Genomic DNA, 144,179 nt, shown 5'->3' on the forward strand with positions numbered 1-144,179 from the left:
CCAACATTTTTAGGCTATGTTTGTTTAAGTTAAGGTGGAAGGGTGTGAATCAGAGATTTAATTGGGTCCTTAAGATCGGTGGTTCAACCAGTGAAATGTTCCGAAATTCAAGTCCTAGAAACGCAATTTTAAGCCTTCTTTAGTCTCGTCAAGGAGGTCATGGCATCCTTTTGCATCTTCGTTTAAACTTACTACCCAAGGCAAGAGCCCTGTCCTCCTACCTGATCTGAAACCCGAGCAGTTCATTTGGGAGTTTAATTAGAAAAAAATTGCCGCCAACTGGGAAAATTACAAAATTTTAGTTCGTCATTCATATTTATTTGACTCTCAAAGGAGCCGCAATTTTCCACTTCCTTTCCATGCATCCACGATTATTGAACACAGATTTTGGTGTTTGAAATGCTTATGATGAGAGTATCTAATCAGTATAGCTTTTTTTTTTTATATAAGTAAAAAATGTCTTCATTGTTTAGGTCTATAAAAGCTTGGAGGGTAAACATTAGTGGCCGCCCTCGGTGCTCCTTTTAGAAGACACCCCTTTCATGCTTCAGCAGGAGGCCATTTCCTTCATTTCCCCTCCCCTGTATCCATGCCTGATTACCGGTTCTGTCACAAATTTTGCAACCAAATGAAGCATGTGTGTAAAGAGTAGATATTAATGGACAATGAACCAACACAATGTTCCCAAACATTCTATTTTTCTTAAACTGTGCTATATGCTGTCGGGAAATCGACACTTACTTTGATAATTGAACATTTAAAATTCAGCATATTTATTCCACTTATTATAAGTTATCTTGTGAGAAATTTTTGAAGAATTTTTCTTGATTATAAGAACTACGTGATGCGGCCTGCGGCCGCCCCCTTGCTTCGACCGCCCTTGTGCGGTGCACACCTCTGCACACCTGCTAGGATCGGCCCTGTGTTCTTAGTATATTAATTGGCCTTTTGAGAAATTCTAAAAAACATAAGATTTTTTCCTTCTCTCTCTCTCTTTTGAGAGAGAGAGAGAATCAATACTATCGCAAACTGAATAAATTTCAGTTATCTGAGAGTTCTGATTAAATGAATCTTTTTACTTAGAGGGAGAGTACAATTTTACTTACTTTATAAATACTGTTATAAAAAGTAAGGTAAGTCATAATCATCTAAGTCTAAGTGAGTCAGTCCTTGTCATTATTGAAATCTAAATAATTGAGTCATCAAAAGTTTTGGAAAAATTTACTGAAATTTTATAAAAGTCTATAAAAACCTAACAAAGATGGGTAAAATCGTACAAATCCTTTAACCGTAAAAACTGACGAATTTTCGTAAAAACTACAAAAAATCAAGCAAAAATTTACAGGTAGGAGTGAATTACAAATAGGGTTGAATTTGCCTATAAGATAAACAAGCTGTTGCTTAGGGCCCCTGCTTTGAAGTGGGTCCCTAACTCTCAAAAAAAAAAAAAAAAATCATGATTTATTCCTTAAAAAACGGAAATTGCTTGAAAAAACTATTTCATTTTTAAGTGCTTGAAAACCTTGAATATTTGGAAACGTGTGGCTACAAACCTTAAATTTTCAAATTTCTAACAAATGGTAGAGGGGGAGGAATGCCAACATATGTCAAATTCAGCTCCTTGCCACATCCTGTATTAAAAATGTAAAAATCATGGTTCTCACGTTTGTAACATATTATTTGAAATAAATTTTTGTGACTCACATGCTTCATATCTTGCTATTTATTCAATCCTGAATGCAGTATTTTGGAAATTCTTTTGCATTGATTGCTTTTATCTTACTTCTTCTGCATATTGTCTATCTGTTTAGCACGGAAAAAGACTACACACTACTTCTATTTCTTTTCGTTTTCTGCCCCACTTGGAACTGAAGAAAAGTTGTTGTCATGAGAAATCTATGGTTTCTTTTTTCTTTTAAAGTTAAAATAGCTATTTCTCCCCAAGTTAGAACAGGACTGCAAAAATTTACAATCAAAATACTAAAATACCAGAGACTGGAAAGTACAAATGAAGTGCGTTAAATAATTTTATGTTATTCTAGAGTCCTTGAAAATAAGTAGATAACTCTTTGAAAATCCTAAGCAAAGTAGGCTCCACTTACTTCTACTGCATATTATTAATCTGTTTAGCCAGGACAAAAAAATGATACACTACCTCTATTCCTTTTCGTTTTCTGCACTACTTATAATTAAAAAAAGGTTGTTGCAATGAGAAAACTAGTTTATTTTTTCTTTCAAACTTAAAATGGCTGTTTTTTACAAAGTTTTGAACAATACTGTACAACTGTATAATCTAGTCATCAATTTCTATGTCTATCCAATTAACCTTTATAAGGCTTCAAAATGCAGAATTTTATATCCATTTTACAAAATTTCCTCCGGGGGAGAAACCCTTGGTCCCCTAAAATTGGAGATATACTATTTCCCACTAAAAAGGGAGCCCTGCGACACTCTCTTGATACCAGCTCCCTCTCTTAAGGTCAATTCAAAAAGGACAGCATGAAAACACATTAATGAAAACGACACACAAAAAAGTAAAGCATGGACTTATGCATCACAGGAAACAGACAAAAACATAGGAGTGGGGGGGGGGGAGGGGGGCAATAAAAATGTTGCTTAAAAAAAAAAAAAATCCTGCCCCCCCAGGAACTCAGTCCTAAATCTGCCTATGCAATTATCGCTTATTCTTTTCTTTTATGCATGCTCTATTCCAGTGCTTCTCAACCTTTTTTACTTTACGGCACACTTGATAGTTGGCTCAATCCTTGCGGCACACTAAACCAAACTTCCTATGTCAATATGGACAGTGCTCTCATCATTCTCTAGTCAAAGCAAGGAAGAGAGAAAACGAGCTTTACCATATGGATATTACAATTAATGTCTTAAATATTTTAAATCTTTTACACACACACATATTTCAGTTTCTTTAGAAATTTATTTAAAGTTCATCATAAATTTTAGCCCTTATTATAGATATGTTATTTTGTAGTTGTTCTTGAAAAGTACAATGCTAAGAGACCCAAGTCATAAATATATGTTCTTTAAAATGGTTAGGGCAACAGCTTGTGAACAGCGTGATCAGAGATTTTTAGGTATCGTTTTACTCACAGCCACACACACAATAAGCGACCAAAAGCACTTCGCTGCACCCCAGTTTCAAAGAGCAGTCGTTCCTGAGGTCAATATGAATGTTTTTCGTACCTTCAAAGAAGGTTTCTTGCTGAAGCTTCAACGGATCACGAACTCAGTCGTATTGTTCTACTCCGGTTAACTACAAGCAGTGCTTAAACTTCGTTCAAAATCATTGCAAAATGTTCTACCCACCACATTCAATAGCTTTTCTTTCAAAATGTGTGTAGCTGGTTTGTTAGGACAGTCCAGTGAGCCACTCTCCATAGCTGAATATTTGATTTTCATCCACTTAGCTTGTCCATACAAAAAACAATCTCACCGCACCCTTGAATTCTTCTATTCAGTTCGTTAAGGTTCTTAAAAATATCAGCCAAGTGTGCTTGTTTTCCCAGACAAAATTTATCTTGTAACTGGTATGTTTCGTGTTTTCGTGAAACATCAGAAATTTGTACCTCGTCTCCAACTCAAAAAGTCTTGGTTCGACCTTGCTTCCGAACGAACGACCGAGAGAAGAAACAGGGAGTGGTGATCTGCCCCCACCTCTACAGAAAGTACAATACAAATGTGAGAATTAAGTAGTCTTGATTGTATGTTGAAGATTTTTATGTCTTCAACCACGGCTGACTTCAGCTGATCTGGCATATTGTTTGCTAGGAGAGCTTCCCGATGGAGGAAACTGATTTGAACACTTGGACTTTGACTTTTCGCGTTCAACATATAAACCCTTTGATATTTTCCATCATTGCAACTGCTCCATCACTGCAGTGCTTGTGCAGTTATAACAATGAATCCCGTTGCTATTTATTTACTTAGCTGTAACTCGTAATATTTCAGCACCAGTTGCAAGCTTAGAAAGTTCTTAGCAAAAATATTATCATCTTGAATGCCGTCCTCATAAGCAAGAATAGTGCACCTTTTGTGTCTGTTGATTCACCAACATTAAATTAAAAATTTCCAGCCATTAGTTGATTATAAACTAATGTTTTGTAATGTCATCCGTCATGAGATTAATTTATCGCTTGAAAACATCGTCTAAAATTGGTACTCTAACCACTATTCCATTCATGCATCGGAACCTATCTTTCGCGGTACAATTTCTTTACAAGCAGGTAAAATAAACGTTTCACCGTTGGTATGCAGTTTTCAATGCAAGATAGCAATTAAAATGAAACTTGCAACATAATATCTGATCTCTTGCGCAGATAAAATACATCACTGTTCTTCCTTTTCTACAACTGCGAAAACACCGCGGCACACCAAGGACTTTGTCACGGCACACCAGTGTGCCGGGGCACACCAGTGTGCCGGGGCACACCGGTTGAGAAGCACTGATTCGAGGCAAATGTTGGGGAAATGAGAACATTTCGATGCCAAACAAACTAATCGCTTAAACAGAAAGAACGTACGGCGTCAAAATAATATGCCTGAGGTCAGCTCGTATTTTTCAGTCTTACGAATTATTCGTTTGAAAGCCCGTTTCTTTCTTTTTTTTTGAAACTTTATTTTAAAGTAGTTTTTCGAAATTGTTACAAACTACTTTTTTTTTTCTTTTATCGAACTACTCGCCACTCTACTTTTTTCCCAAAGTAGTGCGCTACACTACAAACTACTAAAAAATGTAGCTACTACAGTACGCCTAACTATTGCTGATGATGTAACGAACCGATTCTGAATGATGAGAGATAGATGTGTAATATTTTGAGACTTTTAGTGTAGCAAGCACTGGTGTATGTGAGGTTTTCTCAAGGGGAGGAGATCGTTGTCATTCTTTTTTAAGGAGTCACAGTACCTTCAGAACATTTTTTAAAAATGTATATAAATTTTTTTTTTATTTTTTTGAAACCATATTAGCACACTTATTTCGCAATTATTAATTTATTTTCAAAATCTTAAAATATTGTCCACATTTTTTAAAAATTCAAAAAAATTAGGAAAATTTCAATTTTTTAAAAATCCCTAAGGCTTTTTTGTTTTTGCACTCTTTTTGAAAAAAGTTTTTTTGCTTTGCAATCACAATAATCATCTCTAAAAATCTTTGCATTCATTAGCTTATACATGCATTAGAACATTTTCTGTGATTAATTATGTAAAAAAATCGCAATATTTTTTCAAAACATGTTTGTTTTTAAAGGTATAACATGCTCGAAACATTTTGAGTAATTTATAAAATTCTTATCCAATGGGCAGTTTTGTTAAACCTATTATTCTAAATGCAAAAAGTATTACTTTAAAGCTGTATCTTTAACAGAAAAAAATCCTTAGGGATTTTAATGACATGAAAACACAAAAATAAATAAATAAATTTAAAAAAAATAATTAAAAAAAAAAGATCACCAAGAAAAAGCAGTTTCAAGATTTTCTTTTGAATAAGTGTACATAGCGATAACTTTTTAAATATTTGAACTAAAGCGATGAAACTTTTCCCCTGTATTCGGAATAATTTGTAATTTTGAAATAAGCAATAATTTTTTTTGATCGTTTGATCATTTTTGAGGTACTGTAACCCCTCAAACATCATTGATAAGCTGATGGATGATTAGTAGACATTAAGTTTTGGGTATCGCGCTTACTAAGTTCAAAAGTTGCTGTGGCACATCCCCTCTTGTCCAGGGGACGCCCCAAGCAAATTTTTGAGAGGGCAGGAATTCTCAATTGGCCGAATATAACTCCCAACTTTGCCGAATGGAACTCGAAATTTCGCCGAATAATGATAATTTTGCTGAATAGAGCTCCAAATTTCGCCGAATAATGATAGTTTTGCCGAATAAAACTCCAAATTTTGCCAACTCGTCAGTCAAAAGTCGCCGAATAAAGAAATTTTTGTAAGGTCACAGTCACTTCCCATCGGGATGCCACTGCTCTTGCCCTAAAACAAATGAGATTTTCCTCTACTACTGTAAAAGCTCTTATTTTCGCTAATGGTAATTTTTGCGAAAATGAAGTATCAGTGATTTCGCGAGCTAAAAAATAAGCGAATTTTATGTTCACAGAACAGATAGTTGTTTACACGTACAAAATTGAAATATTTCACAAGACTTAAATTTTCCTGATTACGACTGGCTCGTAAAAATTAGTGCTTTTACAGTATTTGTTATTGTCAGGGCTTCAAACCGAAACTCAACCGAAAATAAAAAACCGTTATTTCAGTTGAAACGAAAACCGGAACTGAACTGAAAAAATATCGGTTTATTTTGGCTCAATATGCGCGTATCTTCAATCATTTTGTTACTGCAATTATCTTATCAATATTTTTTAATTTTTCTTCAACCATAAATCATATCATCACACGTACACTGCTACATTTATTGACTGAACTGCATTTTTTGTACAAATAAGAATACACATAAAATAAAATTATTCATTCGGAACTGTACCGAAAACTGTCATTTTTGGCGGAATGAAAACTGGCACAGAACCAATTGATAAATTTTTAGTTGAACCGGAAAGGAAAACGGAACGGAAAAATATTACGGTTCGAAGCCCTGGTTACAGTTTTACGTACAAATTCTTCTTTTTTTTTAAACTTACGCCTTCACCCCTTTGCTTCTATATGCTTCATATATAACCCGTACTCTCTTAATATCCAGTACCCAATCAGAAATTCGGGGTCAAAGTTTTTCGTGAATGGATGTAATGGAAAATAAAACAAAATTTAAACCATAATAATAACAATAACAATAATTTTTTTAATGCACGAATACTTAAGGTGAACTTGAAATTCGAATTGGGAGATTAATTTTCCTTTCGTACACCATTGATAACAACTAGTTTCTTTCTTTCGGAGTTCATTGCCATTGGAGAGAGCAAGGGGGTCAACTCTGGAACAAAAAAGAGAGATGTATATAAGATCAGAGAAAAGTAAAAATTCTTGCCCAAAAACATCTATGTTTTGCATGGTTTACATATGGCGAAACACCGACAGTTGAATGATTACACTAGTCAGCGCCAAAAATGCATCCGGCTCAAAAATAATTATTTCCGAAGTCTTTTGCCTTTCTAAACACGAAAATCGCCATGAAAAGTTCAGATTATCTCTAGTTTTCAAGATACAGAGCCAACTATGTAGGGTAATGAAATCTCACTAATGCTCTTTTTTCCTGGCGATAGAATCTCCCCCCCCCCCCACGGGTCTGACTGTCTTATAACTTCGACCCTTGCGTGGGGATAGAAAATCTCACTACATAAATCGAAATGGACTTAAGGAAATTTAAATTCTGGAGAGAGAAATGCCCAAAAGGAGACTCTAGTATATCCACCCACTTCTGCTTAAACCGCATGCTCATTCTGCTGAGAATAAGGAAAAACTAGTGAACAAAGATTATTTTCTAAGACCTTAGAGTAAAAATTTCCAAGATTTTTTGAAGCTAAGGAAAATGAGAGAATTTTTAATGACCCTTCAAACACGCGCAATTATGAAGGTCATTGTTTTTGAAAAAAAAAAAAAAAAAAAAAAAAATTGAAAGGGGAGAAACAAATCTTCTACGAAGCCTTTAAGGGTGTATTACAAGTACAGTTGGCTCTCTGTTTAACGACTTTCAAGGGACCACAAAAAATTGTCCTTAAGTAGAAATCGTCCCTAAATAGAATGCTTTTAACACAATAGTGGACCATCTGGGACCGTGAAAAGCCGTCGTTAAACAGAGAAAGTCGTTAAATAGAGCGTCGTTAAACAGAGAGCCACCTGTATTTCTAAGTAGCAGAGAAGACGAGAACTAAAAACAGATGGTCGAAAAATCTCTACGGAAGTTCTGAGACCATTGGTAAACGATATAACTCTGAAACTACAGTGCTGGCCAAATTATTAGACTAAGACTGTTTTAAAAGCAAATTCTTTATTGATTACATAACTATAGACACATTAACGAACAGTGAAATATTTATCTAATATTTAGTATGCATTCCCTTGTTCTTGATGAGCATTTTAAGCCTTTTTGGCATACTTTTCACAAGGTTTACACCATTTCTTAACTTTTTAGAAAAGGAGGTAAAAATTGTTTATACTCACTATTATATATACTCACATACACATACTCACTAACTACCTAAAACTAACTTTAAATATAACAGAACACACTAATAAAAAGAACTAGTGAACTGTTTAAGCTGATTGAGGTTATGTTCCTGGTAGGTAGATAAACAAGGAACATAAACAAAGCAGACAGTGTTGCCACCTGCAAACATTGAATAATGCTAAAATAACGTAATAATCAGTGTACAGTATGTACTGTACTTTAACAGCAAAATAAATAGTATTTTAGTACAAATAGTTTACAAAAAAAAAAAAAAAAAATCTTTAGTCTAATAATTTGGCCAGCACTGTATTTTTTCACTTCCTCCAGGATATTTTGCTCAAAAACTGTGAAGCTATGAGCGATGGGCTTGAGGAAAGGTTTCGCCAATATATCTTTACAATGGAACACATGTATCAGGGTCATTGGGCCGAGTTAATAATGGTCACTTATGCTGCTGAACTATTACAAGAGGTCCTTCTTTGACGTACAAAAAGCTGTCGAAAATGAAGCGTTTACAGCAATAAGCCAAAAATAACCACTGAGTTTGGAAAAATAAACATTGTTTAATAATACAGGACCTATTTAATAACATTTACTGCACAAGAATTTTTTTTCCCTTTTAATGTTACCTTCGAATCAATGTGTGGTTGTTGTTCATATTTCTTTAATGGGCTTTTATGTATCTTGAAAACAAGAGCTTAATAAAAAAATCCACTACCATATTCGTTTTTCTCGACCCAAAGTTAGTAGAAATTGACTATTTAAAACCAAGATGCAGACAAAAAGTTGTTTTTCTTTTGACTAGTGTTATCGTTACAAACGTTGCTTCCCTTCGCCTGCTGTAGATACTTTTCTCAACCTGAAAAATACGAATACAATACAGTCCTTTGGTGAAAACTACTTGTTCTAAGGCAGTAAGTTACTGCCTTTAAGCCAGGACTGTATACCGACAGCCCGGTTATCCCGTCCGGAGACTGCAGTTTCGTCCTTGTTTATGGATTCATCAATCCTTAATAGTCAACAACCGAGCTGGAGACAGATGATCTCTTGTTGAAACTGAGGTTACCAACAAACTGATAGCTAAGATTAATTTAGTAAACCAGCTAACCTGCGAGAGTCCGCAAGTATTGGTGCGATTCAAATCGAAAATGAAGGTAATAGCGTTGGTATTAAGCCAGGGGTTTCCAAATCGGTTGCCAGAAGAAGAGGCGAGAGGTGTCACGATGTGTAGCCGATATCAATCGAAATACTATACAGTGAAACCTGTGTATAACGATACTGTCTATAACAATAAACCTGTCTATAACGATATTTTCCAAAGTCCCACCAAAATGTCAGCATGAATAAACAACTGTCTATAACGATAACCAACAATATTTTTTTAGGTCCCAACAGTATCATTGTAGACAGGTTTTACTGTATACAACAGAGATAGACCAAGGTGCCTTGAGAAAATCCTAACTCTTCAAATTGGGCAGCGAATCGGTTTGGGAACCCCTGCATAAGCAGAAAGTTACCTCCCTTAAGCCATAGCTTAGGCGGAATTACGTATGGATATCATAAACGGGCTGTCAGCATGATGCTTGTTCATATTCAAAGCTTTCATCCGTTTTTTATTTAGTTATGCACTTCCCTCCTGAATTCAATAAAGAGTAAGCAACAATTTATTGTTCTACAAAATTGAATGACTTCTTTGTTAAACTTCAACCTTGATTCTATGTTTCATGTTGTGCTTACTTTATTTACTGATTTATTTTACCTTTTATGGAAGTTCAAATACCTGAGGTTCAAACAATTAGGGAAAAGAAGGAAAGTGAAGGGAGCATCAGTGGCGCAACTGATTGCAACCTTGAAGTTTAATACGTTTATTTTCTTCCCGCACAATACTTCCTTGCGGGATAAAAGAGGTTTTGCTGTTCGTTCCCATTGTCTTCCTGAACGGTAACCATTATGTCGTTCACAGAAGTTGTATAACTTTCAATAATTGGGTTGTGTACCGATGCATTTTTTGTTATGATAATTTGCGAGGTACTATTATTATTCCAGCAGATTTCTTTGCATTGAGGCAAACAAAGATCTTTAGCTTCTGTTTTGTATTTTCAGCACATGCCCAAGAATTAGAAAAGATTTTTTTTATGATCTTGTCGAAAGCTGAAGTGTTTTAGAATCTTATGAACAATGCAATTCGCAACTCCAGAGCTTGAATACGCTCCCTTGCGGTGATCAACAATACTAAAGAAAAAGGTAAAACATCCCATTTCGCGTGTTTTCTTTGGGGTTAATTATAGATTTCAGACAGTTTGTGGTGTAATGTAATTTCAGAAGAATAGAAAAAAAAAGCTGCCCACAAACACGATGAAAAATTACTGTCACTCACAAAGTGTCAAAGCAAATTATAAGTTACGGGATGCGTTTGTTTTACCTTTTTCATCCGCCATTAGACAATGGCAGCAGCTCCCCCTATTGTTTATTGGAGTTGCGAATCAAGAAATCATGTACTTATTTTATTTCATACTTTTTCGCGCGAACCAAGCTTGTAGAAAATGTCTTTAGAATGGGATCGTTTTCAAAATTTTAAAAGCATTTTTTTCTGAAAATGCATGCTTAAACACATAGAACTAGACCATTTAAAAAATAATTTGACAAAGTTTAATATTTTGTAACAGTTATTTTAACCTGTGCGCAGATTCAATTTCATTTTTTACGCTGCTGCACATGACATCACTAGTGATGAAATGCCATTTACTGATGCCATTAAAGCAGAGCGCAATATTTAATTCGCTTTTTTACTCACTTGTACTTGCAGCGATATGGTTGATAGCAAGCGTAGAGCGCAATATTTAATTCGCTTCTGAATTATCATAACCTGGAAATGCGGTAGACAGCAAGCGTAAACATTGAGTGCGCAAGTGGAATGCGCCAAAATACATCACTTGTGACGACATAAAGCCCACGCTTTGTTTGAAAATTCGGAAATTAAAAAAAAATTAGTTAAAAATCCAACGTTTTGAAAATAAAAGTTTTTTTTCGTTCCATGTTTTTTTTTTTTTTTTTTTTGCTCATTCTATCAACTTCCCGACAAAAAGTAGTACTTTTAACTGATGGAAACAAACCCATTAAAAAAAGATTTTTACATTTTATTTTAAAGTTTTTATATTTTGAAATTTATTTGAGGTGAGATTTATTGAAATTTAAAACATATTTACTTGTTATCTATCCTTCTTTGGGGGAAAAAAAGAAAAAACGGTATTGACTTTTGTTTTTTCATAAATGTATTGCTTATATTTACTATTAATCTTTTTTCAATATTGCTGGTTTGTATGCTAGAATTTGAAAGCACTTTTGAACAAGTATGGTAAGAAAAAAGCTTTTAAAAATGCCCACAAATATATGGTTGCTTAAGTTCAGCCTTGAAATTAATTTGAAATTTATTAACGAATAATTCATTTATTCATTGTTTCTTTTTTGGCAGCAACGGTTAAAAAGCAGAAGTATGATAACTTTATAATTATTACTAGTGTGGTACCCGCACGGCTTTGCCCGTAGAAGAAAATTAAAAGGTCATTTGGTTCGCCCCTATATTTACAAATATTGGATGATGCTTTTCTCGCCGATTTGCTATATTCATTTACTTGCCCATGTTACGGTTTCACGTTATGATAATTTCGTAATTTAGTCGTCCACGTTGTGATAATTTTCTCAGTAAAATTTTCTTAAAATTGGAATAGAAAAAGAACAAAATTGAATTTTCGAAAAATCGCTACCAGGTGCGCACACCCATGCTACAAACTAACTTTGTGCCAAATTTCATGAAAATCGACAGATCGGTCTAGGCGCTATGCGCGTCACAGAGATCCAGACAGACAGAGATCCAGATATCCAGACAGACTTTCAGCTTTATTATTAGTAGAGATAAAGATTATCTTTCATTGTTTTTTGCAACAATTAAAAACCGGCAGCAAAGCGCAGGGATTGTGATGGAGAAAGTAAACCGAGAAATATTCTTTAGAATAATCTCAATAAAAAGACGAAAATTCTCCCAATAGTAATCGTACTGCTTCGCTAGAAAAATTAAATCCTCATATATATAAAAGCGAATGATCGAGTAACGCTGACGTCATCAACAATGAAACTTGCGCCACGCCATGATAATCTGATATTATTTTTTGGTAATGTTTGACATGCAGGAAATGTTTTATTGTGACGAGGCTGAACTAGATTCGGTAATTTAACTGTTTTACTGGTAAGACTCATTTTAGGATTTTTGGGTTAATACACACCGAACAAGCAATTGCTTCGTTCAAATGTAGAAGCAATTTTCACCCGTCGAATAATACAAAATAGTAACATGCATTTGCTGCAACTAAAAAAAAAATAATAACACATAAATAAATAAAAAATAAATAAATAAATAAATAAATAAAATATTAATTGTAATTCTGAAATTTTGAATTCAAATTATGTTTTTCGCAATCACAAGTTGCGACACGACCCTATTCATTGGAGCTATTGTTTCTAGAAACGGCTCCTGTCCCCCCAAACCTGCCCCTCCTCCTGGGTGGTTACGTGTGTATAGTGGTGTGTGTAGGCGCGCGTGCGTGCATGTGTATGCTTTTGTGTGTGTGCTTAGATCTATGTGTATGCACGTAGGCGTGTGTGTGAGTTTGTATGTGTGTGAGTGTGCATGTGTATGAGCGTGCATGTGTGTAGGACATGGACACCACCGACCAGGAGCAGCTGATTCCGGGGGACAGTGCTCAGGACCAGAGGCCGGTGGGCGGTGGTGCTGCAGAGGCCCCTGGTCCAAGCTGAAAAAAGAACCAAACGCCAAGGACGGTCAAGTGAGAACAATAAGCAATCGTGATTGCTAAAAAAAAAATCTTTGAACGTTAAAACCTTTTTACCGTATACAGTCGACTCCCGATACAGCGCGATCCGACTTACGCAAAATGGCTATAACGCGAATTTTTCACGAGTAACGAATTTTAGAGCTATCGCGAATTTTTTACCCACAACATGAATTTTTTTAGAAGGAAATATCAGCTTCGTTATTGGCTACTAAATATTGATCTCGTGAATGTTATTACGTCCCTTTGAGCATCATTGACAGCCAAAGTTCCCACGCTAAACTAGTCAAGTGCATCAAATAACCATAACGGCACCTTAGTGTCACCTTCATCTAAAGTTTGAAAATGTGAAGAAAAAGAAAGTTTCTGATAAAAAAATTTAAAAAGGCTAAGATTCCCGATATGCTTGAACAATTACAAAACGTCGAAGGTAGCGCGACAATAAGTATGAGTGAATCTTTCATATGTACAATTAAAAGTCAAAACAAAAAGATGTCCGTAAAAGTTTAAAACTTAGTTTCAATATTGAAGCTTGCAGAGCAGTCTAGCAAAGTAAAAATTATGAAAATGGAAGCTATGCGCGCTCTTGCATTGTGGATTAATAAAAAGACCAGGTAGAGGAGATGTAGTCACAAATTGAGACGTTTTAATAAAAGGTGAAGCGTATTTAAAAATGTATTCGATAAGAATAACGATCTGATCTTGGAGCATAAATCATCCCTAGTATTCTCATTATTTAACTCGTAAATATTGCTACTGTATCTACTGTACAGTACTATTTTGTGCATCATTTTAATTTTACTGTATGCAGTTCGTACTGTGCTGTTTTATTTTATATCTTTTATTCCCATTGGACATCTATTTTTTGCAGCTTAAGTATTTAATGTTGAATAACAGTATTTTTATTTTTAAATACAGTAAAAGTTCAGTTCTTTATGGAAGAAACTGTAATGGTTAAGGAATGCTTTAGAGCAGTTTGAGGGGTGTTTATAAGTGCCTAAAAGTATTTGGTATGCTTTAAAAAATTTGTATGCATATATTTTTCCACAACGCGAAATTTCAACTTACGCGAGGAGTCTTGGAACGCATCCCTCGCGTAAGTCGGGACTCGACTGTAATGATCAAAGAGAACAAGTTCCATGTTTTTCTCCGCAAGGCCACTTGATTTTATCCGCACTATTTATAAAAGATCTTTGTGATAATGTATGTCACTTGAAGATGGAAGACTTCATTGAAAATATTGAATACATCTCCTTTAGTAGTAGGAAACTTGTTTTTCTCCAAACATTGCCGACAATTTCTCTTTATTAAATCATATTATCCTATTTATTTTTCAAAAGATTGATAATGACTCTTTTAAACAGAAAAAAGCATTCAATTGCCCTTATATTAATCTCTGTTTTCCTTTCATAATGCCGCCATTCAAAAGTTTCCTTAACAGTTGCAAAATTTTTACGAATTTCCTTGAAATATATACATTTTTTATGTGTTAAAAATCATATACGGAAAAATTATTACCTACAGGTATACTTTATATCAGTTTTGTTCGTAATTCTTTCATTCATGTAAGGCCCACTTTCGGTAGTTTCTTTGCCAGATGTATGAATATTCCCCTTTCCCCAACAAGTATGAAAGTATTTTGAAGTTGCTAAGGTATTGTGTGGCTAGATACTCACGCAATAAAATTTTAATATCCTTAACATATTGGAAACTTCAATAAAAAAACTGGACAATAACATTTTTCAGTTTCTAGAAAGATGCTCATAAAACGTCCACTGGATGTACTTAACATCGCCTACACAATCAAGTGCTGAGAAATCCAAGAAATATTTAAAAAAGAAATATGAATTATTTTATTTTTACATGCATTTGCATACGATTTGTAAAACATATACAGAGGGCTAACTAGCTTGGAAAGTATAAAACTTTTGGCTCCCTCCCCCTCTCCCTCTCTCTCCACACCTAAGCACCTAAAATAAACACAATATACAAATATACATGATATTATAAAACACTTAAAATTTTACCTACAATAATGCAACCAATAATTAAAAATTCTCAAAGAAATAAAAAGCAAAAAAATAATAAAGTTGACGTGTTTTAGTCAGGCCCGTCATTTACGGTATCATGGGGGTGGTTCAAGTGCCCCTCCCTGGCTTTGAAAAATGAATGTTGTTTCAGATAAGTTAGCGCAGTTTTCCTTGTCTTCCAAAAAACTTTGCATTGAGTGCACACCCTCTCATCCCCCCCCCCGGGGGAAAATTCTAAAAGACGGTCCTGGTTTTAGCATTTTCTCTATATCTCTCTATATATAAAAAAAGAAGTAACTTCAAAGAAATTGTGAAAGGAAGTCTGTGGCGTGTCTGCGTTCACAGGAGACCCCATAGCACCTACATCCTTGAAATTAGGTACAAAATTACTTTGAGACCCGGAGTTTGCACCTTGGACTTTTCATCGGAATGAAAGATTTCTCCCGTCCCTTAACATTCTTCGAAAGATATTTTTTTAATCTGCTTCAAATAAAGCTCGTTTCTGAATTAATTATAACAAAATATATAAGGGTTTCTATTTTAACTGAAAATCCTAGACTGAATTCAATTCAAGCCCTCAGCAAAAGAGCAAAATATATTACTGAAGACCACGAATTAGCGACTTTTGAAGCGTACTGAACTGCCGTTTTGCAATATTCAGGAGCCCCTTAGCATCTACAGCTCTGCAAGTTAGTTCAAGTAAGTTTAAAACCCGGGAAAGGGGTGCTTTTTGTTCCAAAAGGAAGTCGTAACGTGTTTTTAGACCCATTCTTCCAAATTGACGACTTAAATCTTTGCGAATCAAATAACATTGCGAAGTAATCTTCGGGTTTTGGTGAGCGTTAGCGAGTAGGGGGGCGGAGTCCCTTAGTATTAAAAAAAAATAGTTCGTCAAAGAAATTGTGCAATTCTGTCTGTGGCGGGCCTTAGATCCCACAACAACTACAACCTTGATATTTGGTACAAAATTTCATCGTTTACCCCCAGATTTAAAAAGAAAAAATTATTTCGAGTTCTGAATTTAATTTATAGACATGTTTTCCCGAGCCAAATGCCAAGTAACAGCCAAAGGCACCCATATACAAAATTTTAAGGGTGGGGTGCTCAGACATTTTCCCCATGGTTTAGCAGATATTTTCCCCATAGAAACCGATTTCGGTACAGATTAGTGTCATTAAAATTTGACATTTTTAATAACTTATTCAATAATTGCTGGAGTAGAAATGTTTTTACATTTTTGCAAAGAAAAAAGTACTAAAAGCAAGGAAGTTCTAATTTCAAAGAGGGGGGGGGGAGAGAGCTTGAGCCCCCACTACCCCACTTGCCCTCTATATGGGCGCCCTTGGTAACAGCTAACACTAACGCGAATCGTAGCGTGTCTATGCATTTAAATGATAGCAACGGTATGTTTTCAAAGTACTATACTTTCTTTGTGATTACGTTTTGTAAAGTTACTGCCAGTAAAATGAAAAATATTTTCAATTCTTACCACGAAACTTTCCTACATTCTTGTACTTCTTTAATGTAAGGGCTAATTTAGTTAAAAGATTTTGATGGCCATTTAAGAGTATTGCGTATTTTTGAGAGGAAATTCTTCACTTTACTGCCCCTCAAAATATATTACTTGCTTATACAAATAAATTTCATTTTTTCCCTTCAAATTTGAAATAAAATTGTTTTTTTTTTATAACCTGACTGTACATCAAACATATCTGGAGTTGAAACAAATCTAGAAAGAGTGACAAACTATTTTGATTGTTTAAAGATAAAAATTCCGCCATATTTTGAGAATACCCTAATAATAGAATGAGGGTGTGTGTGTGTGTAAAATATCTAAAATTTATATCTGTATTTTCAGATTTGTGAACGTCACTTTGCTCTTTCTTGCATTGAAAGAACTTCTGGACTGTTTGACGAAACGAGCTGATGTGTGCATCACATGACTTCCTTTTACACCAATTTAATGTAATTTCCCCATTACTGACAATTTTAATGTGATTCAATAGTTTACTCTCTAGATATCACCAATAGTGGCCAAATTGAAACAGATTTTAAAAAAAAAATCGCTAAGTTTGTCGCCAAGTTGGCGACGAAACTTGGTGATCAAAAGACTGGCGATATATCGCCAAGTGTCCGCCAAATTATAATACCACTTGAGTTTACATCGAAATTAACAATGATTTCCCCTCAAAAAGGGGCAAAAGACCTCTTTAGAAACACCCGAATGCAATCAAAAGGGGAGATGCACAACTGACCCCACTAGGAGTCTACGTATGAAAATTTCAACTTTCTAGGACATACCGTTCTTGAGTTATGCGATATACATCCGCACATACGCACATACATACATACGTACATACAGACGTCACGAAAAAACTCGTTGTAACTAACTCGGGAATCGTCAAAATGGATATTTCGCCAGTCTATACGTTCTTAGGCACTTTTCCACGTGTGGTCCAGTCGAAAAAAAAAAACTTAACATTTATTCGGGGGTGAGCAAAATTGAAATTAAGGTCGATTTTTGAGTGAAATTTTTTTAGCGAATACAATACTTCCTTTTTTTGTGAAAGGAAGTAAAAAAGAGAAAATGATTTCTGCACCTCTTTTTGTGCTAAAAGTACATTATATTTTAAAATTTTCTTTTGTACCTTTTTTTATTCTTTCTCAAGGAAAAAATGTCAAAAGCCTCTGTCATTAATTTTCTGAAATTCTTTATTTTTTAGGGAGTTTTGCAGTACTATTTTATTTACTTATATAGGTATTTGGTTAAGTGTTTAATTATAATCGACTTGACTAAGATATGTACTTCATGTGTTAAAAAAAAATTATTTAGGTGATTTTATCCAGCATTAATATCTTTTTCTTTTTTCATTATGGTTGTTTTGCTTAAAACAAGCACTTTATGCAATTAAGGGACACACTATTAGTAAATCTCAAAAACATATATTTTTTCTGCAATATTTCAAAATAAGTTGCATCTTTCAACAGTGATTTTTAAGATTGTGAAACTAATGTGTGACGTATGAAAATCAAAAGCGTCTAGTGAATTTGTCAGTAAATTCTAATTTAAATAAGAAATAAAAATTGTGTTAATATGAGCTATTGATTTTGTCTGAAAAGATATACTAATGTTTTTATTCTACTCATGCTGAATTCTATTATGAGTTATGCAAATATTTTTAAACACAATATGTCAAATAATTATTTTTTTCCACAAATGGTTATGTATTACTGATGTTTTGTATGAAATAAAAATATAATCTTGAATTTTTGCTTTTATTTTAACCTACAAAAAAGTATCTAGTACTTTCACACGAAGAAAAATCAGAATGATTTTGCACTTAAATCAATAAGCTTTAAATCTTTCATTCCACTGTCTTCTAATTATTGAGAAAGATTCACAAAAGCTTGATGCTGTATCACATTTAAATAATTTTAAATACATTATTTAAAGAGTTAAAGGGAAATATACAATACTATTAAGCATCAAAATATTTAAAAAATTTTTACTTCTACCACAATAGAAATTTTTTTGAATATATTTAATATTGAAATATTTCCAAAATTAATTAAGAATAGTTTAATATGTGTTAAGAAAGAAAACAGAACAGTGAAGTTATGTAGAAAAGTTCACATCTGGCGCTCAATACTTGTCGCGCGTTTTCTAACGTTCGCCCCTTGGTGATGACGTCACAGATCAGTCGTACGGCCTTCTACTCGAGACGGCAGTGGCTCAATCCGATTCAAGCCTGGAGCTAAAGAGCAAAGTATTACTAACAAAACCAAACTAAAGCAGCACCGATTTAACTTAGTGCATCTAGAATACAACTACAATAGAGTAAAATCAGGTTGTGTGTGGATTTTTTTTTTATAACGATGTTTAATTCATCTCTTTCTCCACTTCCCGGCACGTGCTGAGTTTAGTTAAAATATTCAAATGATTTAGTTATAAGGATGTATTCCAATAACGGCATACTAATGCGATGAATGAGATTGTAAGTGAATTAGCGCGTTAATATTCCAAGAATAGACCTGCATAAATAGCTCTTATTTTTAGTTAACTGCTTGAAGCCGGGAATTATTATAACGTGGAATATTTCGCCAAACTAGTGTGAACAAAGTCCTTATCTGCTTGCCAAAATCCAAGTCAAACAAAGCAAATCCATTAAAATAAATTGTTTGGTGAGAAAATCCTCCAAATAATTAAATTCTGTCATTAAAATTTAAAATAATCTGCCAAATAATGATAATAGTAATAATATAAAGAAAATAAGAAACACATGTGACTTCCACTAAAAATGTAAAATTAAAGTGCAAGGAACAAAAATTGCAACAGCTATTTCAGCGATGGAGATTTTGTTCCGCCTATTGGCGTGTTCCACGCAGGACTGCGGAGTCGGAAGAAAAATGGTCGACTCCGACTCTGACTCCTGGATTTTGAAACGTCCGACTCCGGCTTATTTATTTATTTATTAATTTATTTTTTCAAATCCCCCCTCATGGGAAGGAGGGAAAACCCATAAACAAAGATTGAAACATTAATTCCTTTTTAAGAAATTTTCGCGTAATATTTTATTGCAAACCTAAGATGCATACAACGTTAGAAGTTCAATTTTAAAATCAAATTATACAACAGTTGCGCTTTCGAAAGTGAAATTACTTAAAAATCTCAGTTTTAAAAAGTTGAAAAGGATTAATTTGCTCAACTTAAATGTTTAACAAATAGATGTTGATCAAATCGTGTGCTTTCAATTTTTCAAAGGTGTAACTTGAGAGAAAAAAAAACTTTTTTGCTAAGTCAAAAAATTTTTCCTGAGAGGGGGCGGTCCACCCCTCTTTCCCAGGGGACACCCATCTGGTGGGTGACGCATCAACTTAATTTCAAATTCTATAAAAATTGAAATACTTTAATTCGGAAAAATTTCCCCAATAATAAATCTTAAATTTCATCTTAAAAATATTAATGAAAATATTACACTATATTGCGGGGAGACTTCGGGTACATTGTACGTCTGGAGCAAATTTTACACAAAATGCGGCGGTATGCAGTTTTGTACGAATAGTTTTTACCATACCTACATTTCGTGGCTCAATTTTAATTTTAATTTTATTGGCAGCTTTTGAATTAACCTTAATATGAAGATTTTAAGATTAACTTCAATTATTGAGTGTTGTAACCAGTAAACCATGTACTGATTTTATTTTGTACTTTTTAGTGATAACCAAGCTTTCTTAGATAAAGATTTCAGAATTAAAAAGAAAAAATTACATTTTGTCGGATCTTTTGGATTTGCGCTTTCGTACCAACACTTATTTGAATTTACCAAGCACCGTCAGAAGTTTCCCGACTTGCGCAAGCGATACATTCCTTTTACACTTTTATAACTGAGATCAAAAGAAAAAAAAATATTATTTTTATTTGAAAGTGATTACTTAGAAAATGTTAGGCAACAAAACTGCTTGCTGACAGTTACTATCAGTTCAATAAAGTTAAAAAATAAGCAAACTAGGAGACTGCGGCGTAGGTAGCTGTTACAGAAAGTTCGATAAACAATCAAGCCAGCTGGTTGCCACAATGAGTTATTTTCTTATTAGTAGGCCTTTGTACATGTAATCAAAGTCAGTTTTTTTTTTTTAATTGCAAGGAGAGATAGTGAAAATTAAAGAAAAAAAAGAAACCCAGAGTCGGAGTCGGAGTCGGCATGTTTTCGAACGACTCCGACTGCTTTACCACAAAATCAGTCCGACTTCGACTCTTCTACTTCGACTCCGACTCCACAGCCCTGGGTCCACGTTCCTTCTACAGTCTTCAGAATGGGGTTGTTTCCATCAGTCAAAAAAGTACTGCTTTTAGTCACTGAAGTTCATAGAATGACTGAACAAAAAAAAAAGTAACATGGAGCGAGGAAAATCTTTTATTTTCAGAACGTTTAATTTTTAATAATTTTTTTAAAATGTCCAATTTTTCAAATAAGGCATCGTCTGTATGACGTTCCAAGTGATGAACTTCGGCGCGCACTCCACTGACGATCTGGTTGTTTACGCTTGCTGTCTAGCGCGTTTCTAGGTTATGATAATTCAGAAGCGAATTAAATATTGTGCTCTACGCTTGCTATCAACCATATCGTTGCCAGTACATGTGAGTAAAAAAGCGAATTAAATACTGTGCTCTGTGCTAATGGCATCACTGAATGGCATTACATCACTTGTGATGTCGTGTGCAGAAGCATAAAAAAGGAAATTGAATTTGCTCACCGATTAAAATATTTTTTTAAAAAATCTTAAGCTTTGTCAAATTATTTAAAAAAAATACCAAATCCTATGTTTTTAAGCATGCTCTTTTACCTATTGCCCTGACGTTCCCAAATATGGTCTACAGTCGCGTCCTGGGACTTCCATTTCGGAAAACTTCCGGACAAAGGCCTCCCGACTCGAACACATCCTTCTAATATCATCCAAATCGTCAAAAATTGGATTTTTAAAAATGACAATTTGCTGAGGTGCTTGGCACGCAGTCCTTTTTAAATAGAGTGAGCAGATGTTGCCGTATGAAATCTGAAAATGAAAAAAATATCATTCCCAAAAAATTAAGGTCGAGACCTATAAACCCTCACCCTAATATCTCTGAATATCGCTTAAAAACTTCGTTTTTTAGGACTTCAATTTCGAAATGTTTTTGGGGAGAGCCTGCGAGCCCATTTTCCGGTAATCATCAAAGTTTTCGGTAACTGTGTTTTGGATCTTCAATGTCGAAAAATTGGGGTGAAGGTGATCGATTTCACTGTATTTTCAAAAAAGAAAAAAAAAAAAAAAGAATCGATCGAAGACAGCGCCTAACTCCCATCCCTAACTCTAACGTCAACACATATCGCCTATAATCACGTGTTTAAGACTTTAGTTTCTTAAAAGTTCTTCAGAAGGCCCGCTGAAACTTTCCACTGTCTAAACCGTCTAAAACTGCGTTCTTAGGACTACAATTTCAAAAATTTTCTCCGGGGGAGAACCCCCGGACCCCCTGCGGCACCCTCCTAGCGGGTACGGGAAATTTTAAGCTTGCGCACTCGGATATATCACACTTTTTTTTTTAGTGGGCTGCATGCTTTAAATTCATGTTCAAGATTCAAAAAGAAGTTAACAGGATAAATTCTAGTAGATGACTCTTTTTTTTTTTCTCCACTCCAAAAAACGTTTTAAAATGAGATTTTGGTATAAGCGTTTCAAAAAGTACCAAGTTACGGAGTTCTCCATGTGGGGCATTAACACCTTATGCTCCAGACAGAAACCATCCCAAAAATGCATATTAAAAAGCTTTTTTTTTTCTCTTTTTACAAATAAAGCTTTATTTTCTTAAATATATATAAACTTTTTTTTTTTTAACAGTGCGCGTTCTCGGGTTGCTTGTCCACCGCCCAGTTAAGGGTTCCAGTCCGTCCATGAATAGAAACGAAGAGTCAGAATATTTTTCTCTCGCCCCGTGAGATTCCTAATAAAATACCTCCAAAGGTAAAATCCATAAAATTTAACTTGATCGTTATCCCGTTCAATGTTAACAAGGAAAGACAATGTGTCCGAATGGTCCGAGCATATTTATTTAGCTTTTCTTTAAAGAAATAAATAATAAGCTTCCAATATCCACCTGACTCAACCCTCAAGCTTCCTGGTAAGAAAAAAGTGTCCAACGAAAACGACCACTGGTCGACCTTGAGTCCATAACGCATTACACGATAATTCTTAAGGACGGATTGGAGAGTTTATTTTATTTTATTTATTTATTTATTTATTTTTTTTTTTTGAAAAAGATCTCGGTTGTCAGTGATCCTGAAAAAGAGGAGAAATGAAAATGCCTTTCGAAGCAGAGGTTGGGAATGTCGGGGATTTCTTATTCTGCGTTTTGTTGTTTTTGTTTTTGTTTGTGTATATCGATATTATTGCCCTCATGAAGAGGCCCCTAAAGCGAAGAAGTGAAGGCAATGAAGAAAAAGGTAAGTTTATATTTTTATTGAAATCTTTCAAAAATTTAAGTTAAGCTCGGGCAATGACAGTAGCGTCACCACCGAAGTGTGAAGGGGGCGGTTCGCCCTGGGTTATCACCCTTCTGGGGTGTGACATCCGAAGTGAATTCAAGAGTTTATAAGAAACATGAATACTTCAATTCTTAAAATGTTTCAAAAATATATCTTATCGAATTTAATCGAAATGAAGCACAATATTAAGCGAGGGTGCTGTTTTACATATTCATCTGGGGCAAAGTTTACATAAATTGCGTTCATAATTTATGTCTGTATTTCAATGAAAACTTTCGTTACATCACATAAATAAAAATGTTTTTCTGAAAATTGGTATGAACTTCATGCTTGCATTAAACATAATTTTTTTTCGAGGGGAGGGGGGGGGGCACAAAAAGTACCACACCAGTTGACACTTGTACTAAGCACCACTGGTTATGTGCAATATTTTTAACGCCTCTACAAGCGTTTTCATGCATTGAAAATCGGAACTAAAGCTCAAAAATTTAGTCAAGCGTATTTCCACGCTTTACATTTTAAACAAAAAGTTATTACAATCCTTGTAAAGTTGAGAAGAAGTAATATTCATTTTTCCTATCAGTAATCACGAATTGCTTATTGTCCTCACTTGACCAAAGTTGATGTTGCTCTGATTTTACAGATTGCCATGACGATGGTTGTTTTTAATATTTAGAGAGCGAAATTTTCGTCGTCATAGTTACAAATTGTCTGCGGTTTGATTGTATTCATATTTTGTTCAGGACCTAACTCAAGCAGACTTTACATTAAAAAAAAGGGGATTTTGTGGAAAATTACGTTTTTTCAGGAAAAAAACACCGATATTGATGAACTTGAACAGCAAAACTTCATCTAAATATAAAATTTAAAGATTACTAATTCATTTAAGATTGATAAGAACTAAAAATACATAATGTAAATAATCTTTATGATAAGTTTACTGGTGGATATCGATTATGAAATCTTTATTACCGCATCCTAATCGCCGTTTCATTTGGATATGACTCGTATTACCTGTTCTAGAAATTCACCAGTCATAATATGACGAGTGCAAATTTCGTGACCAATTCTATTCCATTACATTGGTAAAAGCAAGAAACCATTCTTTTTTTTTTTTTTTTTGCGAAAACCGTAATTTTGATTCAAGAGATGAAAATTCAAATGGTTATATTGTTTTCACTTGGCCGTCCTTGACCTTGTGGTTCTTTTTTCATTTTGGACCAGGGGCCTCTGCAGCCCATCGTAATCGCAAAATTTTAAACCATGCGAAATATTTTATTCTTCAAACTTCCGGTTCACTTCATATGAAATTCATGAAATTTTAATTCATAAAATCACCGATATCTTTATTTTCGAGAAAGTTACGGTTCGCGAAAAAAAGTGCTTTACACGAGTACTCTTGCTCTGTCCTGCTGTTTCCAGTTTATTCTTAAAAAGTTCTTTTATGGAATTGATCAACGGGGTTGTTACCTTCAATCAAAAATACTACTTTTAGTCACTGGTCACTGAAATTGATAGAAGGAGCAATATATATATATATATATATATATATATATATATATATATATATATATATATATATATATATATATATATATATATATAATAACATGGACCCAAAAACTTTCATTTTCATAAGTTATTTTTAAAATTTTTTTTTAAATTTCCGAATTTTCAAACAAGGCGTGGTCTTTATGATGTTACAAGTGATGTACTTTGGAGCATTCCACTTGCGCACTCAATGTTTGTGCTTGCTGTCTACCGCATTTCCAGGTTATGATAATTCGGAAGCGAATTAAATATTGCGCTCTACGCTTGCTATCAACTATATCGTTTTGCAACTACATTCAGTGGCTCCCAAAAATATTCGTACACTTTGAAATTTTTTAGCAAAGCGAAAATAATCCGAAACTGAATTCGAATATGAAGTCCAATATTTTTTCACATCATTCCTATGTTATTCTAAATGAAACCTTGTAGTTTTTTTCAAAATATTGACAGATCTTCTTCTTGAACTGGGTCAAAAAAGAAAAAGACAGAGAAATAATACGCCACAAAAGTCATCGTACACTCAAATATTTTCGAATAAATTCATGATTAAAATCATCATATGTCGCTTTTTTTAATTATTTTTGCATTGTGTTGACTCTTAAAAGTCATTTGGCTTTATTTTTTTGTTTATTTATCCTTTAATATTGTGCTTGTTACTTTAAAATGGCTGGTATTCGTTAAAAACCACAAACACCATTCGAAATTTGATTTTTTTTCCCTCACAGTGACAGTAAATTGGTTTGAAATGTCTCTAAATTAGTTAATTTATTCCACTGTATAGTAAAGTGCTTGATAAATTGCTTTAAAGAAAAGAATCGGACCGAAAACAAGGTAAGAAACGGTTAACCGGCAAAGTTGACAAAGCGTGATCAGAGATTTACAGTTAAAAAAATTATGAAAAATACACATTTGAGTGCTGTAAAAGTTTTTGCAGAGTTAAATGAAAATTTTTGCATTTAATTTTCACCTAAAACTGTTCGCAAAGTTCTCTGATTAGCTGGATTAAATGGGACCTCTTCCCGCAGAAATTTTCCCGGCTTTGCGAAAAACAGAAAGCTTACGCTTTTGGTCACAAAATCAATAATAAATAAGCTTAAAACGTTTTGGAATTACGTCTTATTTACAGATAAAAATGAATTCAACATTTTGGGTTAAATTGTTGTATAACTATAAATAGAAGAAAAAATTAAGAACTTAGTCCTTATATATTATTTCTGTAGCCTGTTTTTGATTTCTACGCGAGATCTTCCTCAATTCTTGATCGATTTCTTTGATTTACACCTTATTTTAAAGCTAATCGTGCAAGCTACTGACGAAAAATAGACCCACCGTCTAAAAAATTGTTTTTTTTTTCTGTCAGAAAATCGGTTTTAGAAACCAGAATGAGGTTTTCGGTTAAATTTGTAACTTTAACTTGCAGTGAGACCGATGGAGCTGAATAGCTTGATTGGCAAAGCGTTCGACTGGTAACCAGAAGAATGCGTGTCCGGGCCCACGTCCGGGCAATCTGCATCAAAAAATTAGATAAATATCGCGCATTACACGTACACTTAATATCAATGAATAACAAATATCAGGGAGTAAAATAGATGTTGGAAACGATCCTTGCTGTTATGAAAACTTGATGCAACGTGGAGCTAAAATGATTTTTAATTGTAAGACTTTTTTTTTTTAAGCTTTGGCTCCGGTAAGAAAATTAAAGCATATTGTAAGCGAATATATAAGTATCAGGTTTAAGATTTCAGACTACAAAGGAATTAAGATAAATAAATACCTTTGTGCTGAATAGTAAAGTCAGACCAAACAACGTAAGTAGAAGCACAAATTTATAAATTACAGCAGACACGTGTTTCGGCGTTACAGGGAACGCCTTTTTCAATGCAAAAATAATGAGCTTATGGATGAAAAGACATCCGAAAAAAGCCTTTTTCGGATGTCTTTTCATCCATAAGCTCATTATTTTTGCATTGAAAAAGGCGTTCCCTGTAACGCCGAAACACGTGTCTGCTGTAATTTATAAATTTGTGCTTCTACTTACGTTGTTTGGTCTGACTTTACAAAGGAATTGTTTTTTGTTCAGAAAAAAATAATAAATCGTATACTGAAATATAGATTCTTCTAATGAATTTTTGACTCTTTGTACAAGTAAAAAAATTACTACCTCAATTTGAAGGGTAAACTACATTTTTTTTCTTCTTTTTGTAAAAAACAAATAGCCTATTACATTTTTACTACATTCGAAAAGCTATGCTTAAAAAAAACTTAGTTCAAATTATTTTGTATTTTAACCGTGCTGTTAAATGATGAACACGTGCTGCCATCTAAGTCATAACGGTTCAAGCAGCCTGCGATAACAAATTGTAAAAATTTTCAAAAATAAAAACACTTCTCTTCAATACCTTCTCTTATATATTATTCGCCCCTCACTTTAAAATTTACCAGGTCAGCTAATGACGAAAAGTAGACTTAGGTCGAAAAAATCAAGTTTTCGGAAACGCCCCTTGCTATTGTAAAACCTTGATGCAACCTGAAGTTCTTATGCAGATTTCTTTTTTTTAAGCAAAGTTCTAATACAATTTTGCAATTTTTTTGCGTCGCTTTCGCCAAGAAAAAAAATAAATAAAATTAACCTGTGTGTCTGTGTGTGTGTGTGTGCTTTTAAATAAAGCTTAAAAGCACTGGACTTAGTTGTTCGGTTAAATTGATAAGTTTTTTTCGGTACAGCGTTCGGCTATAAACTAACCGAACTTCGGGCAAGCTCGGGCTGTCCGACATAATAGCAAAATTAGATTAATATTACGCATTACATCTACTCTTAACATACAAGAGGTAACACACGTAATAAAATAAATGCAATGGGAATGCTACTCGGTGTTTCGATTCCTTTATGCAGGCTACAGTTATCATTCGGATAAGTTGACTGTTAATCGAAGGGTGTTCTTCCTTTTTTTTTAAAGCTTTGACTCCGTCCAGACCATTAAGCATATTGTAAGCATAAAAAAAGTATTAGATTTACCTCAAGGGAATCCTTTTTGTGCTGAAAGACATTTTCATTGTATGTTGAAATGTAGAATCTTCTAATAGCAGTGTTCGACATTTTGTACAAATAGAAAAATATTACGCCAAATTGAAACTACGAGTTTCACCCAGTAAACATTATATTTTTTATTCGAATACAATATAAAACATTGAAATTATTATCAATTCCATTAGTAAGAAATCATTTTCTACTCCTCTTCTTTCGGCTGAAAATAAAAAAACATTTTGTCTACGTTCGAAAAATTACACTTAAAAAACGGACTCAGTTCAACTGGTTTTTGTTTTGAATTTTAAGTGTTCGATTAAAAGCGAAACATGTGCGGGCATTTAAGCTGGAACGGTTAAAGCAGCCTGCTTTGGGAAATAGTTCAATATTCAAAAATAAAAACACTTATTTTCAATCTAATTTATTACTTCTCTAGAATATTTGTTTCAATCGCCACGTGAGATCTTCCTCATTTTTTAAACAAATTCCATGCTTTACGAATAATGTTAAATCGTATCATGCTGGCTAATGACAAAACATAGACGCATGATCTTATTTTTTTTTCGGCAAAAAGCTTTTTTGCTGTTTTTTACTACGCATTCCTTCAATGAATAGCATTCGAAAAGGAAGGCGCAATTGCTAGGTTTGTTGGAGTGTCGTGCTGTTAATCAGAATCGCTCCAGTTTGAATTCGTGCCAATAATGTTTCTTTCTTTCCCGTCAGATGCTCACATGGGCAGGACTGTATTTGCCACAACCTGTTTTTTCACATGCACAATTACTGCTTTTTCACGAGTCACTCAGCCACACTTTTAATGATATTTACGTTTGCATTGAAAATATGTACAATCAAAAGGCGAGCGATGATCAAATTATCACAACGTTGTATTTAACGAATTTTTGTTACTGATGTCTTCAAATTACATGCCTTCTCTTGTGCGCTTAATTTCTTCCGTTTACTTTTTTCGGTTTCATTTTGAAATTTTTAAAGAGCGAAATGCCTTATGAAACGATTTGAAGCACAGTGCGGAGTTCCGCACGCGTCGACTAGTCTTAAGAACTTAGTTGGACCATTTAATCAGGACGGTGAAGGTGGTTTTGTGTGTGGGTGCATATCAGCATCAGGACTTGGTAGTTTAGAATTTTTTCATGAAATAATGAATCATGCTGTTCATTTAAATATTTTTAAAATCAATTTTAAATTCTCAGCCAAAAATTTGGTTATCGGAAACAACTTTTTTTTTTTTTAATCAAGATAACGATAAGAAGCACACGGTTTTCAACGTTTTCGTATAGTGCCTCAAAAATTGTCATAAAGTTTAGAAAATACTCCTTCAACCTCCAGATTTGAACTTAATGTAACATATTTAGAGATATCTGGAGGCTAGATTACGAAAATGCGGCTTTGAAACGAAAATAGATCTAGAAACTGTAAGACTCGAAGTTTCGTTGAACACTTACTCAGAAATTACTCAAAAAAAAAAAAAAAAAAAAAAAAAGAAAGAAAAAAGAATGAAATTTATTCCCAGGCATTTAAAGAGTGTTGTTGATACTGCATGATACTCTACTAAATAATAACTTAATAAAAAGTTGGATTATTCAGTAATATATAGACATTTTTTAAAGTGTACAAAGACTTTTGTGAAATAAAATTTCCGGCTTTTTTCGGTTTTTGATTTTTTAAATATTAAGTTTTAATATTTTTTAAAAAAATTTCACGTGGTTTTGTTGAAAATTGATCATAGATCTTACAATAAAATACCTATTCTGAAATATTAATTCTAACCAATGGATAGGGTCTTGTAATGCTGACATTACATGCTTACATATTTTTGGCCTCGCGTGCAGTAAAAATGTGCGTGTGTTGGCGCTTTTGGCGTGGTTTTGTTTTACTGCGGAGGAGGCGAATTGGCGAGGAACTTGCCTGGGTTCCGGGGGAAAGGTTCGAAAGGAGAAGGGACGAACGGAGAAGAAATATAGCGGGTGTAGAAAGAACACAGTACAGATGTTTGAGATGCTGCGCATATGCCTCGAGAGAAAAATGAGGTAAGGCATTCTTATTATGTTAGTATATTTATAGAAAATGTGCCTTTCATTAGTATTTGAATATTTAAGTGCCTTTAGTGGGCTGAGTATCATTTGGAATAACATATACATATGTAATTAATACATGAAAATAAAAGCTAAATTAATGATAGTAACGGCCCTGTTTCCATTCTACCGAACCTAATAATATCACAAATTAACCTTCATATATAGTATATTTTACCAAAAGCACAGAATAACAACATCATCATAGATCTTATTTCATTGAAAGTCGTAGGTGTACGAACACTTTTGGGAGCCACTGTATGAGTTAAGAAGCGAATTAAATATTGCGCTCTTCGCTAATGGCATTTCATCACTTGTGATGTCATGTGCAGAAGCGTAAAAAATTAAATTGAATCTGCGCACCGATTAAAATAATTGTTAAAAAATACTAGACTTTGTCAAATTATTTAAAAATTGATCAAATCCTGTGGTTTTACCATATGGTTTTAACGTGCTCTTTTAGAAAAAAAGTATTTTTAAAGTTTTGGAAACGACCCCATTATGGTTTTCTCTATTTTTGAATTATAACAAAATTAATTTCACTCCTCAAAAAATCTTAAGGAGTACTTTTTACGCTTTGAAAAAAAAAACCTGGTATTATTTCTGGTGATAAAGATCGAGTCTAATCAAGCGAGAGTTGAGCCGTGGGTCAGTAGCAGGGCCTCTCCTTTCTCTTCTGTCTCCACATTTCTTTGATACACCGTAAGAATACTTTAAGCAGTTTTTATGTTTTAATATTCATGCACTTTATTAACTTCGATTAATTTATGCTCTTGATTTGCTACTATTAGTAAACTTATAATTAAAGCTTAGAAATGAAAATGCTATTTGGAGTATGTAGGACAAAGTGAAATAGTTAAGATTATAGTAAGTTTAGCTTATCTTTTTCAAAATGAACAAATTTCCAATTTGCTCTGAAAATTAAGGTACAGAAAGAAATAATACCTAATTGTATTTTGTGCTAAAGCTTGCACTGAAATGTTATTTTAAAATTTTTGGCAGTAAATTTGTACCTTCAAAAAAAGTTCAAAGTTTTCATTTAATTAATGCATGGGGTACTAATGAAATATTTGATTATTAAAAGTATTTTTCATCAAATAAATGTATAAATGAACGAAGGAATGAATAACTGATGAATCAAAAAATGAATAGATGATGAAACGACAATGGAAATTATGAACAGCTATAAGAGTGTGACTACAAATTAATTTTTAATTCAATTCATTGCTTCGTCTTAGCGACTGCCTTGTGTACGATTCCATAAACTAAAGAAATAAAATTGCTCTTTAAATGAGGAAAATGAACCGAAAAACCATGCTTCGTAAAATGCCTTGATGTTGGTTTCTAGAATAGGAAGTGAATCACAAGAAATCATTTTCAGCGAGGCATAGCATGTTAAGAGATCAAACTTCATTTGATTGCACAAATGAAAGTTGATGAATTGATTTACATGCTTTTAATAGTGGGATCATTAGTCGTTTTGCTTTAAAAAAAGGAATTTTGCGTTCAAATTATAATCCGCACGGCGATGCCCGTGTTAAGAACATAAATAATTTCCCTTTAATGCATAAAAATCCCCCTTTCCCACACACACTATCAAAAAAAAAAAAAAAAAAAGGTAATAATAATAATAACAATGAAAGTAAAATAATAATAAACATTAAAAGTTCCTTTGCAATTTAAAATACTTCTCCAAAGAAATAAAAAAATAAAAAATAAATAACATTAACAGTTGCTTTGAATTCTCAAATAGTCCACCAACGCCATTGTTTATCCCTTATCTCGATGAGCGACCAAGCTACCGAAACCCAGCCAATTAGCGAGCGAAGCGAACTCCAATCAATTAGTAATTCGACAGAAAGCCCGCTCTCTCCCTTTTCCTTCAAAAAAAAAAAAAAAATGTTAGGGTCATTCCATGTCAAGTGAATCAAGATTTGAGAAAACCTCCTCCCCCCATATTTATGTATTTGTATTTCTTTGAAATTTGGCTCAGCGATTGTACCCTTCGAGGTAATCAAAAGTCCAAACTTTTAGATTTTTATCTCTTTTATTTTTTTATTTATGAGACTTTGATTTTTAGAAAAACCCTCTTTTTTTCATGGATGCTTGAACATAAAATAGATGATAACTCAGCACCAAATTTAGATAGAAAAGTTTGATGAAATGCATTTTAAAATAAAGTAGTTGCCTTTTAATATGATATGCAGTATAACTAATTTTATAAAATTTTCATTAAAAAAAAAGAAATTTAAAATGAACTTACCAATCTACAAGTTCATGCCAGTTTATTTCAAGCATAGTCATGTTTAATTGCTGCTTACTAGACCATCATCCCCCCCCCCCCAGTAAGAGAACCCCATATTTATCTAAACAGTATCTGATAAATATCATTATTTCTCAAGTCAAATTTTATTTCAAAATTCATAAAAATATGATTCTATCCTGATCCCAACTTAAAATTTTACACGAGCAAAAATAATATACACAAAAAGTTATGAGAATTTAAGAAAAAAAATCATTATATGTTTTGTAAGAAATTTAAATTTTATTTTTTAAAAATGAAAATTTTTATAAAGTTAGTCATGTTGCATATTTTAAACAGCAACTAATTTATTTTAAAATGCTTTTTATCAAACCTTTCGATCTATTTTTGGTGCTGAGTTATCGTCCATTTTATTTTCAAGCATCCAACTATTTCAAGCATCCAGGGCCGGATTTAGACTTAACGGTGCCCAGATATGGGGCCCCTTTTGTTGTCTGAACAACGTTTCTCTCGGTGGTATAAGAGGCAATTATTTATTTATTTTTTCTTTACTATGTGTTATCTCTTTCTTCACATACATGGAGCAATTCTTTTACTTAATTGATCGTGTTTTAATGTGTTTTCCCCGATGTCCTGTTTGGATTGACCTTAAGAGGGGGAATGGTATCAAGAGAGTGACTCAGGACTCCCTTTTAAGGGGTCACAGTACCTTTCAAACATTTTTTTTCTGATTTAAGTAAATATTATATTTCTTTGAAACCATAACATGCATACTTATTTCGTAATCAATAATTTATTTTCAAAATTTAAAAATATTGCCTACTTTTTTCAAAAATTCAAAAAATTGAGGAAAATTTCAATTTTTTAAAATCCATAAGGCTTTTTTTTGCACTAATTTAAACAAAAAATTTGCTAATCGATCACTATAATCATCTCTAAAAATCTGTGCATTCATTTGCTTATGAGTTTATTAGAAAATTTTCTGTGATCAATTATGTAAAAAGTCAAAGTTAAAAAAAAAAAAAATTGGTTTTTAAAGGTTTAACATGCTCTAAACATTTGAGTAATTTATAAAATGCTCATCCAATGCACAGTCTTGTCAAATATGTTATCTCAGTTGCAAAAAGTATTACTTTAAAAGCTGTATCTTTAATAGAAAAAAATCCTTAGGGATTCTAATGACATGAAAACACAAACAAACCATCATGGAGAAAAAGCAATTCTAAGTTTAAATTAAAGTTTTTCTTTTGCATAAGAACACATAGCGAGCACATCCTAAAACCACTCATAACTTTTTAAATATTCGAACTAAAGCAATGAAACTTTTTCCCTGTGTTCAGAATAGTTTTTAAGTTTTGAAATAAGCAATATTTTTTTTTTGATCGTTTCATAAGTTAAGTGGAGTATAGAATATTCTGAATCGCCGGGGGTCCGGATGTTTCTGCCCCGGGAGGAAGTTTTGAAAAATAGATATAGAATTCTGCATTTTGAAGCCGTATAAGATGTTAGTTGGAACTACAAAAATATCAGGACAGAAATAGGCAAACAAAACTTTTTAAAGTTATATACTCTTTTGAAAATTAAGGTAACACACAGTAAAAATTGTTTTTAATTCGAAAAATCAATGACAGCAGTTGACAGAGAGAAAGAATGCGGGAAGAGAGAAGACAACACATTGTTACTTGCTTACAATTCGGTACAATTAGTTTTTAAAAAACCCTTCTACCCACCGACAAATACAACAATGAATTAAATATAAAATGATTAATGGTAAAAAATGCTTCAAAATAAATGGTGTACAGTTTTAGAAAATATATAACAAGAGCGTAATATACTGCCCATTTGAACTGTATTCATAATACACTTGATAAAAAATAAAATTGGAGCCCACTTTGTTTAGGATTTTCAAAGACTTATCTAATTATTTTCAAGGATTCTGGAACAATCAAAATTGTTTGAAGCACTTCACTTGTACTTTCCAGTCTCTGATATTTTAGTACTTGATTGTAAATTTTTACAGTCCAGTTCTAACTTTGTATTGCCAGTGAGGTAGAAAACCAAAAGGAATAGAGGTAGTGTATTTTTTTTCCGTGCTAAACATATTGACAATCTGCAGAAGTAAGCTAAAAGCAAGGAATAGCAAAAGAATTTCCAAAAATACAGCATTCGAAATTACATAAATAGCAAGCTATGAAACATATGAGTCGCAAAAATGTGTAATATGTCTCAGAAACGTAAAACCCATGGTTTTACACATTTTTGGTGCAGGATGAAGCAAGGAGCTGAATTTGACATGTATTCGCATTCCTTCTCCCTGCCCCTTCCCATTTGTGGTTTGTAGCCACTCTTTTCCAAATTTTCAATGTTTCAAGCACTAGAAAGTAAAATTAATTTTTTCAGGTACTTTTCTTTTTTTGGAACGAATCACTCTAATTTCCGGTAGTTGGGGGCCCCTAACAAAGCGGGGCCCCCAAAGTGGGGGCAAGCTATAGCTTGCTTAGCTTGTACCTAAATCCAGACCTGCAAGCAACCATGAAAAAAGAGAGGGTTTTTCTAAAAATCAAAGTCTTATAAATAAAAAAATAAAAGAGATAAAAATCTAAAAGTTTGGTCTTTTGATTACCTCGAAGGGTACAAAATCGATGAGCCAAATTTCAAAGAAATATAAGGATCGTGCACGCTACAATGGCTCGCAGATGGTAGAATTTTTTCCAACGATCGTTGTATATTTTGAACAATTCACACAATATCTTTGTAAATTATAGCCTATGTTGTATTCAGATGTTAAAGCTATAGTGCTAAGTAAAAGCTAAGTAAAGTTTCATTAAAATCCATTGAGTAGTTTTTGCCTGAAAAGTAACAAACATTCATACGTACAAACTTTTGCGTTTATAATGGTGGTAAGATTTTGAATATCTCGATATCTTTGCTATGCCGACGAAATTCAACTGGAACAAAAATAATAAAGAAAAAGCAGCAGAATCCCTGAAACCCAATCTAAAAGTATTGGCTGAAAATAGTGATTGCAATATCGGTATAACGAATACCGGTATTTGGAGCAATTTTGTAATTTCGTAATATTAGAATTTGCTGAGGCAAAATACCGGTATTTTCGGTATTAGCGGAATATAATATAAATTAAAGAATTTTTAATTTAACTTATTAAATATCTACTTATATATTTTAAATCTACATTTCTTTTTCCATGATACAGAACCAAAATCAATCTATTGATGTAAGAATTTGGCTTCAAAAGCACGAACTAATAGAATATCATTAAACAAACATGGCGGCAAGATTGAAAAATTTCATTGTCATTAGAAGATGGTGAGATTAATCTTATTTTCGTGCGCTTTTTGCATCATGTTTTTATTTTTCCCATTTCCCTGATCACTCACTTTCCCTATTGTGAAACTTAATTACGAGTGTAATTTTGAATGCATTCGGCAGAACAATTGATTCCAACCATTAATTGCAGTCATACTTTATGATTTATAAAAAAATATTTGTTTCAACTGTACTATTTTTTGTTAGCATAACAAACAGAAATTTGTTGTCACCAGTATTGGTTTGTTGCCCTGTCTCGCTATTTGGCTTTATACTTGGCAAGATAATACAATTTAGAAGTTATAAGTGCCTTGAAAATTGGCATAGAGGTAAAGCATAATCATTTGAAACATATTTTTAGATATTTACACAATCATAATTGTAAAGGGTTTTGAAAAGAAAGTGAAAACCAATGAGAAACTAACAAGATGAGATTTACTCAAGTTTATTGTAAATTTTAAACCAAAGCAAGAGCGGATGCAGGGGAGGCTCAAAGGGTCAGCTGACCCCCCTGTGGCATGAATTTTATTACGATAATTATTAAACTTCAATTTTTTAGATTAGAACAAATATTAGTGAATGGAGTCAATGTTACCCCCCCTCCCTTTTTTTTGCTTCGTTCACAGCTCAAAGGATTGACTGGGCTTGTTTACTGGGCTATTGCTATTTTGAGATTCTTGTTCATTTTCGAAAGAACAATACATTCAAAGCTTACGGTAACGTGTCCAGCTTGTTTGTCCAAAGAAATGTGGCTTTTGATGAAAATTTTAGGGAGTATGATCCATGGCGCAGGTAGCGCCATTGAAAAAATTAGGGGAGGGGAGGGATTTGAAAGAGTTTCATTATGATTGACTTTATCAAAGTATGCTTTCCGAAAAAAATCACGAGTCACTAAAAAACAACAGAAATCACTCTAACTTTGCTCCTATATTATTTGAAGAAATTTCTTGATTTTTCAAGGATCCCATCTTCAGATACTGACCTGATGACCATGGGATCACATGGGAAGTATGTACCTTTCCAAACGAGAAAACAAAAAGAATTTTCCAAATTGGTCTATGCGTGTTTGAATTAACGGCAGACATAGATAAAAATATTCGACGAATTTTTCCGGACGTCTTTTTTGAAGTCGGTTAAAAAAAGAAAAAAATCTTAATGCGCATAACATATTGGCACTAAAAACTGATCTTTGTTCCTCTCCAGGATTTATTTGGGCACTAATTTAATTAGAACCATTTAAATGTCAATGGTTTTCCTAACTATTTTATATTTCACAATAATACGTGTCACATAACTCATTAAAAAAAAATCTCAGAAAAAAAATCACATTTTTCTTTACTTAGCCCCGTTATAGATCAACAATAGAAACAGAGTATCTACTGTGATGTTGTATATATGAAGATCAAAATACTACTAGAGCAATGATACTAAAGGAATTTCCAGTTTGCTTTAGAGGAGTCTTCATTCAAAAATTGCGATATGACAACTAATAATTTATACAGAGGAAATATTTAGGGGATACTCCCCCAAAGCAGGAGCCCCCTAAAAAGGAAAAGTACTCCTCAGAACACCCCCCACCCTTAAGGGAGCATCCCTGATTAACATTATTGTTTTATAGTACTTTCTTCAACACTGAGTAAAGAAAATACCTTTGTTTTAAGGCACTTTCTTAAACAATGGATTTTATATTTAATCGTTTAATATTGAAATTAAATGAAGTTTACTGTTTTTTGCCCATTACTTTTTTCTAAAGAACAAATATGGTGAAGCAAAGGTTTGGGACCTAAGATAGATCACTCTATCCATTCAACAAAAACCCAATAAAAATCGTTTCACTAAGTTAGACGCTATGAATTTATAAACAACAAAGCGCGAGTATGAAATTTCAAGACTTCCCTCGAATTTTCCAGGATCCCTCATACCCGACCTTGAAGACCATTAGACGACTGGGAGACGTATATCGTTTCAAACAGAAAAAGAATTTTCCTAATTTGTTCAGGCGTTTTCTAGTAATCGGGGAGCATAGTACATAAAAAAGTTCCAACGAAGTCTCTTAATTAGTATTGCCATAACTGTAAATTAACCTGACGGCGTCATGAAACATTAAATCTAGAATACTTGTCAAACTTCAGAAATCGGACACCAGTTGCGATATATGAATTAAGGAATATAAATGTAATCGTCGGAGGGGGCAGCGTGGGGGGGGGGGATTTTCGTCTTCAATTCCTCTTGAATCTAACACTAAATGCATTGTTAGTCATAAAAACTTTAGTGACTAAATGAAGTTATTTATTAGCAAAAACTTTTTATATTAAATGAATTAATTCAACTATTTTTGCAGTAAAGTACATTTAATTTACTGATTTGCTACATGAATAATAAATACATTAGTAAGATAAAAACTAAAATTAACTGTCGTCTCCGTGAAAATCAAACATCCCGATGCGTGAGAATAAAATATTGTTCAAGACAAGATTTCTCAGTTGAAAAAATGCACCGTTCACGCCAAAACCACGTGACCTGTGAGTGACGTATCGCGCAGCTGACGAAAGCTGTACGTAGCCACAGCGTATGAAATTTAAAGTTTCTTAGATTTCTCCGGGACCCCTCATCAGATCCCGACAAAATTCACATGGGACCACCTGGAAAGTATACCCTTCCAAACAAAAAAATAATTTTTTAAATCGGTCCAGTATTGTTGGAGTAATACGAAAACATACATAAAAAGCCGCAAGACGAAATCATTACCTCCTTTTTTGAAGTCGGTTAAAAAGAAAAATGATCTAAGCCCTTTCTTAGAGCCCCAAAATAAAACATGGATTGAGAGGTTAGTCAGTTTTTAACCGACTTCAAAAAATGATTGTTTATGATTTTGTATTGCGGCTTTTTATGAATGTTTTCGTACTATTCCGAGACTACTGGACCGATTTGAAAAACTATTTTTTTATTTGAAAGGGTATACTTCCCAGATGGTCCCATGGTAATTTGGTCTGGATCTGATAAGGGGTCTCAGAGAAATCCAAGAAACTTTGAATTTCACACGTTGTGGTTACGTAACCAGCTTACGTCACAGGTCACGTGGTGTTTCCGTGACGGTGTATTTTCACAGCAAAGGTCTTGAAAAAGAATTCCTTCGTCTTGAAAAAGAATTCTCGCGGCATATGGATGATTAATTTTCGCCGCCTGTTAAGTTTTACTTATAGGTGTTACTAATGTCTTACAACCTAGCAGAACAATAAATTAAATATATTTTGCTACTTCAATAGCTGAATCAGTTACCTTAATATTATTTAAACTAAAATAACTTTATTTAGTCACTAAAATGTGTGTGTGTGTGTGTTTTTTTAACATTTAAGTTTTTAAACATATTTAGTGCTCAATCAGAGCGGAATTTAATACAGAACGACCCTCCCCGATGATTTAATTTATATTCTTTAATAATATGTTGTAACTGTGTCTGATTTTTCAAGTTTGACCAGTATTCTAGACTTACTATTTCACAATGCCGCTAGTTTAACTTGAAATAAGGGTTATACTAATTAGCAGGCTTAAAAAAAGGAAGAGGTTTTGAACACGTCGGATTTGTTTTTTCTTTGTGAAATGTAACATAAATACTCGAGACACCTGTACCTAAGGGCGTGCACATAGGGGGGGGGGGGGGGAGAGAAAGAACATCTGTTGGCCCGGGCCTGAAAATAAAGGGGGCCCAATATTTTTAAAACTAGGGGTGAACTATAGGGGTAAACAATATGGAGAAGGGCCCGGAAAAGTGATTTGTGACGGGCCCCAAAATTTCTGTGCACGCCCCTGCCTGTACCGATCAGGAAAGTTTTTTTTTTTTTTTGAAACGGTATACTTCCCAGGCCTAATGATAATCAAGTTCGGGTTTGATAAAATTGAGGGAGCTCTTCAAATATCATACTCAGATTTAAAGCGATTTGTACTTGATTTTGTATATCATCTCACTTAGTGAATCGGTTTTTATGATTTGTTTTGTTTTAGTGGATAGGGGGTGGTCTAACTTTACTCTAAGGTTCCAAATCGTTGATTTACCCTACTTGTTCTTAAGAAAAAAGTTATGGGTAAAAAATAAATTTCATGTAATTTAATCAACGATTAAATATAAAAGCCATTATTGAAAAAAAAGGCCATAAAACGAAGATATGTGTTTTCTTTACCCATAGTGAAAGAAAGTACTTAAAAACATTATTATTAAGAGTAATCATAATGAACAAACATAAAATTCATTCCATTGGAATTTTTTTATCTTCATCTAAAATGGGGGCATTTGAAGAACCATGCGACTTTTACCACGAGTTACATGACACGTATTGTTGTGAAACTTAAACTGCAATTTTACAATTTACAATGTTACAATTAATAATTTACAATTTTACGACTTACAATTTACAGTTAATTTCAGTTTGGGAAATCGTTAACATTTAAATGGTTCTAACTAAATACTGAATCCAGTCTACTTTCCATCAGAATCAGAAATGAGATGCATCAATTGTTGCATTTCTGCTAATGCTCGTTCATCGTGAGGTTTAGTTAAAAGTTTAAAGGTTTCTAAATCATATAGAGCTATTACTTCAAGTCTTCACTCTGCTGAGAGCTACGTATACTCGTCTTTTCGCGAAGATCTCTTTTCCTAAATCTATCACAGCTTTATCGAGGGTTGTGTAATACGTATTATTGTGAAATATAATTTACAATTTACAATGTTATAATTTTAAAACTTACATTTTACAATTTCAAACTTAAAGTGATTTCTGTTGTTTTTTTTAGTGACTCATTCATATGCTTTCGGAAAGCGAACTTTGATTAAGTCCAACTAATGATGAAGATAAAAAATTTTTGTACATTAGTTACGCATTTAAAAAAGCCTTTCTTCACAGTCGTCGGAATTTTCCAAGACGCTGTGGTCTATTTCTTTCTCTATCGTGCTCTCATCTTAGTTGTTTTCAGACTCATGTGCTTGACGCTTGTTTACTCGAGATGCATGTAAGAAAGGCCTCAACGTCATGTACCACATACTCTATTCTACGAACTTATTTTATATTTACACCAGTAAAAAGCAAAAAAAATAACTTACTTTTAAATAAAAAAAACCGCATTCAAAAAACACCTAGGAACTAAAAAGCAAAAAATAACCGATTACACTTACATACTGTTACAAATCCTGTAAATAGTAAGTATTGTAGTAACGTAACCTGTAAATAATTTCCCGTAATGAATATACAACCCCTTAACATATGGCTAAAGTATACAACCCCCTATTCTTTTTATTTTCATTGATAAAATTTGATAACGGTCTACGCATTTCTCGAAGCAGAAAGAATGTTGTGGAAAATTCTTGGATATTTATAAAAGCCGTTAGCGATGGATAAACGGAGAGTTTCGATTGATATTTCGAACTGAGAGCATTTTGCTCTGTTTATAGCGAGGCATTTCGCTGTGTTGTTTTCGTATTTGGAAGTAAATACGTGTGTAAACGTTGAGTTTACGGTGTTGTGTGATAATTGCTTAATTGCTGATGAATAATTTAGCAGTTGTTGAAGATCTTTCCTGTACATAGTGTAAATAAATTTCCTGTGTTTTTATCAAGAACTGTGTCTTCATTTCAAGAAAGTGGAAGTCGCACCGAATCCGTTACAATTGGCGCCCAACGTGGGGCTTCTTCTGGACTTTCTTGGAGTAAGTGTGACTTTGGACATATTTTTCATAAAAACTTTTTGAATTTGGACTTTAATTTTATGGTGATTACTCGCGCAATGGATGAACAATTAAAACAACTTCTTGATGCAATCAACTCTGTTAAAAATGAATTGGCGGCTAATCAAGACCAATTAAAAAGTGATTTGACTGCAAGTTTTACTGCAAATCAAGAACAATTAAAAAATGATATGGCGACTAATCAAGAACAATTAAAAAATGATATGGCGGCTAATCAAGAACAATTAAAAAATGATATGGAAGCTAATCAAGAACAATTAAAAAATGATATGGCGGCTAATCAAAACCAATTGAAAAGTGATTTAACGGTGCTGAAAAATGACCTAGTTTCTAACCAAGAGGAAATTAAAAACGATCTTACTTCGGTAAAGACTGTGATGGAAAATAAATTAAATGAGATAGAGCATCAAGTTGATGCTATTGAAGGAAAGTTTGAGGCAGTTGAAGGCCGATTCATCGCAGTGGAAAATAAAATCGAAGAGAAATTTGAAGAAAAATTAAGTTCCGTTGAAGGCCGATGCAATGCTGTAGAAAATAAACTGGAAGAAGAAGATAGAAAATTTCATCAACTTAAAGAAGACATCTTTAAAGACCTGGAAAGGAGATTGGCGACCGCGGAAGGCAGCTCTGTACAGTTTGGCGCTCCCACATCGGTTGCTCGACCGTCCATTAAACTTGCCACATTTGATGCGAAAACTTCGTGGCAGGTTTACAAAACTCAGTTCATGATAGTGGCGGAAGCGAACGGATGGGACTCTGCTACCAAGGCCTGCCATCTTGCAGCATCCCTGAGAGGTGACGCAGCGGACATTCTTCAGACCCTTCCGGACGGCCAGCGCCTGGATTTCGCCGCCCTCACATCTGCGTTGGAGCTTCGCTTCGGTGAGAAGTGCCAGAAAGATTTCAGCCGACTCCAGTTGAAGTCCCGTTTCCAGAAAACTGCGGAAACCCTGCAAGAGCTTGCGGCGGACATCGAGAGACTGTCTCATCTTGCCTTTTACGACTGCCCTGCGGATGTTCGAGACAACCTGGCACTCAACTACTACACCGACGGGGTTCGAGATCCGGAAATCCAGAAAGCTCTACGGATGGCGAATGTCAAAGACCTGAATTCTGCCGTTGTGTATGCGATGAGATACGAGGCCGCCCAAGAAGCAACCCGTGTGGATCGCCATCTAATCCGGACTCAGGAAGCTGATGAGTCTGATTCCAGGTCGTCCCACCTCGCTGAACTTGAGAGACAACTCGGTGACTTGACAAGACATTTGAGCAGCATAACAGCCCAAAAGAAACAAGAGCAGAAGTGCTGGAAATGCGGTAGTGAAGGACACCTGCGAAGGAGTTGTCCGGCTCGCCAAGCTACGCGAGGGAAGGAAATCACCACCACTAAAGCTCTGCAGATTTCCTCTTCTAGTAGTGGCAGTGATGGACTTTTCATTTACGCACATGTAAATGGGAACCCCTGCAGACTGATTGCTGACACTGGAGCCAATGTGACAATCATTAGGACAGATGTGGCTCGTGAATTTGGATTGAAACTGCTGTGGACATCGCCACGCGTAAGTCTCCAGACTGAGACAGGTGACAAAATTGAGATTGACGGTAAAGTGGACTTGGAAATAGTGTTTGGGAATGCCACCTACCATCATACGGCATTCGTCGCTAATATCACGGACCCCTTCATTCTCGGATTGGACTTTTTGAAGAAATATGACTTCACTCTCGACTTCAAGACTAATGAGCTGCACTCGATGAGAGAAGACATAGCCGTTTTCCCTGCAGAAAGTGATGTAAAATCCGCTCATCAAATAATAGCTCAAACAGATTTATCGATTCCCTCAAGGTCAGAATCATTAATACCTGGCTCCCTTGAAGAAAGCAATAGTTTTCAATTTGGACTCATTGAATACCCTAACCTAAGCAATAACCTAAAAGGAGTGCTGGTAGCATCTACGCTTGTAGACCTTTCTAAGGATGTAATTCCTGTGAGAGTCGCCAACGTGAGTGAAAGGCCAAGGAATATCCGGAAAGGTGAAGTGTTAGCAACTTGTACTCCAGTAAACTGCATCATTAGAAGAATCAATTCCCCCGAGACTGTGTCTTCTGAGTCCTTGACATCGAAGTTAATTGGGAGTGCACCATTAACGAAAGACCAAAGAACTGCTGCGGAACAATTGGTGGAAGACTTCAAGCATCTGTTTTCATCTACATCGGAGGATGTTGGCCGTACGAATTTAACGCAGCATAGGATCTACACTGGAGAACACCCCCTATTAAACAGCATCCAAGACGACTACCGTTCGCCAAGAAGGAAGAGGTTGAGACCCTCCTGAAAGAGATGAAGGAGAATGATGTAATCGAACCCTCATCCAGTCCTTGGGCCTCTCCCATCGTCTTGGTCCGAAAGAAAGATGGCTCCACCAGATTTTGTGTCGATTACCGACGGCTGAATGAAATCACCAAGAAAGACAGCTACCCTCTTCCACGGATAGACGACACCTTGGACACTCTTTCCGGACACAAGTGGTTTTCGACCCTGGACTTGAAGAGCGGCTACTGGCAGGTTGAAATACACCCTGATGACCGAGAGAAGACAGCGTTTACAACTGGACAAGGCTTATGGCAGTTTAAAGTGATGCCCTTCGGCCTCTGCAATGCACCAGCTACGTTCGAGCGTCTTATGGAGACAGTATTAAGAGGACTTTCCTATGAATCCTGTCTGGTCTATTTAGACGATATCATTATCGTGGGACGCAGCTTCGAAGAACATCTGTCAAATCTTAGGAAGGTGCTGCAAAAGCTTAAGGAAGCCAATCTGAAGTTAAGTCCGTCCAAATGTAATTTGTTCCGCCGGGAAGTGAACTATCTTGGTCACATCATCTCTTCTGAGGGTGTGCAAACCGATCCAGAGAAGGTATCTGCGGTCAAGAGTTGGAGTCGTCCCGAAAACATCCATCAGCTGCGAAGTTTCCTGGGGCTCTGCACGTACTATAGGAAGTTTGTGAAGGGTTTTTCCAACATTGCACGGCCTTTGCATAAGCTGACGGAGAGCAAGCAAAAGTTTGAATGGTCCAAAGAATGCGAAGATGCATTTCTACGACTGAAGGAGGCTTTAACATCAACGCCTATCCTCGCCTATCCTCAGCCTGAAAAACCCTTCATCTTGGACACTGATGCGAGCAACGAGGGCATCGGAGCTGTTTTATCCCAAGAAATTGACGGAAATGAACATGTCATCGCTTACTGGAGCAAATGCTTATCAAAGTCGGAGCGAAATTACTGCGTCACCAGAAAGGAGTTACTGGCCATAGTGAAAGCTGTAGAACACTTCCATCATTACCTCTACGGCCGAAAATTTCTGCTTCGGACAGATCATGCCTCATTAACTTGGCTTTTGAACTTCAAAAATCCGGAAGGCCAGATAGCCAGATGGATACAGCGGCTCCAGGAATATGACATGGAGATCAAGCATCGAAAAGGGTTATCTCACGGTAATGCTGACGCTTTATCAAGGAGACCCTGTCCTGAGAACTGCCACTATTGTTCCCGAATCGAGAAACAGTATGGAACGACTGGCCCTACCGCCTATCAGGTGACAGTGACTCCAATATCATCAGAACCTGATCCATGGAGTGACGACCAAGTTCGAAAAGATCAACTTGAAGACCCCGACATAAAACCAATTTTGGAGTTCATGGAAAGTGACAGTCGGCGACCTAGCTGGCAGGACGTTTCCATCTTCAGTCCTGCAACAAAAAGATACTGGGCTTTATGGAACTCGCTCCATTTACGGAACGGCGTGCTACACCGAAAATGGGAATCTGACGAAGGCAAAACATCTAGGTGGCAGTTACTACTTCCCCGATCAAGGATTTCAGATGTTCTGAAAGAAATACATAGTAGTGCGACTGGAGGACATTTTGGTGTCTTGAAAACCCTCAATAAAGTTCGGGAGCGCTTCTTCTGGAGTAAGGCGAAGGATGACGTGGAGAAGTGGTGCCATTCTTGTGACGCCTGTGCTGCTCGTAAAGGACCGAAGAAGAGAAGCAGAGGGAAGCTACATCTGTACAACGTTGGAGCTCCTTTCGAACGAATTGGGATCGACATCCTGGGTCCTCTACCAAAAACTGCTGATGGGAACAAATACATTCTTGTTTCCATCGACTACTTCACCAAATGGCCGGAAGCATATCCCATTCCTGATCAAGAGGCTACCACCGTAGCAGAGACTCTAGTCCAACATTGGATCTCGAGATATGGAACACCTTTGCAGATTCATTCCGATCAAGGGAGAAATTTCATCGCTGCTGTGTTTAAGGGCCTATGTCAAATTTTCGGAATTGAGAAAACTAGGACAACACCACTACACCCACAATCGGACGGCATGGTGGAGAGATTTAACCGCACAATCCTGAATAATCTCTCACTTATGGTATCCAGAAATCAACAGGATTGGGACAAGAAGCTACCTTTGTTCCTGCTGGCCTACCGCAGTGCTGTCCACGAGACTACCGGATTTGCCCCCATCTCAGATGCTCTTCGGACGAGAGCTTCGGCTACCTTGTGATCTCGTCTTCGGTCGTCCTCCGGATGCGCCTTCATCGCCTGAGGAGTACATCCAGGATCTCCAGGCCCGGTTGGAAGACGTTCATAACTTCGCACGAGAGCGAATCAACATCGCGGCGGAGAAGATGAAGACCAGATACGACACAAGGTCTACTGGACATGAATTCAACGAAGGCGACAAGGTTTGGTTATGGAATCCCATCCGACGGAAAGGTCTGTCACCCAAATTGCAGTCGCATTGGGATGGACCCTACAAAGTCCTTAACCGACTAAATGACGTCGTAGTGAGGATCCAAAAATCACCTAATGCAAAACCCAGGGTTGTACATTATGATCGGTTAGCCCCATACTATGGCCATAGTTCATGAGTATTATGTAAACAACCATGGTTGATAACATAACAGTTGTAGATAATTAATTTTTGCTTTTAATGTTTAGTAATATTTCTTGTTATTATTGTGGTTCCTTTGCACTATTGGTTATTATTTAATGTGTGTAATTGTAAACTTGTGATAGACGTTTGGCACCCTTTCTGGGGATTGTACTGCCCGGGACGTGCAGTCCTTAGGAAGGGGGCAATGTTACAAATCCTGTAAATAGTAATTATTGTAGTAACGTAACCTGTAAATAATTTCCCGTAATGAATATACAACCCCTTAACATATGGCTAAAGTATACAACCCCCTATTCTTTTTATTTTCATTGATAAAATTTGATAACGGTCTACGCATTTCTCGAAGCAGAAAGAATGTTGTGGAAAATTCTTGGATGTTTATAAAAGCCGTTAGCGATGGATAAACGGAGAGTTTCGATTGATATTTCGAACTGGAGAGCATTTTGCTCTGTTTATAGCGAGGCATTTCGCTGTGTTGTTTTCGTATTTGGAAGTAAATACGTGTGTAAACGTTGAGTTTACGGTGTTGTGTGATAATTGCTTAATTGCTGATGAATAATTTAGCAGTTGTTGAAGATCTTTCCTGTACATAGTGTAAATAAATTTCCTGTGTTTTTATCAAGAACTGTGTCTTCATTTCAAGAAAGTGGAAGTCGCACCGAATCCGTTACAATACTATTCCCTACCAAAACCTAGAAATGAAATTTATTTTACAATTTCAGTACAAAAATCAACTGAACTACTTAGACATCCAATTATAAAACAAACACTTATTTTAATCATTATACGATGAATTATTTTAAATACCTATTTAATTACATACAATCTCTTAATTTTTAATAAGTTTTTGAAGTCGGGGACTCCTATAAACTTCTACCTAACGTAACTGAGTAGATTTAGTTTTAAAGACTAATTTCGTGTTTAGATAAATTAGTGTTTAATTCAGGATTCAGTGGGTTGTCAGTTACGTTAGAAAGTAATTGTAGGAGTCCCCGACTTCAAAAGGTTATTAAAAATAAGAGATCGTATATAATTAGTAAGGTATTTAAAATAATTCATCGCGTATTAATTAAAATAAGTGTTTGTTTTATAATTGGATGTTTAAGTAGTTTAGTTGATTTTTGTACTTGGAATTGTAAAATAAATTTCATTTCTAGGTTTTGGTAGGAAATAGTATGTTTGTGTAATTGGTTATTTTTTGCTTTTTAGTTCCTAGGTGTTTTTTGAAGGCGGTTTTTTTTTTATTTAAAAGTAATTTATTCAAAAATTAATTTGTCATTCAATGACCAACCGAAGGATTCGACTCAGTTTTAAACAGATGAGATTACTAATAGTCATAATCGTCAATTCAAATAAAATATTATTTTCATTGATCTCGAACAAGGAAATGCGGAAAAAACCATCTTACAACAAAAGATTTACACGCTATGCCTTTTTCTCTTCAATTTGAAATTATCACCATTTTTTTCCTCGTATTTTTCCTTTAATACATATAATAATTTCATCTCAGATAAAAGTATAATTTGTGGCAGAAATATCATAATTGATGCATTAGCCCAAAGAACAATGAAAGATCAGAAACTAAAGATGTTTTAATTTCTTGAACCTTCGTAAAATTCTGTAGGTAGAGAATAATTTTCCTTGCTACTTTTTGAATTAGTATTTGTCACTGTGCATAAGCAATATGTCCACATGTAGGCAAAAAATAAAGATAAAAAAATGTGCATTTATCTTGTTTGCTGATCTTGGAAGAATATCATCAACGGCTTTTCGCTATAAGTGACGATAATATCCAATGGCGAATTTAACCGATCATGTTTGGATTAAATTATTTTTACAACGCAGTCAGTTTTCCCTTTTCTTCGTTTTTTTCCTTCAAAACAATCTTTTACTGAGTGAGGCAAAAATATCGCAAAAAAGAAGTCCTTGGTTAGTAGTTAGTTTAGTTAGTTTAGTAGTCGTGCTTGCTCGTGTGCGGCTCAGGTCTTGGATTTAATTCCCACTTTTGACTTCGGTGTGATCTCTTTTCTTTGTACTGTAAATACTTTCGGTGGTAGTTAATTAATTAGTAGGTACGTCAATCTACGTCGGAATCGTAGACCATTAATAACGCTATTCTTTGCCAGTTACAATCATACTGTTTTAGCCACGGATCTTGAATAATCTTGAAACCTTGCTTAATATTTAACCAAAAAAACAAAGTAAGAACGTCGATTCTAAGCGCTTGATGCCTAGCAGTATCCGTTTCCACTGTGTGTATGATTCACTGCAATGGAACTTCAATCAACAAAATACCTGACAATTACGTAAACAATCAATATTTTTAACAAAAGTTTTTGAAAAATCTTTTGTTTAAACTGTAAAAGCTTCAGAAATATGAAAGTCATTTGTAGGTGATCGCGCCATTTCATAAAGTTCCTTTTAAAATAGATTAATCTTGAAAAGTGAACTTCCTGCTTGATTCAACGTGAATAATGATTTTTTTTCCAAATGTGACAAGGCTTGTTCTCCAAAACTAATTTGATTTTAATGCAGGCATTTTGAAAGTCATTGCTTCCAGTTTCGAATGTTTCAAAAGGAATTTTATTGAAATGAAGTTCAAGCAATTTAATGGAAATTAAATCGAGACTAAAAAATTATTTCGTTGAAACGATGGTATAGGGTTGTCTAAGCAAAAGTGATTCTATCCTATGGTTGTCGAGATATAAACTTTCAATTATTTAAAAATTCTGCAGATTTCCTGCAAATATCTTCCAATCAAAGAAAAGAAGTTTCATAAATCTGCAAACTGTAGCAAAGAAATTGTTGTAAAGAAACTATCGCAAAATCATTCTGTTGTGATTGTAATACGTATTTTATTAAATTACTAGCTGTGTTGCCCGGCTTTGCACGGTCTACCTCGAAAATAAAAATTATGTCAAGTGACACGTGTTCAACAATCGCAGGCTTGAACAAAAAAAAAAAAAAAAATAATAAATATTAGTAATAATAGTTCTAAAAATTAAAAAAAATCAGTAAACTTTTGCGGCAGAATGTTATAACTAAAAATGAAACATTTCAAATCCCTCGATTATAGGAAAAGCCTAGAAACAAAATACAGAATTTTACTTATTCAAATTCGAGAAACAAAAATGGCAACAAATCTTTCGTCTCAATGATTTTTTTCACGCTACAAATTTTGATAAAAATATTTTTGCGGAAAGTTGAAATGAAGTACTGAATAATAATTTGACTGGAGGAAAGCCTTCGAAAAATAGGGATTTCATGTCGAAATCTAAGGGTCATAATTAATAGTTTTTAATTGATATCCCCGTTAATTATTATCGGAGGATTAGGCAGAAAAGCAACAGATAGGAGAAAAGACGATATTACTGAAATGTTTGAAAACTGGTATAATCCAGACTTAACAAGACAAGAATTTTCAAGGTTCTACGGCTGTTCAGCTAGTTATATAAGCGAGGAGAAAGAAAGGCGTCGGGAAGTGGAGTTAAAAAAGAAGAGTTTACACATGAAATACACCGCCAGCTCAGTCAATTCCAGCCGAGGACTGCAATTTCGTGCTTATTAGCACTTATCATCATAGGAGTGACTGAACTGGAGGTGGAAAACCTCTTAAAGAAGCCAATAGTGCCAAACAAACTGGTAGCTAATACAGAATTAGCACCGACCAGACGAGTGACCGAAACAACGGTTCGGTTCAACTCAAATATTGAAGGCAAGGCAAGGTATATTCAGTAAGTTACCAGCCCTACAGCCAGGGCTAAAGCAGAAATACACCGCCAGCTCAGTCACTTCCAGCCGAGGACTGCAGGCTCGTGCTTATTAGCACTCATTTGCCCGGCATAGGAGTGTCTGAGCTGGAGGTGGAAAACCTCTTAAGGAAGCCAAGAGTGCCAAACAAACTGGTAACTAATACAAAATTAACATTGACTAGACGAGTGACCGAAGTAATGCTTCGGTCACTTGTCCGGTGAGTGTTAATTCTGTATTAGCTACCAGTTTGTTTGGCACTCTAGGCTTCCTTAAGAGGTTTTCCACCTCCAGCTCAGTCCTTCCAATGCCGGGCAGATGAGTGCTAATAAGCACGAAACTGCAGTCCTCGGCTGGAAATGACTGAGCTGCCGGTGTATTTCTGCCTTAGCCCTGGCTCATGGGTGGTAATTTACTGAATAGAAGAGTTTAGTTCAATTTCCGAAGAAGTGTGTCTAAGTTCCAAAATTTTCATTCATCAGGTAGGGAACGTGTAGCAATGAATAAACAGTTTAAATGTTTGATATGTGGAAAATTAACGAAGTAAAAAAGATAAGCAACTTTACTCGTGTTCCGAAATTTCAGAGGCGGAGTTTTTTTTTTAAGCATGGGATCAAGGAAGACCATGTTTTCACCCTACTTAGCACTCGTCAACGGCCGAACAAATTCAGCACCTTCTAATCAAATCCTCTAAGAAATACTTCGAAACGCTTTTGACTACGCAATGCTTACTTAATGTTAAAGAAAACGGAGAGGCTCTACTGAGTACATACGAAAGTGAACGATAACTTAAGAAATACTTCGAAACGCTTTTGACTACGCAATGCTTACTTAATGTTAAAGAAAACGGAGAGGCTCTACTGAGTACATACGAAAGTGAACGATAACTTAAGAAGCTGTCGGGTCCCATAAAGAAAACGAAATTTCACAACTTTGAAAATATTCTTACCAAAACGAACAAAAACATGTCTAACAAACAACTGAACAGATATAACAATTTTCCAAAAATCCTTCATGGTAGCATCTCAACGTGGATTTGATACAAAAATATTAGCATCGTATGAGATATTGGATTACTGCAAGCATCTCTTTAATCATGGCGGATTATATAGGAAATCACCAAAATCACAATTCGCCCTTGAAATTCAAAATAGTTACAACTGTAGTACGAACTCTCAGAAAGATAGTACAAGTACTCGAAAAATATATATTATCTAAGGTATGACACTTGTTCACCAAATGCAGTTAAAGAAATTAAATACTTTTAGTGATTTTGCCGAAGCCTTTTTCAATCGAATCATGCAATTTTCTGAGCAGCATGACGTGAAAGGAATCGATGTAATATTCGATAGATATGATGACCTTCCAATAAAATTTTTAGTGTCAAGGTTTCGTAGTAAAGGCCAAAACATTTAAAACTACATAATTTCAAGTCATTAAAAAAAAAAAAAAAAAATCCGAACGATTGTAAAGCTTTCTTTTCAAGCCCTCAAAATAAGTTAAAACTTGTTAGGTTTATGTGCACGAATGCTCCAAAATATGCACAAATAAAAGAAGACTGCGAACTGTACATTTGTTGAGGATTCGATGATGCAACAAACTGTTTCAAACTTCAAGGTACTTTATTTTATAAAGTATTTGAATTACAATCAATACAAATACATTTAGAAGCTGATTTTGGAATGTTTTGCCACATATTTCCTGCAGTAAGAAGTCAATCAGCTCATGCTATTATTTTCGGCGTTGATACTGACATTTTGGCAATTTACTACTGGATACAACTAGCGACTATTGGTTGTTTAGGTCTGTGGTTTGACGGTTCTCATACAAAGAAGTATCTTCTAGGGTGCCATTTAGCTGCTGAATCCCTAGGAGAAAACATCTGCAATATTATGCCAGCATTACATGCTATAAGTGGTTGCGATACTACCAGCAGATTTGTCGGTGAAATTCAATGTAAAAAAGCTGCAACTGAGCCCTTTGTACAAACAGCTCTTAAATCTATGGGAAATCTGATTTAAATAATGAGCAATTAAAACAGTTAGAAATAGCTTGCACATATCTTTTTTCAAGGAAAAACTATCAGCTGATGAACTCCGATATCAACTGATTTCCCAAAACATAGGTTTTTGCTTTAATTTAACGAAGGTGACATGCACGTCGGATGCTTTGTTTTTAGTGCAAACATTTATTTGGAAAAATGCTCATTAAAAGATAGTTGCAACCTATAGTTCTGTTTATTGGGATATGAAAAAGTGAATGGAGACTTACGTCTGAAACAATGACTAGGCCGCCTCTACCAGAGTCATTGGTTCAACCTTGTAAATGTACGTCAAATTGTCGAACAATGGCTTGCAGTTGTAAAAAGTCAGAATTATTTTGCATATCATTGTGTAAATGTATCAATAATAAATGTCTAAGTAAAAACGAGTAATTGCTTGTCTTGCTTGCACATATTCTATTTCAACTCGCTAGTTTCTCATGTTTTAATTTTAATTAATTAATTAATTTTTCAAAAATTATATTAGTATTTTAATTATTTAATAAAAAACTACTTACCATCATTTCCACCATTAGAATCGACTATAAGTAATGGCAGAAGTAACCAATAAATTAACTTTTTAGTATGTACTCCACCGATTTTCTTAACGAATTAGGGGAGGGGAATTGAAAACAAATGGACCAAAAATGAGGCCGGCAAGATCCATATTGTTAATATATGAGCTTTCCTCAACTAAAATCCATTGACAGAATGCGGTCCTCATATTTTGCATATTCAAGTACCTCCAGCGCCTTTTCTATTAATCGAAAACAGAATGGAAAAGAGAATCACCACGAGAGTTTTCTTTTTGTCGGTAGATGGCAGCACTAACTTTTTTGTGGAATTAGTTTTCGATATAACACACAAACTGAATACTTTAAATTCAGAAAATATGATTCAGATCATGCATGAAAAACATTATAAAATGCAGGGGTGCCTACCCCCCTAAGGTCAAGGGTTCAACCTCTCTAAATATCGCAAAGATCCCCCAAAGCAAGAACCCCCCCTAAAAATGAGAAAAATACGCCTCAAAACACACCCCCTTAAAAATTTCAATGGTGCAGCTACGCCATGACCCGCACTAGGTGGACACCCCTGTAAAATGGATGTACTATAACATTTCATAAAAAGCGTTAGGAGTAATATTAAAAAAATATATACATTTTTATAAAGAATATAATTCGCTAACGTAACATTGTAAACAAAACATTTACAGAAATAATTGCGGAAAACATGAGCAGTTGATTCATTAGGAGAAAATGTTGCATCTTAAAAAGCTTGTACGGTGCGGATTTGAGGTCTTAAAGTCTATAACCGTGCCTAATTGCAGCTTTCGGGTAACTTTTCGTGCTCTTAATTCGAGTACTTTTGCAACAGAAGGTATTTTACTTCTGAGGAATTTTATTTAGCATAGCTCTTGTAGGGCACAATGAAATTGAAAATATCATGCTCATTGTTGCTTTCTAAAAAATGTTTTATTCATTATTTTAAACATTTTTGCTGGAGACCACGGAAGCAGAATTGTTTTCAGCAGTGTGTGAGACGCAGATCGAATCCTCCAAGTAGTCTGGACAGTGCCTACTCTCTAAGAGTAAGAACTCACCTCCCCTCTAAATATCGCGAAAGCCCCAACAGCAAGAGCCCCCTCCCGAAAACGAAAAATACCCCACAAATTCCCCTACCCTAAACATTTCAATGGCACAGTCTACGCCCTGATCTCCCTAGGTGGGCACCCCTGTAAGTCAGAGCAAGAACAATCGTTTTTTTTAAATCATAAAAAGCATAAAAATAGGATGCTAAGTTTAAAAACTACAAGCATATCCTGTGAATAAAATTGCAAACCATATGAAATGCAGTGTAAATCTTCGTTTGCTAAATTTTTAGATTTTTTCCTTTCTTTCCAACGGAGAGTCTTTCCTCTATAATCTGCAACGTGCGTCGTCGCAGCGTCGCGCTGTTTCTGCTTGTAGAAAAAGAGCTCTTATTTCATTCAATCATAGATGGCAGCACTAAAATTCTTTTTCTCTTTTCTCTATCTTTCATTTTCTCCATGATTTTCTCCTAATGAGATAAGAAGTTCCGTTTAGAACTAAAGGACCCAGCTTTCCCGCATATCAGTATGGGTTTTCTAACATCCAGATTCCAGAAGAATATTTTCTCAAATATCTGTGGTTGCAAGTTCTGTCAAAAATTCCTTTTTGACTTTTAAAATTGATTTCTAAAAATGAAATGTGACTCCTTCATGTAAAAAAAAAAAAAAAAAAACTGTTCGATATTTGATATGGTATCAGTGGCGGCGACTGGGGTTAACAAAGGAGGGAACAAAAAATGTTTGGAAGCTAAAGAGTTTACTTTACATTATCTTTGGGCGACTTTAGGGGGAAGAAAAGGCCTCGAAGGCTCTTTCCTAAATTTTTTTTAGAATTGTAGTTTTGAAAATTTAGTTTTAGTACAGCTTTGTCAGCGTTTGGAGAACAGGGAGGAAGTTCGAGCACTCACCCCAGAAATTCTTCGAAGCTGAAGACTTAAAAATAAGTTTGTGCTGTCTTTGAAGATATAAAGGCTCTTCACGAAAAAAATTCTGACACTGATGTCTTCGCAAATTCAGGCCATTTCTTCAAACTTAGGACAGGGTGCTCGAGGGTTCTCTTTCAAAATTTTTGCGAACTTGAAGCTTTAAAAACGTTATTTCAAACGTTCTTTGCGTCACTTTAGAAGAAAAGAAATGGTTAGAACGTTCTCCCTCATAAAATTTTTTGAACTCATGAAGTTTTAAAAACTCAATTTTCTATTTTACATTTTCTTTGAAGACCTCAGAGGAAGATTCTGAGGACTACACCCGGAATTTTCTCTAAACTGAGTTTTGTAATCGGCAATTTTACTACATTTTTACTGATGTAAGGGTACGAGGGGATCCTCTTTGTTAAGAAAAAAATCACAAAACTGGTGTCTTAATATCACAAATTTCTTCGAAGCTAGGGGAAGGAGAGAGAATATTCAGGGTGTCTCCGAAGGATATTTTTCAAAATTGAATTTTCAAAATTGAATTTTCAAAATTGCATTTTTAACTATCTTTGGTGACATTAGGGCTCGGGTGATCTCCACCGGAATTTTTTGAAATTATAAATTTTATAAACGATTAGGCGATCGAAAAAGTGAGGAAGCGGTAACTCCTTCTTACTCCCCCCCCCCCCCCCTGAGTTACCACCACTGATTCTTGATGATGTTAAAAAAAGTGCTCATCCTCATTGTTGCATTATGTGCAGTATTATAAATGATCGAAATCTAGTGATGTTGGCAGTTAATACCAGGGGTGACTCTTTAAAGATTTAGAAACATTATTTTGCTGCATTAAAAGCGCACTACTTTTATTAAAACAAATTATTTTGCGCAGAATTTCTGACATGGATCAAATAGGCTCTAGAGGGCAGGAAAAGCTTTCGACGTGGTTAATAATTTATTTTAATTGCATTTAATAATTTTCATTTCTTAACTCTAAATAGCTATTATAGTACCTTGAGTTATCCCCCGTTTTGTATCAACAAATACAATAAAACTATGAAAATATGAGTGAGTAGTTTAAAATATAGAGAAATCGTAGCGCAAAGCTTCCCCGGATGTTGCGTAGTGTCTGCAAATATATTTGCATACGGTTACGAAAGACAAATTCCTTTTATTATTCTGACAAAGTAATACTTTAGATGCACCAGTGGGTTATGACAGAGCAGAATGCTTCAGTGATTCAATGGACCATTTAATTCGATCGTTTCTCAACTATTATGTGAGCAAATGGTTTCGCAATGAAGTCGATCAGTTTGTTACGTTTTGTCTTTTCAGACGAATATTGATTTTTAAAATCTTTCAAACATACATTTCATAACTGAAAATTGTTTTTGCATCAAACAGCATAAATCGTTTATTGATTTAAATCAGGGGGGCTAAAAGGAATTTAAATGCGATATAAACAATAATAAGTCAAATGTCTCGCAAAACAGGGGATGAAGAATCTCTATTTTCTAGGTCAGAGGTTCCCAAATTTCAAACCTCCACGGACCCCCTCCGGAAAAACTACCAACTTCGTGCCCTTTCCCCCCCCCCCGGGCGCTCGCAAAAAAAAAAAAAAAGACAGTTAAATCTATTTTTTTACGCTTTTTTTTTTCTTTAAATTTATTTATTCATTGTTTTGTATATTTTTCAGAGCTCTTGTCTGGTTTTCATTATTTACATTATATTTTGAGTTATGGAACTCTACTTCTACTTAAAGTTCTATTAGGAATAAAATTATCACCAAATTTCAGCAACAATTTTGAAGTTAGTGAACAAAACACTGTTAAAGTAAGAAAACACAACGCCAAAAAAGCACAAACTACAGATTACTTCAGACACGTGTTTCGGCGTTGCAGGGAACGCCTTTTTCAATGCAAAAAGTAATGAGCTTATAGATGAAAAGATCCGACAAAAGCCAAGAGCAGATAAGCATGCAGCTTAAAAGGAAAAAATAGCGGATAAGCCAAACACCAATGAGAAAATTATAAACCGATAAGGAACCAATAGGAATGCAAGCAAAGGCTTACAACTCTCTCTGGGGTACAGTAAACCCGAAAACAATTGGACAAAGATTAAGCCAAAGCTTAAACAAAAAGAAAATGTCAATAACCGTGAACCGCAAGAAAGGAAAACTGAATGGAGGAAAAAAACACCAGGAAATAAAATAAACAGAAACAAAAGTATTCGGAAAAAGGAAAAAATAAAAATAGAAGAAAAAGGGGGGAATGTCAACCAAGACAAAAAGGTAAAAATAAACAAAATAAGATAGATAAAAATGAATGGAAAAATAAAAAAAAGTACCGCAAAATAGAGAAAAATGAATGGGGAAGGGACAGTGTTAAAGATATGGGAGCCAAACGTTGGAAATTTAAGTGTGTTAATTTTTCATATGAGTTGTATTGTCTGCTGCGTCCTGCATGTAGTTAAGCCAGGGCCGCGCTGTTCCTATGTTCAAGGTCGTGCGACGCACGACGGCACCAGAGTCAAAAAGGCGCCGAGCTCTACCAATCAAAAATGCTCCAAATCAGTGGGAAAAATCTCAACCAAAAAATAAAATTGACCTTTTCATTATATCAAATAGTGATGGTGAAATTATACTGCTCATTAAAACAAGCAATCCTCCTCGCTGTCTTTCTGAAAGGAAAAAAAAAAGACTTGTTGTGTCCAAATATGCTATTCAAAAGCGCAATCTTTTACACTGAACATGAACACATGATTTTAATTTATGCATACATGAGCATTTTTCTTCATATGTGTAGCAGTGAATGCTATTTCGGTATGTCTATAATTTCACAAGGTTGAGCATACGAAGCACAAGAAATTTGCTATTCCCCATTTTGGTTCTTGCAGTGAATATGTTGTATGTAATTTATGCACCTCCAGAATGCTGAGTTGAATGCTTTTCAAAAATTTTCTTTATTATTGAAGAGAAAAAAAAAAAACACATCTTAGGAAAACAAAGTGATTTTGATAAGAAAAAAATAATGATGTTGGGGAAAAACTTAAGTTTCTTTCAGAAAGATATCTTTGAATTAAAAAATTTCAGTAGTTAAAGCTAATTGCTCAGCTAATCCCCGCCCTTTGTCCCATTTCTTTTCTTTTTTTCCTTAGTGTTTTTCTTTTTTTTTCAGTTCGTCTGAAAGATTGTCTTCAAAATACTACTCGTCCGATTCTCTAACTCTCCCGCCACCAAATGCATTATGGAGCACCTCAAATTTCCGTTCCCAGATCTTCAATTTCGCAAAATTTCCAGGGAAAGTCCTCGAATACCAAACATCATCGCTTGAAGCTACTTTTGAAAATCACCTAAAATTGCGTTTTTGGAGCTTCAATTTCAGAAAACATTCGGGCAAGGGCCTCCGAACCGTCTTTCTTTAATATCATTAAAATTTAGGTTTTTAAAATTTGACTTCGGTAAAATTTAAGTGAAATAGCCTCTGAACTTCTTCTTCTAATATCAAGAATATTACTCAAGTTTTTAGGGCTTTAATTTTGAAAAAATTTCCAGGGGGGAGCTCCAAAATCTCCTTCCCGTAAAAATCTTCAAAGTTGTTTACAATTGCGTTTTTGGAAGTTCAGTTTCAACAAATTGGAGAAGAGAGGAGGAATTGATTTCTATATGTTTTGCAAAAAAAAAAAAGGGGGGGGGAAATCGGGTAAAATCTCAGAGTTCCATCTCTTATTCTAACGTCAATAAATATGGCTTATAATCGCATTTTAAGGCTTCAACTTCTACAAATTTCCGCGGAGCTCCTTGTACTGTTTTCTCCCATAACACCACCAAAGACCGTCTAAAATTGCGTTTTTAAAACTACAAATTTCAAAAATTTTAAAAGAGAATTTTTTTAATGCACCCCTCTAAAACGATTTTCTAGTTACGCCACTGATCCTGTTGTCATGTTTGGACAGGTATAACTGCTTTAAAAAATATTTAACACTGGGAGATTAGATAGATACTCACAGTGGCGTGAACTTCGATATTTCAAATATTTTCCTTTTTCTAAAATGCATTATTAGCATATCAGAGGATCTGCTAAACTCTAAATAATTTCGAGACATGAAGTAAAAACGTACACCATATTTCAAAATTGTACACATGTTTTTTTTTAATAAATTAAATGCCAAACTTATTTTTTCCCATTTTATATTTGTTTACAAAACCTCTTTCCAGGTGTTAACTATATTTTCCACGAACGCAAGAACATAAAGGTGCCCAAAAGACATTTGCGCTACGGCGCCGATCAGACTTGGCGCGGCCCTGAGTTAAGCAAGAACTTTTTTATTCCTAATAAATGTGCTTTCTTTTTGAATTAAAATATTCTTACTCGTGTCCTCAATCTCAATTGTATTTAACGTTTTTGCTGGATAGCACCGAGGAGCCCCTGGCATTTACTCGCGGACCCCCGGGGGTCCGCGGACCACGGTTTGGAAAATTCTGCTCTTGGTAATCACAAATTTAAGCGCATCATTTCGAATAACCAACATACCCTGGTCCCAAGCACGCTGGTCCACTTCACAAACTTCTGTAAAAAAAATATAATTTAAAAAATTTAAAGAACTGAACATTTTCAAAACATCTGGCATAATGAACTAGTATGTTGTGGCCATCACGAAACTTTCTTCTATATTTTTCCTTTTTCTGATCCCTCCCCATCACAGACTAATAATAAGAGTAGACCGAGCTTTCTCATTCTTGCTGATGAAGAAAATTGGTTCATAGATGTATCATGTGACTAGTGGAAGGGCTTGGCGAAGACTTTGGCAGCATGGTTGCTAGATGGCAGCATTATCTACAGTTTGGCACTCGACATGTATTTTACGACAATGTGTTTTCATTAAAAAAAACTTCCAGGTGCAGAGATTGAACTGTTTTTCTTCTAGTTATGCATTATTTTGACATTAGTAATAGTTTTTGATCAGTTTTCGGTAACTTTTATTTCATTTGGAGCTGTCAGCGTTGGCGTGAACGAAATGGCGTAAACGTTTGCGTTAACGTAAAAATGTACTAATCGGTATCTTAAATTGAAACTGTAGGTAAAAATCTTACCGTTTGCTGATTCTTCTTGGTCGCTTGCATCTTTTATTGCTTAGAGAGTTATTGAAATTGACTAAAGAAAATGCACAATACTATCTAAACGAAAAACTCACTATATTAACAAAATATTTACAACTTAGAATAACAAATTTACAAATCGGACTCCATAAAAGATCATTCTTCCGTGTTCCATCAATTCTATTTATTTTATTTCTCGCTGGCGTTGATCGTCTGCTACAATTAACGCACGCTGTTGCTAGGATATCCATCAGTCACATGGTTTGGTTTATGAGCAGCAAAAGGGTTGCCATAGCTCGGTCTACTCTTATTATTAGTCTATGCTCCCCATGCTTGACGAGGAAGCAATATTCCTAACAAAAACAAAATTACACATGCAAAAACTTGACGACCATCCCAATGTCTGAATTATTGTAAAAACAAAACAAAGGGCGAAAATTGAGTTACTTTAAAAGCCTTACATGAATTAATTACAAATATTTTATTTATTAACAAACATAAGATGGCAACAGTTAAAAATTTTAAATCATTGAGATAATATTTCCGATCATTTCCATACAATTAAAATCACGAGAAATACGCAGACGACAATCTATTACGATTTATCTTTCTTATTGTTGCATTAATAAAACTATTTTTATTCGCAAAAAAGAAAAAAAAATCAACACTTCTTGGAGCGATTGGAGTCAAAATTGAACCAAAGCCTGTTTACGTATGGATTCACACATATTCCAAATTTCAACCAGAACGTAGCATTATTTCTTGAGATAGGGCGCTCACAATGGAAAAAAAGAAGGGGCGATTGCGCTACCCCCCTTTTTAGCTGTTAACACCAAATAAAATCAGCTCTTATACCCACTAAGGGCTACTTGCCGATAAATTTTTGTTTGATTCCGTTCGATATTTCTTAAGATACAGCAGTCACAATTGACGACAAAAAACGTTCTATAACTCAACCCCCGTTTGAGCTATTGACACCAAAATTGAATCAGCACCTGCTCCTGTTAGGGGCAACATGTGGACCAAATTTGTTTGATTCCGCCAGTTACTTCCAGAGGAATAGCAAGCACGCGTAACTCAAAAAACGTCCCATTGCTCCACCCCCCTTTGAGGAATTCGCGCCAAAAACCAATGGGCACAAGTTCACATAGGGGCACATATGTGTACCAAATTTCGTTCAATTTCATGCGGAAGTTTTTGCTGTAGAGCGGCCACAAAAAACTGGTCACACACAGACGTGACACACATACACACACACATACACACACACACAGACAGACAGACATTTTCCAAAAATAGTCGAAATGAACTCAGCACACCTCAAAACGTTCGAATCCGTCAAAATTCGAAATTCGAAAATTTGCACGAATCCAATACTTTCTTCTATATATTAGATATAGAAGAAAGTAAAAATACTTAATGAAACTCGTGGTAGGAAATCAAACTGCTCATTTAATTTTTTGATGAGATAAAAAATGACAAGTAACAAAACAGACCAACGTGCCTCGACTCCGCTTTAACCCGCAGCAAAACACGAAGATTGCAATAAGAACCCATGTATAATATAAATCACAATATTACTTTCTAATTTTCGAGTTCATTAAGTTAAATAGGACACGCAGATAGCAACCGAGGAAAAAGATTGCGTGCAGTTTTATTGCACAATAAAAGTTCTATAATATTTATCTTTTCTGACAAACAACAGAAATCTATTTGAAGATGAAAGCATCATGTCTTTTCTCGCTCGAAGGAAGTAGTTAATGCTTCGCAAACTTCGGAATTATAACTTTTTATGAAATACGTTAGGGAAATAAATGAATTGGAGTTAACTGCAACATTCGTTCCACTTTTAAAGTTTGCAAAAACACGAATTTCTATAAGATTTCATTTTTCTGTGCTTGAGTGTTGAAATTGAATAAAAGAAAAAACGTTGTAGCTGGTTTTTGAAACCAGAGAAGAAATGGACTCTAAAGGAAAAGCTTTGGGAAAAGGGTATGGAAGAAGACTCTGGAACTGGCTAACAACCAGTTAAGACGAGTCTATCTGAAGGAGGGAGAAAAATAAAGATCTGATGCGCGTGTTCCACTCATATGAATAAAACTCTGCTTGATTTTTTATACATCTGCAAACCCGCTGACATCCCTAAAAACAAATAGATACGTCCATTTTCACCTTTAAACCGGATATTTGCCTTTCAATACAATCCGTCGTCAGACAGTAATGTGTTACAAAGGAGGGGGGGGGGGTCTAAAATGTAGGGAAAACGTGACATTATATATGGAGAGCCCTCTAAATCATTTAACCTACCCAGCCCACTGCCCCCATGGGCGTAACCAGAAAGGGACAAGGGAGAGCAGCTGCCCTACCTTCAAAAACAAAGAATTTCAAACTTAAAAATAAACCGGAAGAAATTTTTAAAAGTTGACTATTTGACAGTTGCTCCAAATTCTAACTTTGTTTGCATCCAGTAACTTTAGGTATGATTTAGTCTTTATCTTTATCTTTACTAATAATAAAGCTGAAAGTCTCCCTGTCTGGATGTCCGGAGGATGTCTGTAGGATGTCTGGATCTCTGTGACGCGCATAGTGCCTAGACCGTTCGGCCGATTTTTATGAAATTTGGCACAAAGTTAGTTTGTAGCATGGGTGTGCACCCCAAAGCGATTTTTAAAAAATTCAATGTGGTTCTTTTTCTATTCCAATTTCAAGAACAAAATTATCATAAGATGGACGAGTAAATTAAGAAATTATCATAACGTGGAACCGTAACATGGGCACAAGTCAATTGGCGAGATACGAAATTATCATAACGTGGAACCGTAACATGTACAAGCCAATTTGCGAGAAAATTCACCATACATTAGTTGTAAATATACAGGCGAACCAAAAGACCTTTTAATTTTTCTATTACGAGCAAACCCGTGCGGGTACCGCTAGTATTTAATATAATAGGTGTGTATGATAGATATCCATTTCTTCTTCAGTAATTCATTGAAATGACACGATCATTGGTGGCTTACTACACATACGCACGACCCCCTGCCATACATCGTGAAGAAGTTTAATTTTAGAAAATTATCTCCCTTAAGGTCCGTCACTAAAAAAATTTTCCAAGAAAAGAGAGCAAGTAATACTCAATGCAAATTTTTTCAGAATAACAACAAAATATGTACAGAAATGTATATAGTTGTTTTCAAAATCTGAGATGGGAAAGGCAATGGACCCCCACTCTGATTTCATAAATGAGGGGCCTACCCCCCCCCCCCTTTCATGTTGAGCCGAATACGCCCTTGACTGCCTCGTTTGTTGTCGAACATTTTGCACTGATGAAGGGCCTCCATTGCAGCCTTAAAACAACTTATTTGCTATAATTTTTGATAATTTGTGTTTTCCTTACGTTGATCATTCCTGTTTTTGCACTAGTGATTTTTTATGATACTCTTAAATACTGAGCTTAGTGTGACATATTGCTTTAGGGGCGCTGAAAAAAATAGCTGCAGTTATGAAAGTGAAATCAGAGATGCACTACTGAATGTTAATCCTTTTTGTACCTAAAACTAAACCATTACTTATGTGCACAGTCAGCACGAACACAACCCTTAATAATTTATTTTGTTTTATTTGGTATCTAAACAACCACAAGATTGATACATTTAGCTAATTTTGTTGAATCTAATACCTTAAACAAGGCGTCTTATGAACAACAAGCTCATTGACAAGTAATTAGCTTTCTTTGGATATAATTATATATTAGCTTGTTGATTTATTGATTGTTATTATGACTGCGCTTTGTAACCTTTATTTATTTTAAGGAAAACTTTCTCCTTTGATCTAGATGTTTAAGGCTTGGAACACTTGATTGTCCTGTCACATAATTGCTGTTTGTTCCTCGAATGTTAATGATGTACTTCATAAGGGATTATCTACTCATAAAAGTTTTGATGATGCGTTAATGTTTTTCGAATTAGTTCAAAATACGCTGTTCAGGGGACTCAATCCCATTTTCTCAATGCTTCAGGGGAGGCGGGAGAAAGGGGGGGGGGGGCGTTCAAACATTTCTTAAAAAATTTAAAATTTTCTGATAAAAAGTTTTTAAGTTTATTTAGATCCAATGACTAGAAATAGTTTTATTTATTTTTAAGTTTTACTTACTTATTTTTTTTTTTTTTGGTACTTAGAAAGTTTCTGCAGTCACTAGCACATATTGTTAGGGTTTCAGTTGACTTCTCCTCCCTTCTGTAAATAAACTGCCACTTTAGGACTCAGGAGCAGACTGGGTCCCCCAAGAGGACTCAAAACTTGACTCTCAAAGGGCGGGGGGGGGGGGGGGGGAACGGAAGTCGCAAATGTTTGAGGGCACACCGGTACGCGGTCCGACGGGCAGTCCGCTCCTGTTAGGACTGGTAATACAGGGGTGCCCACCTAGGAGGAAGGGGTCATGGCGCATACTGCGTCATTGAAATATTTAGGGAGGGTGTTTTGAGGAGTATTTTTCTCATTTTTGAGGGGGGCTCTTGCTTTTTTTGAGAGGCGGGTCTCCACGATATTGAGGGGGATGCGCCCATGCTCTTGGGGTGTTGGGTGGGGGCACATCTGGGTAATATATGTTAAAACCAATAGACTTTGGAGGGTTGACCTCTTCCGGCGTCTCCTGTAAAAAGTTGCTGCCAAGGTAAATGAAATGCATCAATGGCTGTACAGTATTACTTAAGTTTTTTTTGTTAACAGTTGACAGTGCTGAAAAAAGATATTTCATTGGCAGTACACTGTAAAAAAAATCCGTAAAATTTACAGAAAAAAACTGTCAGCCAGGACGCCAGTTTTCTTCCGTTTATTTTACAGAAATCTTCCGTATTTTTATTATTTATTCAAGCTGATTGATTATTTTATGAAGATTAAAAAATGATACTATACTTTCATAAATCGATTTCAATATTTACTATACTACTACGAAATACATGTATACAAAGGTAAATTTCCGAATATGCCTCTGTAACAGATGACAAAAAAACATAATAATAAAATATTGATTAGGATGCAATGAAATGGAAGTTGCAAACGATTTAAGACTTACTCGCTTTAAATAAATATAAGATCAAAAACTCGAGCACGAGAACCAAAATCCAAACACGCGCTCGAAATTTCGAAGATTCGAAGAAAAACAAAGTATAACCGGTTACAGATTCAGAAAAACAGAGAAATCCTGTATTTTATTACGAACAGTTTTTTTCTGTAAAAAATACGGATAACTTCTTCAAAATTTACAGTTTTTTTTACAGTGTAGTTTCATAATTTCTTTACGGTTAAATGAAAATAGCGTTTTCTAGGGGGGAAAGGGAAAGAAAATGCAGGCATGCATGTATGCATGCTTTTCGGGAAGTGTCCTTATTTTTTATTATTTTTTATAGTAAAAATATATTTCCTATGCTACTGAAGTTCTTAAATATCCTGTTTTTATGGAGCTTATTCATTTCGCACAAAGATCTTTCTCCTTCCGGTTCGAACACTACTATTTTAGTGTCGCTCTATTAGGAGACACTACATTTCTTTTCAAAAAAAATTGAGAAAATTTTGAACATGTTTTCTCCATTTTTATATGTGTTAAGAAACGATGAGCACGGTTCTTTTAAAATTTATCATTAACTTTTGGTTTTGGGTCTGAAGAGGTTAAAAGCAGCTGTCGGAGATAGTACTTCTGACCGCTTGGTCATGACCTCATCGGAATTTGGAAATTCTTTAGTGATTTTTCTCCCTAATCTTTTGGCGTGAAGCCTTCAGGAATACTGTAGGTTACTGCACAGTGTAGATGAAGTGGTTCGGCTCCTCGTGTGCCGGATATCAAGCCCGGATTGTTTGGATAAAATACAGCGTTTTTATCAACTAAATCCAGTCAATTAGCGGCAAAAAAAAAAAAAAAAAAAAGACATTCTCCAAGTTGGTCACTTAACTCGAGGATCTTTGATTGCGAGCTTACTTACGTCGCAATAATCATTTTGAGTGAAAGCAAGACTATTTTCGTATAGTGTGTCTATAGTAACTTGATGTTTGACTTTGGACGAGCTCATTTATGCTTAGATTGAAAGAGGAGTAATTCTGCTTGGCACAGCGCCAATAATTGTTATCTCAACACAAGCGGCTTCGCATACTTCTACTCTCAAAAATGGAATTGTCTGAACTTCAGAGAAGACAACTCACCAGAGATAGACTATACGTGATCCAAATAATTATAGCATCATACGGTTTGGTGTCATGGTGGCAGCTAAAACGAATCAAATCCTCTGTGTCATATTAAGCTGAAGAATTGTCAATCTTAAAGAGAACAACTTTCTATTGCCCCCTCCCCCCCCCCCCGAGAGTTCTTTGCGAAAAACGCGCTCTATTGAGATTCACCTACATGCCAATTTTTGTTGGAATCTTTGAAGATATGTAGCTAGTTAGACTTGCGAGAAAAACTTTCAGTGTCGCCTTTCCCCCTTCTTGAAACCGTTGCTGCCGAAAACTAATTGACATCGACACCTGTTTTCAGTGAGGTTCATTTGTATACCAATTTTTGTTTGGATCCTTGCATTAGTTCTTCAAAAATAACAGTCAAGCAAACGAGAAAAGCATTTGATTGCGCCAAACCCTCAAAGCGGTTAGCGAAAAAAAAAAAACAAAACATAATCAGCACCACTTCTCACAGGGAACGATTTGTATACTTAATTTCGTTCTATTCCCAGCATTACTTTTTAAATTTGAGTGCTACCCATTGAGAAGAGATGAAATAGAGGGAGTGAAGACTTTCATTCAGAAAATCAAGACTTGAGAAATTTTAAAGCAAAGCATTGGAAGAAATCAGGTTTCTTTCGCTTGTTTAACGCAAAACGTGCCAACCAGTCGTTTTTGTTGAGTCACGTGACTTGGGGTCTTTGGGTCAGTTTTTGCTAAGCCAATGATTGGGCTTGCTCCTTCCATTTTAATTCTTGCTCTAAAGTGCTACCACATACAGAAAAACACATTTTACAAAAAAAAAAAGTCAAAACTAATTAATCACTTTTTGTAAATTCGTCAAAAATAGAAAATGTTCACAGGTAAATCACATTCTTCTATGCATTGAATACAAAACTATATAAAATAAAGTTGAATTCAATTATATAATAAAAAAGGCCAAATTTATTTCGCTAAATTTAAGATGTCTAAAATTTTTTCTAAAAATTTAACATATTTTTTTAAAGCGCTAATTCGGTCACTCAACAATGTCATGAGTAAAAAAATCTCACATTTTGTCACTTCGAACCTAAACAGCTGTTTCAACAGGATAGATAATATTACGTATAGCAAACTTCCGCGGTGAGTATTTAATTCTTTTTGTAACAATGCATGCAAATAAAACTGATCATGTGACTAACTCAAGGTTGTTGTAAAACTTATATATAGAAGTACCACACGTGTATTGCGTCAACCATTAGTTTTTAACATAGTAACGTTTTTGAAAAAAAAAAAAATAAATATTTTTATTATATTTACGATGGACACTATCCTACTGTTTCAAGAAACGCTCGGACTGATTCTAATTGTTGCATTTAGTGCTGTTGTTTATGACAAAGTCGTGCAATTTTTTGCCGATTCCATACGACCAAAGCCCGACAACCTTAGTTTGAAATTTATACTTCAAATTGGGCGTAAGTACAGTTTTAAATCATTTTGTGTGCTATGTTGATCCTTTAATGACCATGTGAAATATTTGTTCCTTAAGTTTAAAATGGAATACAAATAAGTTACAAAGTATCTTTAACGTGTTACTGAGACATCAGAATCATAATATTGGTAAATGATAATAATAAATTATTGTTAAAGGTACAGCAATTTCTTTTGAAAATAATGCAAAAGAAATAATCTGCATTCATACTGCTATGCTTCTGCTTTTATTCAAGACTAGTAGTACCCACACGGCTTTGCCCGTAGTAGAAATTAAGTCATTTGGTTCGCCTGTATATTTACAAATAACGGATATGATGAATTTCTCGCCAATTCGCTATGTTCATTTGCTCGTACAAGTTATAATTTACTCAACCACGTTATGATAACTTACTCGTCCATGGAATGATAATTTGCTCGATAAAATGTTCTTAAAACTAGAATAGAAAAAGAACAAAATCGAATTTTCAAAAAATCGCTTCGAGGTGCTCATCTCTATGCTAAGAACTAATTTTGTGCCAAATTTCATGAAAATCGACAGAATGGTCTAGGCGCTATGCTTGTAACAGATATCCAGACATAGACTTTCTGCTTTATTATTGGTAAAGATTACTTTTCATTTGAAGTTTAAATGTAGGTAATGTGACTAAAGTTCGGAGTTGAACGATATATCAATCGAAATTTGGAAAATAGTTGTAGTTTTACATCTCTAATGGACCGTATAGACCAGTGGTGCCCAACCTGCGGGTCATGCCCGCAAAGCAGTTCTGTATGGATCGTTGTTTTGGTCAATGTTATAAATCGAAAAGCACGTTTAGTGACAATGTCACTTACTTGTAGCCAAATATTCAGAAATTGGATTCTGAAAACATGCATTTAATAAAAAAAGCATACAATAATTGTTAACAGCTATTATTGGTTTGTAATTTTCTTTCCTTTTCCATATTTCCCCATTATGTTTAGAAAAGAAGGAAATATTTTGATGTTTTATGTGTGTTCTGACCCGCGAGCATGGCTTAAACAGTGGTTTCCAACCCTTTTTTAAACCGCGGACCACACCTAATAAGATCTGTTCTCGCGGGCCAGAACAAATGTGAAATTTAACTACATTATTTAAATTTTTGCTAGGTGGGGAAACAAGGGAAATGAAAGAAAATTACACTCCAAAAATGTCATCACTACTACATGCTTATATTTATTGACACGAGCTTTGCATTAATTTTTTAGAAACCAATTTAAGACTATTTGGCTTCAACTTTGCAACAATCATTCACAACACCAAATGAAGATGATTAGTAGTTTTGGAAGGTTTCAGGATGAATTTCTAGTTTAGAACATTGAACACACCGACGAGCCAGATGGATCAGCTTCGCGGGACACATATGGCCTCGGACTGCAGGTTGGGCACCGCGGATTTTATTTTTAGGTGCGGAAAGAAAAAGTTTGGGCACCGCTGATACAGACCATACAATCCTATCAGTTGAAACAAAATGTAAAGAATCTATTTTCACAAAATTTGGCACGTTATTTATATCTCCATTTAATAGTTTTTTCTACTCTACCGTTGAGCTTAAGGTCTTAAAAAGTAATTTCTTTACTGAAATAAAGCCTAAATTTTATGTTCTAATAACTTAAATTGAACTTGGTTATGAAATCGGGTGGATGGAAATATGATTGCACTGCTTCAAATAGTTACTGCTTAAATCTCGTAAAAGTTGAATTATCTAGCATTCGAATTTAAAACTTTTTTTAATGGGGAAAGCTAATGAATCACGCTTTGGTGCGAGGCATGTGTGCCCGCATTGTTTGTTTTTCAATGTCTATTCGATTCTAATGGAGTCACACATTGTTTTTCTTGGGAAAACTTAAAAGAGGCAATACCTTCTTAGGAAAGTTAAATAACCTTCATTTTATCACGTATTTTTTTTATATCTTTTTAATTTTTCAAAATTGTCTGTTCAAATAGACCCGTACCGATGTCTTCCTTGAAATGAGTCATGTATCTGTAACTTGGAGCAACAATAACCTATGCCAGATTTTGACTCAATTTTTCTAAGATACAAATTTGTCCGCGAAGTTGTCCACTTTTCCGGGCAATAAAAACAGTGTGATGCAGCGCCCTAGTACCGAGTAAAGTAATCATTTACATTAAATCCTGTTATCTTTATTTTTTCAACAATCCGTATTAACTGCTAAACGGGGCTCAGAGCTAAAAAAAGGAAGGTCACTTTTAATTTAGGGTTAGTTGTGGGACCCCTTTTGAGAAAAGTTTCTTTTTGAAACCTTATACAAAAGTTTTGAAACAAAAAAAAAAAATTACTTATTGTCTTATTTTATTTTAAACATTATTAATAAACAAAAGTTCATTTATTTTCTAAAATAATGCTTCAAATACTCTTAACGATTGTATTTAAAAAAAATCGGATGTGTCCTGCTTACCCCATAGTAAGGGGTTTAACCCTTAGTAACCTCTCTCCGTCAGGATCTCTGTGACGCGCAAAGCGCATAGACCGTTCGGCCGATTTTCATGAAATATGGTACAGAGTTAGTTTGTAGCATGGGGGTGTGCACTAGGGTGGGCCGAAAAAACTTTTTTTGGAAATCTGTTTTTGGATAGTGCGGAAAAGTTGCTATAGGGGCCCGTTATTACCCATAAAAAATTTCGCTAAATTTTTTTAATATTTAGCCGGCGCTATTTGACCTCGAAAAACTGAAGTAAAGGGCAAAAATGCACTTTAAAAAAAAAAAAAAAAAAAGGGGGGGGGGGGTCGAAAATAAAAGTTTGAAGCTATTTTCAGCAAACATTAGAAGTATCTGTCAGTGAATTAGTTGAAATCCTCAAAGACTTTTATACATTTCGTAGAATATTTAGCTACGCTCCTTTAAGACTGAAACATTGGAAAAAAGAAGAAAAAAAAATAATAAATAATTAAAAGTAGTTTCGAAATAAGTAAGTACTGAAATGTTACGCAATACGTTACTTAGAAAAAACAGTGAAAATTCAATCAATTTTATGCGACATTTGTACGCCAATTTTAAAAAATGCACACACTCAAATAAAAAATAGTTGCATAAGATGCTAATTTTTTTAATCTTCGGTTCCAATTGTTTCTCCTGGATAATAAACGGCGCTCAACTACTTCTATTATTCCTAAGATTATTTTATAACTATTTTATATATATTTGACAAATAGAGCCCTTGAGTATTAAAAAAATGTGAATTCTCTGAAGTCCTTTAAACTGATTAATGAATAGAACGCAAGTATTCTTCTTTTTCTCAAGCAATTTCTTCCTTTCGACTTTATGACCCACTTAAGAGACAAAACCCCCCGACAAGAAATGCTGTAATTCTACTCCTCCACAGCTGGGAATTAAGCAATTAAAGGGGTCCTCTCTATTGTCCAATGTCCACAATGAGTTGCCACTGAGGCATCTTATACTGGAATTGGACGGTTGCACAAAGTGGCCACATTCATATTCTGGAGCTATCGAACAACTTCTTAGAGATTGTAAAAAAAATCCGGTGGTCAAATTTGATAAAATTGACTGCAATCTTCTGGTTTTGGGCATGGAAGATATAAAAAATTTAAGTACTGAACAACAATATTTCTATAGAATCTGTCTTGCCGTAAAAGATGGTAGTTGTCCTTCAAGCGTGGCTGACAGTAGCCCAGGCAAACTCAATCAGTCATGCGCGATGGCTGACAACTACAAACCGTTTGTTACGCTTGTTAGGCACTCCAACTCCATCAGAAAACCTTACAATGCTTGTAAAGTATGTAATTTTAGTTTATGCTCCAATGTGGTTTGAAATAAAAATGAAACCGAACTGCCAGTACCGCGCCCAACATTTTTGGAAAATGATTTCTCTTGCAAGGCAGTTTCCAGACAACGTTAAGGAGATAATTTTCAAAGTTCTCTCAAGTAATGCATATTTCGCTCATCCTGAACAGCTACTGTTGACAATGTTGTTTGACTCAAGAAAATACATTCGGGAATTAGCTGTTAGGCGCATTCTGAACTCTAGAAATAAGAAGACGAAGAGCTCGGATGGTGTACGATTTTTTGAGCGTTCTAAACTCAATTTTGAAGCCGTTGATTATGTTGATTAAGTTGATTAAGGTGATTGGGCAAACTGTGTTGTAACAGAGCCACCTCTTACAATGCATCTAAAAGACCAACATTGGAAAGAAATGTGCAAAGAACATTCTACAGAGCTTACTTTCGAGAAATTTCCCTGTCACACGCAAGCTGTGAAACGTTGTGTGAAACTAATAACCGAAGCTGCAATAAAAGTTCGTGGTGAAACTGCACGAGATGGATACATTCGTGCTAAACTTCAAGCTAGGAAAGAACTTCCATCTTTGATAACAAGGGACAATATTATTCCAAAAAATAATATTCATTATGCATGAGGTCTTATAAATCAAATTTGAAGATTTCTTTTTTAAAATTTTATTATCTATATATGTAGCTCTCGAAAATGTATGATACTATTGCGTGATAATAATTACTATGATTAATGGCGCTATTTAATTAATTAGTCTATGATTTAATTTTGAAAAATAATTTTCACATTGGTTTTTAAGGAAATTCAATATTTTTTCATTTTTCTCCAATTTTTGATGTCGGAAAGGAGCGGTTAAATGCTCATTAAAATCAATGAAACATTTTATGGGCTCGAATTGGCTCATTATATAACATTTTCGGTGCATTCCAGCAAAATATTTGGAATTTAGTTTAAAAAAAAAAAAATTCGACAAAAATTCATTTTTCTCTTTTTTTTGGTTTTTCAGTGTCAAATAACGCCGGCTAGATATTTTTTAATTTCCAAGAAATTTTTTGTGAGTGCTAACGAGCTCACTACGCAACTTTTGCGCGCTATCCAAAAATTGATTTCGAAAAAAAAAATTTTTTTCGGCTTATTTCGGCCCACCCTAGTGTGCACCTCGAAGCGATTTTTAGAAAATTAGATTTTGTTCTTTTTCTATTCCAATTGTAAGTACATTTTGCCGAGCAAATTATCACAACGTGGACGAATAAGTTAACAAATTATCATAACGTGGAACCGTAACAAGGGCGACCAAATTAACATAGCAAATTGGCGAGAAATTCACCATCCATTATTTGTAAATATACAGGCGAACCAAATGACCTTTTTAATTTTCTACTGTGAGCAAAGCCGTGCGGATACCATTAATTCGTAATAAAATAAGTCATCGTAAGTTTTTTCAAATCGTTCGTTGTTTATTTCGCCCTAGCCTCTGCTTGAATTCTTTAATTTTGACGGATCTTCTCTTAGCACTAGAAACAGGTTATCATACGACTAACAAAATCCGGCGGTATATTTTTGAATATATAAGTAAAAAGTTGCGTTTTGAAACCACTCTAAGCAACTGCTAGTACAGTGGATACAACCTAGTTCTTTTTTAAACATAAAGGAGGTGAATCATTCCCGACTCTGCTAAAAAATAAGACAATCTGTTTCCCAACTTAACGAAAATTTATCACAAAGTCAATACTTTCTGGAAAAATAAGTGTCCAAAATTGCAGAAATATGAAGTTGTGGAACAACTAAAGGCAAAGTGTACTAAAGGGTGTCCCAAAATTAACGCAAGATTTGAATTTGCCACAATTTTTGCTGTGAATTGTTGGCAGACATGGAAAAAGAACAATTTGACAGCTGGGAGTTTAGGTTTAGTAAAAATGGAGTGTTATGCTATTATACAGCCAGCGAAACAATTCAATCACTGCATAAGGAATTTCCTGTTCGTGTACTCTCTCGTTTCGGTGATATGAATTGTACCCTAGATCGTGTGATTTTACATCATTAGACTTCTCCCTATGGGGTTATTTGAAGTCAAACGTCTATGTCAGCAATCCCACAACCACCTGCGCATTACCTAATTGCGATATCGAGCGCCAATAACAGTAAACTGCTTGACCCGCCCAAACTTTCATTATTTTTCAAATAATTGTTCGATAATGAAAACGCATTATAGAATCGAAAACGCTATATTTGTAATAACCCTAGTCCCTCAGCTGCCAAATTGTTCTTTTTTCAAGATTGCCCACAATTTATTGCAAAAATGGCGGCAAATTCAAATCTTGCCATGATTTTGGGACACCTTTTACAACGCGGGAAAAAGTTACTCTAAAAGTTTATTTTCTTCTATAGAACTCTGAACTCGCTTAATTTTACAGGAATCGCGAGTTTGGTTCTCTTAACGCAAAATGCCAGTTTAGTAAAGAAAGGAAGAAAATGTGTATAAGTAAATATATTTTTTTCAGAAATTTATTTATATACTTGTTCTGAAATAATAGGTTACGTAATGTAAGCAAATATTTAATTTTGAAAATAAGCTTCAAGTATTAGCGTATAATATTTGTACCCCAAAAAGTTTTAATATGATCATTTAACTTATGATTTTCAAGAGCAAAGTAAATGCAGATGTTATTCAACCCGTGATTTCTCCATACATAAATTTTTTAACGTATATTTAAAACCTTATCCACTGATTCATTCAGAGGTGGCGAGTGACGTAAATTTTTTTCAGGAAGTTGAAGACTATTTTAGGCTATCTCTTGTGGCGGGAGGGGCCCCCCCCCCCTATCACCGCCCGGGGGGTGTCTGATGTTTTCTCGCGTAAATGTTTTGGAATTTTAGTCTTTAAAACGCCGTTTTAGTAGACTTTTGTCAACGTTTGGCGAATGAAGAGGAGTTTCCTGGGTTGTCCCCGTCGTCTTTTTTTTTTTTTTTTTGAAAATATAGTCTAAATAATATAAAAACGAAGAAATTTGGACTGTTTTTGGTAATGTAAGGGTAAGGAAGGCTCTTTCTGGAAAGACCATAAATTGATGTCTTAAAGATCAAATTAAAGCCATCTCTAGCAAACTTAGAGCAAGGGATTTGGAGTTCTCTCCTACAAGTTTTGCAAAGTTGAACACATTTTTAAACATCTTTTAAAACGTTATTTCACTAATCTCTTTTATTGAATTAAGGAGGTATGAAAGGGTTCGTAGGTTCTCCCAGGACTTTTTTTTATTTCGAACTGATGAAATCCTAAGAACAGAGTCTTGAACTTCCTTTGGGTACTTCAGAAAAAGATCTCCGGATTTTTTTAATTTCTAAATTGGAGTCTTAAAAACGCAGATTTTCGCTATCTAGAGGGACTCTCTTCCTGATTTTTCCCCTTCAAACTGGAGTCTTTATAACGCAAATTTAAGTCATCTTTGAATTTAAAGGAAGGAGGTTGTGTGCGCGGGGATTTTCTCAAGGGAAAATTTTCAAAATTAAAGTGTTAAAACTTTAAATAATATTTGATGGTAAAGTTAATGTTCGGGTAATCTCACCCAGGATGCTTTGCTATTGCAATCTTAACGTCGTGGCAATCTATATATATAAAAATGAATGTTTGTCTGTATGTCATCCATGAACTCAAAAACTACCCGGCAGATTTGGCTGAAACTTTCACCGTTTGTTATTTTTGGTACTGGGAATGTTTATAGACTAGTTCGAAAAAAATCCGATCGATAGTTCCTTTTTTATTCCAATTTAAGTCACAATCCATTGGATAAATACGAATAAAATTATCGGCTGCAGAAATTAATTCGCGTGAAAGATCTCATTGATAAGAAGTTAGCTGTTGCCATTTTTCTTGAGTTTGAACAAATAAATTCTTTCTTTATTGTTTTATGGCTTTTCATGCAACGGGGGGGATTTAAAACTTTTTCTATTTGATATTTTTAGCGATTGATTGATCTTGCAAACTGCGTGAGTACAAAATTTGAGTATAGTCACGGCTTCACTTGATACCTGAACCGATTATTATGAAAATTGCTATATATATGTATTTTTCCACGGAGAAGGTGCATAATATGCTCATTGAAGCTACTCGCCACCAGGTGGCACTGCCGAGTAGCAACTTCTGCCCCGTTCAACCGATTGTCATGAAAATCAGTATAATGATGTATTTTTTTGTTGGCGTAGCAACGCGCGTCGGGTACAGCTAGTCTTTGATAAAAAAAAAAGTGGGGAAGTCTCCCCCCTCGCCCCCCCCCCCGAATCGCCGCCACTGGATTAATTGCTAAGATGTTAGTTAATTGCCTTTTCTGAAGTACTAATTTTTTCAATCAAACTATCTCGTAGACTATTCCTGAAACTTATTTGTTTTACTTTTCGTTCAGAAAATGGGGGAGAGAAGACGACGACTTTTGTGCAGTGACTGCGCAAAAGGACTATAAACATTGTTTCAAGGGTTTTTTAGCCTAATTTCTAACTAAATTTGGGTAATTTATCCAAGTGAGGCAAAGGGAAACAAAACCCTTTGATCGGCGAGTCCGATACTTTACCGATCAGGTAAGAGGGTCCCGGGTTCGATCCTAGTCAGAGGCTCCTAATCAGAGGCTCGTAGTCACAAAGTACTCAAAGTAAAACGATACCTCTGGGGATGCTGGACCAGTGGTTGCTCGGTTTCTGGTCTGGATCAAAAAATCAGCTGTATTCAGGGTCTCATCCAACTGGTTAAATCATAAATAGTGGTAGGTACGGGGGACCCTGGTGTGAAAAGAAAAGCAACACACTCATAAGTTTGGATTTAAATAAGCCTTTTAGGCGAGTAGAACTGATATTACTGTGGCCCATGAATCCAGTGGCGGCGCGAGAGCAAAAGTAAACGTCGGCGATGCAGTTTTGCGAGGCCCTTTTAATCATAAAATATTGTGAGACAAATAATTGAATTCATAGAATTAGTTTTTGTACTAACTATTGGCACTGAGGGTTCCCAATTCACTTAATAGCTGGGACAAAAACATTTCGTGATTAGTAGCACAGTCAAAAAGAAGTTTTTTTCGTGGTGGGGGGAGGAGCCGGCACTTTGACTGTGGAAAGAATTACCTGATAGAAAGGAGGGTCTGGGGGTTCTCCCCCGGAAAGATTTCGAAATTTGTAGTTTTAAAACGCCATTTTGGGCTTTCTTTGCTGATGTTAAGGTAAAAAAGGTACAGGGGGTCTCGGTGGAAATTTCTAGAAATTGAAGCCTTAAAAATGCAATTATAGGCCATATTTATTGACTTTAGGGTCAGAGACTGTCACAGATCGATTCTTTAAAAAAAAAAGAAAAAAAAAAGTCAAAATCAATTTCCTGCAAATTCTCGAAATTGAAGTTTCAAAAACGGAATTTTAGACAAACTTTGAAGATTTTACCGGAAGGAAGGGAGATCCCTCGAAAATTTTTGAAAATTATGGTCCTAAAAACTTAGGAATATTTTATATTCAGGAGCCATTCCTCTTGAACTTTCTGTTAATGAAGTTTAAAAAGCCTAATTGCTTATGATATAAAAGAAAGGCGATATGGGGACCCTTGCCCGAATATTTTCTGAAATTCAATCCTTAAAAATGCGATTGTATTGCCATATTTTGTAATATTACTCTCAGTGATTTTTGAAATTCAAGCTAAAAAAACGCAATTTTAAGCGATTTTCGACGTTGTTGAGCATTTGGGAGCTTTAAGCTGGAAATATCGCGAAGTTTAAGATCTGGAAACAAAATTTCAGTTGCTCCATAATGCTTTCGGTGTGTGTGTGTGTGTGGAGGGGGAAGAGTTCGGAGGAGCAGCATTTTGGATATTTTCTTACTTTTAGATGAACTTAGGAAACAAAAGAAAAAAGAAAAGAACTGAAAAGAAGAGAAAAAAGAAGGGGGGGGGGATAGAGTTAGCTGATCAATTAGCTGTTGCCAATGAATATTTTTAATTCAGGCCCCGACAGAATTGGGCCAAACATTTGCTAAGGCTGACTCTGTGCAGTCTCTCCTGCACGCACTATTTTGATTACTTTTGGGTCTGTTATATTTAATGAGAGCTTCAATCGAAAACATGGAAATATCTTAAAACTTCTGAGAATTTTGCGAGGCCCTATCTGCGCGAGGCCGTCGGCAGTTGCCGACGCCTAGCGCCGCCACTGCATGAATCCGGAGTTCATCTAGTGTTATCGGAGTGAACTTTATGAGCCAGTTGGTATTTACAGGAAGAATACATTTATTCACAGAAAATTACACAGGTATTTACAGGGTGGAAAGTTATGAACAGCCACTAGGAGGTCAGCTGGTTTTTCATTTTAATTTAACAAGGCTTTAGTCCTAAATCTAAAACTTCTGCACATTTGGAAGAAAAAAATGGAATTTTGTCTACTCATCCTTTCCTTATACTGTTTGTTGCTGCGTCTCATCAGATTTTTCGGTGTCTGTTACTGGGAGTCGGACCTGTTTCGAACTTGAGGAAATAAAAATAGAATTCAACAAAGGATCCAGAAGCGGCCAAATGTTAAATGAGATGTTGTTCTATGAGAAAATAATTAAGACTAAATTCGTTAAAAGGCTCAGAAAATGAGTTAACCTTAGGGCGATGTCTTAAGCATGTCTGTGACTGGTGTCGTTACTCCCTGTCAATATTATCCGTAAGTTGGAAATAAATGATCCAGTTTTACTCACACGCTGCTATGCAACAAATGAAGTAATTACCACTAAATATTCCGAAGTGTTGACAACTAGACCTACCAAAAATAAACCTGTTTTACGAACACGAGAACTAAATATAAAGTAACTAATCAGTTGAAAATGATTCTTTTCCTTCCTTGACCCCGTTGCCGAATGTTGACTTCACATTTCACTTAAAACTATTACGAGCTATAAAATGAGTCTCAATTACAGAGATATGTAACAGGAATAACAAATATTCTTAAAAATAATCAGAAAACATTTAAGTTGATCAATTAGTTCTTAAGTGTATGGGCGATTCTCAAAATGGAAGAATTTTTTTCCTTAAAAATTAAAAATAATTTAACAGGTAATAATTTGATAGTAAGTTTTATTTAAAAAGTCATTTTATGTGTCTGTAACTTTAGTATGTTTTGAAATGCCACTAAAAGAAACATCGTGGTTCAATGTTTGTTATCTTAAGTTCAAATTTATCGTTTGCATGGATTTTTCTGACCCCGACAATGACGTATCTCCATCAAGGGCGCCCATATAGGGGGGCAAGGGGGGGCTTGAGCCCCCCTTAGAAATTAGAACTTCCTTGATTTTAGTACTTTTTTTCTTTGCAAAAATGATAAAACATTTGTTTTCCAGCTGTTAATGAATAAGTTATTAAAAATGTCAAATTTTTATGACTCTAATCTGTCCTGAAATCAGTTTCCATGGATAAAGTATCCTGCTAAACCATGGTTAAAATATTTGAGCCCCCCTTACAATTTTGCATATGGGCGCCCATGATCTCCATGAAAAATCGATTTTTTCAAGTGAAAGTTTTAATATTTACAGCTCTGCTGACGGAGGTTCAAATATACAGAACACTTTATTAGCAAAATCCGTTTTTTTTCTAAAAATTTTATTACCAATAATATATAAATGATATTATTTGGAACTCCTATTTTGAGAATCACTAGCAAGTGAATTTACAATTATGCTATACTTTTTCTGTGTATCCTTTAAGTAGAGATAAGAATTTTGTTTTCAAACGTTTTCAAATGTTTTATATGGTTTTATGTTTGTGTATGTCACAGTACTGTTTCCGCTTTACTATCTTAAATGCAAAGATCATGCGAAAAATTTCCTACTTGAATTTGTTGAAAACTTTGGGAGTGAGTAAGATAATATAACGTTGAGGTTACTCCCTCCCCCCACTTCACTACTTTACCCTCTTCCACTCGAAAACACAATAGTTAAGGATTAATTTTAAAAAGTCGTTTGGGAGTTCCATAATCGTCTTTTGTATTCATGAATTTTATGTTTACAGCTCTTTGGTACTTAATTTTCAAGTAGTGTACTGTTCCTACGTTTTTAAGATTCCTACGTTTTTAAGATTCCTTCGTTTTTAAGATTCCTTCGTTCAATGTCTCTTCAAAATAAGGATTGAAAATTTCTTTAATTGTCCTGTCTAGGTCCGAGTCTAAATTTTGGACCGCCTGGGGGGAGGGGGACGAAATCTGTACGGCCTCTCTTTCAAAAGCCAGCAGCCTATGTTTGTAACGATTATAAGTCTTAGTTTTTTTTTTCAATTTTTTCTTCAATTTCTTGGGCCGTTGCACCCCTTAAAAGAGTGGACCCCTGCATCGCGGGGTCTGCGGGTACGCCGATTCGGGCCTGTCGGTAGTCTAGGAAAACTATTGTTCAAACTTTTATCCACTACCACTGCTGTAGTCGTAAAGTGTGTGTCATAATTTATGCATAAGTTTTGTTGCGTGGACTACGTAACTACAAGGAAAAATGACAGTGGTCAATAAGAAAACTCACTTTAGTTTATACTTTATTCTTCAATTATAAATGCATGAAGCATCAGTTGTCTGTTGCGTGTTTTCCGTATTTTTCCGTAAGTATTTTGATGGTTATTGAAAACTTAGTCACAAATTTTCCAGACAATCTGTAAGAAATTTTAATCTGTACGTGGCTTTACATCTACATGAAGCTTAGATAAATTATTTTGTACTTTTATACTTGATTGCAAGATTACTTGACAGTGGAGAAATAAGCTGAGGCCAAGCGAAGGAAATAGTTCGTAGCACCTTGTGCGATATTCGGTGAAATTACGCTCTTCACTTTAGAAACCGGATTAGTTAGTTAAACGCACGCATACGTATCTTTTTTTTTTATCGTAATTTCTGTTAATCAGGTAATATTTTCAATTTTACCAGCAAAGCAGCGTGGAGCATTTCATTTGAACGCGCCAGCAAATAGCAGCACACAGACAGGTGACGATCTCCCCTTATTCGCCACCATGCGCCCTACCACGAATTAGGTAGGGTACGCAACTAGTAAGTGTGATATTTTATCTGTTAACTCGGTTTTTCTTCCGCTTTTAAAAACATGGTCCTTTAAAACGTTTTATTTCATTAATTCAGATAATAAACGGTAAGTCTTTATTTAAGGAGTTGTTTTGATTTTATCCATATTACCCGGATTGTTTGCATTTTCAATTGCCTGAATAGCCTTTGGCATCAGCAGGGGCAGATACAGACTGCCATTTTAGGGGGGGGGGGCATGCTGAAGAATGCCCCTCCCCCCCGGAACGAACGTGCCGTTTTGGGTATAAAACATTTCTGAAACTGCTTGGGAGTCAAAAACAAGGAGTAAGGCACTTATTAGAGCATAAACGTTAAAAATTGATTTCATAAGCAATGAAAAGATGTATTTCAAATATTTACTTTCAAAAATAGTAAATGAATTTAACACTTGAAATCTTTTACATTTTATTCATAAAGTGTTGAACACAATGTAGACGGATACTATTGTTGACGGTTCAGGGGGGGGGGGGAGTCATGACCCCCATGACCCTCCCCTTTTTTGTATCCGCCACTGAGTACCAGTTAGTCTGAATAACCGAGGCTGTATCATAAATGTTAACAGGTTGGGCTGAATCTACATAAACAATAGCTTTTTATAGTCCACTCTATCGAATGAGCGTGGTAGTTTACTATGTAATGTAGTTCACTAATTGGTAGATGCTTATCTTGTTAATGATCATCATCGTTTCAAGCTTTAAAAATACCCTTTCTTGCGTAACCACTTTAACTTTTCAAAACAAACTTCGATTCGGGTTTAGTTGTTTCATTTCCGTGCAATGACATTTACAGGGCCGGATTTGGAAGTGTGGAGGACCCGGGGCAACGAAGGAGTGGAAGTCCCTAATCAGGGTTCGAAAAGATCATCATGGTTTTCGAAAATATCCGATACTTTGATATATGTCCGAATATTTCGATATATATATGTATATATCCGATATTTATGATCAGTACTTTAATAACCCCATGCAATCTATTGCTAATAGAAAATTATAACAGATTTTTAATAATTTATTCAGAATACTTTGTTATTATTAAAAAAGTCAAAAAAAAAAGGGGGGGGAAGTGGGAGAAAATCGACGTGTTTAATAGATATTTTCGTTAAAAAATTTCCATTCAAGTCATTTCGTCAAATAATTTTTAAATTTTTGAGCTGAAGAAGCGAGAAGTTTTAAAGACAGACCTGCAAAGGTAACCATTTCTCAGATTTTTTTTACTTACTTTATTTCTCTTTAACTCACATGTACAAATTAAATGAATAAAAAATATAGATATATTGCTACTGAAATGCTCGATCAAATAAAAAATTGATAGTAAATGGATACTTGCAATCAGGCTTTCTGATATATCGATAAGAATATTATTTTTGTGCAAGCATTCTTTGTAGAAATACAAAAAAAAGTCTGGGAGAAAACGTAAAATTTGCTGACCCGTGAAAGTTAGGATATTTTGTAAATTTTTTTGTGGGGGCCCCTTTGTTGTGGAGGCCCCGGGGCAGTAGCCCCGCCTGCCCTCCCCTAAATCCGGCCCTGGACATTTAATGATTTTTCCCTTTCGTCAATTTTGATTAATGTCCAAAATTTTTGCTACAAAGTAAATGCTAATAGACCAATCCTACAAATCAAAATAAACTAATTGCTTTTAAAATAAACTCGCTTGATAAAAAAATGAAATAAACTCACTTTATACTCCGTAATATCTACCATTAAATAGCAGAGACCCACTAATCTAGTCGTTAAGGACTGGTGTTTAAAGCTGTAAAAAAGTAAACCCTTTCTTGCGTATCCACTTTACACAAACAAACTCCATTCGTGCGTTTAGTTATTCTTGAATCTTCCGGTTGTCTTCATTTCTTCTCGTGGAGTTTGACCGCTACGAAATATTTGGATCTTTAAAAAGATTTCTTGTAATTAAACTGGTGGAATTATACCCTACTTCCGAAGACTTTCCGTAACATTCTTTAACACATACTCCAGTTCTCTTCCCGCCCTCGAGCAGTTGAATGGATGGCTAGTTTTTCTGGCCGAAAGCAAATTTAAAGTCGAAAAAAAAAAAAAAACGCGATCTAATTTCAGTTTCCGTGTAGTGTCCTTTCTTCATTGAGAAATTCAGGAAAGCGAAAAATATTTCCGCTTACTGGTTTTAATAGATTAACTTTGTTGGCGAATTAACACCATTGAAATTGGAGCTGGTTCTTTTCGTCTTGTTTTTCTTTCAATTTTCTGTGTACATTTCATACTCGTTTTGCAGTTTCCAGGATAATCAAGATTTTAGTATTATTTTTTTAGCAATCACGAATTTCTTATCCTCACTCAGGACCGTCCGAAGAGAGGGGCGAGTGGGGCAATCGCCCCAGGCGCCATAATATCAAGGGGTGCCATAAACTAAGCTTTTACTGCATTTCAAATTCCTTTTTAGAATTATTCTTTTTTAAAGAATATTTTTAAAATCTAACACAGGTTTCAGATTAAATGTTTAAATATGTACAGCCTAGTGTTCACACTTGGGACACTACCCTAACACGAAACATTTTGCTGAATTTAGTTTTGAGGGCTGGTACACCAGTATAAAATAAATGGTGTTACTACATAATAAAGGAATCGTTATCTTTTGAGGCTGTCTGAGTTCAAGTTTAATGTATCAGCTTTATGGGTTTGTTGAATGAATTCGTCAAGACATTACTTATGTTAGTTTTTACTAATGAAATTGAGTCTAATAGAATAGATGAGATAAATTTATTTGTGAATTTCGCATATTATGAAGGAATGAAAAAGAATGCGAAACGAGGAACGTTGAGAGCTAAAAATCAGTTGCATTAAGAATTATTTGGTTTCACCAATTGTTTTTTGCTTCTAAATATAAAAGGAAAACTAACGCGGAAATATTAAATTTAAAAGAATTAAGAAGACTGGGGAGACATTCAATAATTTTTCAGGTGGAAGTATACATTCCGAAATTTTTGAACGTTTACAAGATTATATTATTTCTGTGTAATGATATTTTTTCTTTGTTGATTTTTAAAATAAACTTCGTCAAAATGATATTTGGTGTCGCAAACTATTATCTATTGCCGCATGCATAAAAGAAAGATCAAAATGTTAAGTGTCCCAGGTTAGGGAGGGAAATCCCTAACTTGGAACAGTGAAACTTTTTTTGCTTTTATTTTTTAAAACGCGTTTCTACACATCTGTACCTTGTACTGAGGTGAAGTACTAAAGCACATCCTAAGAATAGAATACTTCGCTCGAATGGAAAACATGATTTATATGCTACTAAAGATTAAAGTTCAAACCTGTTCAAACCAAAAGTATGAGAACTTAACTGTAATAATTGATATAAAAATGTTCGATATTTTTCCAAAAAAAAAAAGCACCCCATTCTGTGTTTCTGCAAGGGGCGTAAGAAAATATTCGCCCCGGGCGCCGTCCTCTCTTGGGACGGCCCTGTCCTTACTTGACCAAAGCTGATGTAGCTCTGATTTTTCTGATTGTTATTTAAACGAGGACAAGCTAACTCTTAGATTTAATATTCATTAATAGGACAAATTTTTGTCGCCATGGTTACAAATCGTTTGCTTTCATTCAAAGCTTAACTTAAGCAGATTTTACTTTTAAAGAGGGAGGATGGTATAAAATTAGTTTATTTCAGGAAAAAGCATTAACATAAATGAACTTAAAAAGCAAAATTTCCTTTTATACAACATTTCCTGATTACTAATTCTAATCATTTAAGTTTGATGAGAAATAAAAATACATAACGTTATACGCTGTAAATGTTTTTCATAAGTGTACCTACTGGTGAATATCGGCCATTAAATCTTCATTACCGCATCCTAATCACAATTTCATTATTTTATGACTATGCCTCGTCAGCCCAAAATCACCAGTCATAATACAGGGTGTCCGAAAAGTCCTTGACACTCTTAAAAAAATTCATAGAAAACCAACAAATTGTCGGATGAATTTGCAGTTTGCGCCATAATACTTCACAGGTTCAAGAGTTTTTATGACATCGGAAAAAAAAATGAAAAGGGGGAAAATGCTATGCTTGTAATTCTTCGTTTAGTAATTTTCATTCCCTTTTGCGTTTTCCCTTGTCAACAAAAACGATTTAAAAGTAACTTTTAAATCGTTTAAATAGCATATACTGACACCCTGGCTGCGAAATGCCTTTTTTCTTCCCCCCTTTTTTTTCGATGTCATAAAAACTCTTGAACCTGTGAAGTATTATGGTGCAAACCGCAAATTCATACAGTTTGTTCGTTTTCTATGAATTTTTTAAATGTGTCAAGGTCTTTTCGGACACCCTGTATTATGACGATGCAAATTTCTTGGCCATTTCCATTTCATGTGTAGAAATGAGAAACCCAACGAGTAGGGTCCTAACACAGTTTGTGATTGTGAATTAAAGACGTCAAAATGCAAATGATTTTATTTTTCCTTTGGTATTACAACGGAGCTCTGTAACTAGAGTAAATTATATTGTAACGGAATCGGTGCGACTTCCAACTTTCTTGAAATGACGACACAGTTCTTGAGAAAACTACAGATTTACTTACACTATGTACAGAAAAGATCGTCAACAACTGCTAAATTAATCATCAGCAATTAAGCAATTATCACACAACACCGTAAACTCAACGTTTACACACGTATTTACTTCCAAATACGAAAACAACACAGCGAAATGCCTCGCAATAAACAGAGCTAATACACTCTCAGAACAAATTCTCAATCGAAACTCAACTTTTTATCCAGCGTAACGGCTTTTTTTATAGACATCGAAAGAGACCTCCCAACTATTCTAGAAAATGCTACACCGTTCTACACTTTCTTATTTCTTTCCATTCACAAATTTTATCATTCAGAAATGAGGGGACCGTATACTTCAGCCGAATGTACGGGGACTGTATATTCATTACAAGAAACTATTTACAGGTTACGTTGCTACAATAGTTTTAGATAAAAGATAATTTAGTAAACGCCAAATTTATCTAGATTACAACAAATTAATCACAAAAATAATTACTATTTACAGAATCTGTAACAATATCTATCACCGGCAACAATGAACACATGAAAAGTTTGGAAAAGCGTTAACTTTAAATCTAAATGTAACGCTCTTTCTTGCCACAAAACTCGCCATGCATAGCTGGTGCGCAGTGTATATGCGATATAATCAACAGCGATAGGTCATCAAAATTTCATAATTTAGAAGAAACATTTTCTAGTTTTAGCTATACGCTATTAATTTTGACTACAAAAACAAACACGCTTCTTGCGCTTTCTTGGTGACATTTAGCACCAAAGAGATCTCCGATAAATGTAGGGGAGACTAAAAGGAAATTTAACCCATAGAGAGACTTGACCCATGAGGACTTTTTCCATGAAAAGGATATTTAGGGAAAATTTTAATCATACAGTGCTGGCCAAATTATTAGCCAAAAGAGTTTTTTTTGTACACTATTTGTACTAAAATACTATTTATTTTACTGTTAAAGTACAGTACATACTATACACTGATTATTAGGTTATTTTAGCATAATTTAATGTTTGCAGGTGGCAGACCTGTCTGCTTTGTTTGTTTATCTACCTACCAGGATCATAACCTCAATCAGCGTAAACAGTTCACTAGTTCTTTTTATTAGTGTGTTCTGTTATATTTAAATTTAGTTTTAGGTAATTAGTGAGTATGTGTATGTGAGTATATATAATAGTGAGTATAAACAATTTTTTACCTCATTTTTTAAATAGTTAAGAAACGGCGTAAACCTTGTGAAAAGCATGCCAAAAAGACTTAAAATGCTAATCAAGAAGAAGGGAATGTATAGTAAATATTAGATAATTATTTCACTGTTCGTTAATTTGTCTATAGTTATGTAATCAATAAAGAATTTGATTTTAAAACAGTCTTAGTCTAATAATTTGGCCAGCATGTATGATTGGTTGACCAATCATTTGTAGGGCGAAGCAATTTCAGAACTGTCAGCGGTTTTTAAGAAACTCAGTGTTACATGATACTGCACCTTTCAAGTCAAGTTTGTAGATATTGGAATTTTTTTAATTTTTACCTCTAGTTTTCAGGAAAATGAATTTTAAAGGTGTACATGTCTTAGTCACTTTTCTAGCTATATATTGATATGCAGCAGTTTTATGTAACTTTAATATAAGTTGCTAAAAATTTGAGGTAAACAAAAGAAAGCAACCCAGGGAGCTTTCGCCCAAGCTAATTAATGAGACTTGACCCAAAGGTTAATTGATGCTTTTGTTTGATTTGATGTTTTTTGATGAACTTTTATTTATGAAAAGCTAAAATATTGTTATTTAGACCTAATTATTACACTAACTCTAATATTGTAAATATGAATCTTGTCTTAATTTATTTTGCTTAATGAATAATCAAAATATTTAATATTTTGGTCTAATAAATGGTTTTATTTGAGAAAATCTAAAATATCAATAGTTTAGCTCAATGATTAGTTACTTAATAAAATATCTGAAATAATGTTTAGGTCTGATCTGATATAATTTTGAATTTGACTTCTGCTTTTCTCCTGATGTGGAGTAAGATAAATTAAAAAAATATGTCTAACGCTTCACCTCGAGTGAACATTTTTTTCATATTCACTTCAAGTATCACCGTTTAAAACAAGGCACCATCAAACCTGCGTTTTCGATTTCAATACCTATGAGTCTTACATTGATGTAGGGGGGTCATGTCTCCCTAAGTGTTGGGTCAAGTCGCACTAGATTTAGGGACACTTAACGCATATGCAGACTTGAGGAATACAATTTTTTGTACCATTTCTTAGACTTACCTATGCTATTATTTTTAGCCATATTGCGCAAAATAACAAACTATTTACTTGTACTTTTTATTTCCTTTCAACTATTCAACAAAAAAAAAAAAAAGGAAAATAAAGAAACTAAAGATTGGGTCACGTCTCCCTAGTTTCCGTTACAGTCACCGATCTTTGAGAGCAAGTTAATTGTGCGTATGTGGGTGTTTTTTTTCTTGTATATTTGTATCTTCAAGTATAATAAAGATAAAATTATTTCACTATATTTAAAAAACGAGCCGATGTGTGCATAACATGACTTCCTTTTACTCCAATTTAATGTCATTTCCCCATTACTGGCAATTTTTAATGTCATTCTATTGTTTACTCTCTAGATATCACAAACAGTGACAAATTGAAACAGATTTTAAAAGACGCCAAATTTGTCACCAAGTTGGCGACAAAACTTGGCGACCAAAAGACTGGCGATATATCGCCAAGTGTCCGCCAAATTATAACACCACTTGAGTTTACATCGAAATTAACAATGATTTCCCCCCAAAAAGGGGCAAAAGACCCCGTTAGAAACACCCGAATGCAACCAAAAGGAGAGGTGCACAACTAGATCCCACTAGGAGTCTACGTATCAAATTTCAACTTTCTAGGACTTACCGTTCTTGAGTTATGCGACATACATCCGCTCATACATACAGACGTCACGAGAAAGTTCGTTGTAATTAACTCGCGAATCGTCATTATGGATATTTCGCGTGTCTAGACGTTCTTAGGCACTTATCCACATGTGGTAAAGTCGAAAAAAAAATTCAATATTCATTCGGGAGTGAGTGAAATGGAAATAAAGGTCGATTTTTGAGTGAAAATGTTTTCGCGAATACAATACTTCCTTTTTTGTAAAAAGGAAGTAACAAGTTTTTAAAAAAATATACACATCTTTTTAGGCTACCGCCACTCTACCACAGTATAGGTGTAAAAGTTAGGGTATGAAAACGTGCTATTTTTGAATGTTGGGAGTCGGCAGTCTAACGTAATTATGTGGTTCTGTTTTATATTTAATCTATACAAATCCAATAAGCATAGAATGCATCCAACGTTATTGACGTAAATTGAAGATCCTGGTTTTAGGTTCATCTCTTTAAAAAAAAGTTTTACCCCTATTTTCCTCGACCTGAATATAACTTCTATAAAATTCAAATTTTTCAGAACGTATCGATGATTGTTCATATTACATGAAATTTCATTTTAATTTATTTTTGCTAAAACTTAATCTTTCACATTTTTTCTGAAACCAGTCTCAGAGAATTAGGTGGTTTAAGTTATTTCTTAGAAATTGAGCATTGTAAGTGGATTCTATAAATTTAGTTTCTATTTTTTCTTGAAACTGCATCCAACCATATTTTGAAACACTATTTAGAGCAACATTTAATTGTTCTCTGGAAAGATAACTGCTAAGTTCCAATACTCAAGATTTAATTCCTGACATTTTTAATTGAAACATATTTTCATTCTTTAAAAAATATCAAATGGGAAAAAAAGCGGAAGAGTGTGAAGATATTTTTGGACATTATTTCTTCCAATAAAAGTTCATAAAACGGTTTTTAAACTATAGTCGGGTTTATAACCTAGCCTGCAGACCCAAATCACAGCATTACGACACTACCAGGTTGGGTTTGCCCCCAATCATAAAACCTCCAACCATTTGCATCGCCGAAATTGCAACAAAATCGTATTCCTGAAGTTAAACATGACTCTTTTTTTTAAATTAAGATTTAAAAAAAGCAAGATTGGAATGGGGTCGTTTCCAAAATTTTAATTTTTTTTGAAAGAGCATGCTTAAAAACATAGGATCTGACCATTTTTAAAGTAATTTAATATTTTTAAAAAATTACTTAAATCGGTGATTTTTTATTGTTTACATTTCTTGTCGACGACATCACAAATGATGAAATGCCATTGTGTTGCGACAGAAGCAAAACAACTGTCACAGCTGTCAAAAGCTGTCACAGAGCAAAATATTTAATTCGCATCTTTACTCACGTGTATTGGCAACGATATGGTTGATGGCAAGCGTAGAGCGCAATTTTAATTCGCTGCTTGATTATCATAACGTGGAAATGTAGTAGAAAGATGCGGCAAAGTGCATCATTTGTGACGTCATGAAGACCACGCCTTGTTTGAAAAATCGAAAATTTTAAGAAATTGTTTGGAAAATGAAATTATTTTCTGGGTCTTTTTTTTTTGTTGCTCATTCTATGCATTTCAATGACTAAAATAGTACTTCTGACTAAAGGAAACCACCCCATTGTCATTCACGCAGTTTAAAATCTTAACTCCAAACAATAAGAGAAACATTTCTCGCAAAAGAGTACTACTAAAAATACATCGAATTCTGTTCAACTTAGTTCACGTAACAGGAGTAGGTTTTCAAATTTCCTCATCCGATTTCGGGCTTAAATAGCTTCTATCGTAAAAAAAGGAGTGGTCTGTTTACAAAACGGATCTGTTGACAATTTGGGCATGATTAGTTAAGTTATCTCTGCAAAATAAATCGATGCCGGCAATCTTCCCTATAATCCTCATTACATATATTAAAACTAATTTAAGAGCAATTACCTTCCCACGAAGCATATTTAGTTTATGATCACAGAAATATTTTAGTCATTCCTATCTGTGCCCTCATTTCTTTATCAAATCAAACTCTCGTTTTCTGCAAATATTATATCGGGTGTTCAAAGTTGTTTTGACTAATATTTTCAACTGTAACTAATGAAGTTTTGTTCATAAGAAATTTATTATGACAATTTCAGTAGATTAAGAGATAACGATCTGTTTTATGATACACATTTTACATTTGTTTCATTTTTGACAGTAAATTTGTCCTTTTCAACAAAAGTGGAAGAAAGACTTCGAACCTCTTAATGGGGTGAAGATTAAACTTTATTTTTTGTATTTTGAAGAAATATTTTCTGTCTTAAGTTTTGTGTCATACGAATAAATAAATGAAACAAAGGAATAAATGAGTAAATTGATGTATAAATAAGAGAATAAATGCATGAATATAAATAACCGAATAAATGAGTACATTAATGTATAAATAAGGAAAGAATAAATGCATGAATATAAATAACGGAATAAATGAGTACATTAATGTATAAATAAGGAAAAGAATAAATGCATGAATAACGGAATAAATGGGTACATTAATGTATAAATAAGGAAAAGAATAAATGCATGAATATAAATAACGGAATAAATGAGTAAATTAATGTATAAATAAGAGAAAGAATAAATGCATGAATATAAATAAAGGAATAAATGAGTAAATTAATGTATAAATAAGAGAAAGATTAAATGCATGAATATAAATAAAGTAATGAATGAGTAAATTAATGTATAAATAAAGGAAATAATAAATGCATGAATAATAAATAAATTTATAAATCCGTAAATTAATGTATGTATGACATATAAACTAAAACTTTGCCTTGCATGGCGCTTGACAAAGTGTAATCAACATTTAAAATAAAAAAATATCTAATATTAAATATTGCCCTGAACATTAGTGGGTCTATTAATATTTGAAATTAAAAAAAAAACTTTGTTATTAAATTTTTTGATACACCATATTACTATAGGAGTGCCAAATTTTGAAAATGGCTTGTGTTATCCTAACATTTATCTCCAGAAGTATAATTTTTTTTTGACTAGAATCGACTATTTATTTAACAGTGAAAATGTCGCCAGACTGATGGCACTGCAAACTGTGCAGGATATTTAACCATTTCACTGGGGGTGCCCCGAACTTAAACTTATTGGGAGGGTGGAAGCTCTCAATTTGCCGAACGAAACCCCAAATTTTGCCGAATGATAAATATGGGTATGCACATATGCATTATAGAATTTATAGAAAAATTTTTTTCCTAAATTCAATTTGTCAAGTTGATAAAAAAGTTGCCCCTACCGACCCCCATCTTACATAAAAAAATTTACCCGAATCAAAAAAGATTTAGGTGTCCCGCACGAGGCTTAAAGTTAATAATTTTCTTCAAAGAAAATAAAGTTTTTCTAAAACATGTTTTGAATAACAGAAAAAAATGTTTAAAAAAATTTAAGTTGAAAATTGTGAGTAATAAAGCCGAGAATGATCGTCAAATAAAAGGTTTTTCTCTCATGCGGCATTTAGGTTCCCGCATAGTATGCAAAAATAAAGATTTTTTTAAAAACAACCCACATTTATAATATCAGCTTAATGGTGACAAAAACATCGGCAGGCACTTTCTACAGGTTGGAGAGCATAATTATTTTTTTTCAATGCTTTCTTCTTCGGAGAAAAACATTGTTCACTTTTAGTAAGTAAAAAGTTTTGAGTGTTTTCCTTAAGCTTACTGAAGAGTTCCAACATTGTATTCTGGCTACTCCAGCGGGATTTTGCAATCTGTACTGCACTTTCACAGTTTTTCTAAAGCGCAAATTTCTGCGTTGATTTTAGTGGCTGTATTCGAAAACGTTTATAATTTCTACGCATTTTCTCAATTGTTGAGCGTATGAAACTGAAATCTCGAATGAGAATACAAATTCATCGTTCATCGTATGAGACAGTTTTTCTTGCTATTTTTGCAGAAATACTGCAGCAGGTGATTCAAACTTCAAATGATGCTTGTGAAAATATTCGATTTATAAGCGGCAAAAGTTGGAAAACGTTTACATTGAAAATCTTTGCGGGATTAAAAATTTTGCGTAATTTTGCTTGCAATTCCGTCATGTTATACTTTGTGGTGCATGAGGAGTTCTGAATAGATCTTTAAAAAAGAAAATCCCACAGGATTAATTTCGCAAAACATTTGCAGGATTCGTTTTCGGGATTTTGAGATTGGAAACCCCATTTCTACTAACAAAGTCGCAAGGCCTTGTTGAAAGCTTTTTTTGAAAATTACGGAAGTTTAGAATCAATGCGGGAGACCTTTTTTCTGTTTATATGATAGTTTTTTGCCCCTTACCTTTTTCTCCGACTTTACTGTGCACATTTTTCAACCTGAAAATTTTTTAAACATTTTTTCTGCTATTCAAAAAAAAAACTTTTTGAAGAAAATTATAAATTTTTGGTCTTGTGTAGAAAACTTCAATATTTTTTGATTTGGGTAAATTTTTCTGTAATATGTGGGTCGGTAGAGGCAACTTTTTATCAACTTGGCAAATTGAATTTCGAAATTTTTTTTGATACACCCTAATACGCATACATCTAAGGAAAAGGGTCATTCGGACATTAAAAATTGCTATGTTGCGATAACGTCCCTAAATTTGCCGAATCGTTAGACAAAATTTGCCGAATAAAATTTTTTGGAACATTACAGTGACCTCTAAACGGTGCGCCCCTGCATTTCACTTCGCCCCATTTTCACTTCCCAATACAGAAAATTCCATTTAACGCGTCCTTAGAGAAGAATTTTAGAAGCGAGAAATTTGTGTTGTAACATAAATCCGTTTTAATTAAGATTTAAGCTTCTTAAACAGCTTTCACTTATATTTACGTTGACAAGCTTTTAATTCTGGAATGATTTCGAGATTACACTACATTGAGTTATTCGTTCTTTTTTTTTCAGACTTAGAAAATGTCATTTTTAAATGCAAATCTTTTCACTAATTGAATACTGAACGCAAATCTCCTGGTGAAAACCAGGGACCTAAAAATTCGAAACCCTTGTGTAAAAAATCAATGAGGTGTAAATAAGCCTCTGATGTACAAATTTGAATTTTTGAACTTGTGAAGAGATATCGCTGCCATGCGTATTTGAAAGATGAGTTAAAACTTGAAACATATGTTTTATATAGCATTCTTTTTAATAACTGTATGGGTTTTGGTTATTGTTATTTGGTTTCTATGTTGTCTGCTTTTTTATTGGTAGGTGCGGGGGTCTCTGAGGGTGTCAAATATGCAAGGCCGTGCACAGAAGTTTTGGGGCTCGTCACAAATGTCTCTTCCGAAAACCACTCCATATTGTATTTCACACCTAGTTTCAAAAATATTGGGCTCTCTTCAGGCTCGGGACGGGGCCAACAGGTTCCCCTTCTACACCCCCCCCCCCGTGCATGCCCCTGAAAATATGATATAACTTTATTTTCAGTTTTAGAAAGGAAAACGTTTGCTATGTATAAGCGATTAGATGTACGGTGTAGGATGTATAATTTGGTAGAATCTATTCATACGCTAAGTTGACATATTTTTTTCTATTGCAGCTTCAAGATGTCGAGCTTAATAAATCTGCTAGCGTGGATGTTTTTAAAAAGTAAGTTAGTTTTAGCTACAATACTTTTTCTTCTAAAGAGTTAAGAAAAATTAACCATGTAAAAAAAAAAACATTAAATATTCATTCGCTCGCCCAAGTTACTTGCCTTAAACGTGGCACAGGATGTAACTTGCTAAGCATGTTTCATTTTGTAAAATAAATATTTCAATTAAAACTTCCCGTTCAATTCAAATGTCATTTTCAGACTTTTTTGTCCTCTTAGAATGATTTTTGAAGTATGTAATAACTCTTTATGCTCACGAATCGTTTTCTTCTAGTTTGAGCATAGTATTGTTATTTAAGTGCATTTAAAAAGTCAACAGCAGTGAGATGTAACAATCTAATTGCCTAATTTCTGCGACTAAGGTGAAGTGCCCTAAAGCTGACACCCAAAAGCAGTTTTTAAATCTGATATCTTTAAATTAAATATTTAAAGCAATACCAATTTTCTAAAATATTTTAGAATGAGTTTCTTTTTTCTGAAGAAAAAACTCATTCTAAAAAAAAAAATTCATTTTGTTTAAAGGTGTCAGCTTTGGGGCACTTAACATTTCTTTCTATTTCTACAATCATAAAATTAAGCTTAATTTTACCATAAAAGTTACTCACGAAAATTATTGAACAATTGCAGGAGATTTTGATGTTTATTCACGAGAGCAAATGCAGTCGGTGAAGATTTTAAAATTTGTAAAAATATGAATGTAATTTTGAAACTGTGACCTTTACGACACGCTTGTGAAAGATTTGAAACTTTTCACTTAGTGTTGAAGCAGTACTGAAAACTGATGTTATTTAAATAGGGGAATATAGGGCAAATTGAAATGTTTAAGATGACTGAGCTTTTTCAAAGTGAATAAATTGGAAATTTGCTTTGAAAATTACAGTATTTAAAGTAAGAACATTGTATTTTAGAATATAACTTGAATTCAAACATTCTTTACTTTTGGCTGTGAATTTTTGCTTAAAAAGAGTTTAAAAATTTCACCTTAGTTTTTTGTGGGGTAAAGTGAAAAATAAAATATTTTTGCAATGAAATATTTTCTATTCGATTATAAAAAATATTTTTGTTTAAATGAATCGGTAAATAAAAGGTTGAATGAACAAATGAAAAGATGCTGAAAAAATAAAGGAATAATTAAAGTAATTAATGTATCAGGACAAATAAACTAGTGAGTAAAAGAGTGAATGAATTAGAAAATAAGTGAATGAATAAATAAGTGAATTACTAAATTAAGGTGAGTTAATAAAGTAATTAATAAAAAATACGTAAGAGATTTAATAAATGATTGAATAATTAAACGAAATTAACTATTTCACTTTGTCCTAGATGTACTTGTCTGATTGCACATATTTAAAATACAAATAGGCTTAATATTAACTAAATAAATGTTTTACCGAATATTAGGTCTCAATGTCTCAAATGTTAATAAAACTTTATCATTTAATAATACCAAAAATAATTTTCGACTTACAACAAAATATTACAATATGAGTACCATTTTTTGAAAATTGCTTTATCCTATTCTATGATTTTCAGAGTAAATTTTTCCTTGACTGGAATAGGCAACATTGGTTTCTAAATAGTTAAAGTATTACTGGATAGGTAGCGATAAAAGCAGTGTAAATATTGCGCCATTTCACTTTCCCCAGATTCCCCTGCAATTGTAAAATGTAATCAACATAATGTTTCAAAAACATTTGTAAAATATTATTGCGTAAAGTTGTGTACTTCCTATCTATCCATTGATAGATAGGATGTGCCTTTGTGACCCCAAAGCATGTGTCTGTAATAATTTAATTTCAGTTTTGATAACGTTCATATAATTCATACTTTGGCCTAATTTGCTTTTAGAAAGCTTGATATAAATAATAAGCATTTTTAAGATAAGTTTTCAGTGAATAAAATTTGAAAAACTAATTATTAAATTTAATTTTCCCCTACAGTATATCACAACGTGGATGTCTACCAAAGAAATCACTAGAATTGAGTATGTCTTTTAATTTTTGTAACTAAAAATTTTCTATTTTGTTGCTAAGAATTAAAAAGAAAGGAATTTAATTTCAGACGCAATTTTTCTCCTCCGAACGTGTACTTGTAAGTATTTAGCATAGGAAATACATCTCATGAGAATTTAAAAGGTCGTGTTCTTGAGGTTTTATTAGTTTGCTTTCGATAAAACTAGATACATCGATACAATATCAATTTATTCAGAATCAATTGCGTTTAACACCAAAAATGGAGCACACTTCTTCAACACTTTAATTTCAGAAATATTTATGGCATGAAAATATAGACTGAGCATTTGTATGTGGTTTTCAAGGGGTATTTTTCAAGTAGGATCATCCGTTTCAACACTTACAAAGCAATGAAAACGTATACACGTACATTAGGGTGACTCAAAAAAACCTTTCTTCAGCTAGAGTCCAGGCCACCCCCTATTTTTTTTTGACTTATAGTATTCTTCTGTAAAAGTTTTAACTTCTTACTCAAATTTTACGAGGGTGCTCTGCTCCGAGACCCCTCAATTTAACATTAGCTGTAGCATTGAAAATGCCACAAGTTTAGAAACATTCAATTTCCCCAGCTGTATTTTTGTAAATAATTTATTGCGATGTATGTGTATATTACTAGTGTATATTTTAAGTAGCATTGATATTTCAGTTCAATGTATTTTTTTAACCTCCCTCCCAATACGTTTGAAGTTTAGGGGAAAGGGTTGAGCACACTCTTTCAGTTGAAATAGGAAGCTAAAATTCTACCAGTATATTACTATCCATAAGTCTAAAAATATTGAGGGGTGGATTGTTTTCTAGGAATTTTTTTTTACATGTATTCTTGAACCACCCTTATTTACACGAACACTATATGACCAAAATTATTGGGACATTCAAAAATTTACATTTCAAGGATTTCTCAAGAAATAAGAGTAATTGCTTTGTAACTGTTGTCACATAAAAGGTATGCTCCAACTGTCTTTTCCAATAAGAGTTATACCACCCATACGTTTCGGGGATCAGTAACAAATTGAAGAAAACAAATGTTTTTTGATCATTCATAGTAAATAGCTGAGAATAAGCTGTAAATTTCAGAAATTAATTAGCTTACTTTGTACGATTATTTTACATACTTTCCAGAAAGTATCACTAATATTCACGAAGATATAAGCACTTCTTTTAAAACTACGAATTTTAGTTGAAGGTTTTTGACTCATTATACGCGCAAAGTTTTCCAACAAAGCTTGCCAAACTTTCAGAAAACTTTACAGCATACAAGAGAAGTATAATACTAAAATTTGAAACTAAAATGATGAAAGTTTGATGAAATACGGCCATTTAAAGCAATTAAATTTTCCCTGCTCATGCGCAAAGAATAGCTTTTTATAACTCTCATAATCTAAAACCCCACTAGATTCCTCAATTTATACTAAAATTCCAGTTCAATATCTTAAAAATTCCGACAGTTATTCACAATCTAATGAGCCGAACATCAATAATTCTTGGATTGCCTACGAATCGTCGGAGGATGACAACTTATTCTCAGCTGTTTACGATGCAAGTTGATAAAAAACATTTTTGTTTTCCTCAATTTATTACTGATCGCCAAACCACAAGGATTATATAACTTTCATTGGAAAATTACAGCTGGAGCATACCTTTTTACCTTTTATGTGACAAAAGTAGGGTTATTCCATGCGAAATGAGCAAATCAGCTGTGGCTGGCATGTCACAGATTTCAATGAAAACTTTTATTTAGGTAAACCATACATATCTATGACGGAATGCAAAACATGGAAGTTTAAAAACTGTTGTTTTGTTATTGAAATTAGGCTTAGCGTAAGCATAAACTTCTAAATTTTCAGAGTCCATTGCTACCAGTTTGTGACTCAATAACTCCATAAGTTATAAACGTACACTTAAAAAATAAATATTTCCGCATTCTATAAACAATTCTCTATCGAGAAAGAGCAAAGTAAAATTTATTCGGATCTTTTTTTGAATCTGAGATAATAACAAAGATTGAAATTTTGCCAATTTACTACAGATTTTGAATCACTCTTCTAGCTCTTTTAATGAAAAAATAACAATAAAAATGATTCAGATTGAAAAACTATGTATAACTATCTGCTCTAATTTAGTAACTGTTTATGAATTTCTTGATGACGAAATTGTACTTTAAAAAATCGAAAATTTCCAAAAATTTTCATTTTTTCCTCTTTTTTAGATTTTTTTTTGAAGGTCAGGGAATGCTCTAAATTTACTTAATTTTTTTTTACGTAACATATTGAAGTGTCTTTTAGCTGCTACTAAATTTTAATCATTGGTATCAGCGTATTTTTGTTACTAGAGTAACTTGAACTAAGGTAAAATTTCATTAATTACTTCTTTTTATTTTGTAAGCTTAGCAAAACTAACCATTTCTTTCGTGTTTCATTTTCTCAAAAGCATGTTTATGAAGTACAGTCTGAAATGTACATTTTTTTTAATTGAAATAAATGCTAGTTTTACTTGCTTTTGCATCATTTAGTTGTTTACCTAATTCTTTGAATTCTCGTAATTTCACATAAGGGTCAATCCATACAGGTTCCATACAGTATAAACTACTCATTCATGTTCAAATTAAAATAATTATTTTGAAAATCACAATATGTTTTTTCAGTATAATGTATTATATAGGGCACAATATACGTAATTTAAGAAGGTGCCATGACATTTTCACACTTTTTATTTCTGTTTTAGTGTGTGAATTGACTAGGAAAATTGCTTTATTTCAAAGACCTGTATTTTTTTTCAAACCAAATACAAAAAACAATATGTATAGCATGTATAGTACTTGAACGGAATATTCAATTGGCCAGGAAATTTTATTTTTGATTCCATCCCCTTTTGGTTTATAGGGATCTAAAAATGTCATTTGCGTCATTTTTCCGATTTTTGAGGGGTTGTAATCTATAAAGGGTGCACAAACACACAGCAACAGTTACATATTCTTTTTAGCATGGCTCCAGGGATTAGTTTTTGTCGTGTTTCATTCTGTTTCCCACCCCTACGTGAGTTATCCTTTTTGAAATGAGTAAAATTTTTACATTTGGCCTTGAACATTAACCTGTTGCCATTATTTTAATTATTAACTTACAGCTACGTAACTCAGCATGTAAGACTATCAACTTATGCACTTTAACATCAAAGCGTTAAATTAACTGTCATAATTGTAATTCAAATAGATTTCGGCCAAAATGCAAAAGTCTCATTTTTGACTACGAAAATCATTTTTGATGACCTCTAAAAAATCGAAGGTTCAGTTGAGAGAAAAAAATAAAAGTATTTTTAAACATTTTTTTTATGCAGCTTTAAGGGATATGAATTTCAAAAAAAAAAAAAAAAAAATTAAATGGTCGAGCGCACCATCCGTCGAGCCTTTATGGATTGACCCATAAAACAAAAAAAAAGCTATTTTTCTGAATTTTATTTTACGTTTGGAAATCAAAAACAAATTTCGAGTTTCTTCAAGCAAATAGTAGAAACACAGCTCTATATTCTTGTAAAATTTGAAAGTTTTCTGAATTTTCCCTCATTTGAATTTTTATGTGTATGTGAAGGGGAAAAATCAACGTTTTACAAAATGTCACTAAGTTTAAAACTGATTTTGAAGACAAAAAAGTTAAAATACAACTTCAAAAGTAAGGCATTTCTTTTATGATACTTAGCACATTATTGGGTATTAATTTCATCAAAGCTAATGCATTCCTTAAAGATTGAGATTAAAAAATACAATGCTTAATTATGAGAAAATTGAAATATTTTCAGTTTTTGAAACTCGGTTAAAAGTTATCAATAAAATTTTCCAAGTTATTATAGTTATCAGATTAATTACCCTACTCCATAGATTGCAACAACATATAACTTTTATGTTTTCATTAAATAGTTAATAAGATACAAGCCTTCAAAAGTGCAACATGTAACATTTATGAGAATGCTGTTCAATTTGACCAATTTTCAATCGCATGTAACTATTCAAATAAAAAATTTTAAGCAAAAATATTTTAGATATTTTTATGTAGGCATAAAAGGAATCTGTATACCAAATTTCATAAAAATCTGTTACCATGCGGCCACCACTTTTTTGCGAATTTTGCTCATTTCGTATGGAATGACCCAGTAACAAAGTAGTTGGTCTCTTTATTTATTGAGAAATCCTCAAAAATGAATTTTTGGAAAAGGTCCCAATACTGGTCATGTAGTGTATTTTACAGCAAGACTTGCGGAGGAACTCCGTTCCTTTACTTGTGTTCGATTGTGTATAAATTTTCATAAAGACAGAATTAATGTTATTTACATATGAAATTACATTCTGTAGCCAAGGCACCAAACTTTTGTTAAAAATGAACCCTGGGTTACAGAGCAAGAAGTGATCAAAGTCTGACAGCTGATTTTTAAAAATTGTTTCAACCTCTAAAAGGACTTGATACCATATTTTGTGGCATTTATCTGTACCATAACTTGTGGTCAGCGCAAAAGTTAACTACTGAGTTTATTTATGCTTTGAAATTTTAATTTTTCGTGCATAAACTAAAAATTCGCCAGAAATGTGACTGCAGCCTGGGTAAAGGATTTAAATTTTTAAATGAGAAACTAAGGAGTAAAAAAAAAAAAAAAAAAATCTAAAATTTATTTCATTTAGAATAGGTTGACAAAAGTTGCAAAGACTTAATTTTACTTTTAAAGTTTCTTCACTTTAAACTCTTAGTACATAATTGTATGCACAGAATTTATTGTATACTAACACTTAGTCTTTTACTCCAGCAAATAATCAAATTTGAATTGGGGAAAAAAATAATTTTATCTTGGCAATATTTAACGATAGAATAATATTAAAACCTCAGGCAATATTTATTTACAGAGTTAATTTTAAATTTCAACTTTAACTCATTTAAGAGCCAGTTTTCACAAGAACCGGGCAGAAATGGTGTTCGGATATATACCATTTTTGATATTGCTCATTTGTATGGTGGATCCTTTTCAAGATTTTAGAAGACACGTATTTTTTCTTTTCCTCAAATTTTTTGGGGATCAGTAAAAATTCGTAAAGTGGAGCCCGACGTAGAGGTTTTTCCAAATCAGCATTTTTAAAAATGTGATTGCTGTGTATTAAGCATCAGCAAAAAAATTTCTTGTGTTGACAATATGACATTTAGTACATAAATTGAAATACATCTTAAACTTTGTGGCTGACCTTCAGTACAATCTTACAAGGGTCGCCAAACTTCGTCGAAAAAAAAAATGAAAAAGTGCCATGTTTGAGGCACTCTGGTTCCCTGCATTCTGGCTAAACCATGGTTTTGTACGTAATTTATGTAAGAATATATATAAATTATTCAATACCCTCATTAGTTGCATGGCTCACCCTCTGGCAGTTTTTGCATCGAAAAATGCTAAAAAGTGCAGTTTTCATAAGCCTTTATCTCAGTGCACTGAGGGTCAGTGCAGAACTGGATGCCTGCATTTCAAACTACAGTATGTGTATTTTCACAAACAAGTGACAGAACTACGGGCAAATTCTTTTCAAAAACACAATACGTATTTCAAAACAGTAAAATGAACTATTCAGTTTTCAATTCAGTCAACGTACCCAGGTTTAAACTTTCCGCTAGGGACTTCCAGATACTACTTAAAAAATTAGTATCATCAAAAACTTACCATAAGAGTTATAGACTTGTAAGTAGACTGATTATGCTTACTCGCATACTGTATAATAAAACTAGAAGCAAAAACATCAAAATATGATAAAAAATGTACTTTTTAGGGGCTTGTATCTCAGTGCACTGAGGGTTAGTATAGAACTTGAGGTCTACATTTTAAACTAGTCTGTCTCTTCACAAACAAGTAACTTACTGTGGGAAATGGTTCTGCAGGTTCATAAAATGCACTTTAAGATGAGGAACTTGCATAAGAGCTAACGACGCATCCAGCTAGCTGTACTCAAGCTACAATGCTTTGTCTTGCATTTTTTTTTACTGTCCCATTAGGAAGTTAGGCAATCACACCCTTGTTTTATAATGTCCTAGTATTGCTTTTATCACAAGTAATAAAATATGACTTAGTAATTGTTTGCTATCATGGTAGTTTAGTGCAGAGAAAATAATTTTTGTCACTAATATACAGCCTAAACGAATGTCAACGAACTATAATGTACAGTACAAACGAAAAAAAGCCAGCTTAATTAAAATAAATAGAAATATATCTAAAATACCTTCAAAAAGTGTCGCAAATAACTTACGTTTTTACCGCAATAATAATCGTTTTTTTTACTTTGCTTCCAGTTACCATATTATAAAGTATGCGAGTAACATAATCAGTCTATTTGCAAGTCTCTAATTCTTTTATGGTCAGTTTTTGATCATACTAGTTTTTAAATAGTAATCTGGAAGTGCCTGGAGGAAAGTTTAAACCCGGATATGTTGATTGAATTGAAAACTAAATTCATTTTACTGTTTTGAAATACGTATTGTGTTCTTGTGAAAAGAATTTGCCCATAGTTCTCTCACTTGATTGTGAATATACACATACTGTAGTTTGAAATGCAGACAGTAAGTTCTGACCCTCAGTGCACTGAGATACAGGCCCCTAAAAAGTACTTTTTATCATGTTTTGATGACAGAACTGCTATTTTTTCGCAGCAGTGAACATTAATCACGCTTTTAAGGAGCCTGTGTAATAATCTATATGTATCACTGCACAAATTGCTCGCAAAAACAATGGTTGAACCTCAGTGCATGGAACCAGGATTCCTCATACATGACACATTTTCACTTTCTTCGGCGCAGTTTAGCCCCCCCCCCCCCCTGCCAGGGTTCACTGAAGGTAAGCCATAAAATTTACGATATATTTCATTTGAGGCACTAAATATGTTGTAATCACAAAAACTACTTTTGCTGATGCTCAATGAGCGGAGATAATTAAATATTAAAAAACGTCGATTTGAGAAAACCCCCCAAGTTGGGACCAACTTTGGGAATTTTTGTGGGTTACAAAAAATGTTTTTGGAAGAAAAGAAAAAATGTGTTTTCTAAAATCATTCAAAGAAACCACTAAAATTTTTAGCGAAATAAAAAACGGCATGTATCTGATATGCCTGACTCTTATAAAAACTGGCTCTTAAAAATTTAACCCCTTGATAATGCTGAATTTATTATTCTCGCATATTTGACATTTGTGTTCTGAGTAGATATTAAAACAAATGTCTACCAAAACTTCCATGTAGTCGCTATGGCGAGAAACATTCTGTGATTTTAAGGACGCATTCGATTCTAACATTATCAAAGGAAATCTTCTCGCAAGACACTAACGACTAATCGGCACTAGTACCTATAATGCTGATCCGTGAATCAACATTTGTTTGATTTCTTGCATTGCTATTTGAGGTACAGCTAAAGTGGCAATTTCAATTCTTAAATCGAGGAAACTTTTTTGGTAATAGTGCTTATGTTTTGGAAAACGACTAATGTTCTTTCAGTTTTAAGTTCATTAATGCATGGCCCTACTAAATGGCGAGGATTCTTAACGGGCCTTGACAATTTATGACTTCTGTGCCAAAGCAATTCAACTCATGCATCCACCAATCAATGTCAACGTTTAAAAGTTTGTTTGCGTTTGATTGGACGTCGTCTGTTTTGACCGCAAGAGGCGCTGAACGGAACCCCTGCATTCACCAACCAATGGCAACGTATTGGAAATAAGGGTTCCTTGTAGCGCCCTCTTTGTTGCCATGAGTTTCAGCGATTGTCACGGCCTATGAGAATTAAGTGGGGCAATGATTGATGCAAATAACAAATACAAATGCGACGACCAGCAACAGGCTCCTATCCCATATAGGCTGGTCCTAGTCAATTTATTGATCCTCAATGAAGATCAATGGCCCTCTTACAGCTATCCACACCCTTGCTCATTACCACCTCTTCCGGTCAGCTGTTCCAAGTGCCCACAACCCTACTCAAGTTGTAGTTTTTCCTTATTTCCAGGTTAGTCTGAGATTTGAATAGCTTAAAACAGTGACCCCTCGTCCTGCTTTCGGTGAAATTTTTTTTCCATTATGAAGAACAGGTAAAACAGCTTCAAGAGGATTTAGATTATAGTAGTAAGTGGGCGGATAAGTGGGGTATGGCAGTTAATGTAGAGAAATGTCAAGTGCTACAATTAGGTCATGGAAATAAGCGTACGACTTATCATTTACAGGGTACAATCATTAGTCGGGCAGAAAATGTTATGGATCTGTATCTTAATAAATCAGGACTTCAAGTTTAGTCAACAGTGCAGCATTGTAAGTAACAAAGCCAGCATAATGCTTGGGTTTATCAATAAATACTGTCGAGCCCGTTTAGTAGAATAATTAATTTGCCACGAAAAAGTATTCGAATAAGTGGGATATTCCATTATCCGAAGTCAAAATAATGAATTACACCGGATGGTACATTAAAACTTTAGTCTATTAAACGGGATATTCATTTAACCGATATTCTAATAAGCGGGCTCGACTGTATATTTCAAACAAATCTAAGGTTCTTCTGCCTTTACATAGGAGTTTAGTAAGACCCCATTTGGAGTATGCTGTGCAGTTTTGGTTGCCTTATCTGAGGAAAGATATTTGTGTAATTGAAAGGGTTCAAAGAAGGGTAACTAGACTAATAACGAGACTTTCAGATTTCGATTATGATACCAGACTTAATAGGCTTAATATGTATAGAATGGAGCAAAGGAGGATCAGAGGGGATATGTTTCAGTTGTTTAAATTGATCAAAATGAATGATGTTTACAATCCCCATAACTTTTACATCAGCAGCAAAACAATTCATAATTTGATTTTTCAGAGCCGGGGCAAATCTTGAAACTGCCACCCTTACTCATCTTACTGTTTGATTTGGACAAATAACAGGATTTGTCCGCAGTTTTAGAGATTGGATGCACCCCCTTGCGGTGATTAAAGAAATTAGCTCAAGAGGTAAAACATTTTAATTTTGAGCGGACAGGGCAGACATTTCATACAGGCTGCCAAATGTAGTGAGAAGCAAGCTTGGGCCGTTGCATCGGGCGACAACTTCTTGGAGGCTACAAATTCACCCTTTTCCTGTGTTTTTTCGTTGAAACCCGCTCTAAAAACTTGGAGGAAGATGAGTAATGATTGTCAGTTTCAAGATTTTCTCCTCCTCTAAAAAATCGAAAATCCTTCATTGTGGACAGGTCATAGTTGTAAGTAGGTCGGTCTTGGCTTCAGCTCTTTTTGAAGCCATTAACCAGAGTCTGCAGTGCCTCTTATTACTTCCTTTTACAAAAAAAAGGAGGTATATTGTATTCGCAAAAATTTTTTCACTCAAATCGACCTTAATTTCCATTTTGCTCACCCCCGAATGCATGTTGAGTTTTTTTCGACTCGACCACACATGGATAAGTGCTTAAGAACGTATAGACACGCGAAATATCCATTTTGTCGATTCCCGAGTTAGTTACAACGAGTTTTCTCATGACTTATGTTGTTCGTACGTACGTATGTGCGCATGTATATCGCATAACTCAAGAACGGTATATCGTTGAAATTTGATACGTAGACTCCTAGTGGGATCTAGTTGTGCACCATCCTTTTTGGGTGTATTCGGGTGTTTCTAAGGGGGTCTTTTGCCCTCTTTTTGGAGGAAATCATTGTTAATGTGGTGTTACAATTTGGCGGACACTTAGCGATACATCGCCAGTCTTTTGCTTGGCGACAAACCTTGGCGATTTTTTTTTTTGGGTTTCAATTTGGCCACTGTTGGTGATATTTAGAGTAAACTATTGAATCACATTAAAGTTACCAACAATGGGAAATTGACATTAAATTGGAGTAAAAAGAAGTAATGTGAGGCACACATCAGCTCGTATTTTATTTGAGTTTCGAATTAAGTGAAGAAACTTTATATTTTCTTTTTAAAATTACGAGTATTTATATGAAAGACAATGAAAGCTTGATAACCACATTATTATAAGTGATTTTTTTTAAAAGTATTTAATAGACCTTAAAGGTAAATTTCAAACAAGGCATGTTTTAGTTTCAATATAACTTCAAATTCATTTTTTGAACTAGTTTCTGAAACTCATGAATAATCATAAGTGTTTTCTTACAGGTTTATAGCTCGAGATTGACTTCATGCTTTTATTTAAAGGATGCCAGTTGTGCAAACTCCTGCTTGAATGTATGATAACCTGTGAACACACTTGTAAATAAGACTTTATAATAAAGAATGACGGTGAAAGAATAAATTCAGTGTTATGTTTAGAACATGTGCTTGAAATTTATTTTATTATAAAGCAGATGATCATTAAAATAAATGACAGTACTTGGAAACTTAAGTCAAGTAAAAAAAATTTCTAGTGCTGCCTGTGGCAAAATGCTTTAAAATTTGGGAATATCGAACTCGTGCATTAAGTTTTAAAAGTATACTGTTATCTATGAGTGGCAAAAAACAGGTTTTTAGGACTCCACATCCTCCTAATAATCGATTTTTTTAACATCCTGTTCTAATGACACGTGAACATTTTGAAGATGTCCAACATTGTTTTTTGAATATTAATATTTCTAGTGCTCTTTATTTTGTGAATTACATTTCAGGTATTAGGGGGCCCTGAAAGAAATGTTCTTTTTTCAGACAGATTTTTAATCAACTATATAGTTAACCTCGTTGACATCTTGCCATCTAGTATGATAATTTTCAATCTCACTGACAAAAATAGGTTCATTTTTGGAGCAAAATTTTTAGAACTGGCACCTTGGATTCTAGCCAAATTTTTAAGCTTTGTCACATGGGAAGTGTTTTAGCTACAGGAGAAAAGACAAATCACATGGAGCAATTTGTGATGAATATTTCCCCTATTAGAAAAGGAGTGATTCAAAAACATGACAATGCAAGGTCTCACTTCTCAAGAGGAACCTTAAAAAAAAATAAACGAACCGTGGCGGGCGGCTTGACCCACCATACTCACCTGGCATAGCACCGTCTGATTTCCCTTTATTGCAATATATACATGTAACAACACAACTTGTCGCAGAGTTGTGGAGTCGCACTGATTTTAGGATAAAGGAGTCGGAGTTGGGAGTCAAGTCTTAAAATTCCAAGAGTCGGAAGCCTGCCATTTTCCTTCTGAGTTCATTTCTGCTGGGGTTATGGAGTGGAGTCACTTTGACATTGCCAGTGTCTGTCATTTTCCCTCGGATTCCGCATCCCTGGTCATAAGTCTATAGTATATGGATATAAACTGTCATATTATAACTGGCAATGTGTGTTAAAACCATAGAAGAGATAAAATGGAGGGAATGAAGACTTTCATTCGGGAAACAAATAACACCAAGTCACGTGGTAGGTTTTAAAGCGTAGCATTGGAAGAAATCAGGTTTCTTTCGCTAGTTTCATGCAAAACGTGTCAATACTCGTCGTTTTTGAATCACGTGACTTGAGATCGTTGCCCAGGCTCTTTCTAAGCCAATGCTCCCTCCATTTATAATTCCTGCTTCAAGGTTTTACCTCAGAGCAGGAATTAGTAAATGGAGGGAGCAAGTCCAATCATTGGCTTAGCAAAAGCTGAGGAAAAGACCCCAAGTCACGAGACTTGAGACACACACAATGCTTCGCTTTAAACTCTATCACGTGACTTGAGTGTGTTTCGCGAATGAAAGTCTGCATTCCCTCCATTTTATCTCTTCTTGATGGTTAAAACCATAAGTTCTGGGAAGCTAATCATCAAAGCTCTCCTCGTGGCGCCCCCTAGGAATTTATTCTCCGATTTTCAGTTTTCGTTAGCACCACCTACATGCTTTTAGGCTACCAACGGGAGAAAAACTTGCGAAGACAAAAAAGAAAAAAAAAAAAGCGTAAATCTTGTTTTTTTTTTCTCCAAACATTTTTTCTTTATCAGCGCGCTCTATGTAAACTAACTACGCCCAATTATAATTTCAGAAGCTACTAATATGACTTGACTTTGGAAAATGTTAATTAATGCATCACAGTCGGATTCTCTAACTTTTAAAACAATCGTAGTCGAACGGCAAGAGGAAAATATTTTTGTTTACTGTTAAATCAATTGAATTGATTTTTCCTCATAAAGGGCTTAAGTCCCACTGAAGCTGTTCAGGATTCAATAAAAAGTGTTTACTTCATTCATAAATTATCAAACTTCTAAAAATTTTTTGACGACTCTAAGTAGGATTATTACCTCACCTTAAATTGCATTTTATCCCGTCATTGAAATTAAAAAATATTTTTTTTATAACTTGAGACTTATGCCCATTCTGTAATCAGTAACCTGAACGTCTAGTTTATAGCGATAAAAATGTAAATCTCATGAAACAGATTTATTTTAAACTCTTTTATGATAATTAAACATGCGAGTAATATAACAAAGTGATAAAAAAAATAGTGAAGTCCATATGCTTGAAAACATAATATTAATAATATTTATTTCTTGCAAGGGCGCTCATATGCAAAATTGTAAGAGGGGGGGGGGGGGGGGGGGGGCTCAGATATTGTCTCCATGGTTTAGCAGGATATTTTCTACTTCGGAACAGATTTCAGGACATATTAATCATTAAAATTTGACATTTTTAATAACTCATTCATTAATGGCTGGAGAAGAAATGTTTTTTACATTTATGCAAAGAAAAAAGTATTAAAAGCACGAAAGTTCCAATTTCTAAGGGGGGGGGGAGGTGCTCGAGCCCCCACTTGCCCCCCTATATGGGCGCCTATGACTTCTTGTAATGTCCTCTTTCTCTCGTCTTGTTTTTGTGAAATAATAAAATCAGGCGTAAAAACATTAAAAAATAGAAAGTAACGAACTGAGAAAAAAAAGCAAGAGTTTTACATGTCAATATAAAACTTTTCATATTCAATGAATACATCCTCCATAGAAATCCTTTTCATTTCCAATTCTTCTCTTGTCTGTTTTTGTGGACCAAGTTCGATGTACAAATTAACATAATTATGGTTAAAACTGCAGTGAATAATCATTTTGATATCTGTTATTTCCTCCTACATCATGAGAATTTTTCCCGAGTGATTTTACCCAGTAAGTACTTCGAAAAGTAAATGCACTTTCAGAAAATTCACATATATTTGAAATATTAGTTTCTTATATTACCTCAATAAATCTTCTGAAAACTATAAAAGCTGAATAAAATTTTGATTTGGAAAGTGAGTAACTATGTCGTGTTTTTTTTTACAACTTCCGGTCTAGCACGCACGAAATCTACTTATTGCTTCATTAAACAGTGCCAGTTACGTGTTGATTTACGCGATGTTTGGTTGTTTACAAAACGAAAATATATCTAAAATTTTGTGATTTTTACTATCGCTTTATTAAATTTTGATCACAAAAATGTCAAATTACTCTGAATTGATTTAAAATGGTACGGAGAGGAGTCTAAAAGTTAATAGAACTTGGAATTATCAACAATATTAGCTGGCTTTTATTTGCAACAAAAAATGGCAGAAAAGCGTTCTTCAAAACTTTCTTCTTTTTTTTTTTTTTTTTGCAGAAATTGAATGAACTTTCATACATTTAGCGAAAATTTTTACGAAGTCTCGTAAAACTTGTGGCGGGAGGGAGGTGGTTTTGAACGTTTTTGCAGAAATTTCTCTACAGTGGGGCAAATATTTCGTCTGTTTACGAGGTTTGAAAACAAAAACGTTCAACCACAAAAACAACGCCACATTTTAAGTGCTGCGAAGAAATATTTGTCCGCAATATTTTTTTCTAAATTAGAAAAACTCATTATATAGTTCAATTTTTATAAATTCATTAATAAGAGAAAATATAAATTTTTATTCCAGTCTCGTTGCGAAGTCATTAACGCAACAGGTTTCGTGTTTACGCGTGTAGGCAAGGTCAAATTGTATCTAGTTGAAAAGCGTGCGAGTCGAGGATTCCTTCCGCCTTTTCATTTTCCACAAATAAAAGGAGCTTAAAATAAGAACTATATTTTTAAACAGTAATACATTTGTTTTTCGGAAGAACTATATTAATGTCATTAGGAAAACTTATTATTTTACAGTACCAGAGTAAAATTGTAACTTTCTCGTTACAACGTCTGAATAAATAATGGAAAGATATATTTACCGTTTAACTAGTCGACCCGTGCGGAACTCCGCACTGATCTTCGAATCGTTTCATAAGGCATTTCGCTCTTTAAAAATTTCAAAGAAAGAACATTATGAAGAAGAACCGAAAAAAAGTAAGCGTAGAAGAGAAGGCATGTAATTTAAAGACATCAGCAACAAAACCTCGTTGAATACAACGTTGTGATAATTTGATCATCGCTCACCTCTTGGTCGTACATATTTTCAATGCAAACATAAATATCATTAAAAGTGGCTGAGTAATGACTCGTGAAAAAGCAATAATTGTGCATGTGAAAAAAACAGGTTGTGGCAAATACAGTCCTGCCCATGTGAGCATCTGATAGGAAAAAAGAAATATTAAAGAGATATTTATTGGCACGGATTCGAATTGGCGCCATTCTGATTAACAGCCCGACATCCCAACAAACCTAGCAATTGCGCATCCCATTTCGAAAGCTATTCATTGAAGGAATGCGTAGTAAGAAACAGCAAAAAAGCTTTTTGCCAAATAATAATAATAATAATAATAATAAGATCATGCTTCTATATTTTGTCATTAACCAGCATGATACGATTTAAAATTATTCGTAAAGCATGGAATTTGATTAAAGAATGACGAATATCTCACGTAGCGATAGAAATAAACATTCTAGAGAAGTAATAAATTAGATTGAAAATAAGTGTTTTTATCTTTGAATATTTAACTATTTCACATAGAAGGTTGCTTTAACCGTTACGGCTTAAATGTACGCATATGTTTCTCTTTTAATCGAACACTTAAAATTCAAAACCAAAACCAGTTGAACTGAGTCCGTTTTTTAAGTGTAATTTTTCGAACGTAGACAAAATGTATTTTTTGGGTGAAATTCGGAGTTTTAATTTGGCGTAGAATTTTTTTCATTTATATAAAAGGTCGAACACTGCTATTAGAAAAATCTACATTTCAGCGTACAAAGAAAATGTTTTTCTGCACAAAAAGGATTCCCTTGAGGTAAATCTAATACTTTTTTATGCTTACATTATGTTTAGTGGTCTGGACGGAGTCAAAGCTTAAAAAAAGGAAGAACACCCTTCGATTAACAGTCAACTTATCCGAATGATAACTGTAGCCTGCATAAAGGAATCGAAACACCGAGTAGCATTCCCACTGCATTTATTTTATTACGTGTGTATGTAATGCGTAATACTAATATAAATTTGATATTATGTCGGACAGCCCAAGCTTGCACGAAGTTCAGATAGTTTATAGCCGAACGCTCTACCGAAAAAAACTTATCAATTTAACCGAACAACTAAGTCCAGTGCTTTTAAGCTTTATTAAAATATAAACACACACACACACACAGGCTTTTTTTTTTTTTTTGGCCGAAAGCGACGTAAAAAATTGGAAAACTGCATTAGAACTTTGCTTTAAAAAAATGCATAAGAACTGCAGGCTGCATCAAGGTTTTGAAACAGCAAGGGGCGTTTTCGAAAACTTGATTTTTCGACCGTAAGTCTATTTTTCGTCGTTAGCCAGCCTGATAAAATTTAAAATGAGAGTGGAATAATACATAAGGTAAGATATTGAAGAGAAATGTTTTTATTTTTTTGAAATTTTTTTACAATTTGTTACCGCAGGCTGCTTGAACCGTTATGACTTAGATGGCAGCACGTGTTCATCATTTAAAAGCACGGTTAAAATACAAAATAAATTGAACTAAGCTCTTTTTTAAGAGTAGCTTTTCGAATGTAGTAAAAATATGTATTTTACCCATCAAATTGAGGTAGTAATTTTTTTATTTGTACAAAGAGTCAAAAACTCATTAGAAGAACATATATTTCAATATACGATTTATTATTTTTTTCTGAACAAAAAACAATTCTATTATAAGATAAATAAATTAAGATAAATAAATACCTTTGTGCTGAATAGTAAAGTCAGACCAAACAACGTAAGTAGAAGCACAAATTTGTAAATTACAGCAGACACGTGTTTCGGCGTTACAGGGACCGCCTTTTTCAATGCAAAAATAATGAGCTTATGGATGAAAAGACATCCGACAAAAGCCAAGAGCAGATAAGCTCAATGTTGAGCAGTATTGCTCAACATTGTTGGGATTCGAATCACTCTTTTGATTTTAACTCTTTTCAGATTATCCAAAAATGCCCCAATTCATCAGAGCTTGACTTTTGGGAATCCTTTCATATTTTGTGGAACAGTTCTAACTTAGTTAACGATCTTAGTGCAGTTCCATATTTTTCTAACATTTGGCTCCCATATCTATAATACTGTCCTTTCCCCATTCCCCCCCCCCCTCTTTTTTTTTCCCACTCATTTTTATCTATCTTCCTTTGTTTATTTTTGCCTTTTTGTCTTGATTGACACCCCCCCCCCAATTTTCTTCTATTTATCTTTATTTTTCCTTTTTTCGAATATTTTTTGTTTCTGTTTATCTTATTTCATGGTTTTCCATTCTGCTTTTCCTTTCTTGCGGTTCACGGTTACTGACAATTTCTTTTCGTTTTGTTTAAGCTTCGGCTTAATCCTTGTCCAATTGAATTCTTTCTTTCTGGGTTCGTACCTAAGCGAAAGCTCCTGACCTTTGCTTGCATTCCTATTGGTTCCTGAAAGGTTTATAACTTTGTCATTGGTGTTTGGCTAATCCGCTGTTTTTATCTTTTAAGCTGCATGCTTATCTGCTCTTGGCTTTTGTCGGATGTCTTTTCATCCATAAGCTCATTATTTTTGCATTGAAAAAGGCGTTCCCTGTAACGCCGAAACACGTGTCTGCTGTAATTTACAAATTTGTGCTTCTACTTACGTTGTTTGGTCTGACTTTATAATTCTATTGTAGTCTGAAATCTTAAACCTGTTACTTATATTTTCACTTACATTATGCTTTAATTTTCTTACCAGAGCCAAAGCTTAAAAAACAAAAAAACAAAAAGCGTACAATTTAGAAGTACTTTAGCACAAAACCACACCAATTTTTCATAACAGGAAAGTGCGTTTCCTACTCATTTACTCTATTCCCTCATATTTGTTATTCACTTAATTAAGTATTCATGTAATGCACGATATTTCTCTAATTTTTTGATGCAGATTGTCCGGACGTGGGCCCGAATTCGCATTCTCCTGGTTACGAGGAAAACGCTCTGCCGATCAAGCTATTCAGCTCTGTCGGTCATAGTGCAAGTTAAAGTTATAAGTTTAACCGAAAATCTCATTCTGGTTCTTTAAAACAGGTTTTTCGGCTCAAAAAACAATTTTTAGACCGCGGGTCTTATTTTTCGTCAGTAGCCAGTACGATAAGCTTTAAAATAAGGTGTAAATCAAAGAAATCGATCAAGAATTGAGGAAAATCTCGCGTAGAATCCAAAAACAGGCTACAGAAATAATATATAAGGATGAACGTAAAATGCCACAGTGAATCACAAGCAAACAATTTTTTTTTCTAAATGGCTTTTTTTGGCCACTTAACTGTTTTTTCCCGCACTGACCGGGTTTCATTTGTGTGTGAATGAACCCTTCTCTTCTCTATCTCTACTAATAATAAAGCTGAAAGTCTGTTTAGATTTATGTCTAGATCTCTGTGCCACGCATAGCGCCTAGACCGTTAGGCCGATTTTCATGAAATTTGGTACTAAGTTAGTTTGTAGCATGGGGGTATGAACTTCGAAGCGATTTTTCGAAAATTCGATTTTGTTCCTTATCTATGCCAATTCTAAGTTTTTCCGAGCAAATTATCACAACGTGGAATAGTAAATTACGAAACCACCATAACGTGGAACCGTAACATGGGCGAGCCATTTAACATAGCCAATTGGCGAAAAATTCATCATCCATTATTTGTTAATATACAGGCGAACCAAATGACCTTTTAATTTTCTACTGCGGGAAAAGCCGTGCCGGTGCCACTAGTAATACATAAAAAGATGTTGGAAGCTTTGTATGTTGCATAAACAGAATCCTTTTGCAGGTCTTCAGTTAAGAGCCTTCCGGTGTTATGCAACTTATGTTCGCAGGTACAGTTAAGAGTAACAATAAACTTAAGTGTGCTTATTTTTTTGGCATGAATGTAACTTATATTTTTCTAAGTACACCGCAAGCATTGTGTTATCACTTTTTAATTAATTTTTTAAAATGTCCCATTTTGAAAATAAGGCGTGATCTTTATGACGTCACAAGTGATGTACTTTGTCGCATCTCCACTGGCGTGCTGAATGCTTACGCGTGCTGTCTACCGCGTTTCCAGCTAATGATAATTCAGTACCGAATTAAAAACAGCGCTCTACGCTTGCTATCAACCATATCGTTGCCACTACATGTGAGGAAAGAAGCGAATTAAAAATTTTGCGTTGCGCTAATGGCATCAGTGAATAGCATTTTATCATTTGTTATGTCATGTGCAAAAGCGTAAACAATAAAACTGCACCGTTTAAAATAATTGTTAAAAAGTACTAAACTTTGGTGAATTATTTAAAAAATGATTCAATCTTATGTTTTCAAACATGCTCTTTCAGGCAAAAAATACTTTTAAAATTTCGGACACAACTCCATTCTTCTTTTTTTAATTTAAGACAGAAATGTGTGAGATATATCTTTGAATTACTCATTTTTTTCATTTATCATATTGTCCTTTAAGCATATTGAATTATACAATGCACATGCTATAAAAGAAAAAAAAAAAAAAAGATGAGGCAAGCTTTTAAACTGAATGTAAGAGTTCCCAAAATGAAAACTATTTGACCTTCCGCTTTAAGCAACCAATCAATTTTCTAGAAGTCACTGTGCTGTTTGAAACCGGTTCCAACCCTTATTAGTCGCCTCTGATGTTTGACACACACAGAAATATTTTTTCCTCTATTAACTTAGTATTGCGTGATAATAACTAGGATCCGCTTATATTGTGTAACAAGCAATGCAATCAGATATAATAAAATTGTTTTCGAGTTCCCTTCATTCACGATATCCTGTGGATAATCGACTACTTCGTAAATTTTTTCTTTGATTTTGATTTATTTGCTGTGTGTGAGAGTTTTCTAGTCTTCATAACTTTGTATCAGTTGGAAGACATTTCAGTATTCATAGAAAAACAAATCCGATTCTTAAAATTTAAAAAAACCTTCGTAGACACTATGGATTTATTGTTTGTACAACCAATAATTTCAGGCAAGTGTAGTTTCGGATCAAAAAAGCTTAACTAGGTTCTTTAGAAGAGGAAAATATAACACTCTGTTATGTCAACATTTTATACAGAGGGCTTAATACACGTATTTTGTTCGATCGCTGTGTATGCATCTGAACTGAATTTTCATGAGAGCTCGATTTTTGTACTTTAAAAATTATGTATGAATTTTTTACATATTGGATGGAATGGGGCAGGGGCGTAGCTAAGGGGGGGGTTTTGGGGACAAAACCCCCCCCGAAAAGTTAGTCTCAAAAAAAAAAAGAGAAAAAGAAGAGAGAAGAGAAAGAAAAAAAAAAGAAAAGGGAAAAATTCCAAGCGATTATTAATACATATATATATATTATATATGTATATACATATATATATATTATATATGTATATGTATATATATATATATATATTATATATATGTATATATATATATATATATATATATATATATGTATATATATATGTATATATATATGTATATATATATATGTATATATATGTATATATATATATGTATATATATATGTATATATATATATATATGTATATATATATATATGTATATATGTATATATATATGTATATATGTATATATATATGTATATATGTATATATATATGTATATATGTATATATATATGTATATATGTATATATATATGTATATATATATATATATAAGAAGTAACCCCCCCCGAAAGTCGGGTCTAGCTACGCCACTGGAATGGGGTCGCTTTTGAATTTTTAAAAGTATTTTTTTTTTCTGAATACGCATGTTTAAAAACATAGAATTTAACCATTTAAAAAATAATTTGACAAAATTTAATATTTTTTAACAATTATTTTCAACGGTGTAGTTTCATTGTTTAAGTTTCTGCACATGTATCGCAAATGATGAAAGGCCATTCGCAGAGCGAAATAATTAATTCATATCTTTACTCACATGTACTGGTAACGACATGGTTGGTAGCAAGCGTAGAGCGCAATATTTAATTCGCTTCTTGATTATCGTAACGTGGAAACGCAGTAGACAGAGGCGACAAAGTAGATCATCTGTGACGTCATAAAGACCACGCCTTATTTTCAAAATCGGACATTTAAAAATAATTAAAAATTGAGCTTTCGGAAAATGAAAGTTTTTTTCTCGCTCCATGTCTCTTTTTTTTTTTTGCTTATTCTATCAATTTTAGGGACTAGTTGTATCACTTTTGAATGAAGGAAACAACCCCATTCATACTATTTACGCACGAAAAAAAGTTCTGAAGACCACAAGGCTTCTTCTCTTGGCTTATTAGAAGTTTAGCTCCTCTATTGATTATGGTGCAATTAAAAATCGTAATGTTGACAGCTACAACCCGGCCCAAATAAAAGAGAACTTTAAAATGTTCTAAACGTTCCGCACAGAGTTAATGGGAAATTTTATAACCTGTGGGGCTTGGTATTGACTGCCAATTGTTCATTTGATATCGTTTTGATATGAATGTTGCTTGTTATTTATCAACTAGAAAATCGCTCGTCAAGGTATGACGGGTGAAAATTGCTTCTACATTTTTCTGAAAGAAACAACTGCCTGTTTGGTGATAATTTAATGGTTGAAATTTAATCCTAACTCCAGTGGATGAACCCTAAACTGCAGTAGATAGCGTTCATTGTTGACCGCTTTTTCATTTCTTCATTCCCCTAAAATGAGTCTTACCAGTAAAACAGTTAAGTTTTCGGATCCAGTTCAGCCCTGTCAAAATAAAGCTTTTCCATGCATGTCAAGCATTACCAAAAAATATCATCAAATTTTCATGTCGTGGAGCGAGTTTCATTGTTGATGACATCAGCGTTACTTGATCATTTATCTAAGGCCTCTAAATATACGAGCACACGCATCAGTTTAAGATTAGCCATTTTGGATTGGAGTTCATATTTGAGTTGTTGTCTTTTCTGGCAAGTTTTCGCGTTTCGTGAATTTTCACTGGGAGCAATTATTAGCTGTACGTGGATTGTTTATTAAATAAAATATTATTTTTGGTCATTTTGGCAAAATCAACTTTGCTGTGGTAACCCCAGCTCCGCAACAATGAAAAATCCGATCAAAAATGGCTAAATTTAAGCTGATGCGACGGCCTATCTTTCTATCAATGCTCAGCACTTAAACGCATCGCACTTTCAGTTTTAATTAAGTAAAGAAACGTGCCTGTCACAGAGAATTTGCAACTCCAGCGCTCAAATACGCTACCTTGCGGTGATGTACAAAATTAAAGAAAAAGGTAAAACATTGCGTTCCACGTGTGTCTGTTGAGGTAAACATAGACAGTTTGTTATGAGTATTTATTAACGCATTCTCGCATTCGATGGATCTTATTACTTTCAGCAACAGAAATTGTTTTGTCCCTAAATGATATTCTAGAGCTTCTCAAAATAATGTTAGTTTCCATTATTTCCCCCTAAAAAGTGAGTTGATTGTCGTTAATAGCAAAAGTGTAAACAGAAGAAAACTGTGGATTAACAAACTTCGCATTGGCATGAAAGTAACAACGAATATGCTCGTCTGTTCGAAGCATTTTTTTTTTTTTTTTTTTTGAAAGAGGATAACATATTGCCAGGTAACATTTTTTTTTATTGTTTCGTGTGAATTTGTATATATTTACAGTGGCTCCCAAAAGTGTTCATACACTTTGAAATTTTTTAGTAAAACCAAAATAACTCGAAACTGAATTCGAATATGAAGTCCAATATTTTTCCACATCATTTCTATGTCATTCTAAATACAACCCATTGGTTTTTCAAAATACTGACGGATCTTCTTTTTGAAATGGATCAGAAAACGAAGAGACAGAGAAATAACACGCCACAAAAGTCATCGTACACTCAAATATTTTCGAATAAATTCATGATTAAAATTATCATATGCCGCTTTATTAATATTTTTGCATTGTGTTGACCCTTATAAGTCATTTGGCTTTAATTTTTTTGTTTATTTATTCCTTAATATTGTGCTTCATACTGTAAAATGGCTGGTATTTGTAAAAAAAACCGCAAACACCATTCAAAATTTGAATTTTTTCCCCCACAGTAGTAGTAAATTGGTTTGAAATGTCTCTAAATTAGTTAATTTATTTGTTTGTATAGTAAAGTGCTTGATAAAATGTTTTAAAGAAAGGAATCGGACCGAAAAGAAGGTAAGAAAAGGTCAACTGGCAAAGTTGACAAAACGTGATCGGAGATTTAAAGTTAAAAAATTTATGAAAAATACACATTTGAGTGCTGTAAAAAGTTTCTGCAGAGTTAAATAAAACAATTTACATTTAATTTTTACCTAAAATTGTTCGCCAAGTTCTCTGATTAGCTGGATTAAATGGGATCTATTCCCGCAGAAACTTTCTTGGTCGTGCGAAAAACAGAAAGCTTACGCTTTTCGTCGCAAAATCAATGATAAATAAGCTAAAGACGTTTTAGAATCACATCTTACTTACAGATAAAAATTAATTCAACATTTTTGGTTAAATTGTTGCATAACTGTAAGTAGAAGAAAAAATTAGGAACTTAATCTTAAGAACTTATTTGGATCAGTTAATCAGGACGGCGGAGATGTTCTAGTGTGAGGGTGCATATAAAAATCAGGACTTAGTAGTTTGTAATTTTTTGATGAAATAATAAATCATGCTGTTCCTTTAAATATTTTGAAAACCAATTTTGAACTCTTAACCAAAAATTTGGTCATTGGAAACAACTTTGTTTTTTTATCAAAATAACGATAAGAAGCACACGGTTTTCAACGTTTGAGTCTAGTGCCTCGAAAATTGCCCTAAAGTTTAGAAAAATACCCCCTCAATCTCCAGATTTAAACTTAATGTAACGTATTTAGAGATATCTGGGAGCTAGATTACGAAAATAGGGCTTTAAAACGAAAATAGAGCTATAAAGAGTAAGACTCGAAGTGTGGTTGAACACTTACTCAGAAATTACGCAAAAAAAAAAAAAAAAAAAAAAAGAAAGAAAAAGAATGAAATCTATTCCCAAGACGTTTAAAAGGTGTTATGAATACTGTATGATATTCTGCTAATTAATAACTTAATCAAAAGTTAGATTATTCAATAATATATAGACATTTTATAAAGTGTACGAAGACTTTTGTGAGATAAAGTTTCCGGCACCTTTTTTGGCTTTTGGTTTTTTAAAAAAATAAGTTTTAATATTTTTTAAAAACCTTTTCATGTAGTTTTGTAAAAAAATTGATCATAGATCTTATAATTAAATACCTATTCCGAAATATTAATTCTAACCAATGGATTGGGGGCCTATTTTGTTGAAAGTCGTAGGTGTACGAAGACTTTTGGGAGACACTGTATATATATATGATTTTTTTTTAAACTTTAAGCTCGATTTGATAACATTAATTGAAGAATTAAGCTTTCATCTCCGTCTTATTTAAAAAAAAAAAATAATTAACCTTACTTCACTGCAGCATTTTTGTTGGAATGGACAGTATGTAAAAAAATATTCTTGAAAATAAAATAAAAACTGTTTACCCGAGAAAGAACGTTTAAAATTTTAAATATCAAACACAAAAGCTGAGAATTTTAATCACTAAAATAGTGTGCCAACTTTATTATTACTCACATTATCGGCTGAACAGTTTCGCCAAAAAAATGGTTAGGGGTAATAGTTTTAGTATTGTGCAAGGAAAGAACACCTTTTTAGCGAGATTTCGCTTGCCATTTTTTTCATGAGTGGAAAAAAACGGTAGGAAGATGGAAGATTACAGAATTCGAAAAGTTTAAAGAAATAATGGAAGATCAAGTAAAAAGAAAACTATTACCGTATCCGTGAGAATTTTATTGATGATTTGCATAGCATGACAGAGTTAAATCATTTAATCGAGAAATTAGAAACTTACGGAATGGAAAAATTAAAATTTACCGATTTGGCAATTTGAGAATTAACTCAGCTACAAATGTAAAACAATTAGCGCTAGCCAAACAAGACAAAAATATATCATCTTCCTCTTTTGAAAATCAATCGTATTCTCACATAATTAAGTTATCTAGAATTAAATGTAGTTCTTGTCAGTCTAATGGCCACAATGAAAATGTAGTTCGATCAAGAATAGATAAATATTGAATTCAACATAGTGGAAATGGCTGCTTCAGGACTACGAACTACGGGGATTCGCATTAATTTCTAACGTTTAGTAATGCTTCTTGATTTCTCATTTCTTTCAACGTGGACCAGAATATCCAGAAGACTTTAAAAACTAATTTAAAGAAGAATAAAACAAAAAGGGTCGTGCACACAACTAGACTTATTAGCATTTTAAGCGTTACAGCATACGCTTGTTTTACCTTTTTCATCCGCCATTAGACGGTGGCTGCAGTGCCCCTATAGTTTATTGGAGTTGCGAATTAGCTTGGTACGTTCTGACGTCTAACTTTGAACTTTCTTTTTTCTTGTACCTCAATCCGAGAAAAATATTGGGATACCGATTGACGTGAAAACTAAGTACAACAGACAAGTTACCAAAGACTTACTTTATGTATTTTTCCTTTCTTTGCTTTTTGTCCTCTATCTGATAAGTGTTCTCTGCCGTGGTATCCGATAACATCTTCTTGGACGCCAAGCGTTCGCCCGTTTGAGTATCGAACGACGATGACTGGGAGATTATATTCACACACCCGTATTACCTTCTGAATGTATGTCCATCATTATGACTAGCATTATAGCGTGATTCATTTGAGAGCATGACTAGTTAGTAAACTGCACCAGTGGTGTGTTGCAGCTGAAAGCGTTTTTTTGAAAATTTTCTTTCGCCGAGGAGTTCTTGCACGCATGCCATGGTGAATCTCAACCATCAAGACAAACCATCTGACACAATTGAAATTGGTGCCAATACATATAGTGTGGCTCCGATAAGTCGAGCTACGAACATAATGATGTTTATCTCTTTTTCGGGTATTAAGGAAAAATAATTGGAGAGTTTAGTTGGGGTTACTTTTCGCAGTACAGCCAACCTCGCCATACTCGAAACCTTATAATTCGAATATTCCTTTATCTCGAAGTTTTCATTGTATTCTAAACTCTTAAGAAGGCTTTGGAAACCTTCCCATTACTTGAATCACCAAGAACTCGAAGCTTTAGACCTATGGAGAATTTTCTAGTAGTTTTTCAATAGTTTTTCCCGTTTACATCCTCGCCAAAAACACTCACACACCCTTTCTCACTGAGTTTTCCCTTATAGAAGAAAACATTGTCAAGATGTTACGTTAACTTGTCAGAGCCAAATTAAACCAAAACACATACCTTCCCTCGTTATGTTGCGCATATCGCTTCATAGTTTTCAAGGTGTAAGCAGGGCTCGACTATTGCCCAAGCCCTGATCCCTAACTTTGAAAAGACCAAAAATGTTTACCAATAAAATTACTAAGATGTTTTTGTTATTTTTCTTAACGAAATGACAACCACATTGTTATACATGTCTCCAAATACTAACTACTTCAAATTTCAATCAAATCTGCAAAAAAAAAAAAAAAAAAAAAAGGAAAAAAAAAAAGCCTAAATAAGTAAAACATCAGGACGAACCAATCAGAAGTGATGTCGGTTTGTGGAGGAGTATAGGTTTTATATTTAGTTGAGGGTAACTTATAGTTGAGGTAAACCTAACCTGGCAGCATTGAGAAGATTACGCTGATCCTAACCACAGCATTACGACGCTCCCAGGTTAGTTTTGCCCCAGCTATAGATAGTGGTTCCGGCCCTGGTTCAAAGTGCATCAAGCCCTGCGCGTGACCGGCAGTAAAAATTTTTTCAACAATCTGAGGAAAAATAAAAAAATAGTCTGCAAGAGAAACCTGCCATTAGAATATTCTTAAAACCTAAATCGGAACCGAGAAATGCTTTAAAATAAGATGTTAATACAAGTACTTGATACCTGTGGATTATATCAAAAGAAATACGATACAAATCTTCATTAAATAAAATTTAAGATTTCTATTTAAAAATCCCCCCCCCCCCCCCAACGAAGAAATAGTTTGTATTCTAAAGAATCTGCGACTCACGTAGCAGTGTCGCGCAGTTTCTGGTACCGGGCTCGCGTGTGACATTCTCATCTGTCCGATGACCTTACTCCTAGTGTACCAAATGTTTTTTTTTATTATTATTGGCGATGAGTAGCGCCACCGCAAGCACATATAAGTTTTTTTTTTTTTTAAATATACGTTATAACTGGTAAGGTTGCTTTAAAAACTCAAGAACTCCTCATATTTTAAAAGAAAAGGGGGCTCTTCAATCTTTATTATCCTTGCATTATATTGTTACGCAAAATTGGAAAAAACTTCTTCGCATTTCTTTCTTTCATTCCTTTTTTTTACATCCAGAAATTATTGTGATTTATCTCAACCTGAGATTCTCATCTGCTAGTTCGGTGGGCCAGGCATTGGTCAACGTAAAATTTTTAACCGATTCGCAAAGTTTTTACTTGTCAGTTTAAAAATGCTTTCTTACTGAAGAGAATGATTAGATTTTTGCATGATTTGTTTACTGCCACAACTTTAGTATCTTGTATCCATAATTTTCTTTTTGAAGGTTGGCAACAATGGAGTGCTGACATTTGTAGCTTGCTATGCCTTGCTTTTTTTTTTTTTTTTTTTTTCAAATCTATACTGGATTTCTTAATTATTTTTTTCTAGCTCATATTTTTTTTCAAAGGTTCATCTATTAATAGATAATCAGTATAATAGCTTGTGTTTACATTTTTATACTGTTGTGAGGAAATGACAGTAAAAGCATCACCACTATCTTATTTAGTAATTTCTTTTTTATGTAACTTTTTACTTCCTTTTACAAAAAAGGAAGTATTGTATTTCGCGAGAAAAATTTCACCCAAAAATCGGCCTTAATTTTCATTTTGCTCAGCCCCAAATGAATGTTGAATTTTTTTTTTCAACTCGACCACACGTGGATATGTGCCTAGGAACGTATCCTAGGAACGACACCCGAAATATCCATTTTGACGATCTCCGAGTTAATTACAACGAGTTTTCTCGTGACGTCTGTATGTACGTATGTATGTGCGTATGTGCGTATGTGTGTATGTATGTCGCATAACTCAAGAACGGAATGTCCTAAAAAGTTGAAATTTGGTACGTAGACTCCTAGTGGGGTCTAGTTGTGCACCTTCTTTTTTTGGTTGCATTCGGGTGTTTCTAAGGGGGTCTTTTGCCCTTTTTTGGGGGGTAAATCATTGTTAATTTCGATGTAAACTCAAGTGGTGTTATTAATTTGGCGGACACTTGGCGATATATCGCCAGTCTTTTGTTCGCCAAGTTCTTTCGCCAACTTGATGCCAAATTTGGCGATTTTTTTATTTTTTTATTTTTTTTTTAAATTTGGGTTCAATTTGGCCACTGTTGGTGATATTTAAAGAGTAAACTATTGAATCATATTAAAACTGCCAATAATGAGAAAAATGACATTAAATTGGAGTGAAAGGAAGTCATGTGATGCACACATCAGCTCGTTTTGTTTCAAAAAAATGACATCGGTGCACGAATTTACTTCAAATTTTTATTGGGTCCATGGACCAGAAAAAGAAAAGAAAAAAGAAAGGAAGAAGGAAGGGAAAATGGTTGAGAAACCCTGATCTTATCAACTTCGAGGCAACCAAAAGAGCACATAGCGAATCAGCAGTGTTGAAAATGATTTCCAAAGAATGACATAAAATGATTTCATAAAATGATTCAAAAAGTGACCAAATTCAGAGAGAGAGAGAGAGAGCAGCATTTCATCAGTTTGCTCTTCAATAAGCTTCGATCATTCTGTTTGTAACAAAATGTTACTTTTCAAGAAGGAAATGACTCTGGTAATGATAAACTACAAAAGCTAAGTGCAGATGTGCAGCTTCGTTGCCTGTGCAAGTAGTATAGTAGGAAAGAACAAAAAATGCAAAAGAAAAAAACAATTTGACGCATGAATGGTTTTTAATCTTGTTTTATTCATGCTTCGCTAACATTCCAAATTGTAAATTCAAAGGGTTGTCTTTAGGTCACTAGTGTTTAGCTTTCCATCATTATGTTTAAGATGTTGCTAGTTTTGTTCGACTTGAGTGTTACCAGTTTTGTTCGGCTTGGACTGTAATTAGTAGTGTATGCTGTCAACCTAACTCGTTTTGCATGAAAGGAAAGGAAATAGGATTTCTTTTGCTTGAAAGAAAGTAGAAAGTCATGGTGGATGATTCAGTCACTTACCGTGATTGGCTGAAAGTACAATCGAACCAATCACTTGAATTTTCTTTGTACCCAACCAAGCTCTTTGGATTTGTTAAAGAAGTAAATTACTACTTAGTTTTAAGAACAAAGATAAAAAGGAAAACATAAACATGTTTCAATACGTTTTCCCGCTCAATCTAGCGTTGTTTGCAAGAAAATAATTTTTTTTTTTATTTCAATAAAAATTAGTAAAAATAAACTTTGCTTTAAAAAAATGAAAAAAAAAAGATTAGAATACATGCCTCCCGCCCGGAAAATATATAAGCCCTATCAAAAAACTCAAACATTAAAAACCGTGACTGTTCGCGCCAGTTTATTACACAGTCGAAGGGGCTCAATGAAAATTTCGGTGTAGCCACATTTTCGTTAAAAATAAATAAATAAATAACACACTAAAACGGGAAAAATTGTGAACATCAAACACTTTTTGGAAAACAATAAAAAAAATTGCGAAACTTACTTTCCTATTAACCAAGAAGAAAATTCTTTACTTTTTCTTTTGTTTTCGACGGGATCGGAATAAGTTTATAGTGTACGTCGACCGACATATTTTAAACGTAAGGAAAGGACAGCGGAGGAAATTACCAGGAAAAAAAAAGAAGAGAAAACATCTTCACGATTAACATAGTGTCTCTACGGTTAGTTAAATTCTAAAAGTATGTAAATACATCATTGGAATGTGCTCATATAGCAATAGTATGACAACAGTAAGCCATGGAGACTATTAATGATGTAAAGCACATATTAATGTTTCATTTAATTGATGATTTATTAACGGTTTAGAAATTTTCCAGTAAATAAAAGATAAAAATTCTAAGCAAGAAAGAAATATGATATGAAAAAAGGGGGCTCGAAAAAAAGGACTAAAATTTCAAACATTTATTAAATACAGTCAACTGCTAAATTGCTTTTTTTCGAAAAATGTTTTGTTCTTGTTAAAGATCAATCAAAACCCATTCTGGCATAATTTTGTGCTATCTTCTCGTTAATTAAAAAAGACTTAAATTACAGTAGAAGCTAAACTGTGCGAAAAAGACAGGCCGATTATGAATTCATCACTTTTTTGCATATTTGGGGGGGGGGGAAGCATGTTTAATACTGCTACCAGAAATTCAGAAGGAAAATTTTGTTACTTTTCATTCAAAACACATTTTGAACACATTTCCGATCGTTTCAAAAAAAGTCCCAAATATTTCATTTTCCTTCTTTTCAAAATAGCTTATTTTATGTGAAATGTTGCAAACTTAAAAAAAAAAAAGAAAAAAAAAAACGCACCATATGCGCCGCACTTGCTGTATCCGCTGCATTGGCAATTTATAAACTTTTTTCTCGTAAGTGCCGCGGCTCTTACGTCCGAAATACGGTATTTTTTGGGCTACTAAGAGATCAATGGCAGATGGGGGACTTGCTCCGAGTGGTATCTCTCATCTTCATACATAACACTTTTGCAACTAGATTTATTGCGCTTGTTTTTGTTCCCTCTATCAACAGAGCATTTCTAAGAAGCAGCGAATTGCTACTTTTTACGTCATTCTCAAAAATTTGGGTCTCCTATTGATTTCTCGACTTGACAGCTTAAGAAAAGAAAGGTCCCATCAATGTATGATCTGCAGTGGGGATATAATTCTCAAAAATATGTTAGCTTACGAATGTAAATATATCTGCTAAAAAAGATTATTATTTATTTCTTATGATTAAAAATGTTTTTTCTTTTCTTTTTTTTTTTTTTGGAATCCGGACAATCCCCTCCCCTCTTTTCTTTTTTTTTTAACGTGATAGACAATGATTTCTTTGCTGATACTTTTGAGTTGCGTGCGCAGATACTTTATATTTTTATCTGACTCTGGTATTTTCTTTTCAAACGATATATCGGACGGATAGAAATCTAAATATCGTTATCGCGTTATTAAATATATATCGATATAAGACGGTATATCGGTACATTGCGCAGCCCTAATATCCACAGTATGTGAGTGCGTGTGACAGATAGAAGGAGAGAGAGAGAGGGGTGGGAGTGATGTTGCCCAAAAAACAAAATTTCTTTGTAGTTGCTAATAAAACTCTAAAGAACGTCCTTTTTAATCGTCGTTGATTTATGGGAAACTGAGGAGGTTTGACCCCCTTTTTAAAAAGATATTTTTTGAAAAATAAAGTTTCCGTAAGAAAAATTCGCAGTTGACTTTTTTCGAAAGGAAATATATCTAAGCAACTTTTTGCATCGCTGTTTTTCATTTAAGTTAAAAATTATTTTTTCCATTAACGATTTTTCAAGAGTGTCCAAACTGGGTCAAACCTCTCTACTTGAGGGAGGTTTGACCCACCATAAGGGAGGTTTGATCAACAGAGACTAAAAGTTATAAAAACTATACTGAAATGTAAACAATTCTGATTTACTTCTATTATATGATACAAGCAACAATTATATCACAAGAAAAACCATAAATTTATTTAATGACACGAGAATATTTCACGTTTCTACTCACTGTTTGAACACAAGTGTAATCTTCGTTTTACTCTTTGCTTTTTAAAAATATTTTTAGACATTTTCTTACTCTTTTTCATTTTATGCATTTTTCCTATCTCAGTTTTGACAGGGGTGTCTGTTAAAATTCTAGATGTGATCTGTTTTCTACCTCCTATGACTTTCTAGGTCCTGCTTTGGCAAATGGGCGCAACTGTTCAGGTGCTACGAGTTGTGAATTGGATTAAATAGGGCCTGTGTGAGTTGAATAACTTAATAAGTATATTAAACAAAGTAGAAAAGCAAATTTCAGTTGTAGATTAATAAGGGCCTGTGTGGGTTGAATAACTTAATAAGTATATTAAACAAAGTTGAAAAACAAATTTCAGTTGTGTTTAGTTTGATCAGAATTAGTCACAAACATGAAGTGTTTCAAATGACTATTATCTATACTATGTAAAGTGACTTTAATTACACGTTAAGAGCAACATTTATTTCATTTGAACTAAACACAATCTTACTTAAAAAAATAAAATAAAGTACATTGTTTTAAAAATGTTACACCATCAAGCGAAATTAAATGGGGAAGTTTCACCCGAGTCAAACTCCCGTAACTGACGTGCGTTAAACCTCCCTTAATAGCCTTTTCAGAAAATATAATGAAAAACGCATTAAAATAAATTGTGAATTTTAAAAGTAAGTATACAAGCTATTAGTACATTAAATAGAGTTTATGAAAAATGCAACTTACTTCTGTAAAAGTGAATGGCAAATCGCACGGAGGAGATGAACTTGCAACGGAAAATCTTACTTTTTTGCGTAAAAAAGGAATTACACGTAATTTCTTCTTAGTTGTACTACAAATGGAGTTGTTTTCTTCAGTCAAAAATACTTTTAGTCACTGAAATTGATAGAGTAAGCAAAAAAAAAAAAAAAAAAAAAAACATGAACTCAGAAAATTCTTTCATTTTCCCAAAAATTATTTTCTAATTATTTTTTTTAAATGCCCAATTTTGCAAACAAGGCGTAGTTTTGATGACGTCACAAATGATGCTCTTTGGCGCAATTTGTACCGCGTTTCCACGGTATGATAATGAAGAAGCGAATTGAAATTGCGCTCTACGCTTGCTATCAACCATATTATTGCCAATACAGGTGAGTAAAGCTGCGAATTAATTATATTGCTTTATGAATGGCAACACAGAATGGCATTTCATCCTTTGTGATGCCATCGGCAAGAAATATAAATAATGAAAGCGCACCGATTTAAGTAATTTTTTCAAAATATTAAACTTAAACAAATTGTTTAAAAAATGGTTAGATCCTATGTTTTTAAGCATGTTCTTTCAGAAAAACCAGCCCAAATGTGTTTAAATATGAAAATGACGGGGTGGGTCAAACTTCCCGTGTTGTCAAACCTTTCCAGTCTCCCTTAGCACTAATCTACAACCATTGTCAAAATTTTCAGTTTTTCCAAAATAAATTTTAAAGTTTTTTTGTTCTTCTCTGGCTCTCTACCTATCTCTTACGCCAGAACACTTCCAGCGCTTCTCATTCTACATTAGGGATGTCCATATATACTGCCGTGTGCAGGTAAACGGCAGTATCTACAAAAATGAGTTTTTGAGATATTTGAAGAAATGCGTTTTTGATTTCCCACAGATATCAATAAAATATTGAAATTTGATTTTAGGCTATTCTATATGTTTATATCGAAGTATTTTTTGGGCAGTTTGTTTCATTTTGATTTTGCAATCAAAATTTTAATTAAAGCAGATACTGCCGTTTACCTGCTTTTCATGCACTTTTACTGATAATCGGCAGTAACTGCACAATGTACTATTGAATGACCAATATTTAGAAGTTCAACATAATACGGAGTAGATATGTCATTACGAAGTATATTTATTGCAATGTGAATAATATATTTTATTTTAAAAAATAAATAATACCGTGTATACACTTGACATAAATTTAATATGAATAAATGAAATGTAATTTAAAAATAAAATATTTTTTTACACAAATGTTTTTATGCCAATATAAAAATAAATTAATAAATATACATGAATATTTATATATATATACATATGTTGGTTATAAATTTATTATTAAAGAGGACATAATTTAAATAGGGTATCGACCTACATCCACTTGATATAAATTAATCCAAAACACATTTACGTACCTCCTCAGATACCAGATATACTTGCTGATTTAAACAGTCCTTGCTACAACGAATTCATTTTTGTGTTTTACCTTTTTAAACACTAAATGGAAAAAAACTTCAGTAGATTTTTTTTTTTTGGGGGGGGGGGGAGGGGGAGGGAGGCATCTACTAAATCTGCAGACATAGAAGTCTTCAGATGAAAATTAATTTTTAGGAAATCAAATTCCTTGAACTTATTATCTTCATGATCCACTTTGTAAAAGAGATTCCGGGAACCTCGGCGAAACTCAACTTTGACGATGTCCTCTATGTACGGTCTTGACATGGATTTCAGCTTCCACTGAGATTGTCCTGCATTGAAACCACGGAAGTGAGCTGTAGTCATGCTGATGACAGTCAATTTGTTGTTGTTGGAGGAAGCCACAAGATGTTCAAAATCATGAAAATCAAATACATTTACTCAAAATTCAAATACTGACAACAAATAGTCGACAAGGCATATGTTTTGATTGCTTACGGCATTGTCGAAAACTCTTTAAATGTTCCTACGTTGTCACTTGGCAAGTGGAAGATTCTTTAGGCATTTTTAAAACTGCGACAAATCGCTTAATGTTCCGCACTTTGCAATAAAGCAATAAATATCCATGAAAATTTAGGCGAAAGAAATGCTTCGTATATTAACAATGGCTCTCATCGAACTACTAAAAGTGCAGCAGCTTAGTATATATAAAAACTAGTGAAAAATATCGTCTGCGACAGAACAAAGCAAATGAAACAGAATCGTTCTGTTGCTACACGTTTATTTATCGTCTGCCAAGCATTACTTGTGTTTACTCGTATGTTATCTTCTATAACTGTACATTAGCAAAAAATAATTTTGTTTTATTGTTTTTAGAACACGGATATGAAGAATCAAAGATTTTTTTTTTAAATGTTTGAGTGCTGTGAAATTACAAAACGTTTTCTTCGACTTTATTTGAAATCAAGTATGATTATTTTCCCAAAGTATTTCCCCCTTTTAAGTATCTCTTTCGCTCAAGGATGAGAGAAGGTAATTCCCAAATTTTGCCGAAAGATAAAATACTACCTGGCACGCATACCCACATCTAATGAGAAGTGACTAGGAATCATTTTAAAAAATGCAATATTTTCTCTAAATTTGCCAAATTAAGGAAATTTTTGAGAGGTCACACAATGACCTTTCATCGGGGCGTTACTGCTTGCGCTTAGTTAAGTTAAAAAGAAATCGCGAAAACCGTTTATGCATCTTGGTTCAAGTTTTGGCAGCGATTCATTTATGTTCCATTCTCCGGACAATGGTCACGGGCAGGTATAGAGCAGTAAGTACATACTGCTGATTACCTGCATAATGTAGCGATTACATCAGTTACTGCTAATCACCACTGATTAAAAAACAAAATGTTTTTATTTAGCACTAACCAAATAAACATGTTTTCACCATAAAACTGAAGAAACATAGATATGAAAAATTCCAAAAAAAGAAAAAAAGAAAATGAAAAAAATTGCAGTTACTGCAATTTACCCTCCCACGGCAGAACAATCATGAGCAAAAACTTTCATGAAAATAAAAAAAATCGCAGTTACTGCCGTTTGCCCGCCCACGGGAGAAAGTTTTCGTTCTTCCGTGGGCAGGTAAAGAGCAGTAAGTACATACTGCCAACTTCCCGCAAAATGTTGCTAAAAAAGCAGTTACTGCTAATTACCACTGGTAAAAAAATGCTTTTTTTTCTGCGGCAGCCAAATAAAAATGTTTGCACCATAAAACTATAGTAATAAAGATTTCAAAAATGCAAAAAAATGAAAATCGAAAAATCTGCAGTTACTGCCGTTTACCTGCACACGGCAGTATAGTAATTTTATGTTTATTTAAATAATGCTTGCATTACATGTAACAAAGTGAATTTGATTGTTTTAGCTCAAAATAATAAAACAGATCGTTGGAAAAAAGATGAATGGATTTGGGTAAATGTGATAATTATAGCTCAACACTAGGGCGCTGCATCGCATTTAGGGTTTCCAATCCCACAATCCTGTTTCCGAATCCCGCGGGATCCCACATATATTCAGCAGGATTAATCCTGCGGGATTGAGAGTCAAATCCCGCGGGATTTTTAATCCGGCAAAGATTTTGCATGCAAACGTTTCACAATTTCGGCCGCCCATAAAACGAATATTTTTTCAAGTATTATCTGAAGTTTTAATTACCTTCCTGTCTATCTGCAAGAAGAGCAAGAAAAACTTCATGTCTCGTATGATGAACGGAAGATTTATCATTCAAGAAAACAATAAAAATTGACTATATTTTTCTGAGAATGAATTCGTATTCGCATTCAAGATTTCAGTGCTCGTACGTTCAGCATTTGCGAAAATACGTAAAAATTATAAGCCTTTTCGAAAACCATCACTAAATACTGAAACCCAGAAAATTGGGCTTTAGAAGAAATTCAGAAAGTGTACCAGAGTACAAAATCCACTGGAGTAGCCTGAATGCAAAGTTGGAACTCTTCTTTTAAAATTAAGGAATGCGTTCGAAACCTTTAACTTAACTAAAAGTGCGCAATATTTTTTTTTCCGAAGAAGAAAGCAATGAAAAACCTGTCATGTTTTATTTATGCTCTCTAACCCATAAGAGGAGCGTATCCATGTTTTTATCATCGCGATGTTAGTAATGTAAATAAAGCGTTAAACTGCTCAAGTTTTTGATTTTCACTTTAAAGTGAAAGGTGAAATTATTCCAAAGCTTTTATTGAGACTGCGACCCAATCAGTGTTCACCCTCTGCTGTAGCGAATCAAATGTACGGATATAATAACCAACGTTTAAGAAGCAGCAAGACAAGGTAAATTGGATAGAATAATACACAAATCAAACAGGCATCGTTTTTATTCGAAATTTGAATTTCATGAGCAAAAATACTTAACGTACACATTGCACATATAAGAAAAGAAACATCTATTTTGTTGGTGGTGAAGTTTATGAGGAGCTTTTGATAAATGGTTCAGAATTATTTAATGTCATAAAACCGACTGCAGTGGAGTCACATTTCGCGTTTTCATCAAGTCCATTATTTTTTGCATAATATATTTCCATTCCATACGAGTGTTGCTTTGTTAAGAGGCATTGGACTTTTTTCAAGATTTTTCGCTTTTGAGTACCAAACGATTGTCGATAACTCAGATGTGACTTTGTAATACTCTACAATTGGTCTACAGAATTCTAAATAAAGAGTAATTTATGTTTCAAAAGCACTCCTTCCTAAAAAAGCACAACTTTGTCTTTTTGGTATAAAAAGTAAATTTTTTGAAGAATTATGTCAATCCCACGGGATCCCGGGATCCCGCGGGATTGGTTCCTTACAATCCCGAAATCCCGCGGGACTGAGTTTGGCGCGGGATTGGAAATCCTAATCGCATTGCTTGTTGTTGCATCGAAGAGTTTACTTCTTAGTGTACAGATTTCTATCATAAACTAATAAATTTATTAGTCACAATCTCATATTGGTTGTTGTTGGTCCAAGGTACAGATAATGTATCTGAATAAACACATCAACAGATCAAAGATGCATGGGCAGGGAGTTCAAATTCCACTTAAAAACAGAAAAGAAGACAGATGTGGTACCGAAATAAAGATAAGACAATCGTTCTTGATGATCACAAGTGATACGAGAGGTCATATAAAACTAAAACTAGAACACGCGCATTTTCACTAGTAAGAGACATTACGACATCGATAAGAAACAAGGAAAATATTGCAAAAATAGAATGAAATTACAGTCGGACGCCGGTTTAACGAACCTCTATTAAATGGATTTCGCGATTTAACGAATTTTTCTTTTCCCCCGACTAAAATGAAGGCAAACCCCCCAATTTACCGAATAACGAAACAATCACCCGAATTAACGAATTATTTTAACAGCGAAAAAAAGTTAATTTGAGTTAGGAAAGACTGAATTGTTTTCCAAATGATACATCTTGCCAAAGCAGAAAAATAATTTTCTTGGAATCAACCATTTTTAACGGGCGAGGGGGGCAGCCAATGAATAGCGGTACTGAAGCAAAAGGCGGTAGTGAAACTCTTATTAAAACTTACTTTTTCAAATGCTTTACATAGCATAGAAACTAAAAACATATCTCATGCAGCAGGCTGTAAATGACACATCATTTTCTTCTCTCTATAATTTCAAAAGATAACTTTTTCGAGTCAAGTACCTAGAAAATTGTCAAACATCTACTACTTAGTACTTTAAAATTTCAAATTAATGTGTAAGAAGAATGCGGAATAAAACGTGTACTTTCTAATCATGGATAATTTTGTGAAGTTGTTTATTTGCGCTTTTAGATAAGGTAAGAGCATTTTTTTCTCTCTCCCCGATTAGACGAATAGCTACGATTTAACGTATAAATGTATCTGTGCCGATGAATTATATATTAGACAAGCTGTGTTGCACGGTGTACCTCGAAAATAAAAAAAATGTGTCAAGTGGGGCATGTTCAACAATTAGGCTTAAGTAAAAGAAAAACAATTGTAAAATTTCTTGCCAACGTGTAGAAAAAAGCGACTCAAAATTTTAATTTTGACCTCACTGGATTTTTATCCAGAAATTTAGTTACTTATAAATAGATGTAAACATTCCGTTTCACGGATGTTTTGGCGAAAACCACTCTAAGTGAATTCCTGAACATAAAAGAACCTCTGTGCCAAATTAGGCCAAGGTTCGACGCAAACTGGATTTGTATGAAAATCATACATGCATACACATACAGTCATTTTTATATTATATAGATTTCACTTTTTAATGTATGGTTGCACTGTTTAAATCATAGAAAGATTTGTTTTGGCAAAGAAGATACACCATGGCTAAACAAGTCTAGTATCTACTTTATTGTACATCCTCAACATCAATTTTCCAACATTCTTAATCTCTCCTTGGCTGAGTTGTTAAGAGATAACCTCTTAGTTGTAAAAGCAGATATCAGAAAAAGCATTATCGAAAAAAAATTGAAAATGTTTCTTCTTTGCGAAAAAAATATTATTAGTTAATGAAAAGAAAAAAAAAATATTTTACTTAAACTAGTGTGTGTTATTTTTCCGTACATTCCACTTAGACTGCGTGGCAAATAAATAAAGAAAGAAAATGAAAGAAAAAATAAAAATATAAATCCCCCTCAAAATGCTTCTGCGTAGCTGCCAACTTTTGAAAATCTAAATTCGTAGCGTAGTTTTGAGCGGGGAAGGGGAGGGGGGGGGGAATAAACGACGCGTTTCATGATAAATGTAACAGACGTAATGAATAAGTTACGTTAGTAAAATCTAGAAAGTACCCCCCCCCCCCCTATTTTTCAAAACCAAACTGTTAAATTTAAGGTGGGGGGGGGGGGGATTGTCGATATTTTTTCGAAAGTTGTTTTTAGTAGTAGGTTATTTCTAAGTTTTGCGATAACTTTTTAACAACGTGTTTTTCACATATCGTCAATTTGGAGTTTGTTCATTTTTAGTGTACGTTCCGAATTTGTTCGTTCTAAATAAGTTCGTTTTTTAACACATACAGTGATCTCTCGCTTATACGCGACCTCTGTTATACGCATTTTTCACTTATGTGCGTTTTTCTCACGGGCCCGGCCAGCGATATAGGAAAACAATGTTAACTCTTGTTCATTTAAACGCGAAACCTAAAATGCACCTTTCACGATAAAATTTTTTCAAGTTTTCGTTAAATCGCCTATTCACGCTTTGCTTATCGGAAGATTTGTACCCTTCTTGATGTCTCTTGGAACGCTTTCACACACCTTTATTCCAATGTTTAAAATGTTTCCAAGAACGCGTTTTTTTCGCGCAAGTGTGCGATTGGGGGTGCAGTTAGTCTTGTGATTGACATCGAGAGGGGAGAACGGGTTACATTGAAAAGGTTGACCTTCCTCGTGGTGAAGCGGAAAGCATTGACATCAGGATCTATGGTCCTGCATTGACATAGCCTATCGAGGATCTTTTGTATCCTCACAGACTATGACACTGATCACGCGACAGTTTTTAGGTTTTGTGGAATTCGCTTACATACTGTACAGTGTATAAAAAATGACAAAACGTGCAACTTCAAATTTTACATTTTTATTGAATTACAATGCATAAATGGAAATTTTGTGCGTATTTATTCATTAGTATCAGTAGTGTATTATTAGTATTACTATAAATGTTGATAATTTACTGTATTTAAGCTTATTTTTGGGGTTTTTCACTTATGCGCGAATTTCACTTGTGCGCGAAAATTTCGTTGCCCCCTTTGGTCGCGTATAAGTGAGAGGTCACTGTATGAACAAAAAAAATGGGCCAAGACTAAGTGGAAGGAATGGATCTTTAGAACTGGCTAATTGTTTTTTTTTTTTTTGCTTTTTTTTTTTTTGCGTGGTTAATTTTTTTTTTTTTTAAATGTGGGATATTGTTTGATTTACTTTCTTTTTTTTTTTTTTAGAAAAGAAAGCTAGCACATTAGGTTGGGTCGAAAAATACTTTCTCTCTTTCTAACTAATTTCTAATAGTTTCAGAAAACTTGAGCATTGGCATCCCAATAACAAGAAAAAAATATTTAAAAAATTTTTAATTATTTTTGAAATCGCGCAAGAGCCCTCAAGTTGAGAAAAAATAGAAAAAATCGGCAATTTTTAAAGACGTTTATTTTTTTCAAAAAACAATTTAGATTTCTAGTAGTATACAAAATACATTTCGTAGTTACCGAAATGTATAGAGAAAACTCGGGGGCACTTTGTCGATCATTTGAATTCAAGCAGAAACCCTTAAAATACCATTTTTAAAATATGAATTATATTATTTGAAAAATTCTTAAGCTGACATAAAGCTATAAAAATATACTATTAAACATCCGCTTAAATGTTTTACATAGCGTCGTAACTTCTCTCCTTTTTATTTCGTTACCAAGAAGATAAATAAAGTAATCTTTATGTTTATCTATTAAGTACTCAAAATAATATTATCGATAATTTGTTTATTAACGATTTCGCGTGCTTCGAATAGATATCAGAAATGACATTTCAATGTCATTAAAATCTGGGAAACATAGGAAAATAGTTAGGAAAAACAGAAACTAAATAGATAAAGGGCTTTGAGATATCATTTATCTCTTGAAAACAGGCTGAAAAAGTAAAGGTGGTTTTTTGTTATCGTTCTTCTGACGTTCACAGAGACAAAAAAAAAAAAAATCTTGCTGAACTCGGGCGAAATGTATCTTATTGGTGGCAACTAGGGGCGTGACATCGATGTAATTGGTTTCTAAACATCGATGTATTTGTAAAAACATCCCTTTTAAAAGAAAAGCAAAATTGTTTTTGGAACAATTTTTTCTAGTTCCAATAGTTCCGATGCTTTTTTTTTTTTTTTTTGGTAAAATTTAAAAGCCTTTGAGAAAAAATAATTTTATTTTTAATGTCATCTGGTTGAAATTAAATTCTTTTGCAAGGATTCTACAGCAAATTTCGATTACAGCTAATGTTCATGAGAATTTTTTTTTTTCTGTTCGTTGCAACGTGGTTCAGGGAGAAAAATACTAAGAAGACCTAGTAGCCCAGTGGTTGGGGAGTTGAATACGGTGGAAATAATTGGTGGAAAGCTGGAAATCGCTTTAATCTATGCATACGGGTCTGGAATGACTATACTAAGTTTCCCCCCTTCTACTAAGTGAGCTTTAGCCGTTACGGTCAAATTAGTGACAAAAAGCACCTGCTTTTTCAGTAATATAACAATAGCTCAAAAATAACGCTTCCAATGGTCATACATATGACAAACTTCTTGTAGTGATTAAAATTCTGAACAAAATGAGTATCTACAATATATATCTGTTAAATACTAAGCGCCCAACTTAATTTCAAGGTTTGGCTAAAATCACTAATCAAGCGCTTCAAGTCAGAACGTACCTTTCCCGTAACGCGGGCCGTAGCCCCTCCCACTGGCTCTCTCCGAGACCCCCTGGAATAGAACGCCATAACACCAAAACAGACGACGCCGACGATGCTTTTTTACCTTCAGAAGCATCTACACAGGTACGTATTCATCAAGTTGACTTACTAGATGTTGCTGAAAACAATTTCTTTTATTACAACGTAACAAAGAAATGAAAACGGATCCCATCTTCACACGGAACTCATTTTAGTTCTTAAAAGGAAGCGCAAAAATACTGATAGGTTAATTTCAAGTAGAACTATCCAGAGAAAATGACTGGTTTGAGTGACATAATTTGAATTATTAAATTAGTACTATGTTCAGTTTAAAAAAGTTTTGCAGTTCACTTTTCCTGAAATATATCATTTTTTTAATTTACCATTTACCACAACTTGAAGAAAACTTAATTAATTGTTAAATGTTTTGCTGTGAGAGAAATGGCACTATATAGTTCAAACAGTGATTGCATGAGAGATCTTTTGGGAAAAACATGATTGACTTGTGTGTGATTTGGGATGAATTATATAGGGAAGTTGACGCGATTGAAGTCAAAGAACGTGGAATTCAAAAATTTGCTGAAAGCAGTCATAAAAGTCTAACATGTTAAATTAAGCGAGAAAATTTATGTTGTTATCTATCACCATCCCCCGAACTGGGGGGATGGTGATAGATAACAACTTTCTCATGGTTTCAAATGTTTTAGCCATGCTTAGCGTATTATTTTAGGTGATCCACGAATATATACTATATATTGTTCGTACCTTTTTACACCTGATGTCTTTCTCTATTATGCAATTTGTTCTTCAAGTTATCGTAATAACACATTTTCTCTATAATCACATGTCTAATATTTTTCTAATTACTCTTAACTGTATATGTTGAAGAAATTAGGCACTGATGAAATGCAAAAGTTGGACATTCATGGAAATAGGTGTGAATTTTTATTTATCGTCTATCGTTTGTTAAAAAGATGAATATTTTTTAATGAATTGCTGCTGATCTAGCAAACAATACCTTAAATAAGAATCGAATGTAATTTCTCTATACATACTCTTAGAAACGATTTTTTCCTTTCTAAACTAATTTTGTCTATAGTAATTTTTGAAAATTTTTTAGTTTATGGTTTATGTGTTTAAATTTTTAAAGCTTTTCAGCTATGTCTCGAAAACTACTTAAAGTTGCTGCATATATTAACATTTTGCTTTTCGTTTTAATATATGCTATTTTACTCCGTTAATAGGAAAATAATAACTCTTTTGAAGTCCAGATGATTGCCATTTGTACTTTAAATTCTTGTTGTAATAATACATTTTTTAAATACTAAAATATTGTTTTTAATGAGCATTTCTTTAAAACTTTGAATTTGTAATATTTTATGTTGATTTTCCTAAACTGCATCTCATATAATACCATGTCTCACAGCAAAACTATTATTGTAGATGAAATATTTAAATTGTTTAAAGTTAAAAAATGATTTACTTCAAGAAAAGTAAACTGGAAAACTTTTTTCACCCTGAACATAGTACTGATTTTCATATTCAAATTATGTCACTCAAACCAGTCAGTTTCTCTGGATAGTTCTATTTGAAATTAACCTATCAGTATTTCTGCACTTCCTTTTAAGAACTAAAATGAGTTCTGTGTGAAGATAAGATCCTTTTTTATTTCTTTGTTACATTGTAATGAAATAAATTGTTTTCAGCAACATTTAAGTCAACTTGATGAATACGTAACTGTGTAGCTGCTTTCGAAGGTAGAAAAACACCGCCGTCTGTTTGGTGTTACGGCGTTCTATTCCAAGGGGTCTCGGGGAAAGCCGGTGGGAATGGGAAAGTTACGTTCTGGCTTGAAGCGCTTGATTAGTGATTTTAGCCAAACTTTGAAATTAAGTTGTGCGCGCAGTATTTAACAAAGATATATATTGTAGATACTCATTTTGTTCAGAAATTTAATTTCTACAAATAATTTGGATATATGTATGGCTATTGGAAGAGTAATTGTTGAGTTATTGTTATATTAATGAAAAAACAGGTGTTTTTTGCCATTAATTTGCCCATAACGGCTAAAGCTCACTTAGTAGAAGGGGGGAAACTTAGTATGGTCCTTCCAGACCCATACGGCATAGATTAAAGAAATTTCCAATTTTCCACCAATTACTTCCGTATTCGACCTGTTTTCACTCCCCAACCACTGACCTATAGGGACTGTAGCCTGTCATGTTTTTTAGGTTTCACCATAGGACATGGGTTTCACCCACTCCGAAACTAATAATGCTCTTGTCTACTAGTCGACAGAAGAAACCTACAGGGATTTTTGCAGCATTTTCTGTTCTGTAAAAGTTTGAAACGTTTCTCGGGGGGGGGGGGGGAGTGATAAGCATTTAAATAACGACCATCGAATAATTTTAAGTTATTATTTCGAAGTAAAATAACTAGAAAGAAAATTGGACTTATTCTTATGAAATAAATAAAGATAAACGAAAAAGGAAAAATAAATATTGAGCAATCGCCTGTGGGTAAGTAATTATTCTCTCTCACGGAAACAATATTTGTACAGTGGCGCACACAGAAATTTCTCAAAGGGAGGGGGGGAGGGCAGTATCGAAGGCCAGAACTCTCAGATCATACTTCAACACACGCCCAAAAATATTCTTTTGATTTTATCGGTTGTCTGGAAACATTAAAAAATATATTCGATGGTTACTTAACATTAGTTAATAATATAAATATATGAATAAAAAATATTTAATTAAAATAACCAGAAAGCACAAGAATGAATGTATTTATTTTTCTCATAGTTAAAAATTAAAACAGCGAAGAGAAATCATCATTCTAGAACAATTTATGCTCGCGTACAGTTCGATTTTGTAGACGAAGAAAGAGAGAGAAAAAACTATATTTTTTTCATTTATTAAATCTGAAATTATTTTTACCTTTACTTGGAATTATTTTAGGTACGTACTACATACATAGGATCAACAATTATAGGACAGTCAATTAAAAAACACAAGGACCATGGGAGGGGTCCGGGACCCCTGAACCCTCCCCTAGAGTGCGCCACTGGTGCTCTGCTGTTTCATAACATCCAATTTGGATATTGAATTGAATTTGAGTGTTATATTTTATGCGATGTCTTGTTGCAGGCGAAAACGAAATAACTTTCCGTTGTTTTTGGAAGTTAGGAATTGCATAATACAGTGAAAACGCGCCGTTACAACGAATTTCAAGGGACCACAAACTTTGTTCGTTGTAACGGGAATTTCGTTGTATTGGTATTCGTTGTAACGAGATTTCACTGTATCAGTTTTACAATGGCAATCACGTGAGTGATATTCAGACAGTGTTTACTAAGAGGAGCGATAGTGTATACTTACACATATTTATTCGCTCTTAGTTAGGTTTGCCAGATTTCTGAAATGTTCAACCGGGACACCGGAATGCCACGCCCCCTCCCCCAGCGTTGCTAGCATTCAAATCTGTACATACTCCTGGCTGATTTTTTTTTAAAAATTATTTATTAGTTTATTCTCAATGTTAAGAATAAATGGTTACTAATGGGGTTGTTTCCTTCAGTCAAAAGTACTACTTTTAGTCACTGAACTTGATAGAATAAGCAAAAAAAAAATAAATAAATGATCAAAATAATAATAATAACATGGACCCAGGAAATACTTTTATTTTCCCAGCAGTTATTTTTAATTCGTTTTTTAAAATATCTGATTTTTCAAACAAGGCGTGGTCTTTATGACGTCACAAACGATGCACTTTCGCGCATCTTTCTACCACGTTTCCACATTATGACAATCAAGAAGCGAATTAAATATTGCACTCTACGCTTGCTATCAACCATATCGTTGTTAATACACGTGAGTAAAGATGCGAATTGAATATTTTGCTCTGTGAATGGCAACAGTGAATGGCTTTTCATCATTTGTGATGTCATCGGCAGAAGCGTAAACAATAAAAGCGTACCGATTAAAGTTTTTTTTTTTTTTTTCAGAAAAAAATACTTTTAGAATTTCCGAAACGACCCCATCATGAACCTAAAACAGGGCAATACAAAATGAAATAAGCAGATAAAATTGGAACATTTCACTTCCAAGATGTAAATATTTACAATTTATTTTAGTTAGAAAAAACACTTTGAATGATGAATTCAAAGTAAACAATATTTAGATACACTTTTTATTTTATAGGACTTTTTTCATTCAGTCCTTTTTTTTTAAAATCTTGTTGTAAAAATCCTCACAAGCTAACCTGGTATTATTTTTACAAGTCAATGTTTCAAATAATAAAGTAATTATCCTAAATAATCCTTCACAGTTCATTTTTTTTATGCCTTTTTGGTCATTTAAATCAAATTTATATTTTCCGGAACGTGAAATAAACTGGCTCGGGGCACCGGTCTTTTGTTTGAAAACCGGGACGTCTTGCAAGTCTACTCTTAGCTCAATCTGCAAAGATACGAAAATTCATTAAGTTAAATGCACCAAAACTATATAAAAAGTATTGCACAATGTTTCACGATTGGTTAGTGTTTTTGTAGAATTAAAAAACAAGAAATTCCTGACCTCCAATTTCGTTATGCGTAACTGCGTCCCCCCTCCCCGCATACGAAGACTAAGCTCATTACAATTTTGTTAACCATCATGTATTTTTTCGTAAATCTTTTGGTTACAATCTAATACCTCTTTAATCTACCTTCTTTTATCTTTTCATTAATATCATTCCAAGTTCAGATTATTCACGTTTTTATAAATCATGGTTCCTTTTGCCAAAATATAGGGTATTTTTTTCTTTTTCACAAAATCATCTATTAGTCACAGCCCAAGTACTTAAGCTTAAAATTTTGAGAATGAAATAACCAAAATGCAACCAATTACAAAACGATTATGCATAAATAATCCCCTACTTTCTCTTTTGTGAGACATAAAAAATAAAAAAAAATCTAAGAACATCAGATAAGTTTCTGAAGTAAAAGATATGCAAAGTTGGTTTGCAAATCATCGTTGAAAGCGCCACGCCGCGCCGTTTTGCTTCGTCTGATTGCATTCATATATTTTCTTATCTTTCGTAATCTTTTCCAAGTTGTGTTTAAGTAATTTATGCTAGCTTTCAACCGCAACCAATCTCCTCAAGAGAGATACAACCGATTTGTTTTGCATCAGTTTAAAGCTTAATTATAATGCGACAGGCGATTATACGGCAGGTGTGAATTTTGTCAAGTAGATCCTGTTTTTCTCACTTTTGATAACTTGTTTTTTATCCCCAGAGCAATGCATATTTAAAACCACCGTATTCATCCTTTTTACCAACAAATTTGACAAATCATTGTGAGAAATTATGGAGATTTAAAATGTTACTAAACTCAACCAGGGAAGGATCTGAAAATGGAAGAAAAAATATAGTTATCACTCCAAGAAATTTTCATTCGAGTCAATTTGTTTGTCATTCGAGTTCTTTTTATGGATTTTAGCAGTGGTGTAATCGAGGGGGTGATAATGCCAGAGGATCATATACCAATTTATATCATATGTTAATTAATTTATTATTGTTCCATTATTTATTCATTTATTCTTTCATTATTTTATTTCATTTCTTTGATCAAAAATATTTGAAACTACCAAATTGGAAACATTTCCTCAGAGAAAATTTTATTTTTCACTTTACCTCATGAAAAAAAGAGTGAAATTTTCTACCTTTTTTTTTTTAAATGATGGTACAAATGTTTTTCCAAAAAAATAAATAATAATAATGTTTCATTGCAAGTTTAATTACTAATACACTATTCCTCCTTTGCGTACAATTATTTCTTAAAGAAGTCTTCAAAAATCTTTTAAAAAATCCTTAGTAGCTTTCAAAAAGGAAAAAAAACAATAATAAGCTCATTAAAATAAACAAATTATGTGAAAAAAAATCGTTTCTTTTTCCTCTGTTGCCAAAAAAAAAAAAATAATTAAAAATGTGAATAAATGTACTTTAAAAAAATAAAAACAACAAAATGTCAATTTAAAAAATTCCTTTTCATTATATAAAAAAAAAATATTCTGCGCATATCTTTATGTAAAAACATCAAGGACTCCGAATTTCTCCGCCAAACACTGACTACATAAATCAAAAATTAAGCGTGAAAATAAAAACAAATCATATCAATAATAATTATTTCAAAGTAAAAACCATAGCTGCGGAATCGGAGTCAATCTAATTTTGGGTTAAAAGAGTCAGATTCGGGAGTCGAAAGTTTTTAATTCAGACTCGGAGTCGGAATCGGTCTTCTAAGTCCGCAACTCTTCGAATGCTTGCGGAGTTGGAGTTGGACTTATTGAGACAAAAAGGAGTTGGAGTCAAAGTCGCAGACCTAAAATCATTTCCTTTCCATGTCTAAATTTTTGCCAAAGATTCGGAGTCGTGGAGTCGGAGTCCGATTAATTTTCAAGTACAGGAGTCGGACTTGGAGCTGGAGTCGACTGCCCTAAAAATCTAGGAGTCGGATCATCAAGAGCTATTTCCAACAAAATTTGTTAGAAGTAAATCCGCATTTAAGTCTTGGATCTATATTGACTTTAGCGCTTATGTTAAGGAATTTGAACTGTTCAAAATTGAACTGAAAATTGTTCAAATCAAAAAGATATTTTATAACATGGTCTTCTTCAAAAACCTTTTGAAGTTTGTTTGAAGCAAACTCACCTCTAAGTGCTGGATTTATATTTGCCTTAAGTTTTTCCGTGCGAACTAATGTTAAGTTTTTTTGAACTGTTCAAAATTGAACTAAGAATGGTTCAAATAAAAAATGGAAAATGGGAATGAGGTATCCACGCCGAGATCTTTCGGATGAAAAAAAAAAAAATCGAATCGGACTGTTCACTCAAAAGTTATTGGGGGGGGGGATCAGACAGTCAGACTGACAGACTTTTCTCCCCCATTACAATACCCTATTTTCCAATTTTAAATTTTTCGATATTTATTTAATTATTTAATTTATTTTTGACTTTTTTTTTTTTTTCGCTATATTTTTAAGATGCATGAAGCCTTCTTTCATGCTTTTTTCTTCTTTCTCTGCCTTTTACTGCGAAAGTAGGCAAAAGTTTTGAAATAAGATTTTTAAAAAAATAGATATATTTCAAATTAATTTAATTTTGTCAATATTTATTTTATTTTATTTTTAACGTTTTGAGTTCAGCCAAGAGAAGGTGGCAGTCAGTGGCACGGACAAATTCTTTAAAAAAAAATAATAAAATAAATAAAAAGATTAACATGCTTTTATGACTTAATATTCTCAAAATAAATTGTCCCCAATTTTTCGAGGTAGATCCTTTGGTGTTCCCACTTGGTTCTTGTGTGAATAGGTCACCCTCCATATTCTTACTATCTCTTCTCTTGATGTTTAAAAAAGAAGGTCAAGCAAAAGCTGTCACAACTAATGAGCCATTTATCACGGCGAAGCAGCGAAAATTATTGAAATAATATTTCACTTATGAAAAATAGTGTCACACTAAGTTGTAATACGGTTTTCACATTTCAAGATGACCTTCACATAACACTTTAAAAAAAAATCTGTTGTTTCAATATTAGGAAACAAAAAAAAAAAATTCATTACCGTTGGAGAACAATGCTTTTCGTACTACTCTGTTGGAAACTGTGTTGTAAAGCAAGAGGAAACTGAATTAGAATGTCAACATGAGGAGGCAGATACAAGAATAATATTTCATTAAGTAAAGTGGAGGAAGAGTCTAACATTTTGGTGAAAGCAAGCAACACTGATGTTTTGATAATTCTAATAGGTTATTTGCACAAATTTCCTCATTTAGAAATTCGGTTGGCAAGCAGTACATCGAGGAAACAAAATAGTAGAGACGAAATTTGTATAAATTGTAAAGAATTGTGAATAAAACTGGGGCCGACTATATATCTTGCGTTGCCAGTGTTTCACGCATTTACAGGTTGCGACTATATTGCTGCATTCTACAATAAAGGTAAAGTAAGACCCTATAATATTTTTGCTAAGAATCCGAGAATTCAAGAATTTTTCGCGTCCTAATGATATTTTTGA

At 33.9% G+C, this 144,179-nt stretch overlaps 1 long non-coding RNA gene across 1 annotated transcript; it reads left to right on the top strand.

Annotated features, from left to right (window-relative positions):
• Positions 1-22,804: 22,804 nt before the first annotated feature.
• On the top strand, positions 22,805-94,966 carry LOC129226120 (uncharacterized). The gene is made up of 3 exons (XR_008580772.1): positions 22,805-23,003; positions 92,933-92,982; positions 94,927-94,966. It is a non-coding gene; the product is annotated as an uncharacterized LOC129226120 (long non-coding RNA).
• Positions 94,967-144,179: the final 49,213 nt, after the last annotated feature.

This window comes from Uloborus diversus, chromosome 7 (genome assembly GCF_026930045.1).
Source record: "Uloborus diversus isolate 005 chromosome 7, Udiv.v.3.1, whole genome shotgun sequence".
In the NCBI taxonomy this organism is placed as follows: domain Eukaryota; kingdom Metazoa; phylum Arthropoda; class Arachnida; order Araneae; family Uloboridae; genus Uloborus; species Uloborus diversus.